At 42.6% G+C, this 144,179-nt stretch overlaps 3 protein-coding genes across 9 annotated transcripts; 1 reads left to right on the top strand and 2 right to left on the bottom strand.

The window, feature by feature from the left end:
* Positions 1–2,072: 2,072 nt before the first annotated feature.
* LOC135522860 (translocon-associated protein subunit alpha-like) lies at positions 2,073–10,258 on the bottom strand. 2 transcript variants are annotated; one of them, XM_064949496.1, is made up of 9 exons: positions 9,906–10,258; positions 6,999–7,132; positions 6,811–6,907; positions 6,210–6,472; positions 5,839–5,915; positions 5,620–5,698; positions 4,492–4,585; positions 3,765–3,779; positions 2,073–3,333 (listed from the first exon to the last, which is right to left on the bottom strand). In XM_064949496.1, the coding sequence occupies exons 1-9, from the start codon at positions 9,973–9,975 to the stop codon at positions 3,266–3,268; spliced, it is 897 nt and encodes a 298-aa protein (XP_064805568.1). In that variant the 5' UTR covers positions 9,976–10,258; the 3' UTR covers positions 2,073–3,265. The 2 variants fall into 2 exon arrangements, with proteins under 2 accessions (XP_064805568.1, XP_064805569.1); XM_064949497.1 differs by lacking the exon at positions 3,765–3,779 and having other exon boundaries at positions 9,906–10,254.
* A 5,119-nt stretch (positions 10,259–15,377) lies between these two features.
* Positions 15,378–90,059, bottom strand: LOC135522862 (LIM zinc-binding domain-containing Nebulette-like). Of its 5 annotated transcripts, none has more exons than XR_010452731.1 (12): positions 47,200–47,714; positions 45,354–45,456; positions 43,776–43,886; positions 43,238–43,348; positions 42,919–43,025; positions 40,983–41,093; positions 32,554–32,652; positions 29,177–29,281; positions 27,964–28,059; positions 25,761–25,867; positions 21,746–22,590; positions 20,227–21,488 (listed from the first exon to the last, which is right to left on the bottom strand). XR_010452731.1 is itself a non-coding variant. In XM_064949498.1 (11 exons), exons 4-11 carry the CDS (start codon positions 43,296–43,298, stop codon positions 17,356–17,358), a joined length of 960 nt encoding a protein of 319 aa, XP_064805570.1. In that variant the 5' UTR covers positions 43,299–43,348; positions 43,776–43,886; positions 45,354–45,456; positions 47,200–47,714; the 3' UTR covers positions 15,378–17,355. The 5 variants fall into 5 exon arrangements, 3 of the variants coding, with proteins under 3 accessions (XP_064805570.1, XP_064805571.1, XP_064805572.1); XR_010452732.1 differs by having other exon boundaries at positions 20,227–20,754; positions 21,396–22,590; XM_064949498.1 differs by lacking the exons at positions 20,227–21,488; positions 21,746–22,590; positions 25,761–25,867; positions 27,964–28,059 and adding exons at positions 15,378–17,532; positions 17,774–17,895; positions 19,808–19,985.
* A 14,905-nt stretch (positions 90,060–104,964) lies between these two features.
* LOC135523206 (receptor activity-modifying protein 3-like) lies at positions 104,965–135,950 on the top strand. Of its 2 annotated transcripts, XM_064949925.1 has the most exons (5): positions 104,965–105,307; positions 125,491–125,534; positions 125,682–125,711; positions 126,071–126,233; positions 134,562–135,950. In XM_064949925.1, exons 3-5 carry the CDS (start codon positions 125,693–125,695, stop codon positions 134,815–134,817), a joined length of 438 nt encoding a protein of 145 aa, XP_064805997.1. In that variant the 5' UTR covers positions 104,965–105,307; positions 125,491–125,534; positions 125,682–125,692; the 3' UTR covers positions 134,818–135,950. The 2 variants fall into 2 exon arrangements, with proteins under 2 accessions (XP_064805997.1, XP_064805996.1); XM_064949924.1 differs by lacking the exon at positions 125,491–125,534 and having other exon boundaries at positions 104,967–105,307.
* The last annotated feature ends 8,229 nt before the right edge of the window (positions 135,951–144,179 follow it).

A 144,179-nucleotide genomic window follows, 5' to 3' on the forward strand; every position in this document is an offset into this window, starting at 1 on the left:
AGTATGTGGACACCTTATCAAACATCTCATTCCAAAAACATGGGTATTAATATGGAGTTGGTCAGCCTCCACTCTTCTGGGAAGGCTTTCCACTAGATGTTGGAACATTGCTGTGGGGACTTGCTTCCATTCAGCCACAAGAGGCCTGGTTAGACCTGGTTTGCCAATATATACCAAAGGTGTTCGATGAAGTTGAGTTCAGGGCTATGTGCAGGCCAGTCAAGTTCTTCCACACTGATCTCAACAAACCATTTCTGTATGGACCTCACTTTGTGCACGGGGGCATAGACATGCTGAAACAGGAAAGGGCCTTCCACAAACTGTTGCCACAAAGGCACAGAATTGTCTAAAATGTAATTTCATGTTGTAGTGTTGAGATTTCCCTTAACTGGAACTAAGGGGCCTAGTCTGAACCATGAAACACAGCCCCAGACCATTATTCCTCCTCCACCAAACTTCACAGTTGGCACTATGCATTGGGGCAGGTAGCGTTTTATTGGCATCCGCCAAACCCAGAATCAGACTGCCAGATGTTGAAGCTTGATTCATCACTCCAGAGAACATGTTTCCACTGCTCCAGAGTCCAATGGCGGCGAGCTTTATACCACTCCCGCCGACGCTTGACTTTGCGCATGGTGATCTTAGGCTTGTGTGCGGCTGCTCGGCCGACAAACAGTTCTTGTGCTGACTTCCAGAGGCAGTGAGTGTTGCAACCGAGGACAGATTATTTTTTACATGCTACGCGCTTCAGAACTCTGCAGTCCCATTCTGTGAGCTTGTGTGGCTGAGCCGTTGTTGCTTCTAGACATTTCCATGTCACAATAACAGCATTTACAGCTGACCGGGGCAGTTCTAGCAGGACGGAAAGTTGACGAACTGACTTGTTCACCGTTGAAAGTCACTGAGCTCTTCAGTAAGGCCTTTCTACTGCCAATGTTTGTCTATGGAGATTGCATGTCTGTGTGCTCAATTTTACACACCCGTCAGCAACGGGTGTGCCTGAAATAGCAGTATCCACTAATTTGAAGGGATATCCACAGGGCTACTGGAGGCGTTACTGGCTAGCTACAGTGGCTAGTTTATGCTGAGCTCAAAACTACTGGGAACTCGGAAATCAACGACTCCGACTTCAGTGCGTTCAAAACAACTGGGAACGCAAAAAAAATAAAAAAAATATACGGGAACATTTTTGTTCCAACTCGGAATACTAAGTTGGAAACGTTGTCTTCTTTCGAGAGCTCCCGACTTTCCGACCTGAAGATTATTGACGTCTTGATTTGAATTAGTTTTCCCAGTTGTATTGAACGCACCGTTAGCTGACAAACTAGATATTTCAGTCATGACCAGAATGAAACCCCATTTGTGTTAGAAAATTTGTGTAGAAAGAGGTGGCACCGTTTTTCATACCCAAAGTTGACTTTCAATAGTAATGGTGTGGAAGAACTTAAATGGCCCTGACTTCAACCCCATCGAACAACTTTGGGATGAATTGGCACACCAACATCAGTGCCCGACCTCACTAAGGCTCGTGGCTGAAGGGACATAAGTCCCCTCAACACTGTTCCAACATCTAGTGGAAAGCCTTCCCAGAAGAGTGGAGGCTGTTACAGCAGTAATGTTCCAACATCTAGTGGAAAGCCTTCCCAGAAGAGTGGAGGCTGTTATAGCAGTAAAGAGGCGACCAACTCCATATTAATGCCCATGATTTTGAAATGAGATGTTCGACGAGCAGGTGTCCACATGCTTTTGGTCATGTAGTGTATCTCTAAGGATAATAATGAATAAGTTTATTTGGTCAGATCCTAGATCAGTACTCCTACTCTGAGATGGTTTGTAGATACTGGCCCAGGATTCAAACAAACTACAATGCACAAATATTGCATTTAGCTTTTAAAAAGGTTATGTTTGACTAAATGCAATTTCTGCACAGTGCTGTTTGTTTTAATCCCGGGCTGTGCGGTTATTGCTCTACCCATTATACACAAATCAATTACTTAATGAATTCATTGAGTGTTCAGCAAGAGTGAAGACAAAATATGTATTAGTTCACACTGCAGTAAATAAAGACATAGCACATACATCTCCACTTTAATTTTCTGTTTTCTACATCAAGCTGCACCAGTGTCCAAAATGAACACATTCACACTGCGCCGTAAAAATGTTTTTTTTTTTGTTTGTTGCTACAATATGCTTTCATTACAAGTTCATATACAGAGGGGGAAAAAATAATTTGGGATCCATCTATTCTTAAATGGTAATTAAAAAGAGACATGAATAACACAACAGAAAGATGGTTTGGGGGGGGGGGGGGCCAAACCGTTAGTCCAAAGCCCCTCTCAGAAGTTTATGAAATGGGGCGGCCTTGTGGTACAGTAGTAAATGTACTGTGCCTGTAAAACTCACAAGTAATTATCCCAGACAAGTCAAGAAACTAAATTAGCATTGCAGGGCACTCATCAGTATACACACACACACACACACACACACACACCAGTGCTGTACTCAGATCCTCAGATTTAAAAATTAAATACTTAATTCATAGGTGTAGATGAAATAAATCAAGCCTTGGAATATAAAGAATGCAATTTTACAGTAAATGACACAAAACATGTTTGTTTTTAAAAATTTTTTTTTACAGGCACATCGAGGACAAAATAAGACTGTTTACCATGTCCTCATGTCTTACCGAATCATCCAAGCCGTGAAAGATGGCCGAACATTGCAGTGCGCTTCAAATGACAAGATTCAAAGCCGGCCATCCACAAAGCAGCAGAGAACAATGTGACAGAAACACAAATGTGTAGATATTAACCAGTGCAAAACATTATATATATATTTTTTACAGACAAGGTGTGTGTAATCATGGCTCTCTGGGATACCAAAAACAAACTATTCTGCCTCAAAAAGATATCCACAGGTTAAAAAAATGAAAGACAGTCACAACCGAAAAATTACCTAAAAGAAAAACACGAAGTGTATCATCCCCCACTATCATTTACCTAGCTCTAATATCCCCTCCATCTTTCAGGACTTTAATCTTCACAAAAACCTACTCAAAACCATTTCTTCATCACAATACCTGTGATAACGCCTCAACAAAATAAAAATAGGTCCGTTTGGTATTTATTGTCTAGTTTAGCGGTAGAAACCGGCCTCTTGTGAAGAGATTTTGTGGTGAGAGAAGGCTGTTGCCTCTCCCCGGCTGACAAGTTTGGCGCTATGGCTGCGTCAGGCGCGACTGGCAGAACTGGGCGGTGAGGGCCCATCACTCGTCCGAACCAGCAGAGCGCTTCTGTGTCCGCTTGCGGGGAGATCGTCTGGGGGAAGCCTTGTCTGGGGAAACGACAGGAGAGGTTTAGGGAAGGTTTGCAGGTGGTGTCCTTTTTAGATGTCACTCTTTGCATCAGATTCTTTTTGCATAGGCACATTCTACAATCAACACCTAGCAGCTTGTAGATCTGTAAGAATTGGATGAGTTATGGTAGAAACTCCACATAGGCAAATATGGCGATGAGGTCTATATCAAATTGACCCTTTCAGACCTATGAGGAGTGTCTCTAGGGACTGACGTCAGTGACCATAGCCAATTGACTGACCATAGATGCTACAACAGAGAATAACATGAATCAATGATTGAGATATCAGTGCTTCTGAATATGCTAATTTAATTCACTGTTGAGTCGAAAAGATGCGTTCTTTAGGACTACAACTTAACATTTAGCTAAACTACTACCGCTCACTCCTGATAGAAAGGGAAGCCTCACCTCGCCGACTCTGCACTGAAGACGCAAGGAAAGAGGGAGAGAGAGAAAAGAGAATGAACCCATGCCCAGAGAGAGAACAGGTAGTTTTGAAACACCAGCCAAACAGAGAGAATTCTAGAAAAGTTAAATATCCCCAAAGTTGACAACAGGCATCTATGGAAACATTGCAACGTTACAAAGCTGACAGCAGTTGGTGAACTAGAGGGGATTTCACAATAGAGGAGCATGTAGGCTATAGAAAGAGGACCACAGCAAGGACAGGGCATAGCAGCTAGGATGTGCTTACACTTCAGTCACCTTAAAAGCATTTCATTTGACACTGTAGCTTCAAAACATGTTTTTCCATGCAGCCCAATCTAAGATATACCCATATATTTCACTTTACACTGTAACCGAGGCTCAGCTGTTGAAGGTGCTGGCACCCCGGTGGCTAATGGCTAGCATAAACAGCTTGCTCCCCTATGGTTACTAGCTAGCATAATGACCTGTGGCTAATGGCTAGCATAAACAGCTTGCTCCCCTATGGTTACTAGCTAGCATAATGACCTGTGGCTAATGGCTAGCATAAACAGCTTGCTCCCCTATGGTTACTAGCTAGCATAATGTCCTGTGGCTAATGGCTAACAAACTGCTTGCTCCCCTATGGCTAATGGCTAGCATAAAACAGTTAGCTCCCCTGTGGCTACTAGCTAGCATAATGTTGAATGAGTGAGTGGTGAGGACTTACTGATCTGGTTAAGGGTCTCCTGGGGAATCCAGCTCATGTCCACATCGTTGTGGCTAGAAGTGCCCATCTCCACCTTGGCAGCTGGCCGCCTCCTCTGCACGGGGTGGGGGAGAACACAAGAGTGACCGAACCGCCGAGGAAGCCACAAAACTTATACTTTCACTAGACTTCTACATAATCAAAACCCTAACATTGTCTTATTAACTCTTTATCCCCCTCAGTCTTCTGAAATGTTCTAGTGTGGGTTACACTAACTTTCTCAATACAACATTGAAACACATCTTCCACACCCTTTTCAATATTGTTCCCCTAGTCCTTATACTTTCATTCATTTCCTAGTAGTAGTGATGGTGGAGCATACATACATTTTGCCCTCATTCTTGCTTTTCAACTAAATAGCTAACACCGAACCAGCCTCTTTCCCTATCTACCTCCATGTTCCTCAGAAAAGTAGTGGTACTAGCTCGAATCCTTTTCTGACGCTCACTGTGTTCAACCTGAAAAAAGGACATTGACTCATCAACTGACAATCATCTGAACTGGGAGAATCCCATTGTTGAATGTGAAGAGGCATCTCCTAATTCCTCTCTCTCTGGACTGCTCATCTACCAATATTCTATGTAAATCAGGTCATGGTGCATTGCTTCAGCAAAGCTATCGAAAGTACATATCTTTCGGTCTTCGTTTCACTCTCGGAAAAACGAGGAAAGCAAACTCAAAGGAAAAATATGCTTAAAAGTTGCACTACGCAGAAATCGCTCCGCAACTTCATGGTAGCTAAAATTCTAATAGTTCAAGGAATTCCAGTTCGTGACAAAAAAAGCAAGTATAGAGTTGAGAATCATTGTACCATCTAAACCATACATTGTCCATAACCAAAAATATTGTGTATTTTCAGCTGGTGTTCAAAAGAGAAAGAAGAAGACGCAAAAACAAAACTTAAGAATGGGAAGCATAGAAAAAGCGCACATACAACAGATCTACCGCTTCTTAGACCTGCTTTCAATGAGAATGACAGAACTACAACTAACTTCTATCTGAATTTGGTCAGGTCACCCAAAAAGTTACATAGCACAGCTTTTATTAATTATTCTTCTGCATTCAGTGGCGTCGGCTTTGTAGCTTTACCTTCCTGGACTCTAGCAGCTGATGAAGGCCTACCACCACCAGCAGACCCAAACCAGACAGGAACACATACATGAAGATCCTAGAGATACAGAAGACAGAGAGGAGTTAAGACACGTGGTGTGGCGGCTGTTTGTTTGGCAGCCATCCCCAATAGAGTGGTTTCATTTAGCCCTTCTGAAAGTCTTCCAACACAGGGCTAGCCCATCTAGTCTCACTTACGTCTCTCCATCCAGTCCGTCCTCTCTCTCGGTGATGGTCACTGTCTGGTTGAACACAGCATCCTGGAACAAGTTACCCTGAGAGAGGCACAAGGGAGAGGCTCAGATATCACCTCCAGCTAGTGAACTATCGTTCATCTTTCCCCATTTCATATGAAAGTGCAACCTAACAAGCAAAGGAAAGACTTCAGCCACACACCACTATATAAAATGAATGAAAGAAGCTTCACAGCTATGTTATATCTCAACACTTGCCAAGAAAAAGGAAACTGAAAAACAACACCCATGACCATTCTTGATAAGTCTTTTTCACAAATGATTGCCTATCAAGAACGCCTGACTAATCACAGACAAGAGCCAAGGCCCACTTACATTGCTGTCCTTGTAGTTGAGGTTGATAACCAGGCCGAAGGGGCGCCCGCCCATGGGCTCGGCAGGGATGAAAGAGTACTCAAATGTGGCCTGGCGCCCGGCAGGCACCACTATGCCCAGCTGCAGGGCTGTGAAGTTCTGGATGTAAAACTGGAAGTCCTGTGGGTAGCGGAAGGATGCGTCCAGCGACTCCACCATAAAGTTGTCGCTGCCTTTGTTGGTGAAGCCCATCAGGAACTTCACAATGTCGTTAGCTGGGAAGTCTGAAGGCAAAAGACAGGAGAAAGAGCAACAGAAGAGTAGGAGTAGTGGCTTTAAGGTGAATTTGAAGCACACAGGCTTGTCAGAATCAGATGAATTCCTTTTCATTCAAGTAATTGAGCAGACATTTGTTCAGTGTAATGTGCAATGAATGCACCAACAAATGAGGTTGAAACATATATCCTAAGCATCTTTGCTAAGTCAATCCCATCTACAAATACAAGTCAGTCTTAAAATTGAAGTGGAAACAAGCCGTTCAAAACAATCATGAGGAAATTATGTGCAAAATTCAACATGCAGATATGTTGAGACAAGCCCTAGTCTGTGCCCATACTCCTACCATCTCCCTTGACGAAGAGGATGGTGGTGTCAGCATTGGGGGAGGCTTTCACATCTCCTCCTACGGCTTCCTCCTCCTCTTCCTCTTTTTCTTCTGTCTAAAATATACAAAAAAAAGAGACATTGCGTTTATTTATTTTTACACAAAAAAAGCCTAGGGAGGCAAACAAAAGTAGCCTAATCTCTTACCAATTCCGTATTTTCATCATCTTCAACTTCGGCCTCGTCATCCTCATCCTCTGCGTTCACGTCAACATCATCCACAGCATCTTCATCAGCTGCCTCCTCGTCCTCAGTAGCATCCTGGGCTGCCACTAATGGCCCTGCATTGATTGTAAGGAAATACATCCAACATAAAATCTCGCAAAATCAAATTTTGTGAAAACTAACTTGAGTTAGAGAAGTCACTGAGTCAAAATGAATCCTATTATTATGTTCACATCACCAGACCTACCATGGCTGCAACAAGGGCTTTAGCTACATAGTGAATATCTTATCAAGGGACTAAAACTGAGGTTTAACAAATCTTGTGTTTATTACAGTCACAGGTTTTAGGCCTAGCAAAAGTCATTGAATTATCAAATGACTCATATCGCAAGCTTCTAACGTTGAACCACTCAAGCAAAACACTGCTGGCTACAATGTCAGAACAACAGATACGATTTTCAGGCTTTGACAAAAATAGAGGGCTGCTTGTCCCATGTTGAAATCATGGTTTTTGATGTGAATTGAGTGACAGGAGATGAAGACTATGCATAGAATGGTGAAGAGGAGGAGTCTACAGTGTCTAGAAGCGACTTCACTATACATTTTTTTTGGATTCAGGTTCACTCAAACATCGTTTTAAGAGTAGTTTTACTATTGGCAAATACAGCTGATTTTGGGTTTATATATGGATTCGCTCTCAAATATTTGTCATCTGATGTATTAGTTTCTGTCTGAATCATTTAATCAATACTTTGCTGCCAGATCCTGATATCAGGGCATAAAAACTATAATCGTGTCCTGAATTAGTCTAGTGTTCATGTGCGTCCAGCTATATTCTGTCAGATTTTGTTTACCCCGAATAAACTAGCTGAACTATGCTAGTTTTTCATCCTCATTGCCAAACTTCATAAATACTGCACCCTCAACTTCAAAACTCCTTTGCTAGTTATACAATCATGTAAATAAGACAAAGAAACTTAAATTTTTACAAAGAAACTTAAATGATTTGTTTGTGGAATAGTCATGACTGGTTCAAGCCATCTGTCGTATCGTCAGACAATGTTGGCGAAGGATATCATTGCTACTTAAGTTCAGTTTGGAGATGCACCAGCGTCATTGGCGCCGGGTTAGCTGGACGTTTTTGGCTGGTCTTGGAACTGTGAAAACGGGCAGCCTTTCCCCTCTTGGCTCGATGGGAAATATAGTGATTTTGTCAACATAGCCAGATATGTAATGTCTTGTACCTTTAACCTTTTTAATCTGACTACCCAATTTGTTGATTAAATCAGACTATTAATATTAATTTTTTTTTAAATACTGAACACAAATGCAGAAAAAGCTCATTTCTCTCAAATTTGGTGCACAAATGGACTTACATCCCTGTTAATGAGCATTTCTCCTTTGCCAAGATAATCCATCCATTTGTCAGGTGTGGCATATCAAGAAGCTCATTAAACAGCAGAATCATTACACGGGTGCACCTTGCGCTAGGGACAATAAAAGCAACTAAAATGTGCAGTTGGGTCACCCAACGACACAGCTGTCTCAAGTTAAGGGAGTGTGCAATTGGCATGCTGACTGCAGGAATGTACACCAGACCTGTCGCCAGAGAACGTAATGTTAATTGCTCTACCATATGCTGTAGCCGTCGTTTAAGAGAATTTGGTAGTACGTCCAACTGGCCTCACAACCGCAGATCACATGTATGGTGTTGCGTGGGCAAAGCAGTTTGCTGATGTGAACGTTGGTGGCAATATGGTTATTGGATGGGCAGGCATAAGCTATGGACAACGAACACAATTGCATTTTATCGATGGCAATTTGAATTCAAAGAGATACCGTGACGAGATCCTGAGGCCCATTGTCATGCCATTCATCTGCCGCCATCACCTCATGTTTCAGCATGATAACGCTGGACCCCATGTCGCAAGGATCTGTACACAATTCCTGGAAGCTGAAAATGTTGCAGTTCTTCCATGGCCTGCATACTCAGACATGTCACCCATTGAGCATGTTTGGGATGCTCTGTATCAACATTTAAGACCGCGTGTTCCAGTTCCCAAACAATATCCAGTAACTTAGCACAGCCAATGAAGTGGGACAACATTCCACAGGCCACAAACAGCCTGATCAAATCTAAGTGAAGGAGGTGTGTCGCGCTGCATGAGGCAAATGGTGGTCACACCAGATACTGACTGGTTTTCTGAGCCATGCCCTCCCTACTTTTTTTTTTAAAGGTATATGTGACCAGCGGATGCATATCGGTATTCCCATGTGAAATCCATAGATTATGGCCTAATTTAATGTATTTTAATTGACTTATTGCCTTATATGAACTAACTCATTGAAACCTTTGAAAATGTTGCGTTTCTAATTTTGTTCATTATCGACAACGTTAACTGCTAGCTAGTACTACTAGCTAGACACATTCCACCAAAGTGCACACGTACAGATAGTTAGCTAGATTAAACAGACAATCAGCACAGCAGAAATAAACTTAACTAGGTGATGGTGTAGATACAAATTAGCAACTTATTTAGTAAACCTAGATAGCTGGCTACATGAATGACAGCTAGCAGCAAGCTGGCTGGTAAGGACACGTCAGTCTACCTACTGTAGTTACCGTAGCTTCCACTTTTGACTGAGCAAGAATCTATTAAATTACATTTAAAATGAATAGGTACTAAAACACGTAGCCAGTATCGAAACCGATAAAACTTATTTGAGAAGGACAGTTACAATGCCGTACTAGCAGAAAATAATATTTGCATATGTCAAAATGCGCATGGGACACTGTCAGACAGTGGCCTTCCATAAAGCTAACGTTAGCTGTAATAGCCAAAGCTATTTCAATTCAGCTAGTCAACCTAATTCCAGTTCGATACTCACCTTTCATGATAATCGTTGCCGGGAAAGCTAGTAATACTAGCAAAAGCAGTTTAGGTAGAAATGTCATCATTTCGATGTGAAATCAGTAAGCCTCCTTCACTATGAAACGTAGTGATTCCCTGAAGCCGAGCTGCTACTTCTTCTTCGATTAGGTTTAACGGCGGTTGGCATCCAATAAACGTTGCATTACTGCCACCTACTAGACTCGAGTACAACTCCCTTACAATTTTATTGAAAAAAATAAATAAACAAACAAATACCCTACCATCTAACACTACACTCACCCCCCAAAAATATTCCACTATTTAAATATATTTAGTCCTACCCCAGGCCATCAACCTGAAAGGATGGGGCACCACTACCACCCGAGTGGCGCAGTGGTCTAAGGCAATGCATCTCAGTGCTGGAGGTGTCACAACAGACCCTGGTTTGATTCCAGGCTGTATCACAATCAGTCAGGATTGGGAGTCCCATAGGTCGGTGCACAATTGGCCCAGCGTCGTCCGGGTTAGGGTTTGGCCGGGGTAGGCCATCATTGTAAATAAGAATTTGTTCTTAACGGACTTGCCTGGTTAAAAAAATAAAACTCTGTCAAGTTTCGCACACCCAAATACCTCTCTGCAGCTGCCACCACAACTTCAATTTTCTGCGACTTACGTTCCATCCCTGCAGTACAGTTGATAGATCTTCATTGTAAAGGGTTTGAACACTGTTTCCCATGCTTCCCATGCTTTCCCATGCATAAACAATTAATGAACATGCATCTGTGGAACGGTCGTTAAGACACTAACAGCTTACGGAGGGTAGGCAATTAAGGTCACAGTTATGACAACTTAGGACACTAAAGAGGCCTTTCTACTGACTCTGAAATACACCAAAAGAAAGATGCCTAGGGTCCCTGCTCATCTACGTGAACGTGATTTAGGCATGCTGCAAGGAGGCATTCGGACTGCAGATGTGGCCAGGGCAATAAATTGCAATGTCTGTACTTTGAGATGCTAAGACAGCGCTACAGGGAGACAGGACGGACAGCTGATCGTCCTCACTGTGGCAGACCACGTGTAACAACACCTGCACAGGATCGGTACATCCGAACATCACACCTGCGGAACAGGTACAGGATGGCAACAACAACTGCCCGAGTTACACCAGGAACGCACAATCCCTCCATCGGTGCTCAGACTGTGTGCAATCGGCTGAGAGAGGCTGGACTGAGGGCTTGTAGGCCTGTTGTAAGGCAGGTCCTTACCAGACATCACCGGCAACAATGTCGCCTATGGGCACAAACGCACTGTCGCTGGACCAGACAGGACTGGCAGAAAGTGCTCTTCACTGACAAGTCGTGATTTTGTCTCACCAGGGGTGATGGTCGGATTCGCGTTTATCGTCGAAGGAATGACCGTTACACCGAGGCCTGTACTCTGAAGTGGGATCGATTTGGAGGTGGAGGGTCCGTCATGGTCTGGGGCGGTGTGTCACAGCAATATCGGACTGAGCTTGTTGTCAACGCTGTGTGTTACAGGGAAGACATCCTACTCCCTCATGTGGTACCCTTCCTGCATGCTCATCCTGACATGACCCTCCAGCATGACAATGCCACCAGCCATACTGCATGGCTACCAAGTTTCTGAGTGATACACTATCCCGGCTGGTTTGTGCTTAGTGGGACTATCATTTGTTTTTCAACAGGACAATGACCCAACACACCTTCAGGCTGTGTAAGGGTTATTTGACGAAGAAGGAGAGTGCTGGAGTGCTGCATCAGATGACCTGGCCTCCACAATCACCCGACCTCAACCCAATTGAGATGGTTTTGGAGGAGTTGGACTGAGGACTGCAGAGTGAAGGAAAAGTGCTCAGCATATGTGGGAACTCCTTCAAGACTGTTGGAAAATCATTCCAGGGGAAGCGGTTTGAGAGAATGCCAAGAGTGTGCAAAGTTGTCATCAAGGCAAAGGGTGGCTACTTTGAAGAATCTCAGATATTTGTTTGACACTTTTTTAGTTATTACATGATTCCATGTGTTATTTCATAGTTTTGACGTCTTCACCATTATTCTACAATATGGATATTAGTAAAAATAAAGAAAAACCCTTGAATGAGTAGGTTTTTCCAAACTTTTGACTGGTACTGTAGACACATCATCATCACATCTGAAGGGATTTACCTGAATTTACTTTTTGTGAGAGGAAGTGGATAGATATCTTCATTTTGTAAGCCTATATTTCTTTAAAACAAATGAATACATTACATTTCCTATCAAATAGTACACAGAGGCATTTAGATGTGTGACTTGACATTTATAGTACACTCCCAGGTTGTAAAGTGGAAGTGAAGTAAGATGGTGTTCAAAGGAGAATGAGTCAAGAAAGACATATTTCTCTGCATGTCTTCAAAAACAGTTATTTCTGCAGTCACAATGTTTCACAGCTGTCGTCCACTTAAACAGCCTATGGAGAAAGAAGATGTAGTGAGAGATGGATCATTTGCTCAAATGTATGATGGGAAGGATAATGGATGAATGAATATGCCTACAGACCTCAACAAAGTCTTCTTCAATGAATTCAGACTCCTCAAGTTCTTCTGCTTCTTCCTCCATACTGTCTTTAGTGCATGGAGAGCCTTTCTGATCATCCTTAATCACATATTCCACTTCATCGTCTATCTCTCCTCCTTTCAATGTTTTATGCAATTTCTCCAGGCTGGCAACAAAGTTCCAGATGGTTTGGTTCATGCTTGCATCAGTCTTACCCGGACTGTAGACTTCGGTCTCTAGTTGTCTTAGAAGAAGGCACACTTGAGCCACACCTGGCCCCTCTGAACTCAATGGAAGCTGCATCTCAAAGCACGGATCCCCGCCGCTCCCTTTGAGATGTAGGTAAAGACTGTAGTCTGCTATAGAGTTGCTGTAGAGCTTCACCTTCTCACCCACCCCCTTCTCATGCAGACAGCCTTTCTCCTCCACCGATTTTGGAGGTTGCATAGCACATTCCTTACTTTCCTCACCTCCCTTATTTCCATGGCCCAGCAATGACCTCCTCTCCCCTTCCTCCACAAACGGTAGCATTCTCCCAGGCGTCCTACTCCGCTTGTTCTGGCAATCCACCAGACACCTATCCTTCTCCCGGCAGGCCTTTCTCAGCCTGTCGGTGGTGAGAGCCAGGACCCAGTTGGCCTCTCTCAGGTCGTGGATCTCCTGGTCCTTGTGGCGGCGGCTCTCCCTGGCCAGCCTGAGGCCTCTCTCGCTGACCTCGGCCCTCTCTAGCAAGTCCGACTCCATGTTCCTCAGCTGGGCGTTCTCCAACTCCAGCCGACTCAGCACTCGTTCGTACTCGGCCAGACAGTGGCTCACCTGGCGCAGGTGGGCGATTTCGTCCGACACGAACAGAAGCTCACTCCACAGAAAATGTTTGGATTGGTCATTGCCAGGGGCAGGGTTGGGGTCATGAGCAGGGGCATGGCAAACCAAATCTGTCACAGTCGTTTGCATCTGTGGACAGTTTATGGGGTTGAAAGATATAAAGACCTACTTATCTAGGCTATTGAGGAATGATCACTTTCTAGCTCATGAAGTAAATCAGGTGATTAGACGGAAGAGAAAACAAAATGACTGAGTACATACAGAAAACGTAAAGGAATTTTTGCTATTGAACAAGTCAAGGTAGTTCCTCCCTGTTTCCCTCTTCTGTTTGACGCCTAAACACAACCAGGGTGTATTATACCACTAACCCTAGCTTCCGGTCCACATCCCGGTTCAACCCTAACCCTAACTTCATGCCCACATCCCGGTTCAACTCTAACCCTAGCTCCATCCACAACCTTGACACTAGCTCCATCCACAACTCTAACCCTAGCTCCCGGTCCACATCTCTGTTCAACCCTAACCCTAACTTCATGCCCACATCCCGGTTCAACTCTAACCCTAGCTCCCGGTCCACATTTCGGTTCAACCCTAACCTCATGCCCACATCCCGGTTCAACTCTAACCCTAGCTCCATCCACAACTCTAACCCTAACTCCATCCACAACTCTAACCCTAGCTACATCCACAACCCTAGCTTCATGTCCACATACTGGTTCAACTCTAACCCTAGCTCCATCCACAACCCTAGCTTCATGTCCACATACTGGTTCAACTCTAAACCTAACTCCAACCACAACCCTGACCCTAGCTTCAGGTCCACATCTTGGTTCAACTCTAACCTTAGCTCCAACCACAACCCTGACCCTAGCTTCAGGTCCACATCCCGGTTCAACCCTAACCCTCAACCACAACCTAGCTTCATAGCTTCTACCCCCAGACCATCAGGCTGCTGAATAGTCACTAGGCTCTTCCTGTCCTGAATAGTCACTATGCTCTTCCTGTCCTCCTCCTGCCCTGACTTCCTACCCCTCCCACACACAATTACATGTGCATCCCTGTACACGTGACTAATAAACAATCTATCTATCTATGACCACATCCCGGTTTAACCCTAAACCTAGCCTCATCCACAACCAAATCAAAATCCAACCACATCAAATCACCACAACCCTCACCCTAGCCCCATGTCCACATCCTGGTACAATCAATATGGTTCCTATATAACCTATAAACTTACGGGTGAGGATGAAGCCATCTCAGGTTGTGTTTGAGTAGTAGCAGCGTGATTCCCATTTATTGGAATGTTCCGCCCCCGGTGGACACATTGTGAGTCTGTGATTAGTTCATTTGGAGGTGCTGATGATCGGTGCTCTGATGATAGGTGCTGGCCTAGGTAGTCCACAGGATCTGTTTGGTCTAGGTCCATTCTGTTATACTGTTCAATTACAAGTGTATCAGGGTATTTTACGTGTTAGTCCAATTACACACTGAGTCCCTCACTCACTGTCCTTTTAGACCTGATGAGAGTCCACCGAGAATTACCTGATACATAAGACATGATTCGTTCTGGATATTTTCATGTAAGATTTGTATGGATTTTTTAAACCAGAATTGATTGAAACATTAGATGAATATTAATGATCAAATGGGGCAGGTGAGTTGTGCTATATTTATAAAAAATAAACATGCACTATTTAATCATCTAAACAAGTAATGAATTCAGGTTGTGAATTGTTTGGATAATAAATCCTTTCAACTTGGCCTATCCTTGACATGATATCATAACTGTCATCTCTATTTTTCTACAGTAGTAATGCATTTCCTACCTGTTGCTCCCATGTACATAAACGTTTGGCCTAGAAATTATGATGCAATGTTGCTGGATGTCATTGTGATGCGTCAATTATGATGCATCGTCAGTGCCTGCTGTGATCTTTCCACTTAGCTGTCAATATACTAGACATAGTAAGATATATAATAAGTCATGCTACAACCAACATTTATGCACAATAACCTTAAACGGTGGATTTGTTAAATGTAATACACTGACCATGTATAATCCTCGGTAGCTTGTCAAAAGGTGTTTAAATGAACCAATTACAAAATCATTGTCGACAAAGATTTTTATTTTTCTCTCGTGACACTGCAATTAATGACCCCCCAAAAATGTAACAAATGGTTAACTGAGGAAAAAGTGACACCTCAATAAAACTCAGTGTTGGCGTACAAACTGAGTAAACATTTTTTAGAGAGACATAAAAAAAAAAATGGAACTACTAGAAGCAAAAACATTTGGACAAAAAAGGCTTTATGAATTGAATAAGCAACACACCAAGCTTGAGGTTTCTTGCTGTTCCGTTATTGTCTCTTAAAGGCCAATAAATATTAGCATTTCACAACATTTTCATTTGTTACCACTTTCAGTAATAAAATGTAATGTACAAAACCACAGTAAAGAGAGAATCCCCAGCTACCATGTACCCAGAAATGAAGTCCTTGAATGGTCACAATAGTGTGCATGGATTTTGCCTTAAGATATTATAAACCATTTATAACATGCATACTCTTAGAAGAAAAGGTGCTATCTAGAACCAATAAGGGTTCTTTGGCTGTCCCCATAGGAGAACCCTTTTTGGTTCCAGGTAGAACCCTTTCCACAGAGGGTTCTACACAGATCCCAAAAGAGTTCTACTTGAAACCAAAAGGGTTTTACCTGGAACCAAAAAGGGTTCTACCTGGAACCAAAAAAGGGTTCTCCTATTGGGAAAGCCCTTTTTCCAAGAGTGTACTGTCATTAGTGTTTTTCTCATAGGAGCTTATGAATCAAGTGTTCACAATAGTTTAGAAATCTTAAGATTTACAATCCAACTTCATATACCATTCTTACCTGACACTGTTTAGATGGCAACATATGACAACCATGTTGCTAGTTAGCGCGAAGAGGACATAATCTAATTAAAGCCTGTGTGAGGCTAAACTGGTATTTGAGATGTAAACACTCCATTGAACTCAAAGCAAGAGGTGAGATGGTGTGACTCAATTAGAGTTTGTATCAACTATATTTACTTGTGGAGCTGGTTTAAACCTTTATGTCATCAGACGGAAACAGAATGAAGCTGTGTGTTAATGATATAACATAAGTTAAACAGCTGACTGTCTGGCAATCACTCAGGATTGTCCTGAAAATCTCATTTCTCCTTCACTCCCTCTCCCCTAATTTGTACATGAAACAAAGTTAGTATTGATGTAAAAATGCAAAATATAATAATTGAAATACAAAGGAGTACAAGAAGAAAGCGGGTCCCTCCCTATTCCCGGGGCTGGAGGACAGGTTGGGCACTTTTCAAGCAAACCCACTAACCACTTTTCCAGGATAAGTCGAAAACATTATTGGTCTTGTGCTGCAAGAATGCACGTTTGGAATCATGAAGTCAACACAACGTTTGTGTGAAAAAATTAGAAACTGCTTAACGAATTCAAATGTGGTTTCAAGTGTGGGAATCATGATGTTTTCGACTTCTCCCAGAAAGTGGTAAATGTATTCCATTGAATAGGTCATTTTCTGTCGGCTAAATGTTGTCTATTTGAGGGTTACAATTCTCTGATTGAATTATATATGTTTTTTCAGTAACTGTTCACGTGGGACAAGCCACCAATGCTTTAAATTAAATCAAAAGCAAAACATATTATTACATGATACACTTTTCCATGACCATTTTCAGCAGGTAATGTACAGTAGCTATGATAGTTTGGGTCTGTAGTCTAGACAGAGTAAACTGAACAACACCACCCAGTTCCTTTATCTCTGCTCATGTACAGTAGCCCTCCAGGACCAGACTTCAAACAGACACTTGGGGAGAGGACTCCACCAATAATCTAGAATGGCCTCCTTTCCTCATCTCCTCTCCTTCAACTGTACTGAAATGAAATTAAAAGAACTGGTGAAAGTCAATTTCTCAGTAGGCATCTATCCCGCTTTATCCCATCCGCCTATCCAATCTTTTTGTTTTCACATCAGTGCCAATGGAGGAGAGGAGACAAGGAGAGAGGAAAGGAAATCGCTTAAAGACTATTGAGATGCGGCCCTTAGTTGAAGCACTCCACGTAGTTGGCAGGGAGCATGCCTGATTTGCCGGTCCTCTGAACGGTGCCGTACATCCAGCCCTCATCGATGGGCTGAGCGTTTACGATGACGTCACCGTCGCGGAAGGACACCTCGTCGTGGTCCTGCGCTACGTAGTCGTAGAGCGCCCGGTACACTCTCTGAATGGGAGGTATGGCAACAATGTTAATCGTGTGTTTGTGTATACAAAGTTAGTTGTACAACATAAATATCAGGGCACATAAATCATTGATTGTGTGAATTCCCAAAAACAATTCTAAACGAATGAGTGACATATTTTGGATAGTTTCCTAATTAAATTGGCCATGGCATACAAATACGATCCTGTATGAATTAACAAAACCTACTGTAGAAGAATAGACTGTTTGCGTTGGAACTCACCATGGTGACAGATGGGGGGGACTGCTGAGACCTCACAGAGGACATGCTGGTCTGGTGCATGTAGCCGTACCCCGACTGTTGCGGCTGGGCACTCTGATGGTACGCCCCAGGTAGCACAGGAGCTGGTAGTCAAAGACAGACAGGAAGATACAAAGACATTCATGACAAATGTTTAACACCTTTCATTTAGTGCTCAAACTGTTTTTGAGCAGAAATACCATATCCTTAGAGTTTCACTGTGCATATTAGGTGATAGATAGAACATCACATCACAAAGGAATCAGAATGGAACCATGCCATCCCCAGTTGACCTGGACATGAATCAAAAGGTCACTGACTTAGGTATTTATGTGGGTAGAGAAGAGAACAGGGAGAGTTAGGGTTTAAACAGTTAAACACCACAACCATCTCCAAAACCCTTGGAGTCTTTCAAATATTGGGTTAGGGACTTCTGTATACGACATATTAGTGGGCTGTTGGTCAGGGGATAGAGAGACGGGGAGAGGTCAGGTGTTAGAGAGACGGGGGAGAGGTCAGGTGGTAGACGGGGGAGAGGTCAGGTGGTAGAGAGACGGGGGAGAGGTCAGGTGGGAGAGGTCAGGTGGTAGAGGTCAGGTGGTAGAGGTCAGGTGGTAGAGAGACGGGGGAGAGGTCAGGTGGTAGAGGTCAGGTGGTAGAGAGACGGGGGAGAGGTCAGGTGGTAGAGGTCAGGTGGTAAAGGTCAGGTGGTAGAGAGACGGGGGAGAGGTCAGGTGGTAGAGGTCAGGTGGTAAAGGTCAGGTGGTAAAGGTCAGGTGGTAAAGAGACAGGGGAGAGGTCAGGTGGTAGAGAGATGGGGGAGAGGTCAGGTGGTAAAGGTCAGGTGGTAGAGAGACGGGGGATAGAGTAAGGTACTGATAGTAATGGATGAATTAATGAATATATGAATAAATTATGTCTTCTCCTTCCACCGTGTGTTTTTATTTTTCTGACAGAGCTTACTACCGTCTTGGGACTGCAGTGAGGAGCTGCTGCTGCAAACAGACAGGCTTTTGTCCCACAGGTCAGAGAGCTAACTGACTAGGCCTGCGAGAGCACCGACTGCTGAGATTGCTGCCAGGCACTGCCACAAGAGGGCGAAAGAGACAGTAGGAAAAATAAAAGTCAGGAAAATAACAGAGGCAATGGAAAGAACAAAGAGAACATGAGGAAGATGAAATTCAACTGAACGTAGAAGAGATGAGTGGCGTACTCAGGTAGAGAAATAAAGGTCTAGTTGGAGGGTGACATACAGTTGTCTAGATAAGGTGTGAGGGGAGATGAAAACATCCCGTAAAGTTTGTAGCACCAGACTGTCTGAAAACTTTTAGACTCAACGTTACCCTGCACAAGGTCAAAGATGGAGCCTGGGTCCGTCCACTGATCCTTAAGGTCATTGACAGGGGAAAGGTCATTTAGAGAGAAAAGACAGCAGGGAAAACAGGAATACAAAGGAAAGGAAAACAGAAGTCATGTAGATTACATACGTCCAACTTGGAACTTCTGCCCGCAGAGTGATAAACCTGTCACAATGGATATTTTCTGTTTCCACGAATGTAACTACATTTCCCTTTTATATCAAATATAATCTTTGGTAAATAGTTATTGTAAAGTGTCCATTTGCATTATCTGGGCATCAGCATTAAAAAATTAAAACAAATCAACTAGTTCTGGGCTTGTATCAGTGGAGGCTGCTGAGGGGAGGACGGCTCATAATAATGGCTGGAACGGAACATGGAAATCATGTGTTTGATACAATTCCATTCTTCTTGCTCCAGCCATTACCACGAGCTCGTCCTCCAATTAAGGTACCACCAACCTCATGTGGCTTGTATCCTGACTGACACTGAACAACCCATAATTGATAGACACTAGACAGCAATTTCATTGTAACTTTGTTTGAGGGACATCACAAATTCTTAAAAGATGAGTTGAATGAATTATCAAATTTCCCGTACTTTAAGGTCAAATCCTTTTTGAGGACGGGTGGTACCCGCCATTTTGTGTGTCACTCACCTACGATGATGCCTCCAGGTCTCCTGTCCATCTCTACCACCTGATGGTGTACTCCCTTGTAGGCTGCCTCGCTCATCATCAGATTGTTCCGGTGGTGCATTCTCTCCATGTTTTGGTCCTCCATCACTGGGGTGCATCCTCGGCCCTTCGTCCGCTCAAAGTCCTCGTGGTACTTTGCCTGCCCAAGCAAAAATGGGTGGTACACTTTCAGCATCGCGATAACAACTCAAGAGTTGTGTGTGGCAGCTTAATGAGAGGAACATTATTGATGTACATTTACACATTTGTGAAATCGTGTTACACCATGCAAATCGGCTGTCAAACACACACACACACACACACACACACCCTTTGTGCATGTTGGTCAGAGAGCAACGGGTGTATTTTGGTCAGTATGCAAAACAATTCATCACAAGAAACCATGTAAAAATCACTTTATTAGTAACGCACACAGACACAGACACAGTACAGTACATTCATTATGGCTCCCTCATAACAAGGAAACAGCCATGCTGTTAACTCTTTAGCTGTGTGGGTTAAAAGTGCAGCAGTCCCACATGTGGTGCGCGTCAGTTGTGTTAGATGTCGTTCTGTGACTCCCTGACACTACTCAGTCCGGGCGTGTCCAACTCGCCGCAGGACCGCCCCTTCATCCCGAGCTGGTACTTCACCTGCAACGCACAAAAGTAGGTCGGGTTGCATCTCAATAATCTAAAATAGCTCAAAAGTAATTGGTGGTTATACTGACTAGCACACTCCCACCTAGGCCATTTCCACTACATAGTAGTGGTAGTACTTTTGGTCAGAGCTAACATATACTGTAGGTTGCCATTTCAGATGCATCCTATGTGACTTGCTGAGCTGATCTTCTCCTGGTTCTGACGGACTCTCTCCAACTTTGGGGTGACTCCCACACTGGGGGCCTGGAGCTGCTTTTTATGCTTCACCTATGGACACAACATTCACACAACATTAAAACATTCACAACTCAGAGTTTATCCATCTCTGCAACCAGAAAACCAGTTTGCAACCAGAAAATGACATCATTATGACGTCCCATGAGAAATTTAGCTTGCTGGGTATCATTAGTGATTGGCATCTGGGTGAAAACAGTGTCCCGGTTCAGTCACCATGGCGCCAGAGATCCTGCTTGGGCTGCCAGGCTGGGCCCCCGTGTCCCTTCAGTCTGCTCCACTCCCTCAATGGGGGATTGTTCAGCAGGGTCCACTAATGGCTGTAATGACTTAGACTGGACCAGGGCCAGTGTGAAAGGCTGTCTGTGTCAGGCAGGACAGGACAGAGTTTCAGACCAAATTAGTGTACAAAAATCATTGTGGGCTTGTATCTTTCAGGAGTTTACATGGACTGGAGTGAATTAAAATGTTGAATTGTAAAATAACAACCCAGGATTTGACTGAATGGTTGTTCAATGTGTCTGCGGTTTGTGATTTTTAGTTAGCACCATGGAAGCTGTAGAAAATCCAAACAAACCCAGATGAAAAGGGACAGGCAGACACAACAAAGAGGCCTGTTTTCAAAACAAGCTCTTCCTGTGAGGTCAAAGGTCAGACAAGGTTTAACCTCTCACCAAGCTAATGTTCTCCTGGTTTCTGCGGACCCTCTCAATGTCAACAGTTTCCATGACTACCGTCCCATTCCCCACCCCGTCTCTGTATTTCACCTGGACGTGGAACAGAGCCGTCACACAACATTACAGTGGCCCTGTTTACGTGCTCATTGTACAAATGACACCATCACTCATCCTCTTGATGATAGTTGAAGACCTTGTTACGATAAGAAAAAGAAGTAAATATATTTAGGTACAGCGTTTTCTGCTAGAGGCTGAACAATACCCTCACAGCAACATACTGGAGTTCATCCAGACCAACGACTACATGTAGGGTACATAGTTGTGTAGAACAATGGATCACATCTTACGTCACTGATTTTCTTTGTTCTCCCTGGCGAAGATGGTTTCCGGAGTGTCGGTGACAGAAGACATCAGGCTTTTCAGCAGCTTTGAGTCCCAAGTGTACTGACACTGGAGGAGTAGAGCAAAAGGGTAACTGTTGACAGATAATACTGCATAAAAGTGTGTGTATACTGTGTCCCTCACTGAGCTGATGTTTCTCTGGTTGATCTTCACTCTCAATCTCAGGGGTGTCGAACACATGAGCCCTTCAGTTTCTCTGCCTCATCCTTGTACTTCTTCTGCATAAAGTTGAGGGAGTTTGACACACCATCCAAGCACATATCCCATTCTGTGGTGTAAAATAAAGTGCAATGCGTGGTGGGATGCTGTACTGAGAGTTATCCCTAACTGACTGTAGACAGCTTTCAGGTAGGCGGCGTGCAGTAGTTCTGATGTGTCTCGGACACTGTTCAATACGAGTTCTCCCTCAGCAGGGCTGTCTGCTTGCAGGAGGCCTGGAAGAGTCAAACACAGACTAACACGTACACTGACAGACTCAGGTCAGCTTGGCAACAACAAGACATCAAAAGCATCATGACAGAAATACTTGTTTTTGTTACCTGTTGCAAAACATTTTGCTACTGTGCGCCAAAACTGAAGAACATACTCACATCCTGGTACTTTCCGCAGGTGCTGGAGTTGTAGGCAAACTCATGGAAAACAGAAAGGAAAACACTGCACACTGTTGCTCATTCTCCCAGGTGATATTTATTTTACAACAACATTTCAACGTCTAGGTCGTCATCAGGCATCCATATCCCAGGTGGTGGAAGGTCCTATATATAGGGGCAATACTCAGTGACATCACTTCCTGAAACAGGAGGTTAAAAATATATAACATAGGTTCACAATATTAACATTCAATGTATCAAAATATATGATCATACACAAGGAATGTGATCAATATTTACAGTAATATACAGTTGAAGTCGGAAGTTTACATACACCTTAGCCAAATACATTTAAACTCAGTTTTTCACAATTCCAGACATTTAATCCTAGTAAAAATTCCCTGTCTTGGGTCAGTTAGGATCACCATTTTATTTTAAGAATGTGAAATGTCAGAATAATAGTAGAGTGAATGATTTATTTCAGGTTTGATTTCTGTCATCACATTCCTAGTGGGTCAGAAATTTACATACACTCAATTAGTATTTGGTAGCATTGCCTTTAAATTGTTTAACTTGGGTCAAACGTTTCAGGTAGCCTTCCACAAGCTTCCCACAATAAGTTGGGTGAATTTTGGCCCATTCCTCCTGACAGAGCTGGTGTACCTTAGTCAGGTTTGTAGGCGTCCTTGCTCGCACACACTTTTTCAGTTCCTCCCACAAATGTTCTATAGGATTGAGGTCAGGGCTTTGTGATGGCGACACCAATACCTTGACTTTGCTGTCCTTAAGCCATTTTGCCACAACTTTGGAAGTATGCTTGGTCTCATTGTCCATTTGGAAGACCCATTTGCGACCAAGCTTTAACTTCCTTACCCATGTCTTGTGATGTTGCTTCAATATATCCACATAATTTTCCACCCTCATGATGCCATCTATTTTGTGAAGTGCACCAGTCCCTCCTGCAGCAAAGCACCCACACAACATGATGCTGCCACACCCGTGCATCATGGTTGGGATGATGTTCTTCGGCTTGCAAGCCTCCCTCTTTTTCCTCCAAACATAACAATGGTCATTATGACCAAACAGTTCTATTTTTGTTTCATCAGAACAGAGGACATTTCTCCAAAAAGTATGATCTTTGTCCCCATGTGCAGTTGCAAACCATAGTCTGGCTTTTTTTATGACGGTTTTGGAGCAGTGGCTTCTTCCTTGCTGAGCGGCCTTTCAGGTTATGTCGATATAGGACTCGTTTTTACTGTGGAAATAGATACTTTTGTACCGGTTTCCTCCAGCATCTTCACAAGGTCCTTTGCTGTTGTTCTGGGATTGATTTGCACTTTTTGCGCAAAAGTATGTTCATCTCTAGGAGACAGAACGCGTCTCCTTCTTGAGCGGTATGACGGCTGTGTAGTCCCATTGTGTTTATACTTGTGTACTATTGTTTGTACAGATGAACGTGGTACCTTCAGGCGTTTGGAAATTGCTCCCAAGGATGAACCAGACCTGTGGAGGTCTACAATTATTTTTCTGAGGAATTGGCTGATTTCTTTTGATTTCCCCATGATGTCAAGCGAAGAGGCACGGAGTTTGAAGGTAGGCCTTGAAATACACTCACAGGTACACCTCCAATTGACACAAATAATGTCAATTAACCTATGGGAAGCATCTAAAGCCATTACATCACTATCTGTAATTTTCAAAGCTGTTTATTAGCACAGTCATCTTAGTGTATGTACACTTCTGACTTGTGATACAGTGAATAATAAGAGAAACAATCTGTCTATAAACAATTGTTGGAAAAATTACTTGTGTCATGTACAAAGTAGATGTCCTAACAGACTTGCCAAAACTATAGTTTGTTAACAAGAAATTTGTGGAGTGGTTGAAAAACGAGTTTAAATGACTTCAACCTAAGTGTATGTAAACGTCCGACTCCAACTGTATGTACATACACATGCAATATTTAATTAAGATAAAAAACACAATCATTTGGACATTTTGAAACTATAAAACGGTTTCAAGTCAAACTCCTTGTTAAGGACAAGAGGAGGCAGTGTGTTCAGCCTGTGGACCCAAAAATATTCCCTTTGAAGAAGTTTCATCTCGTTGTCTCCTCTCCTGCGTGACACCTTGACCATTTCTATTCCAATGTATCTCAGAGAACTAATAGAATGTCCAGCTAGTACAAAATGAACAAAAACTGCATGCTACTGTGTGCCCTAATGAACTTGACCAAGGTCTCAAATGAAGGCCTCGACAGAACATAGACAGGCACGTTATAGTCTCTAAAATTAATGTTTAATGAGGCGGTTTCATAAAAGAGAGATGCAGACAAGCGAAGCTTGGGCCCATCTATAAGTGATGAGGGAGGGCCATACGTAGTCTGTGAGCGTTGCTGTTGTGTAATGGAGCCCTGAGGCTGAACGGGTCCTGACAGTCAATCTGCTGCCTGTTATTTTGCCTGATTATAATGACTCTGGGCTGATTACTATTAGTGTAAAACAGAGTGGGTGTTCTCAGATGATTTTGTTATTCTCACAAAACAGATGTGATTCTTTAGCTGTGTGTCACATTTAAAGTACTGAGAACTTAAAATATGACAAAGGTGTCTGGTTCCATTTCAGCCTCTACCCCTTTGGTGTCTCCGGTCTACATTTACTAAAGGTTTTGAATAGTAAGCACTATGATGACGGCTCTACCTAGACTCTAGTAAGACTAAGTGGCACTTCCACTATAAAGTTTTTTTTACCTGTGCAGTCCTCTGTGCAGAACCAAGTTATTGGGGAGAGAAAGCGAGCTGGGCCTAACAAGCAGTATCGGTTGAAACCTGCCTGGCTGGTTAACTAGCGGTAAGGGTTGGGCCCTACCTGGCTGGTTAACTAGTGGTTTGGGTTGGGCCCTACCTGGCTGATTAACTAGCGGTATCGATTGGGCCCTACCTGGCTGGTTAACTAGCGGTATGGATGGGGCCTAGCAGGTTAGTTAACTAGCGGTAAGGGTTGGGCCCTACCTGGCTGGTTAACTAGCAGTATGGGTTGGGCCCTACCTGGCTGGTTAACTAGCGGTATGGATTGTGGCCTACCTGGTTGGTTAACTAGTGGTAAGGGTTGGGCCTTACCTGGCTGGTTAACTAGTGGTATGGGTTGGGCCCTACCTGGCTGGTTAACTAGCGCTAAAGGTTGGGCCCTACCTGGCTGATTAACTAGCGGTATCGATTGGGCCCTAACTGGCTGGTTAACTAGAGCTAAAGGTTGGGCCCTACCTGGCTGATTAACTAGCGGTATCGATTGGGCCCAACCTGGCTGGTTAACTAGCGCTAAAGGTTGGGCCCTACCTGGCTGGTTAACTAGTGGTTTGGTTTGGGCCCTACCTGGCTGGTTAACTCTGTGGCCTTCTTGGCCCTCTGCCTCTCCAGCACGTCACCACTGATCTCCATGCCTTTACCCATGATGTCATTCTCCAGGTCCTTGCGGTACTCTATTGAGAGGGACAGATTCAACAATGCTTAATTCTCACATAATCCAATGATGGAGTGATATTGTGCATCACAAATGTGTGTGTGTGTTTTTAAATTCCAAGGGATCAAAAAGCTGCTGTTGTTGAGAAAGACAATGTTAACTTCATTGGGGGCAGTATTTTCACAACCGGATGAAAAGCGTGCCCAAAGTAAACTGCCTGTTTCTCAGGCCCAGAAGCTAGGATATGCATATAATTGGTAGATTCAGATAGAACACACTCTAAAGTTTCTAAAACTGTTATAATTATGTATGTGAGTATAACATAACCTATTTGGAAGGCGAAATCCTGAGGGCAAACCATCCAGGATTTTTTTTGTTGAGGTCACTGTGTTTTCAATTGGTTTTCTATGGGAAACTATATTTATGAGGAACCTGGTTACAGTTCCTACGGCTTCCACTAGATGTCAACAGTCTTTAGAAATTGGTTGATGTTTTTCTTTTGAGAAATGAAGAAGCAGGGCTGTTCAGTATGAGTGTCAAGCCAAGTGGACTCTTCTGTGTTGCGCGTGTGAACTGGAGCGCTATTTTTATCCGCTAATTGAACACAGTATATTCTGTCTTAAATTTTATCGATTATTTATGTTTTAGGATATTTAAGGTTGGATTAGGAAAGTTGTTTGAAATGTTTGGACCAAGTTTACAGGTAACTTAATAGATACTTTGTAGTCATTTGGGCGAGTTGGAACCGGTGTATTTTTGAATCAAACGTGCCAAATAAATGGATATAAAGAAGGAATTTATCGAACAAAAGGACCATTTGTGATGATTCTTCTGTGCCAACAGAAGAAGATCTTCAAAGGTAAGGCATGAATTATATCGTTATTTCTGACTTTCGTGTCGCAAATCCCTGGTTGAAAATGATTTGTTATGCATTTGTGCGCTGTCCTCAGATAATCACATGTTTTGCTTTCGCCATAAAGCCTTTTTGAAATCTAACACGGTGGCTGGATTAACAACAAGTTAAGCTTTATTTTGATGTATTGCACTTGTGATTTTATGAAAGTGAAAGTCCTGTCTCAGAGCCTGCCTGCCTGACCACTCTGCCTGCCCCTGACCCTGCCTGCCGTCCTGTACCTTTGCCCCACCTCCGGATTACCGACCTCTGCCTGACCCGACCCTGAGCCTGCCTGCCCATTCATCGCCATTTACCCGTTGTTGTTGTTGTCTTAGCTGTTTACCTGTTGATGTCTTACCCATTGTTGTCTTAGCTCTCCCAATCAACACCTGTGATTGCTTTATGCCTCTCTCTAATGTCAATATGTCTTGTATACTGTTGTTTAGGGTAGTTCTCATTGTTTTATTTTACTGCGGAGCCCCTAGTCCCGCTCAACATACCTCAGATAGCTCCTTTGTCCAACCCCCCACACATGCGGAGACCTCACTTAGCTTAACTGGCGCCTCCAGAGATGCAACCTCTCTCATCGTCACTCAATGTCTAGGTTTACCTCCACTGTACTCGCACCCTACCATACCCTTGTCTGTACATTATGCCCTGAATCTATCCTACCACGCCCAGAAATCTGTTCCTTTAATTCTCTGTTCCCAATGCACTAGATGGACAGTTCTTACAGCCTTTAGCTGTACTCTCATTCTACTCCTCCTCTGTTCCCCTGGTGATGTAGAGGTTAACCCAGGCCCTGTGTGTCCCCAGGCGCTCTCATTTGTTGACTTCTGTAACCGTAAAAGCCTTGGGATCATGCATGTTAACATCAGAAATAAGTCTCTCACTGTTGCCGCTTGTTATAGACCCCCCACAGCTCCCAGCTGTGCCCTGGACACCATATGTGAATTGTTTGCCCCCCATCTATCGTTAGCTCGTACTGTTAGGTGACCTAAACTGGGATATGCTTAACACCCCAGCCGTCCTACAATCTAAACTAGATGCCCTCAATCTCACACAAATTATCAAGGAACCTACCAGCTACAACCCCAAATCCGTAAACATGGGCACCCTCATAGATATCATCCTGACCAACTTTCCCTCTAAATACACCTCTGCTGTTTTCAACCAGCTCCGTCCTATCTCAGTTCACTGGTCACCATAGCAACACCCACCTGTAGCACGCGCTCCAGCAGGTATATTTCACTGGTCACCCCCAAAGCAAATTCCTCCTTTGGCCGCCTTTCCTTCCAGTTCCCTGCTGCCATTGACTGGAACAAATTGCAAAAATCACTGAAGTTGGAGACTTCTATCTCCCTCATAAACTTTAAGCATCAGCTGTCAGAGCAGCTTACTGATCGCTGCAGCTGTACACAGCCCATCTGTAAATAGCCCATCCAACTACCTACCTCATCCCCATATGTTTTTGTTTTCCTGCTCTTTTGCGCATCAGTATCTCTACTTGCACATCCTCATCTGCACTCATTTATCACTCCAGTGTTAATAGCTAAATTGTAATTAATTCACCACTATGGCCTATTTATTGCCTTACCTCCTTACTTAATTTGCACACACTGTACACAGATTTTTCTATTGGGTTATTGACTGTACGTTTGTTTATCCCATGTGTAACTCTGTGTTGTTGTTTTTGTCGCACTGCTTTGCTTTAGCTTGGCCGGGTTGCAGTTGTAAATGAGAACTTGTTCTCAACTGGCCTACCTGGTTAAATAAAGGTGAAATAAATTAAAATTAAAAAAAGTGGTGAGGGTGGTGCGGTAGAGAGGGTGGTGCGGTCTGCCCAACGCATCACCGGGTGCAAACTACCTGCCTTCAAGGACACCTACAGCATCCAATGTCACAGGAAGGCCAAAAAGATCATCAAGGACAACAACCACCTGAGCCACTACCTGTTCACCCCGCTACCATCCAGAAGGCCAGGTCAGTAAAGGTGCATCAATGCTGGGACTGAGAGACTGAAAAACAGCTTCTATCTCAAGGCCATCAGACTGTTAAATAGCCATCAGTAGCACCTAAGAAGCTGCTGCCCTATATACATACTTTAAATCACTGGCCACTTAAATAACGGAACACTGGTCACTTTAATAATGTTTACTTATTTTGCATTACTCATCTCATATGTATATACTGCATCCTATACTATTCTACTGTATCTTATGCCGCTCCGACATTGCTCGTCCTAATATTTCTAGATTCTTAATTCCATTCCTTTACTTTGGATTTGTGTATATTGTTGTGAAATGAGATATTACTGCACTGTTGGAGCTAGAAACACAAGCATTTCGCAACAACCACAATAACATCTGCTAAATACGTGTATGTGACCAATACAATTTGATTGATTTGAAACAGAGAAGAGGTAAACATTACGTTGCTCTGCAGCTTGGTAGCGTGTAGCGCGTACTCCAGGTGTAGAAGGTTGGGCAGGTCCATGGATGCCTCAATCACCTGGTTCTGATTGGTCTTAGACTTCACCTACAGATAACGAACAAACCCAGAAAGAAACCTCTGATAAATGAGTGTTGTCCTTCACATGTGGTGGGTGCAAGAAAAGGAGGAGGAAGCAAGGAGAGGATTCTATGAGACAAAAAATATGGCATTTACCTCACTCATCTCACAGTGGTACAACACGTTTGGTGTCGACTCCTGTTTCAATTCATGTCAATTAAAAATGGTCATTTGTTGTTTCTGTGGATATCTTCAACTCAATAAGTTCAATGTCAATCCACCTCCTGAATTGACTGAACACAAATGTGGAATTGACCCCAACCCTGGTGAATACACTGGCGATTTGTTCTCAAGTCCTAAGACGTCTGACGTGCTTCTCATCCAAAAGGACCCCGCTTCAACTCTAGTTTACACCAAACCCTCAATTTGCCTTTAAAAGGTTCCCATGGTAACTGCTAACGCAGCAGCCTGAATTTTTAGCTAAGTGCACGTTGAGAGAAATAAAACAGAGGAAGCTCAATGGAACAAACCCCAGAGACAGGAGAGGAGCTGAGGGGGTGTAGCATTTACAGGTTGTTTTGTAGGGACATTGTAGGAGGGTGCACTGTAATACCCCACTACTGAGCCAAGCAGAGCTGAGCTGTGGCTATGGCCACTTTCAGCGGCCAAAACGTTGTTGAACGCTGCAGATAGAAAGGCCACAAATAGAATGATGTGATTCCTTATTCTACATGATTGTTCTACATAGAAGTATGCTATCTCAACACATCCTGCTGAACCCATCCACCATAATGGGGAACTGTGTTAGAAAGGACAATGTGGGGAACAAACCGGAGCCAGCACATTACAGTTTGGGTCCGTGCAATAGTGTGAAAAGGGTATAAGTGCACGTGACTGGGGTGGGGATGGACAGGACATATTAGAGACCCACCTGGCTGGAGAGGGGGTCAGCCTGTGTGTGTTAGAAGGACACATTCGCTAGTGGTTGTACTGGGGATTCTGACCCTTAAACTCCCTCTCAAATGTATCATTGTACCTCAGCTGATATGTGTTATGAGTGTGTGTGTGCATGTGTGTGTGTGAGAGAGAAATAGCAAGAGTCTGTAAGAGAGACAGAGAGATGTGTGAGTATGCACAGGGTCAGTAGAAATGATTAGATAGACACCCACATAAGGTAATCAAAGTCAAGGCCTTTCCTTCTTCCCCTGCCTCACCTTTCCCTTCAGCAAAATGCAAATTAATTAATTAAAAATCATACAATGTGATTTTCTGGATTTTTGTTTTAGATTCCGTCTCTCACAGTTGAAGTGTACCTATGTTAAAAATCACAGACCTCTACATTCTTTGTAAGTAGGAAAACCTGCAAAATTGTCAGTGTATCAAATACTTGTTCTCCCCACTGTATATCTATCCTACCCTGCCTTTCTAAGGTCTTTGAAAGCAAAGTAAACAAACATATTACCAACCATTTCGAATCCCACCGTACCTTCTCCGCTATGCAATCTGGTTTCAGAGCTGGTCATGGGTGTACCTCAACCACACTCAAGGTCCAAAATGATATCATAACCGCCATCGATAAGAGACATTACTGTGCAGTCATATTCATCGACCTGGCCAAGGCTTTCGACTCTTGTCAATCACTGTATTCTTATTGGCAGACTCAACAGCCTTAGTTTCTTTAATGACTGCCTCGCCTGGTTCACCAACTACTTCTCTGATAGGGTTCAGTGTGTCAAATCGGAGGGCCTGTTGTCCGGACCTCTGGCAGTCTCTATGGGGGTGCCACAGGGTTCAATTCTAGGGCCGACTCTCTTCTCTGTATACATCAATGATGTCGCTCTTGCTGCTGATGATTCTCTGAATCTACCTCTACGCAGATGACACCATTCTGTACACTTCTGGCCCTTCGTTGGACACTGTGTTAACTAACCTCCAGATGAGCTTCAATGCCATACAACTCTCCTTCCGTGGCCTCCAACTGCTCTTAAATGCTAGTAAAACTAAATGCATGATCTTCAAACGATCACTGCCTGCACCTGCCCGCCCTTCCAGCATCACTACTCTGGACGGTTCTGACTTAGAATATGTGGATAACTACAAATACCTAGGTGTCTGGTTAGACTGTAAACTCTCCTTCCAACCTCACATTAAGCATCTCCAATCTAAAATTAAATCTAGAATCGGCATCCTATTTCGCAGCAAAGCATCCTTCACTCATGCCGCCAAACGTACTCTCGTAAAACTGACCATCCTACTGATCCTCGACTTCGGCGATGTCAATTATAAAATAGCCTCCAACACTCTACTCAACAAATTGGATGCAGTCTATTACAGTGCCATCCGTTTTGTCACCAAAGCCCGATATACTACCCACCACTGCGACCTGTACACTCTCGTTGGCTGGCCCTCGCTTCACTCTCGTCACCAAACCCACTGGCTCCAGGTCATCTACAAGACTCTGCTAAGTAAAGCCCCGCCTTATCTCAGCTCACTGGTCACCATAGCAGCGCCCATTCGTAGCACGTGCTCCAGCAGGTATATCTCACTGGTCACCCCCAAAGCCAATGTATCCTTTGGCCGCCTTTCCTTACAGTTCTCTACTGCCAATGACTGGAAGCTGAAGACTCACATCTCCCTCACTAGCTTTAAGCACCAGCTGTCAGAGCAGCACACAGATCACTGCACCTGTACATAGCCAATCTGTAAACAGCCTATCCAACTACCTCATCCACATCCACATACTGTATTTATTTATTTATTTTGCTCCTTTGCACCCCAGTATCTCTACTTGCACATTCATCTTCTGCACATCTATCATTCCAGTGTTTAAGTGCTATATTGTAATTACTTTGCCACCATGGCCTATTTATTGCCTTAACTCACCTATCTTACCTCAGTTGCACTCACTGTATAAAGACTTTTTGTTTTCTTTTTTTCCTACTGTATTATTAACTGTATGTTTTGTTTATTCCATGTGTAACTCTGTGTTGTTGTATGTGTTGAACCGCTATGCTTTATCTTGGCCAGGTCACAGTTGCAAATGAGAACTTGTTCTCAACTAGCCTACATAGTTAAATAATTTATATATATATATTTTAAATATCCTTTTCATTAACAGTGACTAAAGGGGAAGGCCAGAACAGTATCGAGATGCATGGTCTTGTCCCAATACTCGTAAATCATCTCCTACCATTGTCTCCTTTCCTCATTTAATTTCCTTCATGGTTGGAGACAAGCTAATTCTCCAGTCAATGGTACAATACCTGGTTTTAAAAAGACAACAGTAGTTGACATCTTACCTGGCTAGTGAGTTTGGAGGTCACATTGGCATGCTCGATATCAAACCTTCCCAGGACATCATTGTAGATGTAATGCTTAATTTTACTCCTATAGGCCACCTGTGAAACAGAGAAACAAGGTAAGCAAAGGTATACAGGCACACACATGCATGCACGCAGGCACTCAGACGCATACAGAGATCAACAACAGACCACACAATCAAAACATGTCCCCAATATATGAAAAGGCTAACTTCGCTCTATTCTCTGCTACATACTGTTGTGTACATGGGCCTCCCTCTAAATGATGCAGATTGTGTGTGTGTGAGAGAGAGAGAGAGAGAGAGAGAGAGAGAGAGAGAGAGAGCACAGCTGGGGACTGGGACTGTTGTTGTAGTGGTGGTGTTGAATGTTTTATAAATGTTACTACCCACACACACCCTCTCCTTCACACCACCAGCAAAGTTGTCTGTCCCACTGTAAACTAACTACCACTTTGAAGGCTTAATGAAGCCTTTATAAACCCTTTATAATGCCTATATACAGTGAGGGAAAAAAGTATTTGATCCCCTGCTGATTTTGTACGTTTGCCCACTGACAAAGAAATGATCAGTCTATAATTAATGGTAGGATTATTTGAACAGTGAGAGACAGAATAACAACAAAAAAATCCAGAAAAACGCATGTCAACAATGTTATAAATTGATTTGCATTTTAATGAGGGAAATAAGTATTTGACCCCTCTCAATCAGAAAGATTTCTCCCAGGTGTCTTTTATACAGGTAACGAGCTGAGATTAGGAGCACACTCTTAAAGGGCGTGCTCCTAATCTCAGTTTGTTACCTGTATAAAAGACACCTGTCCACAAAAGCAATCAATCAATCAGATTCCAAACTCTCCACCATGGCCAAGACCAAAGAGCTCTCCAAGGATGTCATGGACAAGATTGTAGACCTACACAAGGCTGGAATGGACTACAAGACCATCGCCAAGCAGCTTGTTGAGAAGGTGACAACAGTTGGTGCGATTATTCGCAAATGGAAGAAACACAAAGAACTGTCAATCTCCCTCGGCCTGGGGCTCTATGCAAGATCTCACCTCGTGGAGTTGCAATGATCATGAGAACGGTGAGGAATCATCCCAGAACTACACGGGAGGATCTTGTCAATGATCTCAAGGCAGCTGGGACCATAGTCACCAAGAAAAAATGCTAACACACTGCGCCGTGAAGGACTGAAATCCTGCAGCGCCCGCAAGGTCCCCCTGCTCAAGAAAGCACATATACATGCACGCCTGAAGTTTGCCAATGAACATTTGAATGATTCAGAGGACAACTGGTTGAAAGTGTTGTGGTCAGATGAGACCAAAATGGAGCTCTTTGGCATCAACTCAACTCAACTCGCCATGTTTGGAGGAGGAGGAATGCTGCCTATGACCCCAAGAACACCATCCCCACCGTCAAACATGGAGGTGGAAACATTATGCTTTGGGGGTGTTTTTCTGCTAAGGGGACAGGACAACTTCACCACATCAAAGGGACGATGGACGGGGCCATGTACTGTCAAATCTTGGGTGAGAACCTCCTTCCCTCAGCCAGGGCATCGAAAATGGGTCGTGGATGGGTATTCCAGCATGACAATGACCCAAAACACATGGCCACGGCAACAAAGGAGTGGCTCAAGAAGAAGCACATTAAGGGCCTGGAGTGGCCTAGCCAGACTCCAGACCTTAATCCCATAGAAAATCTGTGGAGGGAGCTGAAGGTTCGAGTTGCCAAACGTCAGCCTCGAAATCTGAATGACTTGGAGAAGAGCTGCAAAGAAGAGTGAGACAAAATCCCTCCTGAGATGTGTGCAAACCTGGTGGCCAACTACAAGAAACTTCTGACCTTTGTGATTGCCAACAAGGGTTTTGCCACCAAGTACTAAGTCATTTTTGCAGAGGGGTCAAATACTTATTTCCCTCATTAAAATGCAAATCAATTTATAACATTTTTGACATGCTTTTTTCTGGATTTTTTTGTTGTTATTCTGTCTCTCACTCTTCAAATAAACCTACCATTAAAATTATAGACGGATAATTTCTTTGTCAGTGGGCAAACGTACAAAATCAGCGGGGATCAAATACTTTTTTCCCTCACTGTAGATGCTACAGAAATTATTAACAAGCAAATACCTGTCGTGTCTTTGGGTATGCCGGATTAAGTGATATGACATGCTATTCTTTAAAATAATTTATCCGTAATTAATATTGCCTGATTGAGCTAATCATGTAAATGTAATTAACTAGAGAGTCGGGGCACCACGAAATAATATTTATAGAGCTGTTATCTTCCGAATAAACTCTTAAAGACCTAGTAATATTTTACATCAATAGCAGTCAATATTAATCGTCACCTTAATTCAGTCTCATCTGAAAGTTGTAAATTCTTGGTTATCTTCACGAACCTCTCCTTCCAGTTCTCTGCTGCCAATGACTGGAACGAACTACAAAAATCTCTGAAACTGGAAACACTTATCTCCCTCACTAGCTTTAAGCACCAACTGTCAGAGCAGCTCACAGATTACTGCACCTGTACATAGCCCACCTATAATTTAGCCCAAACAACTACCTCTTTCCCTACTGTATTTAATTTATTTATTCATTTTGCTCCGTTGCACCCCATTATTTTTATTTCTACTTTGCACATTCTTCCATTGCAAATCTACCATTCCAGTGTTTTACTTGCTATATTGTATTTACTTTGCCACCATGGCCTTTACCTCCCTTATCTCACCTCATTTGCTCACATCGTATATATAGACTTGTTTATACTGTATTATTGACTGTATGTTTGTTTTACTCCATGTGTAACTCTGTGTCGTTGTATGTGTCGAACTGCTTTGCTTTATCTTGGCCAGGTCGCAATTGTAAATGAGAACTTGTTCTCAACTTGCCTACCTGGTTAAATAAAGGTGAAATAAAAAATAAATTAAAAAAAGATGGACAGTTCCTGCGTGTCACTTTTGTAATTTTGCTAAAGTTTTGCAAAACCCCCCACAAAATTAAGTGTTTTTTCAATATGAAAATCAAGATGAGTGAATTCAAAGAGACAAATTATTCCTATAGTAACAAAACTAAATGAATAACTACACACCAGTGGAGGCTGCTGAGGGGAGGACGGCTCATAATAATGGCTGGAACGGAGCAAATGGAATGGAATCAAACACATGGAAACCATGTTTAATGTATTTGATACCCTTCCACCATTCTGCTCCAGTCATTACCTCAAGCCCTTCCTCCCTAATTAAGGTGCCACCAATGTCCTTGAAAATAAAAGAGAGCCGCACACTCTAGGAGCTCAGATGCAAAAATGTAATTACCAACATTTCGACAGTCAAGCTGTCTTCACCAAGGTATAATCACAAACACTGCGGGATGACTCGTTTATGTAGTGTCAAAAGACACAGGTGTCTGTAATCATGGTCAAGAGTGGCCTAATATCATTGGTTAATTATCAAATATTAAAATGGCATACAAAGAATAGCATACAAACAACAAATGGATAGCATATGATCATAAATTCCTTTTAGACTACACAAGCTTACAAACAATTACAATGGCAAAGTCACAATAATCACAAGAATGGCTTCAGATCAAAGTCCACGTTGAAACCGAAGGGACCAAGGGTCTTTAAGTTAAAGATCCAGGCAGCCTCTCGTTTTAACAATACATTATCAAGGTCACCCCCTCTCCTAGGGAGGTTGACATGTTCGATGCCATATTTCTGTTGAAATCTGATTATTTTTTTTATTCGTTTTTTTATTCGACAGAATTGGCAGTAGGGCAAACTATTTTTCAAGGGAAGTGGGTGACAACTATCAGCCCTCAACAAACTGTTACGATCAGTGTATAGAACATTATCTTCACACAAGATCAGAAGATCAAGAAAACTGATTTGACGTTTATCAGATTGCATAGTAAATCTCAAATGATCAGAACAGGAGTTAAGAAAAGCATGGAATGCCTGGAGCTGTTGTGCATCACCCCTCCATAGAACAAAAATATCATCAATATACCGTTTCCAAATAATGATGTTAGGCAAGAAAGCATTTTTGAGAGGATTGAAAATAGACTGTTTCTCCATGTAATCCACATACAAATGAGCATAGTTAGGAGCCATGGGGGATCCCATAGCAGTACCCTTCGACTGAATAAAGAAATCATTTAGAAACATGAAATAGTTATGTGTGAGTACTATTTCAGCCAATGTTACAATGCATGCACTGGAAGGTAGTTCATTAGGGTCACGTTGCAGAAGAAAATGTTCCATAGCTTCAATACCGCCCTCGTGTGTCCTGACACACATGCACATGCTCACTCATGTCAACATAATGAGATATTGTTTGAGCTATACAGTAGATGGAGTACTTTATGACACAGACAAAGCGTGGAAGAGGTATAGTGTAGACCGGTCAAAGTCAAACTAAATTAATCTGAGCAGAACACCTCACTTCAGAATTCTGATTGCTGCTTGGCAAATTGTGTGTTCACTGTTTCTGGCAGCAAGGAATAAAGGTTACTGCAAAGCTTTTCTTTTACCGTCCTCTGTGTATTTCACCTGAAAAGGACATCTCTTTGATTTCTGTGGATCCAGGAAATGTGTCTTTTAAATGGTCATTTTTTGCAAAAGGTTAGGTGGCATACATTTGTCATGATGCCTTACCTCACTGCAAATATCCCAGTGCTCTTTGTCTATCTGGATCTCTGTCGTTTCTTGAAGCAGGGAGTACAGAGAACTGGACGTATCCTTTTAGTCACCTTGCTTGTATTTCAGAAAAGGAACAACATCATCTATGGTGAATACATTCATCAAACATAGGTGTTGTCACAACACCTTAGTGGGAAAAGGAATCAACTTATTCTAAAAGATACTAAAGGTTACCTCATGAGCTGAATAGATCTATAATGAGGCATAACGTATTAATGTATGGAATACTGTATCAGTGTAATAAACTATACTTAAACCATTTTTGTACACTCCATATCACAGTATACTGTATATAAATCACAGTTGAAGTCGTAAGTTTACATACACCTTAGCCAAATACATTTAAACTCAGTTTATCACAATTCCTGACATTTAATCCTAGTAAAAATTCCCTGTCTTAGGTCAGTTAGGATCACCACTTTATTTTAAGAATGTGAAATGTCAGAATAATAATATAGAGAATGTGCTTCACGGTTGGGATGGTGTTCTTCGGCTTGCAAGCATCCCCCTTTTTCCTCCAAACATAACGATGGTCATTATGGCCAAACAGTTCTATTTTTGTTTCATCAGACCAGAGAACATTTCTCCAAAAAGTACGATCTTAGTCACCATGTGCAGTTGCAAACCGTAGTCTGGCTTTTTTATGGAGGTTTTGGAGCAGTGGCTTCTTCCTTGCTGAGCGGCCTTTCAGGTTATGTTGATATAGGACTCGTTTTACTGGATATAGATACTTTTGTACCTGTTTCCTCCAGCATCTTCACAAGGTCCTTTGCTGTTGTTCTGGGATTGATTTGCACTTTTCGCACTAAAGTACGTTCATCTCTAGGAGACAGAACGCGTCTCCTTCCTGAGCGGTATGACGGCTGTGTGGTCCCATGGTGTTTATACTTGTGTACTATTGTTTGCACAGATGGATGTGGTACCTTCAGGCGTTTGAAAATTGCTCCAAGGATGAACCAGACTTGTGGAAGTCTACAATTGATTTTCCCGTGATGTGAAGCAAAGAGGCACTGAGTTTGAAGGTAGGCCTTGAAATATATCCACAGGTACACATCCAATTTACACAAATGATGTCAATTAGCCTATCAGAAGCTTCTAAGGCCATGCCATAATTTTCCAAGTTTTTTAAAAGCGCAGTCAACTTAGTGTATGTAAACCTCTGACCCACTGGAATTGTGATACAGTGTATAATAAGTCAAATAATCTGTCTGTAAACAATTGTTGGAAAAATGACTTGTCATGCACAAAGTAGATGTCTTAACAGACTTGCCAAAGCTATAGTTTGTTAACAAGAAATTTGTGGAGTGGTTGAAAAACTAGTTTTAATGACTCCAACCTAAGTGTATGTAAACGTCCGACTTAAACTGTATATGTTATGGTAAATGTGTAAAAGTAAACTCATTGAGAGAAGCCTCTTTGGCGTGCTGGGTAAGGTGACATAGAGAGCACAGGTTGGTGGCACCTTAATTGGGGAAGACGGGCTCGTGGTAATGGCTGGAATGATATCAAACACATGGGTTAATGCCATTCCATTAGCTCTGTTCCAGCCATTATTATGAGCCGTCCTCCCCTCAGCAGCCTCCACTTGTAGAGAGTCTCGCTTCTCTACTGCCTCCTTATACTTTTTCTAAAACACAAAGTTAACTTTGTTTTGTTTCCAAGGTCTGCTACACCGTGACATTTTCCCTGAAAATATCCCATTCAAATCTTGAAAACGTTGGTTACATTTTACGTAGACCATCCGTCTTGAGCTACATAGCATTGTCACAAGCACGACATAATAGATGTTATTAACAGTCATGACAGTTGATGTCTGGTAATGAAAACTGACATTAAACTGAACTTACACTGACCTACATTAGTTTGCTAATGATAGTTGAGAATAAACACTTGTGGAAAGAGTATTTTTCCCGTTTTCTTAATACTTGTTCTGATGGACGTTAAAAAAAAGACATTACACCTATACCTTTAGGTGATGTAATCACATGATGATATGGATTGCATTGGTGAAAATAAGCCTATTGTGTCAGGAAGTTGAGAATACAGCGAGGTTTAAATCTTATTTTTTGCATCCCTCTTTATACTTATTCTGAAAACAGAACAAAAGAAAACTAGTGTGTCCAAAAATGTTAAGCAGTACTGAATCTTGTAAAATCATATCATCAGCCAAAATAAGACATGATGCAAAAAAGCCCTGGTAGCATGTAAAGTACAGGGCCTTCAGAAAGTATTCAGACCCCTTGACTTCTTCCACATTTTGTTAGGTTACAGCCTTATTCTAAAATGAATTAAATGGTTTTTTCCCCACTTCAGCAATTTACACACACAACTCCATAATGACAAAGCAAAAACTGTTGTTTTTTTTAGAAATGTTTGCTAATTTATAAAAATATGAAAACTGGGGAGGGGGAAATCTCATTTACATTCAGACCCTTAACTCAGTACTTTGCTGAAGCACCTCTGGCAGCGATTACAGCCTTGAGTCTTCTTGGGTATGATACTACAAGCTTGGCACACCTGTTTTTGGGGAGTTTCTCACATTATCCTCTGGAGATCCTCTCAAGCTCTGTCAGGTTGGATGGGGAGCGTTGCTGCACAGCTATTTACAGGTCTCTCCAGAGATCGGGTTCAAGTCCGGGATCTGACTGGGCCACTCAAGGACATTCAGAGACTTGTCCCGAAGCCACTCCTGCGTTGTCTTGGTTGTATGCTTAGGGTTGCTGTCCTATTGGAAGGTGAACCTTCGCCCCAATCTGAGGTCCTGAGCGCTCTGGAGCAGGTTTTCATCAAGGATCTCTCTGTACTTTGCTCCGTTCATCTTTCCCTCGATCCTGACGAGTCTCCGAGTCCCTGATGTTGAAAAACATCCCCAAAGCATGACGCTGCCACCACCATGCTTCACCATAGGGATGATACCAGGTTTCCTCCAGACGTGACACTTGGCATTCAGGCAAAAGAGTCAAATCTTGGTTTCATCAGTCCAGAGAATCTTGTTTCTCATGGTCAGAGTCTTTAGGTGCCTTTTGGCAAACTCTAGGTGGTCTGTCGTGTACTGTTTACTGAGGCGTGGCTTATGTCTGCACACTCTACCATAAAGGCCAGATTGGTGGAGTGCTGCATAGATGGTTGTCCTTCTGAAAGGTTTTCCCATCACCACAGATGAATTCTAGAGCTCTGTCAGAGTGACCATCGGGTTCCCTGACTAAGGCCTTCTCCCCCGATTTCTCAGTTTGGCCGGGCGGCGAGCTCTAGGAAGAGTCTTTGTGGTTCCAAACCTGATGGAGGCCACTGTGTTCTTGGGGACCTTCAATGCTGCAGAAATATTTTGGTACCCTTCCCCAGATCTGTGCCCGACACAATCATGGCTTGGTTCTTGCTCTGACATGAACTATCAACTGAGGGACCTTATATAGACAGGTTTGTGTCTTTCCAAATCATGTCCAATCAATTGAATTTACCACAGGTGAATAGTTGGACTGTAGAAACATCTCAAGGATGATCAATGGAAACAGGATGCACCTATTATTTTTGCAATACATTTTATAATAAAGCTGTAACGTAACAAAATGTGGAAAAGGGGTCTGAATACCTTACGAATACACATCATATGAAAACAGACCCTGTTAATCCTGACTGTGTGTGTGTGTGTGTGTGTGTGTGTGTGTGTGTGTGTGTGTGTGTGTGTGTGTGTGTGACTCACCACGCTCTGTAGCTGGGAGGCCTCTTTGGCGTGCTGAGTCTCCAAAGTCTCTGGAAGCTTTGAGTAGAGAGGAGTGGAGAACTGCTGCTTCCCTGCCTCCTTGTACTTGGCCTGCCGCCCACGCCCACACACACACACACACACACACAAAAACAGTAGAGTTGAAAATGCGATGGAAGTTTTTAAATATTCACATGCAAATCTGTCACTAAATGGATGGAAACCTACAGTCATGGCCCAAAGTTTTGAGAATGACACAAATATACATTTTCAAAGTCTGTTGCCTCAGTTTTTATGATGGAAATTTGCATATACTCCAGAATGTTATGAAGAGTGATCAGATGAAGTCCCTCTTTGCCATGCAAACTGAATCCCCCAAAAACATTTCCACTGCATTTCAGCCCTGCCACAAAAGGACCAGCTGACATCATGTCAGTCATTCTCTCATTAACACAGGTGTGAGTGTTGACAAGGACAAGGCTGGAGATCACTCTGTCATGCTGATTGAGTTTGAATAACAGACTGGAAGCTTCAAAAGGAGGGTGGTGCTTGGAATCATTTGTTCTTCCCTGTCAATCATGGTTACCTGCAAGGAAACACATGCCGTCATCACTGCTTTGCACAAAAAGGGCTTCACAGGCAAGGATATTGCTGCCAGTAAGATTGCACCTAAATCAACCATTTATCAGATCATCAAGAACTTCAAGGAGAGCGGTTCAATTGTTGTGACGAAGGCTTCAGGGTGCCCAAGAAAGTACAGCAAGCGCTAGGACCGTCTCCTAAAGTTGATTCAGCTGAGGGATCGGGGCACCACCAGTACAGAGCTTGCTCAGGAATGGCAGCAGGCATGTGTGAGTGCATCTGCACGCACAGTGAGGCAAAGACTTTTGGATGATGGCCTGGTGTCAAGAAGGGCAGCAAAGAAGTCACTTCTCTCCAAGAAAAACATCAGGGAAAGACTGCAAAAGGTACAGGGATTGGACTGCTGAGGATTGGGGTAAAGTGATTTTCTCTGATGAATTCTCTTTCTGATTGTTTTGGGCATCCGGAAAAAAGCTTGTCCGGAGAAGACAAGGTGAGCGCTACCATCAGTCCTGTGTCATGCCAACAGTAAAGCATTCTGAGACCATTCATGTTTGGGGTTGCTTCTCAGCCAAGGAAGTGGGCTCACTCACAATTTTGCCTAAGAACACAGCCATGAATAAAGAATGGTACCAACACATCCTCCGAGAGCAACTTCTCCCAACCATCCAGGAACGGTTTGGTGACGAACAATGCCTTTTCCAGCATGATGGAGCACCTTGCGATAAGGCAAAAGTGGCTAAGTGGCTCGGGGAACAAAACATCGATATTTTTGGGTCCATGGCCTGGAAACTCCCCAGACCTCAATCGCATTGAGAACTTGTGGTCAATCCTCAAGAGGCGGGTAACAAACAAAATAAACAAAATAAACAAAACCCCACAAATTCTGACAAACTCCAAGCATTGATTATGCAAGAATGGGCTGCCATCAGTCAGGATGTGGCCCAGAAGTTAATTGACAGCATGCCAGAGCGGATTGCAGAGGTCTTGAAAAAGAAGGGTCAACACTGCAAATATTGACTCTTTGCATCAACTTCATGTAGTTGTCAATAAAAGCCTTTGACGCTTATGAAATGCTCGTAATTATACTTCAGTATTCCATAGTAACGTCTGACAAAAATATCTAAAGACACTGAAGCAGCAAACTTTGTGGAAATTAATATTTGTGTCATTCTCAAAACCTTTGGCCACAGCTGTATAGTAGCTGTTGACATCAATGCATGACTACAGAAAATGAGTAGAAGCTAGGGTTCACGCTCAAGCTCTTATTTCATTAGCGGTGCTACTGATGAAACAGAGATGTCCTTTAAGTGTGATGAGTGGTGGTCAGCGCTGTAGGGCTACTGTATTGTACCTGGCTCTGGAGCTGGGAGACCGCTTGGCATGTTGGGTCTCCAGAGTCTTTCGCATCACAGAGTAGAGAGACCTTGCCTTCTTCTTCACTGCCTTCTTGTACTTCGTCTGAAAGACAGTTATTGAAACCAATGTAGGGATTCAAACCAACACAGATAAATTACATAAACTACGATTGACTTCAGTCCGTATCAGAGGTGTAAACATCTTAATTATTAGCGTACAAATCTGTAAGCTGCTTGTCCTGCTAACATTGTCATTAAAGTAAGAAAATATATGTGAACTGTGGGTGAACTAGCCCCCAAAAGAGAATGGCATACCTGCTGCTCTTTTCACCTGACTTTGCTGTTCAGACACATTTCTGACAGATTGGGTATCCATGGTATCAGCTCGACCGGATGGGAGATATTTTTCTTCCCGCTCTCTTTGTACTTGGAGGGTAGAAGAAAAGACAATGAATACATCATGGATTTGGATACTTAATATTATAAACTGGGTGGTTCAAGCCCTGAATTCTGATGGTATATCAGACCATGTACCACGTGTATGACAAAACATTTATAATAGCAATAAGGCTGCTCGGGGGTTTGTGATATATGGCCAAAATACCACGGCTAAGGGCTGTGTCCAGGCACTCCGCATCGCGTCGTGCATAAGAACAGGCCTTAGCTGTGCTATATTTGCCATATACCACACCTCCTCGGTCCTTATTGCTTAATTATACAACCACAAATGTGTCTGGTGTGTTTGGGGATACTGTCATATAATATTCATAAAGATTTTATAACTAGTCATACAAAACTTGTAATGTTCCCAATAGCATTAATATTCATGTCCCTGAGGAAAATTTGCGCTCACCTTGCTCTGCGTCTCTGTGAGCGCTTGAGCTCTCTCTGTCTCTGTCTCCATCGTCTCAGGGAATTGAGAGTCAGCCGAACCAGAGGAGACTTTCTCACCTTTGTACTTGAACTGTAAAGCAAAGAAATGGATGTGAGTTGAGGTCGTCCTCCGTGCTTCAGCAAACAAAGGAGAATAGGAGGAGTGCTACACAACAACAGAAAGAGAAATCCAAAAATAAGTCATACCCAAATAAACTTCTAACAGTGGACTAATTCATGGTGAAAAAGCTTTGGATCAGTCAGATAACAAAGGCAGAGATTTGCTTCATTTTAGAAAGCTCAGACTTTATTCCAATAGATGGACAGGTACACTGACGTTTAATACTGATGTAATGAATGTATTTGTCAGTAATGAAGCGTTTCCTATGAATTACAGTGGGTATCATAACTATTTTCTTACAAAATTGGGATTCTGTCATTTGTCAACGATCTACAGAAAATAATCTGTAATGTCAAAATGTCAAAAATATTCTAACATTTCTTACAAATGAATTATACCTTGATATACCTTGATTAGATAAGTATTCACCCCCCTGAATCAATACATGTTAGAAATTACTTGGGTAAGTCTCTAAGAGCTTCGCACACCTGGATTATGCAATATTTGCCATTATTCTTTTCAGAATGCTTCAAGCGCTGTCAAGGTGTTGTGGATCTTGGTTAGATAATTTTCAAGTGTTTCCATGGATATTCAAGCAGATTTAAGTCAGAACTGTGACTTGGCCACTGAGGAACATTCATTGTCTTCTTGGTAAGCAACTCCAGTGTAGATTTGGCCTTGTGTTGTAGGTTTTTGTCCTGCTGAAAGGTCAATTCCCCACTCAGTGTCTGGTGTAAAGCAGACTGAAGCAGGTTTTCCTCTAGGATTTTTCCTGTACTTAGCTCCATCGCGTTTCTTTTTATCCTGGAAGCTCCACAGTCTTTGCCGATGACAAGCATACCCATTCCATGATGCAGTCACCACCATGCATGAAAATAAGGAGGCAGTTACTCAGTGATGTGTTGTGTTGGATTTGACCCAACCATAAGGCTTTGCATTTAGGCCAAAAGGTTTATTCCTTTGCCGTGTTTCCTTGTAGTATAACTTTAGTGCCTTGTTGCATACAGGATGCATGTTTTGGAATATTTTTATTCCACTGTCATTTAGGTTAGTATTGTGGAGTAACCACAATGTTGTTGATCCATCCTCAGTTTTTCTCCCATCACAGCCATTGAACTCTGTAGCTGTTTCAAAATCACCATCGGCCTCATGGTGACATCCCTGAGAATTTTCATTCCTGTACTGCAGCTCAGTTCAGAAGGACGACTGTACCTTTGTTATGCTGAGGAATGTATTGTGTCTGTTGCTTGCCAAGGTGTGTGTGTGTGTGTGTGTGTGTGTGTGTGTGTGTGTGTGTGTGTGTGTGTGTGTGTGTGTGTGTGTGTGTGTGTGTGTGTGTGTGTGTGTGTGTGTGGTGAGTGAGTGAGTGAGTGAGTGAGTGAGTGAGTGAGTGAGTGAGTGAGTGAGAGAGAGAGAGAGAGAAATATGCCAACTCACTTCAGAGATGAAAGCGCGGATGTTCTTGGAATGCTGCAACTCTACATCAGGGATGAAGAGGTTCTGGGTCTTTAGATTTCTCATAAACCTCCTTGTACTTCACCTACAGGAGAGAGTTGTTATTTTGTCTTTCTTAGGCTCACCACCGCCCACCTAATTCGATGGACAACTTTATTATTTTAATAACATGGTGCCATGACAAACAGTAAAATACTGGTCAATACAAACATATTGTTTTCAACATAAGAGATATCTACACAGACCTGAAGAAAGGCTGCTTTTCTCCTAACCCTTTACAGGTGGCTACGATCCATTACTGGACACTGCAGTGAAACCTGCCACAACCTCTCACAATAACAACAGGATGTATGTATCAGAGAACACAAGAGGATAAATCTTACTTACATCACTTACCAGAACACTGCACCTACTGGCAAAGACAGGTTTTGTGCAAGGCGGGCGTAAGCAGCTAATTATTAAAGAATACAGTAATTTAAGCTTATGGGTCTACTTGGCACATTGTCAGACTGTACTGGTTGTGTTACAGTGTATATTGTAGCTATAGCATAAAGGGGACAAAAGCTCAGCTAGCCAATTGTTCCTTGGGCTGATACTGCTTATCAGTGCTTTTCCATATGGACACTGACGCCAACCACTGGCATTGCATTACAATGGGGGCATATACAGTATTTGACCCTTGGCATTTTGTCAGCATCATTCGTTGGCACAGTAAAAGTCTCCAGAACAGGGGGAATAGAGATGGCCTTTCCATTTATTCAACTAGGGAACTCAGAAGCTGAAGAGAGGAAAAGAGACCCCTCTTGAACATGCAACAGAAGAAAGCTACACTGAAGTAACATAGTGTTAATCATTTATGTCCTGCAACAATGTCTTTCATCCTGACAAAAGTATTCAAAAAGCCAGAGTGCCTCTCCACTCTGGTGTTACACTTTATGGCCAGCAGTTGCTAAAAGTTTTATCTCCACTTAGTTGTGGGTGTCTTAATTAGGGAGCACATTGAGACATGTCAGAACTGTTCTGCATCGCAGATGGACACTTTGTAATTAAGCAGATTCATGTTGCAAACTAATTGGTCGATTATGTTGAGAGACAACGAGGAAATATTCAAATGGCCATTTGAAAACCTTTCTAACCATCCTGCCCCCCCCACCACCACACACTTTTTTCTCAATAAGTTAAGAGGGAAAATGAGGGGTGGGGACATCTGAATGATAAGCAACTGAAATCCAAAATAGCTGCCTACGTTATACTTCTCTAGATCTCGTTCTTCTTATTTAATGGGAGGGAAGCAGTGTACATTTTAGGACCCCTTCAGCCTCCAGACACACCTCTCTTTGAGTTTACCTTCCAATATAAACTCTCTCTTCTAGTGGTGTTGAGCACAAAATAGGGCTCACACTCTCATTGCAGTCCAGATGAATTATCCCCAGATTAGGCCACACGCCTCTTCATCTGTGGTGCTGAGGTGTAGGCATGACTAAATCCCTCAAGGGCTTTCCTCCAAACCCTTTACAGATGGCTACATCTCATTACTGGACACTGCAGTGAATCCTGCCACAGCCTCCCACAACAACAACAGGATACATCAGAGAACACAGAGGAGGAATCCTACATATGTCGCTTGTCAGAACACGGCACCTCCTGGAGACGTACACACTGGATCTGCGCAAGACGTGCTTAGCAGCCGAGGTCTGACAGGAAAACAAAGCACTTAGCTACAGTAGGTATAATTCCCCCCGCAGCTTCATCAGAAAGACACACAGGCCGGGGCAATGCCAGCCGGCGTTCTCACCTCAGCTTCACCACCTGCGCCACATTCACTCACCGCTGCATCTCCCGACAATGTTTCCTCAGACGTTCCTTCCATCCAGGTGACCGTTTCCTCAGACGTTCCTTCCATCCAGGTGACCGTTTCCTCAGACGTTCCTTCCATCCAGGTGACCGTTTCCTCAGACGTTCCTTCCATCCAGGTGACCGTTTCCTCAGACGTTCCTTCCATCCAGGTGTCCGTTTCCTCAGACGTTCCTTCCATCCAGGTGACCGTTTCCTCAGACATTCCTTCCATCCAGGTGACCATTTCCTCCGATGTTCCTTTCATCAAGGTGACCGTTTCCTCTGACATTCCTTCCATCAAGGTGACCGTTTCCTCTGACATTCCTTCCATCAAGGTGACCATTTCCTCCGATGTACCTTCCATCAAGGTGACCATTTCCTCCGATGTTCCTTTCATCAAGGTGACCGTTTCCTCTGACATTCCTTCCATCAAGGTGACCGTTTCCTCTGACATTCCTTCCATCAAGGTGACCGTTTCCTCCGATGTACCTTCCATCAAGGTGACCATTTCCTCCGATGTTCATGACCATTTCCTCCGATGTTCCTTTCATCATCAAGGTGACCGTTTCCTCTGACATTCCTTCCATCAAGGTGACCGTTTCCTCTGACATTCCTTCCATCAAGGTGACCGTTTCCTCCGATGTACCTTCCATCCAGGTGACTGAAAACAAAGTAAAATGATGATGATGGACATGACCAGCCTATGAGCCTCCTTCAAAGCCTCCTTCACTCATGCTGCTAAACATACCCTCGTAAAACTGACTATCCTAACGATCCTTGACTTCGGCGATGTCATTTACAAAATAGACTCCAACATTCTACTCAGCAATTTGGATGTAGCTATCACAGTGCCATCCATTTTGTCACCAAAGCCCCATATACCACCCACCACTGCGACCTGTATGCTCTCATTGGCTGGCCCTCGCTACATATTCGCCGCCAAACCCACTGGCTCCAGATCATCTATAAGTCTTTGCTAGGTAAAGCCCTGCCTTATCTCAGCTCACTGGTCACCATAGCAACACCCACCCTAGCACGCGCTCCAGCAGGTATATTTCACTGGTCATCCCCAAAGCCAACACCTACTTTGGCTGCCTTTCCTTCCAGTTCTCTGCTGCCAATGACTGGAACGAATTGCAAAAAAGCTGGAGACTTATATCTCCCTCACTAACTTTAAGCATCAGCTGTCAGAGCAGCTTACCGATCACTGCACCTGTACACAGCCCATCTGTAAATAGCCCACCCAACTACCTCATCCCCATATTGTTATTATTATAATATTTGTTTTGCTCTTTTGCACCCCAGTATCTCTACTTGCACATCATCATCTGCACATCCATCACTCCAGTATTAATGCTAAATTGTGATTATTTCGCCACTATGGCCTATTTATTGCCTTCTTACTACATTTACATTTACATACATTTACTTCTTGTCTAATCTTACTACATTTATACACACAGTACATATATTTTTTTCTATTTCTATTGACTGTACGTTTGTTAATCCCATGTGTAACTCTGTTGTTGTTTTTGTCGCACTGCTTTGCTTTATCTTGGCCAGGTCGCAGTTGTAAATGAGAACTTGTTCTCAACTGGCCTACCTGGTTAAATAAAGGTGAAATAAATGTTTAAAAAAATAATAACAAAAAAAAGTCAGAACGCTTTTATTTTCCGGCTCAACTCTCCCTCTCGACTCGAACTCCTTATCACCCCTGCTCAATTCTCCCTCTCGACTCGATGTTTACTTTATCCTGCTCAACTCTCCCTCTCGACTCGATGTTGGGTACTCCTTATCACCCCTGCTCAACTCTCCCTGTCGACTCGATGTGGGTACTCCTTATCACCCCTGCTCAACTCTCCCTCTCGACTCGATGTTGGGTCTTATCACCCCTGCTCAATTCTCCCTCTCGACTCGATGTTGGGTACTCCTTATCACCCCTGCTCAATTCTATCACTCCTTATCCCTGCTCAACTCTCCCTCTCGACTCGATGTTGGGTACTCCTTATCACCCCTGCTCAACTCTCCCTCTCGACTCGATGTTGGGTACTCCTTATCACCCCTGCTCAACTCTCCCTCTCGACTCGATGTTGGGTACTCCTTATCACCCCTGCTCAACTCTCCCTCTCGACTCGATGTTGGGTACTCCTTATCACCCCTGCTACTCTCCCTCTCGACTCGATGTTCACTTATCCCTGCTCAACTCTCCCTCTCGACTCGATGTTGGGTACTCCTTATCACCCCTGCTCAACTCTCCCTCTCGACTCGATGTTGGGTACTCTTTTATCATCTCTGCTTTTCCAATTTAGACCCCACTTGGGGCATTATTGTTGGTGATACTGTACATGTGTATCAGAGGGCCAGTCTTAAAGGTAGGAAGTCCAGAAAAGGTGTCAAACACTGGAAGGAATATCTCAACCCCTCTACAATGTCAATCGTCACACTAGTTTTTGGTCTCAAAAACATTTTTTAACATATTTTTATTATTTGAGATAACAAGTGCAAGTCCAAAAAGGCAACACCCTCATTAACCTTCAGCAGCCTTAGCTGGGTAACAATGACAGCATGAAGAGACCAGGGGAGGGTAGTGAACTGTTGAAGTCAATAAAGCAGATTTTGAGGAGTTGGCATGAAAAGAACATGAGCAGACTCCCATCCTCCCACTCAAGTGTCCAAATAAGCTGTTTGGATGCAGCAGGACACGAATAATGGATATTAACATTCAATATCCCTCATTTAGACTTGACTACTATAGGGTTGCATTGGATTTGTATGGCACAAAGAAAGCTAGATTTAACTGGATGACAGACTTATTTGGAGCCCTGACATCACAGTGAGTCTATTGAGGAAATACAATTCGGCCCAGTGACTCATGTTGCAACAAGCAACACTTGTCGTTATTATGTATCCTGCCAAGATGTAATATGAGGAAATCCACTTGTAGGTGTAAAGTCGTCAGCAATGACAATTCTCAAAAAGACAAACAAATCACAAACAAATCAAGTTGTTCTGCATTGTTCTCAGTGCCCTTCCTTTCATCTATTTAAAATACCCCGAAAAGTCAAAGAGATGGCAAACGAATACAACACATGGACATTCTAATCGGAAAAAATGCCATTGTTTCAAAACTAGATGCCGTGGGCATAACATTTAGCCAGTCAATAGCTCTAGCACAATGTCTGCACTCCCTACTGGCAAAATGAAAGTCAATGGGCAGTCAGAGGAGGCTCTATTCTTGCTGCGTGCGGCCATGTGCCTCGGCTCTTATCTCAAAGGCACTGAGCAGAGCTATGGTAGCTGATTTAGAAGACACAAAAAGGCTCAAAACAATGCAACACTGTTTGTCGAGCATGCAATGGCTATTAGTGGGGTCAGTTCAAATCAAATTGTATTTGTCGCATGCGCCGAATACAACAGGTGTCATTACAGTGAAATGCTTACTTACGAGCCCTTAACCAACAATGCAGTTTTAAGAAAAATAACACATCTAACATATCTAATACAACCACATGCTTTCACTGTCAATTTTATAGGATACTGTTAAGGGTTAAGTTTTTCTGACTGAAATCCGTCATCACCATCAGTACCTCATGTCCACCCACCTAACCACAACTGCTACTCTGCAATCAGCACTAGACTGTACTAAACAGCAGGAAAAGCTTTGGGCAACTCAACACAGACAAAGTCGTTACTGTGGAAAACCGTCATCACTGACAGCCAAGTGTCATTGCCGGCCAATCACAGACTTTTACAATTCTGCCACAACTTCCAACAAAGGTAAACTGGGATGATATTGCAAGTTCATCAATATTCATTTACAGTTGAGTGGACTAAACCTCCCTCTGTCATTGACCGTTATTCATTTGGCCCAGAGAAGCCAATTGAGTGGCAATACAACCATCAATCCTGTAGTTAATTGGCTGTAGTCCTATGGAGCAAAGAACATCTTAGCAGAGGAGGAACCTTATAGATCTGAGTTTCGGTTCTCCTGTGCTGTTTGGGTTCTCCTGCGACACACAACACTCCAGAGATAGATGAGCCCCACAGTGACAATCATTTATTAGGCTTCTCTCCTACATAGCACTACAAGTCGCTTCGGCAGATTATATGTTGGAGGTAATGATGTTTCGGTAATGTGGCTCACAGTATGCACTGCTCTTTACAGGGTGATTTATGAAGACAATGAGATTGCACGAGAATTGGGTTCAATCAGTATTTGTTTTCTTACCAATACTTTAGCTGCACCTGATTGAGCTTGCCCGGCACAATGGAACCAGTGGAATAGTCCCAAATGTGCACTACAAACCCCACCCACCTGGCACTCCAGACAGGCTCAAAGTATTTGGAAGAAAACAAAATACTATTTGAACCCGCAGGTCTGGATTGTACATTGTGGAGGGAGGTTTGGGCCTTAGGAATTGTGCCTGTCAATACAGGAGCATGAACAGGGTGGCATGAGCCAAAAGGATTTGTATTAGCTTTTTAGGAGGGCGTCAGATGTTGGCTAAATAGGTCAACCATCTGGCCGCAACGTTCACTCAACCATTTTATAGGGGCAACAAACAGCCAAAATCGAGAGATCAAATGTAAAAGTTTTGACCCATTATTATGTCTCATTTGAAGCTCTGTCAACATCATTTGGAGAAAGACAAAACAAAATCCCTTAGGGATGATCATGTGGTCAGTGCTGCACATTGCATTTAGTCCCATTTAACATCAGAACCATAAACGTCTGTGCTTTCGATCACGTCAGTACTACTTACTAAGTACTGATGGTAAATGCACTGCCTTGGTCCGTTAGCAGTACATTGGGGATGGCGTATGAGAAGAGCCGGATTAAGAAATCATAGGCCCGGGGCATGGATTTTTTTAGAGCCTAGTCTTATCGTAAAAACATGTCAATTAAATGTAAAAATGTATTACCTTTTAATGTGGCATGAACAAGACCATTATGTTTTTTTAATGTTTAATGACTGTGACAGGCTCATGTTTCACAGGTAGGCCTATGGGGTACCCCCACTATTTATTTTGCTGGGACTCCGTATCACCCCTGGTACACTTACATCTGTGCCCTAATTGGTTAACAGCTGTGATGTTTTTTCTCTCTTTTTTCTCCCTAACAAATCATGCACCCAACCAAGGCAGCAGGTTCGTGGAACCCACTTGGGCCCCCTGCCTCCTCCCCTCTCCCTGTCTGATGATCAGCAGAGCGGCAGTAGGCTATCTACTGTCATTAAAGGACCTTTATGTTTTTCAAGTTCTCAGCCTCTGTAAGCCTCTGGGTTAATATGGCCCTGCGTATGAGAAGCAAGGATTTACAGCAACCAAAGTTAACCTTGTGTTTGTTTCTTGATAGGACTTGGACAACAGCTCAAATGTATTTTTATTCATAATTTATTCATCCTGTATTCACACAGGTGATCCTATTGAGATTGAAATTATATTTTAGAAGGGAGAACTGTCCTAAATGCCACACTGCAAACTAGTTGCTGGGGGTAAGAGGAGTGTTATGGCAAAGGAATGCATTTAGAGTAGCCATAGAGATCACTGAGGGGGGTAACAGGGATGGGACAACTAGTAAGACTAGCACCCATCCTATGGACAGCAGCACAATAAACAACCAATCCCAAAGCTGTTTTTGTATCCTGGTTACATTGAAGGAAAAGGAGTCCCATAAACTCAATGCAACATGAGAAGGATTTAGTTGCTAACTTGCTATCCAGTTATGTTCAAATTAGGGATAACTCATAACAGCTACTGTATGTATGATGAAGTTGTTGTTGCATGTGTGGGTGTGGGGGGGTTTATAAATAGCCACATTCATGTTTTCCCATGATGTTTGGGATTTGATAACAGGGTAAGACTGGTAGGCGTGGTGCTTCTAAACACAGACTGTAACAACCAAGACGTGGTTCAAATCACACCAGAGGATTCTGGACCGATTCTGGGGAGTGGATGTGTATTTTGGGTGGCCACCACTCTGTATTCTTAGCTTCATGTTAGCCATAATGAAGAAACAGAAGCCATTCAATCCTGTCTCAGTACCACCACAGCATTTATATACAAGTCAACCATGTAGTTGTTGTACTTGTGTGAAGGGTAGGTAAATAAACTAGCATTAGCAACTAAACCTGAAGCTAATGTAGCATTATCCACTAACTAGCATTAGCAGAAACAAATATTTACTTATTCAGGCCCTGAAAACCTGACAAGTGCTAGATGACACACAAAGGTATTCAATGGATGGTGAATGAGAAAGATTTATTAGGCTTGTATTTGGATTAGATTATGAAATTGCCTGCTTTTAAGTTCAGCAGCATTAACATACTCATATTTGAAACCACTTTTCAGGATACCTCATCAGTGAACAACTGACAGAATTTTCTAAAGCCTCCAGAGGTAATATGAAATTTTAAAATGTTAATTAAAATCAAACCAAACTGCCTTGAAACGTAAAATAAAATGCCACTTTGACAATAAAAAAACCTCTGCAGACTAACATTTCATTCAATGTGACGCTCCTGCTACACAGAAACCAACCAAAATAAACTGTATTTCTCATTATTTCAATTCACAAGATAAAATTAACGCGAGCGTCAGCCATCGAGAACTGAACCTCTGCGATTCTTGAGCTTGGCGCTGTCGACGCAATGAGAGCAAAACAGCAGCTTTCATTGATTTCAATGCTGGACGCCCGATGCCTGTAGTGCTGCAGGGCCTTGAGAATCACTCTTCACTGATTTCTCTTCTAAGCAGCCGAAGGCAACACAGACGCCATACCAGAGTCTATGATATGGTCCTTATATGAACCAGCACTTCACTGACCTAAAGGGGCCTGATAAAAACCTCTCCCCACTCCCTCCCTCCTTTCTATCTTCCTCCCTCCTCTCCATCCAAGTTTCCTTTAGTTCCTTACCTCCCTGTCAGGTGAGCCTTGTGAGAAGGCTGGCTAATAACAGAACCACACAAAGGTTTCAGATTGCCCTCCTCGCTCTCTGATGTGTTAGCTAATGATGGAGGTAGATGTAGCTATGCTAATACCCTCCGGGTGGTTTCCCAGTGGAATAACGCGATCATGCAGTCAGGAGTTCAAATCAAATCAAACTTTATTTCTTACATGCGCCGAATACAAAATGTCACCTTTCACCTTACCGTGAAATGCTTATTTACAAGCCATTAACAAACAGTGCAGTTCAAGAAGAGTTAAAGTAACACAATAAAATAACAATACTGTGGAAATATACAGGGGGTACCGGTACCGAGTCAATGTGCGGGGGTACAGGTTAGTCAAGGAAATATGTACATGTAGGTAGGGGTGAAGTGACTATGCATATATAATAAACAGTGAGTAGCAGCAGTGTAATTTGAGGGGGGGTGCAATGTAAATAATACGGTGGCCCTGGGCAGTGAGTGGGGCTCGCTTACCTGGTTCAGCAGTGGGTCAATGTGCCTCTGGGACGACGGCGTCCGTAACACTCTCTTCCCCTAGAAGGACCTGTGTGCACTTAAATCAGATCACACAGGATAAGTGAGAGCACATACAGTATGGGGAAGGTTAAGAGTGTGTTGTATTTAAAGGGATACTACATCATTCTGGCAATTCATTTTGTGTCTCTGCGTTTTTATATCTGCTTGCAGTATGAAGGAAGTTGGAGGCAGTTTCGCGAGCCAATGCTAACTAGCGTTAGTGCAATGACTGGATGTCTACAGGTACGCTAGCGACCCAAGACCAGCGGTGCATATCAGCAGTTTAAAGCAGTGTCCTCTCCTTTCCTTTGCACTGATGTGAAAACACATAACAGCAGAAAGTAACTCCCTGGTAGGAATCCACCATGTGCATTCACCCACTCTATCTTATGTAGCTGATGGAGACGAGACGAAGAGGAAGACACATTATACTATTGAGATGCACCTGAGGTAACTGATGCACTTGAGATTTCTCACCTGATAGAAGTGTTGAATTCGTTTAGCAACACATTTGGTCTCAGCACACTCTTGATTGGAGGGATTGGACAAGATGTTCACTCGCACCGCTTACATGTTTTGTGTCATCTACATAAACTGATACAGGCCGTATGAAGCCCCCTCGTACACTTACCAGTACTGTAGTGTGTGCGTGTACTGTGTGTGTGTGTGTATACTGTAGTGTGTGTCATTATGAAAAAGGTAAACAGACATTCTGTTATTGTATTATTTCAATGCAATACAGAAGAGAGATTAGGAGTTGTTAAGAGAATGTAGGAGTCGATAGGAGTCGTAAAGAGAATATAGGAGTTGATAGGAGTCATTAAGAGAATATAAGAGTCGATATGAGTCATAAAGAGAATATAAGAGTCGATATGAGTCATAAAGAGAATATAGGAGTCGATAGGAGACAATAGGAGCCGATAAGAGAAGATAGGAGAAAGAGGAGCAAACACTGAGTGTTCAAAACATTAAGCAAACCTGCTCTTTCCAAGACAGACTGGTCAGGTGACTCCAGGTGAAAGCTATGATCCTTATTGATGTCACCTTTTAAATCCACTTCAATCAGTATAAATGAAGGGAAGAAGACATGTTAAAAATGATTTTTAAGCCTTGAGACAATTGAGACATGGATTTAAGTGACTTTGAACGGGGTATGGTAGTAGGTGCCAGGCACACTGGCTTGAGTGTGTCAAGAACTGTAACCATGCTGGGTTTTTCAAGCTCAACAGTTTCAAATTTGTATAAAGAATGGTCCCCCACCCAAAGAACATCCAGTCAACTTGACACAACTGTGGGAAGCATTGGAGTCAACAACATCGCTTTCAACAGCTGGTCAAGTCCACGCCCCGACGAATTGAAGCTGTTCTTTTTTTATTTATTCATTTATTTTTTGAACTTTTACCCCCTGATGTGGTGATATCCAATTGGTAGTTACAGTCTTGTCTCATCGCTCATCGGGAGAGCCGAAGGTTGAGAGCCATGCGTCCTCCGAAACAAGACCCTGCCAAGCATCACTGCTTCTTGACACACCCGGAAGCCAGCCGCACCAATGCGTCGGAGGAAACACCATCCAGTAGACAACTGAAGTCAGCTTGCTGGTGCTCAGCCCACCACAAGGAGTCTCTAAAGCGCAGAAGGAAATCCCGGCCGGCCAAACCCTCCCCTAACCTGGAAGACGCTGGGCCAATTGTGTATCGCCTGATGGTTCTCCTGGTCACGACTGGCTGTGACACCGCCTGGGATCGAACCTGGTTCTGTAGTGACACCTCAAACACTGTGATGCAGTGCCTTAGACCAGTTTGCCACTCAGGAGGCCCAAATTGAGGTTGTTCTGAGGGCAAAAGGGAGTGCAACTCAATATGTGGACGGTGTTCCTAATGTTTTGTACACTCAGTGTATATTGAGTGCTTATGTGGTGCAAACCTGTGATTTCGCTCAGTGACCAAAATACACCCTCTGATTCACACACTGGTCCAGCTTTCAGGCTCCACTTCCCAGCAGGCTTTCGTCACACACACACACACACACACACACACACACACACACACACACACACACACACACACACACACACACACACACACACACACACACACACACACACACACACACACACACACACACACACACACACACACACACACACACACACACACACACACACACACACACACACACACACTTTCCTCTCCTCCATTCCTCCACATTATGTAACATTGTAACAGACTCCCCACAGCAATACAAACAGGACACCCACACCCAGATAAGGTCAGGGGTTTGATGAGGTAACACAAGGATAGCAAGAGGAAGGAGGGGTAACCATGGTGACCAAGGGGTATAGAGAACGTGACCTCACGAAGCATACATTACTGATCTGCTCCTGTGTCTTTCTCAGTCTCTGCAGCTCTGGCGTGTCCGATACAATGCTGAAGCCTCTGCCTTTGCTATCCTCAAAGTCCTTTTTGTATTTCACCTGAAACAAGAGACAGGGATGAGGTTTGAAAACAGTACTTATTTGTAAACTTTGCCATCTGAAAATGCTGCCTTTCGACAGTGATTCTTAACTTCAGCACAATAGTCTGGCAAGTGTTGTGATGGGAAAGTGGAGAGCCTACTGTTCTGAAGTGAAGATACCGGGGTAAAAAGAGCTTAGTCTAAAAAAAAATACATGTTTTGTTTGGAAATAAACTGGTCAATTTAAGTTTGTTCTTGGTTCCATTTATTCTCTGAAAAAAAAACAGAAGATAAAGGGGGTGAATTGAAAGTGGCAGTTGTTTTGCAGCTCCTTTTATCACTGAAGAGCAAGACAACAATTCCAACAAAGTTATTATTGATTCAAAGCCTTTCATGTTGTAGAAACCCACATGCTATAGAATAGTTTTCTGTAGGGAACATATTAAACACAAATTAGACCAATCTTCATCCTTGACTAGCCTATTGGAGTTTCAAGAGCTTTAATTCTCCAACACTTTGAAGTCTCACATAAGCTCTGACATAAAGTTTTAATGTTCACACCTGATCGTTATCTTAATGTGCAGAATAATTATACTTTGTCAAGGGCACACTAGGAATCATTTATACATCACTAGACTGCTATATAGGATTGTAAAGAAACTTAACATTATTATATAGCCTCAATTCAATTCACTATAACTTTTTTGTCCCCAAAGGGCAATTTGGGTGTGGTGCAGGACACATGAAAACATTTGACATACACTCCCCTACGTATATATTTTGACAGTGAAGCTAAAACTTTTATTTTGCTCTAACGGCAGCATTTTGGATGTGAGATCAAATGATTTCTATGAAGTGACAGTACATAATGTCACCTTTTATTTGAGGGTATTTTCATACATATCTGTTTAACCATTTAGAAATTAAAGCATTTTATCTATCTAGTCCTCCCATTTGAAGGTGTCACGAATATTTGGACACACTCACTTATAGTGTATTACATTTAGTCAAAAGTTTAGTATTTGGTCCCATATTCCTAGCACACAATGACTACTCTACAAACTTGTTGGCTGCATTTGTAGTTTGTTTTGGTTGTGTTTCGGGTTAGGTTGTGCACAATATAAATTAATGGTAAATAATGTATTATGTCATTTTGGAGGAATTGTTATTGTAAATAACAATAGAATATGTTTCTGAACACTTCTACATTAATGTGGATGCTACCCTGGTTACGTATAATCATGAATAAAATCATGAATAATCATGAGTGAGAAAGTTATAGAGCAATAAATATCATACCCCCCAAAAATGCTAACCTCCTCTGTTATTGGTAAGGGTGAAAGGTTAGCATGTTTTGGGGGCACGATATTTGTGCATCTGTAACTTTCTCACGGATTTCACCCCAAAGTAGCCTATCATTGGCGATATTCTGTCCTTCAGTATTAATAGTCTTTTATCCTGGGGCTTTGCTACCGTTATGTAAGGCTCAACCAGGGAGTTATTACTCATATCATTAGCCTATCAAATTAGAGCTTGAAAAACACGGGCTGATAAATATGCCCGGCGTTCATGTCATGTCATTCTGACAGCACAAGGAAACAGCTGGGACGAAGGGGCAGTTCGTTCCTCTGAGATTTCACACATAGCAGGGCTGGAACAAAAGTCTGCATACCGACTACCAGGAGCTAGAAGCTCACATAAATACGGTCTATGTTACACATCATATGAATGAAATACGTTGTCAGGTCCTCTCATAAGATTAAATTACCTTTATTGGTCAATTGCACCCAAGGTCCAAACGAAATTTGACTTCTGTTTTTAACCCAACCTCTCACATACACATACAGGTTTTGGAGAGGTGCGGGAGCTGCCACGCACTGGGAGCTGTTGCTGTGGGAGGTTAAGTGCCTTGCTCAAGGGCAAAATGTCATCTAGGAATTGATACCAGCAACCTTCTGGATGCCAGCTCACTTCCCGCCAGATTTGAACTGGCATCCCTCCAGTTGATGCCTCTAATCACTAGGCTACCTGCCACCCCCAGTCTTCTCAGCGCTTGCTTCTGCTGGGTGACTCACTGATACACACATTAAAATGTCACATGTACAGAACTCGTACATTGCGTAATACATCCATTATGCAGACATTTCAAAGTGTACCAGTGTGCTTTGATGGAAACAGATATATAGATATAGACACTAACAGGGCATCTCAGTTGGTGTGAAGAAGCTTGTGTCTATTGGGTAGTGATGAGAAATGCTCTGCTTTGCTCCCCTGTTACAGTCAGTAAGCACAGAGAGACAGAGAGAGCGAGAGAGGAATGTAGCAGACAGACAGACATACAGACAGACAGATAGACAGACAGACAGACAGACACACAGTGTAAGGCGTCTAGGTGTAGCAGGTAAGGCGCAGGACACAGAGATGAATAATTCACGTAACTTTACTCAAAACAACAAAATTCCAAGAAGGAAAATAATCATGTTCACAAATACAGACTAACTTACAAATGAACAAACACGCACAAAACCATGGGGGAGCCAGAGGGTTGAATAAGGAACATATAATTATGGGAATGGAAACCAGGTGTGTACAATGAAAAGTGGATCGGTGGCGGCTAGAAAACCTGTGACGTCGACCACCAAACACTGCCCGAACAAGGAGAGGGACCAACTTCGATGGAAGTCGTGACAGACAGACAGACAGAGGGAGAGAAAAGTTGTGGAGTAAAGTCAAATCAAATCAAATCAAATTTATTTATATAGCCCTTGGTAATCAGCTGATATCTCAAAGTGCTGTACAGAAACCCAGCCTAAAACCCCAAACAGCAAGCAATGCAGGTGTAGAAGCACCTTTTACCTTTTGAAGGTAATCAAAAATATAAATTAGTAGAGTACAGATACCCCAAAAAACGACTTAAATTGTTTAAATTCAGTACTTAACAGGACTGCAAACATTCCATAACAAAGCCATCACTTACAGAGAGATGAAGCTATTTGGCCCTAAACAGACCACTGTGAATGACCCAAAATTAAGGAAAGCTATGCACAGATTCTGTGAGGATAGCCTTGCTATTGAGAGAGGCCACCGTAGGCAGACCTGGATCTCAAGAGAAGACAGGCTATGTGCACACTGCCCACAAAATGAGGTGGAAACTGAGCTGCACTTCCTAACCTCCTGCCAAATGTATGACCATATCAGAGACACAAACTCAGTCAAGTACAGGAGGGTAACAACAACTGAGTTACACCAGGAACACACAATCCCTCCATCAGTGCTCAGATTGTCCGCAATAGACTGAGAGGCTGGACTGAGGGCTTGTAGGCCTGTTGTAAGGCAGGTCCTCACCAGACATTACTGGCAACAACGTCGCCTATGGGCACAATCCCACCGTCGCTGGACTAGACAGGACTGGCAAAAAGTGCTCTTCACTGACGTGTCATGGTTTTGTCTCACCAGAGGTGATGGTCGGATTCGTGTTTATCATCGAAGGAATTACACCGCGTTACACTGAGGCCTGTACTCTGGAGCAGGATCAATTTGGAGGTGGAGGGTCCGTCATGGTCTGGGGTGGTGTGTCACAGCATCATCGGACTGAGCTTGTTGTCATTGCAGGCAATCTCAACGCTGTGCGTTACAAGGAAGACATCCTCCTCCCTCATGTGGTACCCTTTCTGCAGGCTCATCCTGACATGACCCCCCAGCATGACAATGCTACCAGCCATACTGCTTGTTCTGTGCGTGATTTCCTGCAAGACAGGAATATCAGTGTTCTGCCATGGCCAGCGAAGAACCCGGATCTCAATCCAATTGAGCACATCTGGGTGGGACCTGTTGGATTGGAGGGTGAGGGTTAGGGCCATTCCCCCCAGAAATGTCCAGGAACTTGCAGGTGCCTTGGTGGAAGAGTGGGGTAACATCGCACAGCAAGCACTAGCAAATCTGGTGCAGTCCATGAGGAGGAGATGCACTGCAGTACTTAATGCAGCTGGTGGCCACACCAGATACTGACTGTTACTTTTGATTTTGATCCCACTTTGTTCAGTGACACATTATTCCATTTATGTTAGTCACATGTCTGTGGAATGTGTTCCGTTTATGTCTCAATTGTTGAATCTTGATATGTTCATACAAATATTTACACGTTAAGTTTGATGAAAATAAACACAGTTGACAGTGAGAGGAAATTATTTTTTTTTGCTAGTTTATTTCCTTTAGATTACACAAACCCATAAATAATTAATTATTGGGTGAAATACCACAGTGTGCCATCACAATAGCAAGATTTGTGACCTGTTGCCACAATAAAAGGGCAAACAGTGAAGAACAACCCCATTGTAAATACAACCCATATTTATGTTTATTTATTTTCCCTTTTGTACTTCAACTATTTGCACATTGTTACAACACTGCATATAGATATAATATGACATTTGAAATGGAACTGTTGTGAGTATAATGTTTACTGTTAATTTTATATTGTTTATTTCACTTTTGTTTATTATCAATTTCACTTGCTTTGGCAATGTAAAAATATGCTACCCATGTCAATAAAGCCCTGAATTGAATTGAATTGAGAGAGAGGGAGGGAGGAAGAGAGAAAGAGAGAGGGAGGGAGGAAGAGAGAATGAGAGAAAGAGAGAGAGGAAGAGAGAAAGAGAGAGAGGGAGGGAGGAAAAGAGAAAGAGAGGGAGGGAGGAAGAGAGAGAGGGAGGGAGAATGAGAGAGAGGGAGGGAGAAAGAGAGAGAGAGGGAGGGAGGAAGAGAGAATGAGAGAAAGAGAGAGAGGAAGAGAGAGAGAGAGAGGGAGGGAGGAAGAAAGAGAGGGAGGGAGGAAGAGAGAGAGGGAGGGAGAATGAGAGAGAGGGAGGGAGAATGAGAGAGAGGGAGGGAGAAAGAGAGAAAGAGAGAGAGGGAGGGAGGAAGAGAGAAAGAGGCCGTTATTACCCGACACTGGCCGGTAAATGCCAATGTTGGGTAATATTGGTCCCTTTTATTACTGCAACTGTGGACAGCACCGATAGAGACAGCAATAACAAACAAAGACATGGCTGCTGCTCTCCACAGAGGATGCTGCTTTCCACAGAGGATGCTGCTCTCCACAGAGGATGCTGTTTTACACTGTGGATGCTGCTCTCCACAGAGGATGCTGTTTTACACTGTGGATGCTGCTCTCCACTGAGGATGCTTCTCTCCACAGAAGATGCTGTTTTACACTGAGGATGCTGCTCTCCACTGAGGATTCTGCTTTTCCACTGAGGACTGTGGATGCAGAGGATGCTGCTCTCCACTGAGGATGCTTCTCTCCACAGAGGATGCTGTTTTACACTGAGGATGCTGCTCTCCACTGAGGATGCTTCTCTCCACTGAGGATGCTTCTCTCCACTGAGGATGCTGCTCTCCACTGAGGATGCTGCTCTCCACTGAGGATGCTTCTCTCCACTCCACAGAGGATGCTTCTCTCCACAGAGGATGCTTCTCTCCACAGAGGATGCTTCTCTCCACAGAGGATGCTTCTCTCCACAGAGGATGCTGCTCTCCACTGAGGATGCTTCTCTCCACTGAGGATGCTTCTCTCCACTGAGGATGCTGTTTTACACACGGTTGGTTTTATGGACTGATGTATGCAAAGAATTGTGGGATGTTTTTAGAGGGGTGAATGGCTACCTCACATGGTTTCTCTGACTCCTAGCATTTCAGATCGTCTGGTCACACAGAGTGGTCTACACAGCCATTGTGGGGGGTGCTTGGCCGCCAGACAATATGAGCAGGGGCAAATATGAGAACAGTGACTGTGTCAGGGTCACTCATCCAGCTAGGGGACAGAGAGGGAGTATTGTCCTCGGCCAGTTAACGGACAAAAGCTGAAAGTGCATCAGGCACGATGCCAGGACAGTGTCCCCTCTCTCACATGGAGAGAGAAAAGAACGTATTTAACAGACACACTCATAGGACAAAGCACACATGAAGATGAATTAATGACAGATGAAAATTCAACGTGCAAGAGCTAGTTCTGAAAGTGAGAGACTGGAGTGACTGATAGACATCTGTATTTCACGTACTAGTGTGTGTGTGTGTGTGTGTGTGTATGTGTGAGTGTGTGATGCCCCTCTCCCTGGTCTGTGACATAGCTTGACTCCTTTAGGAAACGACTTAGTGGATCTCTCTCTCTCTCTCTGTGTGTGTGTGTGAGTCCTTCTGTCCCTCCCCTCCAGTAAGCCAATAAATAAATCAAATCGTATTTGTCACACACAACAAAAAAAACAGGCCAAACCGTGATTTAAAAAAATAAATAATAATTTTAACTTTATTTAACTAGGCAAGTCAGTTAAGAACAAATTCTTATTTTCAATGACGGCCTAGGAACAGTGGGTTAACCGCCTTGTTCAGGGGCAGAATGACAGATTTGTACCTTGTCAGCTTGGGGATTTGAACTTGCAACCTTTTGGTTACTAGCTCAACGCTCTAACCACTAGGCTACCCTGCCGCGCCATGATTATTGTAATTAACCAATAATGCATTTTTAAGAAAAATAAGGGTTAAGAAAATATTCACCAAATAAAGTTGAAAAAGTTAAACAATAAAATAACAATAACGAGGCTATATATACATCAGTACCGGTATTGAGTAAATGTGCAGAGGTACAGGTTAATTGAGGTAATTTAGGTCATTTGTACACTACCGTTCAAAAGTTTGGGGTGACTTTGAAATGTCCTTGTTTTTGAAAGAAAATCTACATTTTTGTCCATTAAAATAATATTGAATTGATCAGAAATACACTGTAGACATTGTTAATGTTGTAAATGACTATTGTAGCTGGAAACGGCTTTTTATGGAATATCTACATAGGGGTACAGAGGCCCATTATCAGCAACCATCACTCCTGTGTTCCAATGGCACGTTGTGTTAGCTAATCCAAGTTTATCATTTTATAAGGCTAATTGATCATTAGAAACCCTTTTGAAATTATGTTAGCACAGCTGAAAATTGTTTTTCTGCTTAAAGAAGCAATAAAACTCTCCTTCTGTCGACAAGTTGAGTATCTCGAGCATCCGCATTTGTGGGTAGGATTACAGGCTCAAAATGGCCAGAAACAAATGACTTTCTTCTGAAACTCGTCGGTCTATTTTTGTTCTGAGAAATGAAGGTTATTCCATGCGCAAAGGTTTCTTGGCAAATCTTCAGGTTTCTTGGCAATTTCTCTCATGGAATAGCCTTCATTTCTCAGAACAAAAATAGACCGACGAGTTTTAGAATCCGTTTTTTTTTGTTGCTTCTGGCCATTTTGAGCCTGTAATCGAACCCACAAATGCTGATGCTCCAGATACTCAACTAGTCTAAAGAAGGCCAGTTTTGGAACACAGGAGTGATGGTTGCTGATAATGGGCCTCTGTACACCTATGTAGATATTCCTTCTTTTTTTCTAATCTGCCGTTTCCAGCTACAATAGTCATTTACAACATTAACAAGGTCTACACTGTATTTCTGATTAATTTGATGTTATTTTAATTGACCAAAAATGTGTTTTTCTTTCAAAAACAAGGACATTTCTAAATGACCCCAAACTTTTGAATGGTAGTGTACATGTACAGTAAGAAGTGTTAAAGTGACTATGCATAGATAATAACAGCAAGTAGCAGCAGCGTCAAATAAATGCAAATAGTCCGGGCAGCCATTTGATGAACTGGGGGGGTAGAAGCTGTTAAGGAGCCTTTTGGACCTAGACTTGGTGCTCCAGCACCGCTTTCCATGCGATAGCAGAGAGAACAGTCTATGACTAGGGTGGCTGAAGTCTGTGGCAATTTTTAGGGCCTTCTTCTGACACCGCCTGGTATAGAGGTCATGGATGGCAGGAAGCTTGGCCTCAGTGATGCACCACAGGACAGGCTGTTTTGGTGAATTTTTTCAGCTATCAGTCACACCCAGAGAGCCTATCTTATTTCAGGCTAAAAGCTAACAGTTAGCTAACGGTCACACCCAGCGACCCCGGCTTATTTCAGGCTAAACGCTAACAGTCAGCTAACGGTCACACCCAAAGAGCCCAGCTTATTTCAGGCTTAACGCTAACAGTTCAGCTAACGGTCACACCCAAAGAGCCCAGCTTATTTCAGGCTTAAAGCTAACAGTCAGCTAACGGTCACACCCAGAAAGCCCAGTTTATTTCAGGCTAAAAGCTAACAGTCAGCTAACGGTCACACCCAAAGAGCCCATCTTATTTCAGGCTTAAAGCTAACAGTCAGATAACGATCACACCCAGAGAGCCCAGTTTATTTCAGGCTAAAAGCTAACAGTCAGCTAACGGTCACACCCAAAGAGCCCAGCTTATTTCAGGCTTAAAGCTAACAGTCAGCTAACGGTCACACCCAGAGAACCTATCTTATTTCAGGCTAAAAGCTAACAGTCAGCTAACGGAGACACCTAGAGAGTCCAGCTTAGAGGGAGTGAGTGCTGTATGACTGTCCCCCTGACATAGAAGACAATGTCCTCTATACTACATAATCTCCCAACCCTCCCTTAATGGGCTGTCTGATGTTCTAATGTAGGCCCAAGATACAGCAAATATTATACCACATTTTGTTACCAAATGAAGGTTGAGAAAACCTATTGGTAGAAGATGATTGATTGTAGACGGTCTCTCACAATATTGTAGTGGGGATCCTGGTTCGAACCCCGGTGAGCCCTACGCACTTCGTGCTCCCTCTACTCTGTCTCCATACTCCTACTCCTATCCTGTCGTAATTCCGTTATCCTTTAAACAGAGAAAGAAACAGGTGTATCCAGCGACAAAGGTTGGCGTAGTTAGAAACGACATTAAAAGATTAGAATGTGATGTATAAGACTAGATGTGTATCAAGTATGCCCATCTATAGCTAGAAGCAGAAGGGTAAAAAGAGATACTCCTTTCTTCAACAACTTTTGATTTTCAACATGATCATCTCTCTTTACACTTTGGGGCCATGTAAATAGAGCCATACGTTACCCAGGGAAATCTGCAGCGGAGCCAGAGACCCTATTGGCCCCTCAGATGAGTTACCTCAAGCTTCAATGACCTCATTACTGACGTGCCGCTGCCATTGAGAATGTGCTCCGAAAAACAGGTCAAAGAATGAATTGCTTGTGTGCGAAGCAGAGACAAGGTGTTATTTTCCCATCCACACAGTGTGTGTATGTGTGTGTGTGCACAGCACATTGTAAACCCTGATCCACTGATAAAGTTGGATGAATGTTGACATACAGTGAAGGGGCTGTGTATGGCTCAGATGCATGGTAATTGCAACGTCAGGATTGTGGGTTAGATTCCCTCTGGGCCACCTATACGAAAATGTATGCAGGCACTATAAGACGCTTAGGATAAAAGCCTCTGCTAAATGACACATATTAGTAAAACAGTAAAATGTATGCTCCCAGGTTATTTAATTGACACAATGTTTCGACCCGTTGGTCTTCATCGGCATCCATTTAAGTGATAACTGTGTTGTGCCAATATATCCAATATATTCTCCAAGCACCGGCTTTGAGGGCATTATCACTTTTATACAACAGGTTACGTTGTTTGATGAATTTATTCAAACTATTTCGTCCTTCCACAGAATATAGTCCCGACACAAATCTAGGGTTGCTACCCAAGCCAGTCGTTTGTTCTAAATGTTCCCTTGCCATACTGGCTGGCATCGCTCTTATCCCTTGCTTGCTAGCTAGCCTACTACAGCTAACTTACAGTCATGTCAAAGTGCAGCCAGAATAACAACAGCAGTGCCACGTTCTGACCTTAGTTCTTTTGTTATGTCTTTGTTTTAAGTATGGTCAGGGCGTGAGTTGGGTGGGTTGTCTATGTTCTTTTTTCTATGATTTGGGATTTCTGTGTTTGGCCTGGTATGGTTCTCAATCAGAGGCAGCTGTCAAACGTTGCCCCTGATTGAGAACCATACTGAAGTAGCCTGGTTTCACTTTTGAGTTGTGGATGCTTATTTCCTGTTTTAGTGTTTTTGTCTTTCACCTTTCGGGACTGTTCGTTTGTTATTTATTGTTTTGTTCAGTGTTCTAGTACGTCATTAAAAGCTATGAACACTTACCACGCTGCGCATTGGTCCGATCTCTCCTACTCCTCCTCAGAGGAAGAAGACGAGCGTTACAAGTAGCTCCATTTGCTGTTTTCTAGTGACATTTATTTGGACACATCCATAACAATGATCTAATGATGCGTGATTTCACCTGGCATTGAAAATGTGCTCTCTCATCAGGACACTGTTGGTCGAGAGCTAGCCAACAACACAGCTAACACAATCACTTCAAACTGAAGCTGGAAAGACTGCAAACTGGCTACGCGTTTTGTTCTATATTTTTTCAATTGACATTTCTTTGTATATATCCATAACAATTATGCTGATTCATGATTTCGACTGGCTGAGAAACGCTGATTGCCTGTCTGTCTCGTCCCGATATGTTTATTACTATGGGACAGCTGGAGATCGAATTTGAATATTGAAACAATGTTGCAAATGTCGAAGAGACAGACAGCAAGGTTTATACAAATCTCTGCTGTTGAAAACTAAATGTTACTCTAAAAGAAATGTGAGATAACGTCTAGATGCTTTTTATAGTGGAGATCAAGTTTATAACTTGCCTGGCTGGGCTGATGAAACCGTGGATTCCTCAGTCAGATGGAACAGAGTAAATAGGCATTTTAACATCATAGATTTAGTTGGTGGTAACATGTGGAATAGACACCGGCTGGAATGTGGTTTTAACCAATCAGAATTCAGGATGAGAGCCACCCATTATATAAATCAATTATGAAAACCTAAGGGCCAAAACGTTGTATCAATAAAATCATATGGGAACATGAATAGCAGTGTGCAGCGTTTTCATTTGTATTTATATGTAATATATATGTAACTCCAGTACCTGCAAAATATTAGCTGGATGTGTGTGTTTTCTTCAGCTTTTGTACATATTAGTAACTAACAATCATCTGCAGCTATAGATTACATAATTTGATCAGCAGTTATGAATACATGAGCCCATAAGAGAGTGGGGAAATGAAAGCCGCTGATGATTAATAAAAGTGATACAATCCCTTAGTCTGTGTGAAGAGGATGATGAGAGTGCCTTGATGATTCTGACAGTCAGAAGACTAATCATTACAGAGGAATCGCTCAGAGCCTTGTTTGTGATCAGTGATGAAACTTAAAGGTGAATGAATAAATGTAAAGCTATCTATCTGTGGATCCAGGCACAGTGTATATGACTGTAGAATGAAAGATATACAGCTCTCTGTACACCAGAGATTCAGGGTAAAGCAAACCAAACAGATTCTGTGAGTGAGCTCTCCTCCTCTATGCAGCACTCCTACTCCTCACTCTCTTTGACGTTCCTGTCTCCTGCACTAGGCTGTGTGCTGCCCAGAGGCCCAGCATGTGGACACCCTGTGTGTGTGTGTGTGTGTGTGTGTGTGTGTGTGTGTGTGTGTGTGTGTGTGTGTGTGTGTGTGTGTGTGTGTGTGTGTGTGTGTGTGTGTGTGTGTGTGTGTGTGTGTGTGTGTCTCTGACAGATGGGCACTGGCTGCATGTCCCTGTACAGGTAATGTGGGCTCTGACTGCCAAATACAAGGAGGAAGGGAGGGATAACAAAGGAACAAAACATAGGTGTGGCTTTTCACTGGTGTGGCTACAGATGTAGGATCTATTTTGACCTATGTTGTCATAGCACAACAGGATTTGAATGTTTAGTGCATAATGTTTCTTAATCGGTGGTTAAATGTAGGCTACATGAAAAGTGAAATACTGTTAGTATAACTGTGTGTTAGTGTGGGTTTTCAGTGAATTTATGTAAATACCAAGCTACTCTGCAAGAACATTCTCAGGAACAAAAGAGTGATCAAATTAAGATCCTACACCTGTACATATTACACTTCTGTGTTGACAAAGTCTGGATCCTCATTCCTTCATTATTACACAATGTACCCAGCCCCTCAAAAGTGTTGTGCATTTGACGACATGTACCAAAATGCAGGGAGTCTCACCTGGCTCTGTAACTCACTCTGATGTCTCAGCCTCAGGTTCTCTGGGGTGTCAGTCACAATGGTGAAGGACTGCTTCGGGTAATGCCTGGAGTGAGAGAGAGAGTCATTGTATCATCATCATCATCATCATTAGTTTTTTACAGAAGTGGATCATACAGCCCTGAAAAATAAGAGCAACACCAAAAGCTGCTAAATGAAAAAAAAATGAATGCTCAGATAAGACTTTTCCTCACCTCTGCATAGATTATTCACTCTTATAATCTAATGGCAAAAAAATGGAGACAATTTAATGTTTACCGTCCTGATATTCAAGTAGGAAGTCACCGAATTGATTTCCAAGAGTTAAGGTACCATGTCTATTGAGTGCAAGGGTGTCTCTTACATTTTGGTTATTCACAATAATCTATAGCTTGTCAGACCAAGAAATGACAACAACTGAGTCCTATTGGCATATTGGCAACTTTTAGAAACAATTATCAAAAACCAAGCGCTGTTTTGAGAACAGGATGGGAATGGAACGTAATAGGTGCCGATGAAACTTCCTAAAACAATGCCCTATTGAAAAGGACTAAACAAAACCTCAGGAAAGTTCAGCTATGACCCAATGACGTTTATCTCATAAAACAGACAGCATTGACAAAGGAGCCATTGAATGAATTGAACAACAGTGACAAACATATCCCTGTTTCCTGGGAAACACTATAGGTTCTTCCCACAACCTTTTGGTATGAATTATGGAAAGACAACTCAAGTAAGCAAACTACACACACACACGCACAAAATATCAGTCTTCTTGCACTTCAAGATTGCAAGTTTGGTTCATTAAAATGTTTTAGTTGGTCTATGTAAAGTGCAAATTGTTTGAATAAAGATTATTTTAAAACAAATGTATAATGCAAATGTAATGAGGAATCAAATCAAATCAAATTTATTTATATAGACCTTCGTACATCAGCTGATATCTCAAAGTGCTGTACAGAAACCCAGCCTAAAACCCCAAACAGCAAGCAATGCAGGTGTAGAAGCACGGTGGTTAGGAAAAACTCCCTAGAAAGGCCAAAACCTAGGAAGAAACCTAGAGAGAACCAGGCTATGTGGGGTGGCCAGTCCTCTTCTGGCTGTGCCGGGTAGAGATTATAACAGAACATGGCCAAGATGTTCAAATGTTCATAAATGACCAGCATGGTCGAATAATAATAAGGCAGAACAGTTGAAACTGGAGCAGCAGCACGGCCAGGTGGCTTTGTCAAGGAGTCATCATGTCAGGTAGTCCTGGGGCATGGTCCTAGGGCTCAGGTCCTCCGAGAGTGAGAAGGAGAGAATTAGAGAACGCACACTTAGATTCACACAGGACACCGAATTGGACAGGAGAAGTACTCCAGATAACAAACTGACCCAGCCCCCCGACACATAAACTACTGCAGCATAAATACTGGAGGCTGAGACAGGAGGGGTCAGGAGACACTGTGGCCCCATCCGAGGACACCCCCGGACAGGGCCAAACAGGAAGGATATAACCCCACCCACTTTGCCAAAGCACAGCCCCCACACCACTAGTGGGATATCTTCAACCACCAACTTACCATCCTGAGACAAAGCTGAGTATAGCACGCAAAGATCTCCGCCATGGCACAACCCAAGGGGGGGCGCCAACCCAGACAGGATGACCACATCAGTGAATCAACCCACTCAGGTGACGCACCCCTTCCAGGGACGGCATGAGAGAGCCCCAGTAAGCCAGTGACTCAGCCCCTGTAATAGGGTTAGAGGCAGAGAATCCCAGTGGAAAGAGGGGAACCGGCCAGGCAGAGACAGCAAGGGTGGTATAGCACTTTGAGATATCAGCTGATGTACGAAGGGCTATATAAATAAATTTGATTTGATTTGAAACACACAAGGGATAATGGGGAAGATGGGCGACACCCGGAGGGGGGTGAAGACAAGCACAAAGGCAGGCGAAACAGATCATGTGTAACGGTTTTCTTTACTTGAAGGAGAGGCGGACCAAAACGCAGCGTGGTTATATTGATTAATGTCTAATAAAAGAAAGATAAACACGAACACTACAAAACAATAAACGTGGAAAACCAAAAACAGCCCCATCTGGTGCAAACACAGAGACAGGAACAATCACCCACAAACACACAGTGAAACCCAGGCTAGCTAAGTATGATTCTCAATCAGAGACAACTAATGACACCTGCCTCTGATTGAGAACCATATAACATAGAAATACCCAAATCATAGAAAAACAAACAGACTACCCACCCCAACTCACGCCCTGACCATACTAAATAATGACAAAACAAAGGAAATAAAGGTCAGAACATGATATCAGGGCATGACAGTGGCATTGTGTTGTGTGACAAATTGCACATTTTAGAGTGACCCTTTATTATCCCCAGCACAAGGTGAACTTGTGTAATGATCATGTTGTTTAATCAGCTTCTTGATATGCCACACCTGTCAGGTGGATGGATTATCTTGGCAAATGAGAATTAACCACTAACAGGGATGTAAATACATTTGTGCACAACATTTTTGAGAAATAAGCTTTTTGTGCATATGGAACATTCCTGGGATCTCAGCTCATGAAACATGGGACCAACACTTTACATGTTTGAGTTTATAGATTTTTTCAGTATATAACAGAAATCACTGATATAAGATCACTGGCTTGATTGTGTGCCGACTTAAACAGAAGCAGAGACAGCAGCCGACAGATATCTAGAATGACGTTGGTCATAAAGCTCAGCATTCTACTGGCTATTCTAGTCAGGACCTTACATACCGATACGTTTCATTTTGAAGCACCAGGGAAACAATATACCTTTGACATTATTCATCATAAAAAAGACTACCGTTTGTTATTCAGTTCGACAGCTGAAGAGAGCTTGCTGCTGTGGAGCACTTCTAACAGTTCACCTGAGAATTCCCCCCTGGCTGCAGGACTACTGGGCCGACTAAAACTGACTACTTTATCTCCCTGGATCCAGAATCTCACTCATTCAGACTCTGGACGCTACAGTGTGCAGTGTTGGACAGATGGCAAGGTTTTTTAGCAAGATTGGAGGATATTCAGCTGCTCATTTTGACCACTCTTTTCAACCGGAGCTCTAGATGTTTGAGGGGTGCTCCTTCCCACTCTCTTTCAGTCTCATTCCCTGCCATCTCTCTCAAAGGGTGATGCTGCCGATATACAGTACATTGTAGAATAATAGTGACGACATCAAAACTATGAAATAATACATATGGAATATTTTTGAGATTCTTCAAAGTAGCCACATAAGTCATTTTTTGTGTTTTTCCATCTTACACAATATAGAATTTGATGGATGTGCCTTCCTCAACATGGATGTGTTGTCTGGCTACCTGTCTAAAATTCTAGACCCCTCTGATCACATGATCAAATGACCTAAGTATGACCTTAACGACCGCACAGAACACTCACTCAGCAAGAGCCAACTTGTGTTGTAATGAAACACCCCAGGCTTTGTCACTTTTTTTGGGGTGATGCCAAAAGTATGTCGGTATGTAGCCTCACTATCCCCACAGCAATTACTTCCTGTAAACAATGCTAAACAATATAGGGGGAGGAGCAGGAACAAGAGGACCAGGAAGTGTATCTCTGAGAATTCAGTATTGTTCCATCCCTGGCTATTCAACTCCAGGCCTGGAGGGTCAACATTCTACTGGCTCTCTTTTCTACCACCAGTTGGTGTCCCAGGTCTAAATAAGTCCCTGACAAGAAAGGTTTGGCCCCTCAGACCTGGAGTTGAATAGCCTTGCCACGGGGCATCTAGAAGATGGCAAGAAAGACAGGTAAACCACAGTAAACAACTTGGCCCAAGTGGAACTATTCCCGGAAAACCGAACTTGTAGCTAGAGTACCTTCAAAACAAGCATTCTCTCTCTGTCACAGGAGCAGAGGCTCAGAGAAAGGTTTCATGTGGGGCTTTGGTTACCGTCTCTTGGGCGAGTTTAGCTAAAAGCCCTGGGGAGAGGAGAGAGGGGCAGTGTGTGTGTGTGTGTGTGAGAGTGGGCTCTGTCCCTACCTCCCCCTCTCCAGGCCTAGAGTTACACTTCAGTGGCCCCGGTCTCCATTGGCAACTCTGGACACTTTGTTCGGGCGGTGCAACTCAATCCCCTGAAACAAAAGCCCACTCTGTGGGATGTCATACACTCATTCAGCAGCCAAGGTACCTCTTCCTCAGCCAGAATAAAAATGAGAGGTAGACCTACAATGAGCTGTTTATCCCTGGACTACACCATTAAAAAACACTAAAAAGCCTCCTGAAATGTCAAGTCCCTCGTTTTCATCTACTTTGAGGTTCTGACAATGTCTGTTTTCTCCCCATCTGGTGGTAATATTGCTTTATTGGAGCAGAATGGAGACAAAGAAATACGTGTTGGCACAACAAAATAGTCTGGGTTTCAGCTGATCACAAATCACCTCTGTTGAAGGAACAAACTGGATATACGGACAGCAACATACAAGCACAAAGCATATCCACTCACAATGGTAACACTGTTTTTACTTCAGCACCCACTGGGCACAGACGTCAATTCAACGTCTATTCCACGTCATTTCATTGAAATGACGTGGAAACAACATTGATTCAGCCAGTGTGTGCCCAGTTCCAACCACACGTTCCAACCAGACTAGTAGTTAAACCTCCCAGCATAGCCGCTGTCTCGGGAGCAAGGTGTGGATTTCAACATCAACTGCATGCTCACTATACAAAATATCATAGTAGGAATTGAACATTTGCTCCTTGTTTTGGGATGCTTCAACTAGGGCTGTGGCGGTCACAACATGTCGTCAGCTGGTGATTGTCAAGCAAATAACTGTCAGTCTCATCGTAATTGACCGTTAATTAACATAACCACATTTAGCAACTCCTGGCTTCCAGACATAGCTTACAAGCCATTTTAAAAAGTCTAATAAATCCATGTAATATAACCTACACCTTCACAATAAATCCATTATTTACTTTAGACAGTTCTAAACAAGCATGATATGAAGAAAATGTAGTCTATTTCAGAAGAAAAGAATAGCATACTCTGATACTCTGAGTTGTCCCTATGTTAGGTCCTGATGTGGCTATGCCAAATGGCTGTGGGCTACACTAGTTCAATAGCAGAAAATATTTGCTTATAATTCCATGGCATTATTTTATATTCTTTTATAGTATGAAGAATACAATTGAACAAAGCTGAATAAAATAGAAAGGATATTTTCCCCAAATGATTTGAGGGAGTGTACACATGCAAATCTTCTGTGTAGTGTGGTTAACAAGGAAACAGGTTCTCCTATATGCTTAATTTAGAGTTATTAATGTAACGTTAGTTGTTCTACAAATGTTGGGCTATATGTTTTGATGTGTAATACATTGTTAGGTTGCATGATACGACTCTAATGATGATTTGAAAAAAGTCATTTGAAAGGCATGAGCTCTGCTTTGTTTTTGTTTTTTGCGCAGGCTGTTCACACTTCATCATTTGCTCATTCACAATTTGACAAGCACTTGATAATGCCTCGAATCTCAGGGAGCCATTCCCTTTGTGGCCATAATGCACCCTAAAAAACAAATTAAACTTTATTTGTCACATGCCGGCGAATACAACAAGTGTAGACCTTACTGTGAAACGCTTACTTACGAGCCCTTAACCAACAGTGCAGTTCAAGAAGAGTTAAGAAAATATTGAAGTAAACTCAAGTAAAATATAAGAAGTAACACAATAGAATAACAATAACTGCAGGTAGCCTAATGGTTTGAGCGTTGGGCCAGTAACCGAAAGGTTGCTAGATCGAATCCCCGAGCTGACAAGGTAAAAATTGGTTGTTCTGCCCCTGAACAAGGCAGTTAACCCGCTGTCATTGAAAACAAGATTTTGTTCTTAACTGAGTTGCCTAGTTAAATAAAGGTTAAATAAAAAAATATACAGGGGTACCAGTACCGAGTCAGTGTGCGGTGGTACAGGTTAGTTGAGGTCATTTGTACATGTAGGTAGGGGTGAAGTGACTGTATAGATAATAAACAGCGAGTAGCAGCAGTGTACAAATGGAAGGGGGGGGGGGGTCAATGTAAATAGTCCGGTGGCCATTTGATTAATTGTTCAGCAGTCTTATGGTTTGGGGGTAGCTGTTACAGAGCCTATTTGGTCCTAGACTTGGCGCTCCGGTATTGTTTACTGTGCGGTAGCAGAGAAAACAGTCAGGCTCTACACCCCTTGTAAAGCGGATGAATGTGCTTAAAGTTATTTGGCCACTTTAGTTGTGATACAAACCTTATTAAAACATATAGGCCTATGGGCTAGGTTACATGAGGTGTGTGACTATGATTAGAACAAGTCGCAAAAAAAGGCATCGTTTCTAATGCTGGGCATCATTCACAAGTGATAATATATAATTCACAAGTGATCGGCTAATATTTTCACTCATCAGACTATTATTGATTTAATCTGGTCTTTACATATACTAAATAATACATTTATGTGATATTTGTTTTGATTTTGAATGGACCATTATCATGCACCTGTATCAAAACAGGGCCAGCGGGAAAAAAATATATACCATCTATGCACTTAAATAGCGAATGGAGGATGCTTTCCCCGTTGTTCATTTTCATGCCAGCCAGGTAGGCTATTGTAAATATAAGCAATGTGCTTAATATTAGGAAAGTTGAGAAATAAATATACTAGGCCTAGCCTATAGAAAGCTGATGGGATCCTCCTCTTTTTATTAGAGGCCATCAGTCAGTTTTGTCCCACATTTGCATAGCCTATAGAAATGTTGAGCAACATGAGCTCATGGGTTCTCATGAAGTGTTTGATTCAATTTTTGATTACATTTGCATTGATGTCAGAGTGAGTAGAGGGAAAATAGACTGCTGAGTACTAGGCAGTTAGAAGGCTTTGTAGGCTACTAATGACCATCAGCATAATCAGAGCTTGGAGAAGCCTAATTATGGTGACTAAACGGTCACATGGAATTTGACTGCCTTCATGCATCGTGACCGCCGGTGTGGCGGTAATGGCGTCACCGCAAAAGTCCTAGCTCTAACTCAGTGAATCTCTAAATTGCACTCTGTACATTGGGGGGAGTGTTATGTCGAGGGACAGGTTTACCAAGCTGGTCCAATAGAGGAAAGAACACCAAACCAAAGCTCCTCCGTAATTTCCCGTATTTGATATATTTCAGTCCTAGGACACCGGATTCAAATCATTCAGGGCTTGATGACCTAGTCCTAGATCAAACAAGTGTAACAACAGGGTTTACTGGGGAAGTTTGGGAAACGCTACAGTATCTAATACAGGTCTTTCAATAACAAAATCATAATTCTAACGCAAGCTTCCAATTGTCTCCTTCCACCCCTCTCCTCTCCACTGTGACTGTTGCCCAGGTTGTACTTTAAAAAGAGAAAATAACTGTTCTCAAATCAACTGACCTTGTCAAATAATGTCTAATGCATACTGTCTTGGCTCAGGACAGATTCAGAGAAATGGGATGGTTGCAGAGTATGGAAAGATACGATGACTTGGCTTGCTGCCCTTTACTGTGGGAGAGTTTCTTAACCACCCCAGGAAACAGCTAGTCAGTTCAATTGAAGCACAAGGGCACACACACATTTCATGCTGGCTTAAGCACAGACATATTGCTTACTATATAACCATACAAATATGCACTTACTAGCATGTCCTCTATCAGAAATTGACACACACACAGTATTATTCTGAGTGCTGCAGCCTGCGTTAAATTGCTTATCCACAAGGGCAGATGTGGAAGCGAACAAGGCATTAAAATGTCATTATTCCCAGGGTCTTATTTATGGTGTTAGAAGCCAGGTTGTATCATGCTTAGTGTTCAATATTGGACTGCAATACATCTGCAAACCAGAGCTGGACATTCAAAATGGATCATCAGACCTTCAGGAGAACAGTCACAAATAACAATTGATTGATAATCCTGACAATAGAAGTAAAAAGGTCCTCAAAGAGAGCTTATTATCAGGGTCACTTACCAACCCAATCAATGGTCCAGATGTGAATTTGTATCAAGAGGCATACAGTACAATTGATTGTTGATTGCCGTTGTAGATAGTTCAGAACTAAAGTATACTTCTCAAATGAACACTAAGTGAAGAATGATTGGGATGAAAGTGGTCTCCGTAGCAACGGCACACACACACACACACACACACACACACACACACACACACACACACACACACACACACACACACACACACACACACACACACACCTCATTCAACCCTGAGAATTAGAGTGTATCCTGAAAGGGTCTATTTTAGAAGCAAGTTTATTGGGCAGGTTAGGGGTGGAGTGGATTAGGTGGGGGGTTCTAAGTCTCTCTTGTACCTCTCCACACACAATACAATAATACAAAAACATGCCTGCCAGCCAGGAGAGTATCAGAAAGCCATTCCCTTCACATTCAAAATAGTCAATTTTATTTTACTGACCAAATGAGCCTCCTATTCTTAAGTGTGTGTGTGTGTGTGTGTGGGGGGGGGGGTCTAATTAGAGGAGTTTGGATCAATGTGGGCTGCTGTTGACTGGGTGCTGCTCACTCCAGAGTCACTCTCTCCTAGTGTCTGTCTTTTCCTCTGTCTCGAGGTCATCCATCTATCAGGGCTGACTCATTACTCAACTCTGTGTGTGTGAGGGCAGTAGTGCCAAGCTGCAGTCATGAATAAGCCTGCTACTCGATATAAACCAAATCAGGCAACCTGTCTACCTCTGCCCAGAACCCAACACCTTGGGTTTGCGTCTCCCCCCTTCCCCTTAGAACAGCCTCAATTCATCAGGGCATGGACTCTACAAGGTGTCCAAATGTTTCCACAGGGATGCTGGCCCACATTGACTCCAATGCTTCCCACAGTTGTGTCAAGTTGGCTGGATGTCCTTTGGGTGGTGGATCATTCTTGATACATACGGGTGTTCTTAATGCTTTCTATACTCAGTGTATTTCTCATCTCCAACATGTAAAACTGTGCGTCATAATCTACAAGTTCATTACTCTCGTTGATAATTGGCACTGGAGGGGTGTTTCAGCTAATTGCACAAAACGCACCGCTTCAATCGGATAATGTTATACATTTAGACTTCAATGCTTGCACTCATAATCCCTGGTAAATAAATAAATCAAATCAACACTGAGTAAATGAGAAAAGGCTAAATGGGTCTTTGCATCCCCCCTGGTAAGACAGAAACCGCTTGGTTTACATGACTGAAACATTTGGTTCTCACATGCGCGTCAGGCCTAAATATAACCCCCATGTATTTCCAAACAATGTTTCCAATAACACACTCGGAGACATCCTGTTCACATTGAAAGTTTCTTTGTCCTTCCGGTGAAACGGCAGAGATTTACAATGCTCTGAGGCTGCCGGATTGTGATGACCGATGTGGAGGACATTGTTTAAATGTTACTGTGGCATTATCATGCTGTCTGTGGGTGACCCTCCCAGTCTGCAGTAACACTAGGTTGGTCCTATTCTTGGATGTTTTGTTTTGTTTTCCTGTGTGAAAGAGAAACAATGGTTGCTTTAATGTCTAGGGGTGGGGGTTCCAACTTCCTGTTCCCTTGGCCTGCTGGGAGATAACAGAGGAATCGACAGACAGCCATCCCTCTTAATGTTCATTTTTGAACACACACACACAAATAAATGCATGTACACCAAAACCATCATTCATACCTTGTTAAGCAATGCTGAATTAATTGAATCACTGACAGGCTAAATCTGTGCTCTCCCTCTCTTGGCTGTTCTGTGACTGTGCACGCTGAAACAGCTTATTACGATCTTAATGCTGTTATCGCATGTATGGAATATGACGGTCACATCCATCCTGACCAGTCACCCTCTGTATGCTTCCAGTGGCTGAAATAAAACCTCCCAAGGACGTGTGGTTTACTCCGCCCGTTCAAGATGCTCTCTTTCTACTCCTCTTACAAGTGAACCCCTCTCGTCAGTTGTGTGATGCTCAGCCAAGCGGAATAAACATGGGGTCAGCTCCAAGTGTCGTTATGCTGGTTGCTGCAAAAAGCATAGAAAGACCAGAGCATCGTCTTTCCTCTCATCAGCTATCGACAAGGACTTGTAGCCCTTTCCTGCCGTCACATGACCTAGTTGCCTCATGGGTGGAATATGAATCATATTTTTCATGTTTGTCACAAATAATATTATTTATTAATAATAATAATTTACTATTTATAATTCTAATATGATTGATTTTTTTAACCCGCCGAAAATCCGGTGTTTCTATGTCAAACAGTTTTTCTCCTGTGATGTACTGTATATGAAGAGTAACATTGAGGTGCAAACTCAAATCTCAACTCTATATCTGACATGGTACAGGTCTTCTTTTGTTTGAAAGTAGATTTGTTTATGACTACCATGACCCTGATTTAGCCCACTGCTGTAAAAGGTTTTAAACTGGCACCCGTGTAACTAACCTCAACACAAAAACGTGGACACTACAGACAGTAATCCTCCTGAATGTTATACTGCCTGAGGGGTATTTCACCAAGCAGGAATGCAGGCTAATGCTCAAAAAACACTATTGTGATAAAACCCTACATTGTCTGGTACTGTATAGAGTACAAAGTAGATAGAATGGACTAAGGCAGGACTATGCCTCAGCCACTCTGTAGACTGGACATTACATATAACATGTATTATATCCCATCAGGCTTATAGCCAGCGAATGTGTGTCCCCCCCCCAAAGGGTGAATCCATGGCCCCTGTGTCCTTTCCCCCACAACGGAGCTGTTGAAGCTGGGCTTCATTCCCCCTGACAGGACAGGTCTACTCTGGAGCTATAGCTACTCTGTGCTGGTCCATATGTTCCTAAACAGCATCTCATCCCGGAGATGACCCCCAAAACAGACACATCTCAGGACCTCCACTTATACAAATGAATAAGAAAGTTGCATACACTAATTTCTTCTTGATGTGAGTTTCTATTTGACCAAGTTGTTTGCTAAAGAGCCTTCATCAGGGTATGAACTTCCCCTTAAATATCCCTACTCCATCTATAGAGTAGATTTATGGCCATTTCAAAAACCATGTATTCCCACAGATAAAATGAGAACCTGTGGTGCATAGACAGGCTCTCTTCTCGAGGCTAACCAGGTACAGTAACGTACCCAAAAGGATAAAAACTGTTGAATGTAATTACTTTACAGAAAAGCTTTGGGGAGGCAGAGAGACGTATTATTATCTACACGGCGGTCGAGGTGATTAAAAGCTGTTTTGGGATGATTTACTCTGAGATAAGAGGTTAAAATGAAGACTTCACTGAATAATCCATCTTGCCCTTGGTGCCTGCTGAGTACATCCTTTCCCTTACAGCACATCACAACCTCAGCAGTTGCAGAGAGAGAGGGGGGGTGGGGGGGGTCTAAATAGGGCTCTTATCACTTACACTGATGGAAATTACTTAAGAAATCTATTTTAAAAAGGGTCAAATTAAATTGGTCTTTTATTGAGTTGGTCTTTATCTGTGATTGAAATTCACTGTATACAAAATCGTGTACTGCACACGAAAAAATATATTTTCGTGTGCCTGTCACAAATTTCTAATAAGCAATTTTTGTATATTTCACAAAAAGCTGTGATACTGGGTTGGCTATTCATTGTTAAGACTGCATCATCATCATCATTAAAGACACCTTAGCTAATACTGTTAACTGAGACTGTTGATTTGAATAAATTAATATTAAACAAAATAATATGATATATACTTTCTATATGATGGGATTTAACATTCCAGATTCTGTACATGTTTGCCAGTGTTCCCCTTTGAAAGCCACAGAGAAGGACTTAAACAAAAGAATATGATATATACTTTATATATGATGGGATTTAACATTCCAGATTCTGTACATGTTTGCCAGTGTTCCCCTTTGAAAGCCACAGAGAAGGACGTTCCCTATTCATATAGGCTTAGCCGAGAGGCTTATTCTAAATGACACTACTAGGCCGACTGGAGCAGCCAGTAAGGGTGGTGACATGACATTATCTTGGACATTCTGGGCCAAATCTTCAAATCAAATCAAATTTTATTGGTCACATACACATGGTTAGCAGATGTTAATGCAAGTGTAGCGAAATGCTTGTGCTTCTAGTTCCGACAGTGCAGTAATATCTAACAAGTAATCGAACACATTCAGAATGACTACCTGTAACGTAATTCTGATCACCTGTTCACACACCTGTATGTCATTACCACACACTACTTAGTTCAGTTCTTTGCACCCCATCATTGTGAGGAATTGTTTGTTTTGTGACACACTTCTATTCGGAGCTCTGGTTTCCCCGCAATTTATTCCTCCTGTGTATGATAGTTTTTGCCTGCCTCACTAACGACGCCTTTTGCCTATTTCCTGCCTGTACTTTATCAGATTTCCTGTTATCAACCTATTGCCTCCCGGATGACGTTACTAGCCTTTTCCCTGCCTCTACTGTTGCCTTTTTGGACCCCCTGTGTATGACCTTCTGCCTGCCCCTGGACCCAGCTACCTGCCTCCTCCTGTCATCCTTTACAATAAACATCTGCTGCGTCCTGTCTTGAAACCAGCTCTCTGTCTCCCATCGTGTTCATTATATATATATATATATCCCATTTAGCAGACGCTTTTGTCCAAAGCGACTTACAAGTCGGCTGGGGCCACTACTTTTACATATGGGCGGCCACAGCGGGAATCGAACCCACGACGCTTGGCGTTGCAAGCGCCATGCTCTACCGACTGAGCCACACAGGACCCACTACCTTACACACACAAATGTAAAGGGATGAATAAGAATATGTACATATAAATACACGGATGAGCGATGGCCAGTGTGGCATAGGCAAGATGCAGTAGATGGTATAGAATAAAATATATACTGTTGACATAAGTAATGTAGGATATGTAGACATTATTGTGGCGTTATTTAAAATGACTAGTGATAAATGTAATAAATTGATTTAAAAAAGGTATTTAAGTGGTCAGAGATTTGAGTCTGCATGTTAGCAGCAGCCACTCAATGTTGGTGATGGCTGTTTAACAGTCTGATGGCCTTGAGATAGAAGTTGTTTTTCAGTCTCTCGATCTGAGCTTTGATGCACCTGTACTGACCTTGCCTTCTGGATGATAGCGGGGTGAATAGGCAGTGGCTCGAGTGCTTGTTGTCCTTGATGATCTTTTTGGACCTTCCTGTGACATCGGGTGCTGTGGGTGTCCTGGAGGGCAGGTAGTTTGCCCCCCGGTGATGCGTTGTGCAGAACGCACAACCCTCTGGAGAGCATTGAGCTTGAGGGCGGAGCAGTTGCCGTACCAGGCGGTCATACAGCCCGACAGGATGCTCTCGATTGCGCATCTTTAAAGGTTTGTGAGTGTTGTAGGTGACAAGCCAAATTTCTTCAGCCTCCTGAGGTTGTCCTTCTTCACCACGCTGTCTGTATGGGTGGACCATTACAGTTTGTCTGTGATATGTATGCCGAGGAACTTAAAACTTTCCACCTTCTTCACTACTGTCTCGTCGATGTGGATGGGGGGATGCTCCCTCTGCTGTTTCCTGAAGTCCACGATCATCTCCTTTGCTTTGTTGATTTTGAGTGAGAAGTTATTTTCCTGACACCACCCTCCCCTCACCTCCTCCCTGTAGGCCGTCTCGTCGTTGTTGGAAATCAAGCCTACCACTGTAGTGTCGTCTGCAAACTCGATGATTGAGTTGGAGGCGTGCATGGCCAAAGTCATGGGTGAACAGGGAGTACAGAAGAGGGCTGAAAACGCACCCTTGTGGGGTCCCAGTGTTGAGGAGCAGTGGGGTGGAGATGTTGTTTCCTACCCTCACCACCTGGGGGCGGCCCGTCAGAAAGTCCAGGACCCAGTTGCATAGGGCGGGATCAAGACCCAGGGTCTCAAGGTTAATTACGAGTTTGGAGGGTACTATGGTATTAAATGCTGAGCTGTAGTCAATGAACAGCATTCTTACATAGTTATTCCTTTTGTCCAGATGGGATAGTGCAGTGTGCAGTGTGATGGCGATTGTGTCGTCTGTGGACCTATTGGGGCGATAATAAAATTGGAGTGGGTCTAGGGTGTCAGGTAGGGTGGAGGTGACATGGTCCTTGACTAGTCTCTCAAAGCACTTCATGATGACAGAAGTGACTTCTACGGGCGATAGTTATTTAGTTCAGTTACCTAAGCTATCTTGGGAATAGGAACAATGGTGGCCATCTTGAAACATGTGGGCACAGCAGACTGGGATAAGGATTGATTGAATATGTCCGTGAACACACCAGCCAGCTGGTCTGGGCATGCTCTGAGAGCGCGGCTAGGGATGCCGTCTGGACCAGCAGCCTTACGAGGGTGAGATCTGCACTTACTTTATTCATTGACACACAACTCTTACTGCTGGGGCCTCCCGAGTGGTGCAGTGGTGCAACTGTGCCACTAGAGATTTTGGGCTCTGAGTCCAGGCTCTGTTGCAGCCGGCCGCGACCGGGAGACCCATGGGGCGGCACACAATTAGCCCAGCGTTGTCCGGGTTTGGCTGGCAGGAATGTCCTTGTCCTATTGTGGCGGTCCGGGCGCAGTGCACGCTGGCACGGTGGCCAGGTGTACAGAGTTTCCTCCATCACATTGGTGCGGCTGGCTTCAGGGTTAAGAGGGCATTGTGTCAAGAAGCAGTGCGGCTTGGTTGGGTTGTGTTTCGGAGTACGCACAGCTCTCGACCTTCACCTCTCCCGAGTCCGTACGGGAGTTGCAGCAATGAGACAAGACTATACCAATTGGATACCACGAAGTTGGGGAGAAAAAGGGTAAAAAAAGAAGAAATATCATAAATACAAACAACTCTCACTGCCATTAATGCAAGATTTACCTGCAAGTTTGACATTCGGTTCCTTCTCCCTTTTTAAGACATTAGCTTAGACATTTAGACTTGCGGTCAGCAGAATAAATTAACATAACATTAAATGAACTAATCTTCCCCATCAGAAACAAGCTGCAATGTTAAATCCCATCATACAGTTGAAGTATCTTAATTTGATCACCCTGTTGTTGAAGGAAATTTCCAGAACAGCAAGAAATGCAACCTTGTACTGTATTCAAGGTTCAAAACAGCTTCTAAATGTTTAAATTTTATTTTACTAGGTAAGTCAGTTAAGAACAAATTCTTATTTTCAATGACGGCCTAGGAACAGTGGGTTAACTGCCTTGTTCAGGGGTAGAACGACAGATTTTTTTACCTTGTCAGCTCAGGGATTCAATCTTACAACCTTCCGGTCACTAGTCCAACGCTCTAACCACTTGGCTACCTGCCGTTCGTAATTTCCACTTTTAAATGTCAGACTTGATTTGCCCAAACCAAAAATATAAATCAACCAATACAAAAATGTCCATTATTATTCACAAAATAATTCACATTTCCTGACACTGCAGGATTATTTTCATGCTGTAAGAAACTGGTCAAATTAAGATTCTACATATGTAGATTAAAAAACTCATTTTCAAACCCTTCCTTTTCAATGGCTCGCTAGTCACCTGTTTTCTCGAATTTCACACAGATAGGAGAGCGCTGAGCCTGCGTCTCTGATGTTTTCTGGGCTGTTGGATGGTTTTGCATTAGGTGTTGCTTTAATGAGCTGAGGCCTCAGTAATCCAAATGAACACGATACAGCACTCTATTATATAGACTCTCTGAACATTGAGCTCAGCCATCAAGAGAGCCACTTCACTGGTACTTATTTTAGTCCCCAGGTGTTTCTCAATTGTCTTAAGTGGCTTTCTCTCCTTGTCTCCTTTCCTTCATCTTTGCTGATCTGAAAAGATAGTTGTATAGCAATATGGAGGATGCTAGAATGGAATGACCGGAAATCGCTTTCACCGGTCTCATTCTTTGATGTTATATTATATAATAATAATAATATATATTCCATTTAGCAGCATGTTAGTTTAATAAGTAGAGGAAAAGAGATGAGGTGAGGATGACTCTTTTGACTATTGAGATGCACCCCTTGTGCAGCAGGAAAGCTTTGTGACAGAGATTGGGGGGATAATATCAAATAAATAAAGAGCAACTTGGCTGTATTTGATCAAATACCTAATTGGGTCAAAATCACATACTTTGATGCAACATATAACTAATGGCTTTGCTTTCATTTGTTCAACTATTCATGCATAACATTCTGGAGCGTATCTTCTCTAAAAGATACTCAGATCTCTGCCTTTTCACAGCTTTTCAGTTCTGGGTTCTCTCATAAAAGATTAGTCAGAGAGTTACATAAGTTCCCCTCATATCTCTTGTCTGCATGACAAATGGCATTGTCAACTCCTGTATGTGTGGTGAACAATGAAATTTGAAATGCTACTTTTGGGGCATTTGTCATATCCCTCAATGGCAGTAGTTGAATATCACTAATGTCATCATCACCATTCTCATACAATTGATATTCAATTATCACTGGCTCATATGGTAGAGTTATGGTGTACTGCAGGCATTAAATAAAAATATATTATGGAAATACAATATTTGGTTTGGTTTAAAACTATAAGGCACAGTACACCAGACAGACTCGGAAATGGGATTCATCTTTGCATCACCACTTTCTATTGAGAAGTCAGATTACATAACATGATCTAATTATTCTAACTTAAAAAGAGATGTTAATTAAATATAAATATTTTATAGAGAAATTTGCATTTAAAAGATGGAATTGGCATGACTGAACATAAGCCTTCCTCTCCACTGCAATAATGCTATGCAGGAGTGGATGCTTAAATATGAATGATGAACTGGGAACTCAGTGTCACACAGCTTCATTTAAAAGAGCCAGGAATGGCAGATGATATATTTTCTCATCCCCTGACATGTAATTAACCTCGCAGTATTCCTTGACCTACGCTTAAGCAGAGGTGAACGCTGGAGTGAGTGACTCCTGGGTCTCATACCAACCCAGGACTGACTGTTAGTCACTCGGTATGAGACTAAAATATGCCGAAAATGTAAATGCAATGCACAACCTGTAAGATTTGAGAGTTTATTACAACCCATCATGACCTAAAACGCGACAAACATATGCATGCATATAGGGAGATACTAGAGAAACCAAGGGCTTATAATACCTAGACACAGAGGAAGCCAGTGGGAAAAGCATCCATTCTTGCAATTTAGTAGATTCTGTCCCGAGACTCTGGAAGAGAAGCTTTACCCTGGACGTCAAAGGCTAAGTAGCATTACTTTTTCCCAAAAGTTTGAGAGAGTGAAATAGTGAGTAAAAGAGGAGAGAGAAAGAGAGAGAGAGAGAGAAAGAGAGAAAGAGAGAGTCCCAAGAACTTTGGCTATTATAAGAACCTTTAAGGTACTGACCCAAGGTTTAGAAACCGTGGGGGTGATGCTTAAAATAATGAACCACTCCAACATATTGAGTAACAGCTTCATTTCACTGACACTAATCACCATGACAAAGTGTGTCATGCACAGACATACACAACATTTGTTTGTTTTCAGGCACAGTTCAACATCCGTTGCTATGATCTTTCTATTGGCCACGTCACGTAGGGAATATAGTCAGAACACTAAAGGCTTCTAGAGGCTATGGAGAGGTATAGTATCATAATTAAATAGGTGGGCTTGGGTGAAACAAAGTATTAGTCTCCCCCACTGGGAGAAGAAACAGCTTTATGGCCCTAAAAGTCAGAGTCATTTTCACCCAAAGCAGCCATAAAGTAAATGCTATTGGGTGTGTGAGGAGGGTAGGACAAAGTGTGTTCTGTTTGCAGACTTAGAGGCTGTGTTTCGGTACACTCACCTGTATGGCTCTATAACACAGTATTTTCTTGGGGACTTCTCTAAACAAATATGTTGAAATTACATAAAACAAGACTTTGATGAAAAACAGTTTGGGCATTTCTAATGCAGCAAATATATATTGTATATGCCGTATATATTGTTCAAATGAAGGCTACAATGAATCTGCTCATTGGCAAGAGTGGTATGGACCACCTTTACACACAACCCTATCAATAACAATACAAGGATAGCGGATTACTTGTTCAGCTAAGTGGGCGTGCATACTCCCCTTCCCTGCAGTTTGAAACAAGAGCTTGGTAGAGGTAACCCTGCAGTTCTGAACAAGAGCTTGGTAGAGGTAACCTTACAGTTCTGAACAAGAGCTTGGTAGAGGTAACCTTACAGTTCTGAACAAGAGCTTGGTAGAGGTAACCTTACAGTTCTGAACAAGAGCTTGGTAGAGGTAACCTTACAGTTCTGAACAAGAGCTTGGTAGAGGTAACCCTGCAGTTCTGAACAAGAGCATGTTAGAGGTAACCCTGCAGTTTTGAACAAGAGCTTGGTAGAGGTAACCAAGCACATGGGCTGTGCTTTATATAGAAAGAAGAAACAGTAATTGCACTCATGTAATTGTGTGTATATCCATCCATCCATCCCTCTATCCATCCCTCTTTCCCTCCCTACCATCCATCTATCCTTCCTTCCTTCCTTCCTTCCTTCCTTCCTTCCTTCCTCCCTCCATCCATCACTCCCTTTCTTGCCTCCATCCCTCCCTCCCTCCATCCATCCATCCGTCCCTCTTTCCCTCCCTGTGTATGAATCGTGTGCTACAAGAGCCTGTTATAAGCCAAGGGCTGTTTTCTGAATGGTAAAGAGAAACACAAAGCAGAAAACTAGGCAGAAGCATTGGCTCTCCAGCTCCTTTCATGCTGGGGGACTGAAATAGACTTGTTGTGCTCTCTGATAGAACAACATGGAAACTAGGTCCTTCTATGCAACAGGCCAGTCTCCAGCCTACTCTTTTATTTCTCATCTGAGAGCTTTGCCCTAAAGAAGAGCCAGGGAAAACCAGACACATCATGTGTGTGTTTCAGATGTAACAAGCTTGAGATTACTGGTAGATCACCCAGGCTTTGGAGACGAGGACAAGGCCTTTTCTCTCACATGCATGAACTCTCTCCTGTACTGTAACATTGACTTTTTTAGGAAATTCTCATCTGGACTCACCTCCATTTTCTATGTTCATGTGTAACCGGTGGGAATTGAACCTGGGTTTCAAGCTCACCAACCCAACGCCTTCCGAGAGCATGATTCCAAATCACCTACACTATACATGCATTGCCCATTAATTCCCATGTGTCCATACGCTACATCTACCACTTAATCAACAAAACTATTTAGGACCCCTGACAAGCCCTAAAACCAAATAAAATAATTAGCTATAGCAATGACACTCACGCATTGCAGTAGGGCTTCTTATCGTAGCCTTTGTAGTTCTTCATGTTCAGAGTCATCTTACACACCTCGCAGTGGAAGCATCCTTTATGCCAATTCTGGAAAAGAAAACACAAATTATATTTCAAGTCAGTTTGACCTTGCACTGGTGCTCAAATCTGATCATTGTGAATGAATAATGGCTTTTATTTTTAATTTAACTAGGCAAGTCAGTTAAGAACAAATTATTATTTACAAAGATCGCCTAGGAACAGTGGGTTAACCGCCTTGTTCAAGGACAGAACGACAGATTTGTACCTTGTCAGCTCGAGATTTGATCTAGAAACATTTTGGTTATCGGCCCAATGCTCTAACCACTAGGCTACCTGCCACCCCTCAATTAGTTGAGAGGCGCAGAGATGACCGATATTCCAGATTTCTATTATCACTTCCTCAGAAAGTGGGCCACATCGGTTCCATAGGGCCATATGGCCAGGACAAGGGTTTGGGGTTTAGGTAATGGGCAGGCCTGCGGAAAAAGTAGAGCCAAGGGTTGATGGTTTACAAAAGGGGTCAAGATAAAGGGGTTGGGTTTGACAACTACGACATAAGACGCTCACTCCTAAAGGACCTTTTTATTATTAAACTGTAATAGTAGTAGTAGTAGTAGTAGAAGTGGTAGTATAGACCTAGGTCTGACAGACAAAAAATAATGCAAAGTGCAAGTGTAAATAATGCAAAGTGGCTATTAAATCGATCATTAACTAGTTGTAGGCCACATTCAACAATAAACCAGAATTCATATTTTGTTCAAGTGCACAAAAAGGAAGAGCAGGTAAAAAGAAATTAAAGGATCAGATGCAAGAAAATGCCAGTCATTCCCTATTGAGCAAATCTGAGAATATGTCCTTCATGGGATAAAGGGTCAACTTGTAGGCTATCCCATCCCCTTGTCATGTCAATATGATGATCAATATCCTCCAACACTCTTAGGAGAAAAAAAGGTGCTATCTAGAACCTAAAATGGTTCTTCAGCTTTCCCCATATGAGATGGAACCTTTTCTGAGAGTGTATACTACAATAGATATGCTATTATAATACACATATCATGAGAGTAACACAAGCTAAGCAAAACCACACTAAAAAAACTTTTGGTATAGTCAAATGTAGGCTATTCATTCTGGTTGCGTGCTTAGCAGTGCACTCGTTGTTCTGTATAATTAGATGTGGCCAAAGAGAAGTTTGAATCAAAGTTTTTAAAAATCCACCAACGGGCTGCTGAAATAAACTGTAGTCAATTCTGATATAGACATTATCACAATTTCAATGCACTCATATGATTATCTCACCTTATCAAGGCAGTTGACTTTCTCCGTCGGATAGACAATTTTCCCACAGCGCGCACACGGAGGGTTCATTTTCAAATATGCGTCTTATTCCCCGCGACAATAAATCAAATGTATTAATGTGAAAATAGTTATTTGAAAGCTGGTAACAGCTTTACTTCACATCCCGAGGTCAAGTCGGTAGAAATAAACAAAGTAGCGCGTCTCTCAGAGTTCGCACAGTCACTATCCTGTCCTGAGTGGATGCCGCATTACAATTGAACAGACGTAAACTGTGGCTGCTTGTGTGACACAGCACCTACCACGATCCAAGCTGCTTGATTCAGCGCCAGCGCCAAGCCAGGACCACATGATGTTCCTGCGTTCCTTATGAGAGAGAGAGAGAGAGAGAGAGAGAGAGAGAGAGAGAGAGAGAGAGAGAGAGAGAGAGAGAGAGAGAGAGAGAGAGAGATCAAACTAAGCAGCAAATGAAATTCAACATAAGCCTATTCAATTTAATGTTCTGTTGAAAGCTGATGGGTAGGCTAAAATTGTTGTCATAGGCAACCAAAGATAAGCAATTTTGACTTGTTTATGTTGTGTCAATGACCAAGCATCACATGAACGGTTATCTTTACAATCTTTCATTCTAGATCTCTTACTTTGCAATCTTTTCATTTAAAAAAGACTCATAATTCTCTGTAGAACCATCCTTTTTTTGTTTACATCATCCATGACAATCCTAAATCTGTGGACCAGCAGCACAACTGAAAGATGAGCACAGGCAGAAAATGTCCCATGGTAATTTGTGTGAAGACAAAGAGACTGGCAGCATTACATAACAAATTCAGTGGGAAGAAGATCAAAGGATCCCATACTGAGGCTTTTGTTTGTAAGAGTGCAAGTTAGTCACGAAATATACGCACGACCACATACACAACAGATCTAGAAATCCCTTTCACAACAAACCACTTGAAAATGTGGGTGTGCATCCCCATGTGCATTTGTAATTTGCAATAATTTCCCATTTTAAAAACATTTTCAGTACAATACCCATACCAAATTACTCACTCTCTCATTATGGTCGACTACAAACCATTTCCACCCCACAGGTCTGTCCTGAAGTGACATAACAGCAGCAGTCAATCAATGAAGTGTTATGGGAAATAGAGGTTCTTGAGGAATAGAGAGGCCCATTGATTGTAACAGGCTGACCTGTGTTTCAATAATTTGGGGAGTGCATGCCAGGCACACTGGACCCACTCCAATTTCCCTACCACTTCAACAGATCCACGGAAGATGCCATTTCCATCACTATTCACACGGTAGTAACACATCTGGGCAAGAGGAACACCCACAGTGGTTTTGGAAAGTATTCAGAACCCTTGACTTTCCCCCCAATTTGTTACAGCCTTATTCTGACATTGATTAAATTGGGGTTTTTTTGCTCATCAATCTACACACAATACCCCATAGCAAAAAAGCAAAAGGAGGTTTTTAAAAATAAATCAAATAAAAATACAGAAATATTACATTTACATAAGTATTCAGACCCTTTACTCAGTACTTTGTTGAAGCACCTTTGGCAGCGATTACAGCATCAAGTCCTCTTGGGTATGACGCTACAAGCTTGGTACATGTGTATTTGGGGAGTTTCTCCCATTATTCTCTGCAAATCCTCTCAAGCTCTGTCAGGTTGGATGGGGAGTGTTGCTGCACATCGAACCTTGGTTTCATCAGGCCAGAGAATCTTGTTCCTCATGGCCTGAGAGTCTTTAGGTGCCTTTTGGCAAATTCCAAGCGGGCTGTCATGTGCCTTTTACTGAGGACTGGCTTCCGTCTGATCACTACCATAAAGGCCTGATTTGTGGCGTGCTGCAGAGATGGTTGTCCTTCTGGAGGTTTCTCCCATCTCCACAGAGGAACTCTAGGGCTCTGTCAGAGTAACCATCGGGTTCTTGGTCACCTCCCTGACCAAAGCCCTTCTCCCCCGATTGCTCAGTTCAGCCAGGTGGCCAATTCTAGGAAGTCTTGGTGGTTCCAAACTTTTTCCATTTAAGAGGCCCCTGTGTTCTTGAGGACCTTCAAAGCTGCAGAAATGTTTTGGTACCCTTCCCCAGATCTATGACTCGATACAATCATGTCCAATCAATTGAATTTACCCCAGGTGGACTCCAATCAAGTTGGAGTCCACCTGTGCACCTGAGCTCAATTTCGAGTCTCATAGCAAAGCGTCTGAATACTATCAGTACCAGTCAAAAGTTTGGACACACCTACTCATTCCAGGGTTTTTCTTTATTTTACTATTTTCTACATTGTAGAATAATAGTGAAGACATCAAAACTATGAAATAACAGAATCATGAAGTAACCAAAAAAGGTGTTAAACAAATCAAAATATATTTTATATTTGAGATTCTTCTAAGCAGCCACCTTTTGCCTTGATGACAGCTTTGCACACTATTGGCATTCTCTCAACCAGCTCCTTGAGGTAGTCGCCAGGAATGGATTTCAATGCACAGGTGTGCCTTGTTAAAAATTAATTTGTGGAATTTCTTTCCTTCTTAATGCATTTGAGCCAATGAGTTGTGTTGTGACAAGGTAGGGGTGATATATACACACACACACACACAAACTGCAGCAAAAAAATAAACGTCCTCTCACTGTCAACTGCGTTTATTTTCAGGAAACTTAACATGTGTGAATATTTGTATGAACGTAACAAGATTCAACAACTGAGACAAAAACTGAACAAGTTCCACAGACATGTGGTGACTAACAGAAATGGAATAATGTGTCACTGAACAAAGGGGGGTGGTCAAAATCAAAAGTAGCAGTCAGTATCTGGTGTGGCCACCAGCTGCAATAAGTACCGCAGTGCATCTCCTCCTCATGGACTGCACCAGATTTGCCCATTCTTGCTGTGAGATGTTACCCCACTCTTCCACCAAGGCACCTGCAAGTTCCTGGACATTTCTGAGGGGAATGGCCCTCACCCTCTGATCCAACAGGTCCCAGATGTGCTCAATGGGATTGAGATCTGGGTTCTTTGCTGGCCATGGCAGAACACTGACATTCCTGTCTTGCAGGAAATCACACACAGAACGAGCAGTATGGCAGGTAGTATTATGCTGGAGGGTCATGTCAGGATGAGCCTGCAGGAAGGGTACCACATGAGGAAGGAGGATGTCTTCCCTATAATGCACAGCGTTGAGATTGCCTGTAATTACAACAAGCTCAGTCAGATTATGCTGTTACACACCGCCCCAGACCATGACGGACCCTCCACCTCCAAATCGATCGCACTCCAGAGTACAGGCCTCAGTGTAATGCTCATTCCTTCGATGATAAACGCGAATCCGACCATCACCCCTGGTGAGACAAATCCGCGACTCGTCAGTAAAGAGCACTTTTTGCCAGTCCTGTCTGGTCCAGCAAAGGTGGGTTTGTGCCCATAGGCGACGTTGTTTGCCAGTGATGTCTGGTGAGGACCTGCCTTACAACAGGCCCACAAGCCCTCAGTCCAGCCTCTCTCAGCCTATTGTGGACAGTCTGAGCACTGATGGAGGGATTGTGCGTTCCTGATGTAACTCGGGCAGTTGTTGTTACCATCCTGTACCTGTCCCGCAGGTGTGACGTTCAGATGTACCGATCCTGTGCAGGTGTTGATCAGCTGTTCGTCCTGTCTCCCTGTAGCGCTGTCTTAGGCGTCTCACAGTAAGGACATCGCAATTTAGACCGGTGGAAATCTGTCCTTTGGTCTGATGAGTCCAAATTTGAGATAGCCGTGTCTTTCTGAGACGTAGAGTAGGTGAACGGATGATCTCCGCATGTGTGGTTCCCACCGTGAAGCATGGAGGAGGTGGTGTGATGGTGTAAGGGGTGCTTTGCTGGTGACACTGTCAGTGATTTATTTAGAATTCAAGGCACACTTAACAAGCTTGGCTACCACAATATGCTGCAGCAATATGCCATCCGATCTGATTTTTGATTAGTGGGACTATCACTTGTTTTCAACAGGACAATGACCCAAAACATACCTCCGGGCTGTGTAAGGACTATTTGACCAAGGAGAGTGATTGTGTGCTGCATGAGATGACTTGGCCTCCACAATCACCCAACCTCAACCCAATTGAGATGGTTTGAGATGACTTGGACCGCAGAGTGAAGGAAAAGCAGCCAACAAGTGCTCAGCATATGTGGGAACTCCTTCAAGACTGTTGGAAAAGCATTCCAGGTGACTACCTCATGAAGCTGGTTGAGAGAATACCAAGAGTGTGCAAAGCTGTCATCAAGGCAAAGGGTGGCTACTTTGAAAAATCTCAAATCTCAAATATATTATGATTAGCTTTTTCCCCCCATAGTTTTGATGTCTTCACTATTATTATACAATGTAGAAAATAGTAAAAATAAAGAAAAACCATTGAATAAGTAGGTGCGTCCACACATTTGACTGGTACTGTATATGTATATAAATAAAATAAAAATCTATACATGTATAAAAATTATTCTAATAGCAAAAGTATAGTTTGGCAGTTGAAAACATCATTGGCATTGTTGAATTTTATCTTTATAATGGGTTTGTTAGCTGAACTAGCAAGTCTATTTCTTGGGACCCTGTGCGTTATTTGGAAAATAATGCAACTCCATGGAAGGTCAGTTCCACTCCGCTAGCAAGTTGTGGGGCACACCTTCCACGTTGTTCATTATTTTCCATAGAACGAATAGCCCCTTGTTGATTATCCCTTATCATAATGCACTAGACAGATAGGTAGGTGTTATTTAAGCTTGTCTAAAGTGTCCTTATCCTTCAATCTCCCTCCTCTATTGCCATATACATTGACTTGTTTAACCAATTTTTCACTAGAAATCACACAAGATATCTACAAGGAGAATATATTTTTTATAGCCTATATCTGGAGAAAAGTTATTGTCAAATGAAAACAACGTACTGTGTGTACAAAAGCTACATCTTGAGTAGAATTATTAAACTATGTATCCTACAGCAAAACAGCAATAGAGTAGCAACGTACATAGAATTTTATAACCATATTAAATAAAAGAGTAAACTATAATGAATATACAAACTTTGTTCCTGGTCTAAATTCCACATTCACATGTTATCGGAAGCCCGTAGTTCACAGGGATGTCCCAACTCCAACCCTAAACCTAACCTTAATCATAACCCGTACTTAACCATTTTCAATTTCTACTTCAATGGGGTAGGGATGTCCCAAGAATCCCAGATAGCAAGGACTGTTCCCAGCGGATAATTTCACTTGAACGACCCTCCAAGTGAGAACCTCTGAGAAAATGTTGTTACCCTACTTTCACCACTGACCTTTACCCTTTAAACCAAGAGATGACAAAAAATCATTTTTTTGACAATTGCAACCTTATCAATGTGGAGAATGTTGCTAGTTTAAGCAAGCAAGCTAACTTTAGTATTAGCTATCTAGCTACAATCTTATTTTTCGGACTTCAATGGAAGTTGAACACATTCATGTTGGACTTCCCACTTCCCCATTTCCCACGAGCAGATGAAGTCACCTTTATCTTTAAGCATGAAATTCATTAGCTTCCACTGAGAAAATAAATCACAGTGATTAGTTAGGACTTGCATGAAAGTGGTGTCGATTTATAAAATTTGAACACCTTTTCATATAATCTTAATAAGCCTACACCACAACTTCTCAGATGAAGGAAATGTGTCGTCGAGGTTTACCCATCCCTCCTTCCCATCCCGCTTTCTCCCCAACCCTTAGCTAGGACACATGATTCTACTGCTCATTAGAACCTTGATTAACATTAACGAGGTGTGTAATGATGGGGTTGAAGCAAAAGCTTACCTACCCAGTAGCTCTCCAGCGGGATCCAGAAGAAAAACAAACTCCATCGCTGGGATGAAGCATTGCAGGGACACGTCTTCGTGCAGCAGAATCAAATTAATGATCCTTTTGTGGACAGTGTCTGGTGGGGATAATAAACTGCTCATCAGTGATCTCCAATCATGGAATTTACATTGGATCTTTCTTATGACACTAGTCCAACCATACAATGTCACACAACTCCAATGTATGTCCACGTCACAGCTCATAGTATAGTGATGCATCCAATAAAGCATCACAGAAGATGAGGTCACCGTAACTCACGGGTACAGTAAAAGCTCTCTGTTTGTCATCAGATTGTATAATCCAGTCTTCCCCAACCCTGGTCCTACAGAAATACGTGACATGCAGACCTTTTTGCGGAAAATCAGTTATTTTAGGGCTGGGAAAAAAGCCTTCAACACCTTGTGGGTCTCTGGGACCAGAGCTGATTGATTGGTCAACATGGTTAATAGTAGTGGAGAAACCAGACAGTTCGACACAGAGAGCTGTACAAGATTAATCCTGTGAGGTCCTAAAGTGATATAAGAGCAGAAGTCAATCCTTTAAGTGTTATGGTAAATAGAGGTTATTGAGGAATAGATAGGCCTAATGATTGTAACAGGCAGCAGGATCCAAGCCATGGAAGAGGATGCAGCATGGCAAGGGCCTACTAAGATGTTATATTATAACCTATTGAAAATCAAGGCAAAGCAAAGTATATCCCTATATTATTTTAAGCCACCTGTTCCTAAAATGTTAATTTGTAATTTGACTCGTCACTCACGACACAGCACTGTAGCCCATGATAGTGATAATGCCAGAGACGCTAGAAACCAGTGTTCTCAGAAATAACACGGTCGTGGTGCGCTCCCGAGTGGCTGATAATGGTCAAATAGTTGAGTCTGATACGTCGTATACGTCAGTCGGTTGCATTATCTGTTTCGTTCAACAACACCTTCTTATTTATATATCTCGGAAAAACTGCATTAAAAAAGTTGGGAATTCATTGTGATAGTTCACGAAGTCTGTTCTGCTATTATATTCAACGTGTGCCTCTCGGCTGTCTATGGTAGGGGCTTATTTCTAATGCACTGCCAAGTTCTCCAAATAATAGATCACAGATATTTCAAAACAATATTGTATCAATTTCAGCTAGCAATAATTGTACTAAATGCAATGGTGGAACAAATATGTAGTTTCCATACTGGTTTTTACAATTTCACCAACCATGACGAAAAACGAACTATATGCGTCCCATGTCCATTTATAAATATGCATGGCCAAGCATTGGACTCTCAACTGGTCAGATTGCAGTGGGTTCATACGATTGATAATTGTCAGTCAGGAGTGCTTGATAGTGACCCCAATCCGCTCTCTACAGAATTTGATTTGGTCTTTTGGAAAATAGAAGTAACCGGTTTCACGTAACTTGCATAGACGGATATGTATATTATCACACACCTTGTAATACTTAATAGTTGTAACTTCAGAAAACAATATATACTCAAATATTTACCTGCATTAAATCTCCCAAAAACGAACTAAACCCAGAACCATATGTATAGGTCAAGCCGTCAATTTATCCCCACTAACAACGAAACCGAATTTGTATTTCGCTAATTTACTTTACTAGCCAATGCAAACGCTTGTATTTTTTCAGCTCATTAATATTCAACTTCATTCCCAGTATGCAACGCGGCTGTATGGTTGTGTTTGCAAACGCATTCCTAACATGCAGTTAACCATAAATTACGTAAGAGCGTAAAAATAAAATGTGAAAATATCCAATTCTACACATAATGTGCCAAATGTACAGTCCCTAACCATTATCCAAAACGTGAACGCTGTAGAACAGTATAAATAGCATAAGATGACACCTGGATCCTGGCTGGTCCGAACGCAGTGGGTATTACACTTGATTGGTTCAGTCAGTTATAGAAATCCTTGTTTCTTCTCTGCCCCCTCCCACTGTAGGCCTTGACTAGCCTTTTGCTTGGGCAATAATTATTGTTACATTACCACTATAAAAACACATTAAATAGCGTATGAAAAGCATATTTACTCATACTAGGAGCATTATCCAATATTTTGCCTTCTTTGTCTCTTCTTCTATATCTAAGGTCCTTTGGTCTGTCCAGCACCAACTGTGCGTACTAATTAAAAAGGATGTCTGCTATTACAAGATAACATGCATTTGACGGACAGGTAGCTCATCTTTTACAAGGGGCAAAGTGTCCTTATTCCCCAATCTCCCTCTATTACCATATATAATGAGTTGAACCAATGTTTCACTACATTTAACACAACAAGTGATCAACAATACATACATAACAAGACAAAAGTTATTGTCAAATGAAAAACAATGTAGTGTGTACAAAGGCGAAGCGTGTACAGTGCCTTGCAAATGTATTCATAACACTTGGTTTGTTACATTGTATTGTTACAAAGTGGGATTAAACTTTATTTAATTGTCAACAATCTTCATAAAATACTCTTTAATGTTAAAGTGGAAGACTTGTTTTTTTTTAGATGAATAGAATTAAATAACTAACATATAGTCGTTGAATAAGTAATCAGGTCCCTGAGTCAATACATGTCAGAAACATCTTTGGCAGCAATTACAGCTGTGAGCCTTCTTAGGTAAATCTCTAAGGGTGGGTTGCACCAACATGGATTAACTCTTAAACTGGGTTAAATCAAGGTTAATCTATTAATCATGTTGCACCAAATGTTAAACTTAGTTTTAAATGAATCGTAGTTAAATTAAATCCTTCCTCTAATATAAGTTGTTTTCACTTTAAACCTCGATAGATTTTACACCTAATGCTCAATAAAAAAAATGAATATACATTTAGATTGGAGATGAATTCTAAACTGCCACTTGATATGGTTTAACTGCTAAAATGGCAGCATATCAACTGCGGAGAGACCAAAACGATAGAGTTCCTCAGAGAATATTTAGAAACAGGTTAAATCCTGTTGAATTTTATGATAATGATGAGTTTTCAAGGAGATACTGCTTCTCCAAGGACTCTGTAATGCAACTGGAAAGAAAGGTTGGATGGGAGTGATAGGAACGCAGCTGTACCCCCACTACTTCAGCTCTTGGTGGCCCTACGGTTCTATGCAACTGGATGTTTCCAGATGGTGGATGGGGACCTTTTTGGATTCCACAAGTCAACTGTCTGGAGGATTGTAATCAGAGTGTCCAGTGCTATTGCCAATCTGAAGAATCAGTATATACGTTTCAATCCTACAGAGGAAACAGCAGCTGGATTTTACAAGACAGCTAGATTCCCAGGTGTACTAGGGGCAATAGACTGTACACACATTCCTATTCCCAACCCTGGTGGCGAGATTGGAGAACTTTTCTGTGACAATGGATATGCCTGTCATGTGGTACCCTTTTTAAACTGCCAGACATCTGAAGAGAGAGAATACAACACATCTCATATCCTGGCAAGATGTCTCAGTTTTGGTGTGGATTTTTTTTATTTTATTACAGTGTCTACAGGAGGGGCTCTGCATGAAGATGGACACTACACTGACAATCATTATTGCAGTAGCAGTTCTGTATAACTTTGGCAGGAGACTGAGGAGGACATACCTGAGGAATTTAAATTCATAAAAATTAAGTGGTACAACAAATCTCTGCTTAATTTATAAACCTAGATTTACAAACCCTACATTAGCTCTAATCATAGATGAATTTAAACCATGTGGGTGCAACCCACCCTAAAAGCTTTATACAACTGTGTTGTGCAACATTAGTTCATTACAGAAATATAAACAAAGCATGTAAAGTGTTGGTCCCATGTTTCATGAGCTAAATTAAAAGATCCCAGAAATGTTCCATATACACAAATATCTTATTTCTCAAAAATGTTGTGCACAAATGTGTTTACATCCCTGTTAGTGAGCATTTTACCTTTGCCAAGATAATCCATCCACCTGACAGGTGTGGCATATCAAGAAACTGATTAAACAGCATGATCATTACAGAGGTTCACCTTGTGCTGGGGACAATAAAATACCACTCTAAAATGTGCAGTTTTATCACACAACACACAATGCCACAGATATCTCAATGTCTAAGGGAGTGTGAAATTGGCATGCTGTTGCCAGAGAATTTAATGTTAATTTATCTACCATAAACCGCCTCCAACATCATTTTAGGCACAGTGTAACCACGCCAGCCTAGGACCTCCACATCCAGCTTCTTCCCCTGCTGGATTGTCTGAGACCAGCCACCCAGACAGCTGATGAAACTGTGGGTTTGCACAACCAAATACTTTCTGCAGAAACTGTCAGAAACTGTCATAGAGAGACCGTTACAAGACCCTGAGGCCCATTGTCATGCCATTCATCCATCACCAACACCTCACTTTTCAGCATGATATGGCAAGGCCCCATGTCACAAGGATCTGTCCACAATTCCTTGAAGCTAAAAATGTCCCAGTTCTTCCATGGCCTGCATACTCATCAGACATGTCACCCATTGAGCATGTTTGGGATGCTTTGGTTCGACGTGTACGGCAGCGTGTTCCAGTTCCCACCAATATCCAGCAACTCTGCACAGCCATTGAAGAGGGGTGAGACAACATTCCACAGGCCACAATCAACAGCCTGATCAACTCTATGCGAAGGAGATATCACACTGCAAAAGTCAAAATGTGGTCAAGTTTCAAGTTTTTATGTCACATGCACAAGTACAGTGAAATGCCTTCCTTGCAAACTCAAAACCCAACAATTCAATAATCAATAACGTTATACGAGAAGAAGAAAAAACCCACAAGAAATAAGAACACAATATGTTAGTAAGCATACTATATACAGGGTCAGTTCCAATACAATATTTACAATGTGCAGGGATACTGGAATGATGGAGGTAGATATGTATAGGGGTAAGGTGACTAGGCAACAGGATTTAAGATAAACAGAGTGGCAGCAGCTTGAGTGTGTGTGTGTGTGTGTGTGTGTGTGTGTGTGTGTGTGTGTGTGTGTGTGTGTGTGTGTGTGTGTGTGTGTGTGTGTGTGTGTGTGTGTGTGTGTGTGTGTACAGTCAGTATAAATGTATGTGCCTATTATGTGTGAGTGATCAAATGATTGTGTGTGTGCATAGAGACAGTGCAAAAAATAAAAAGGTCAAGAAAGTTACAAGGTTAACACAGTCCATATAGCTATTTTGTTAGCTATTCATCGGTCTCATTGCTTGGGGATAGAAGCTGCTCAAGAGCCTGTTGATGCCAGACTTGATGCACTGGTATCGCTTGCCGTGTGGAAGCAGAGAAAAAAATGTCTATGGCTTGGCTGGTTGGAGTCTTTAGCGATTTTCCTACCACACCACCTCATATAGATGTCCTGGATGGCAGGGAGCTCAGCCCCAGTGATGTACTGAGCTGTCCGCACCACCCTCCGTAGCACCATGTGATCGAGGGCCATACCAGGCACTGATGTAGCCAATCAAAATGCTCTCAATGGTACAGTTGTAGAACTTTGAGGATTTTTTATTTCACCAGGTAGGCCAGATGAGAACAAGTTCTGGGACATGGGATAAACAAAAGGTATTTGAGGGCCCATGCCACACTTTTTGCCAACTTTTTCAGATTTTTTTTTAAAGGTATCTTTGCATATCTGCATTCCCAGTCATGTGAAATACATAGATTTGGGCCTAATGGGTTTATTTCAATTGACTGATTTCCTTATATGAACTGTAACTCAGTAAATTCTTTGACATTTTTGCATGTTGTGTTTATATTTTTGTTCAATATATTTTCATAATTCTTCAAGCTCTGTCAAGGTGTTGTGGATCTTGGTTAGATAATTTTCAAGTGTTTCCATGGATATTCAAGCAGATTTAAGTCAAAACTGTGACTTGGCCACTGAGGAACATTCACTGTCTTCTTGGTAAGCAACTCCAGTGTAGATTTGGCCTTGTGTTGTAGGTTTTTGTCCTGCTGAAAGGTCAATTAATCTCCCAGTGTCTGGTGTAAAGCACACTGAAGAAAGGAATTCCTGTAGGATTTTGCCTGTGCTTATCTCCATCCCGTAAAAACTTCCCAGTATTTGCCGATGTCAAGCATACCCATACCATGATGAAACCATGATAAAGCCCCGCCTCATCTCAGCTCACTGGTCACCATAGCAGCACCCACCCGTAGCACGCGCTCCAGCAGGTATATTTCACTGGTCACCCCCAAAGCCAATTCCTCATTTGGCTGCCTTTCCTTCCAGTTCTCTGCTGCCAATGACTGGAATGAATTGCAAAAATCACTGAAGCTGGAGACTCATATCTCATTCACTAACTTTAAGCACCAGCTGTCAGAGCAGCTCACAAATCACTACACCTCTACATAGTCCATCCACCTACCTCATCCCTATACAGTTATTTATTTGTGCTCCTTTGCACCCTAGTATCTCTACCTGCACATTAATCATCCATCAATTGAACTCTGTAACTGTTTTAAAAATCACCAATGGCCTCATGGTAACATCTCTGAGCAGTTTCATTCCTGTCCTGCAGCTCAGTTCAGAAGGACGTCTGTATCTTTGATGAGACTGGGTAGGGTTGTTGCGGTCATGAAATTTTGTTAGCAGGTTATTGACATGCAAAAGTCTGCCGGCTCACAATAAGTGAACATTAATTAACATAAACACGTTTAGCATCTCCAGGCTCCAGGTATACAAGCCACATAGAAACCTCTGATGCGCTCTTTTGGAACATCTACATTTACAAAAGTCTAATAAATCAATTGAATATACAACATCACAATAAATCCATTATTTATTTTAGGCAGGTCTAAAGAAACATGATATGAAGAACATGTATTTCAGAAGAACAGAATATGAGTTGGCCTACTGTATGTTATCTGGCTATGCGCCATGCCATAAGTTTGTTCATTTAGCGGACAATATACTGTATCCTTATGAGTGTCACATCTGTTCCTGCAACGCCCTCTACTGCTCATCCTGTGTCTCCTTGACCTGCCGCCACTCCCCCAGTACGCTCTCCCTCTCTCTGTGTGTGTGTGTGTGTGTGTGTGTGTGATTGTGTGGGTGGAGACAGGTGTACTGGAGTCAGAGCAGATCCCCACCAGCTGCAACCTGTTCCATAATCAAGACCTCTACAAATACTCAGCCCTGCCACTTCCACACTGCCAGATTGTAATCACTGCTCAGTCAGTCTACGTGTCTAGCCATTTGTTACGATAAGATCCTGTTATCCTTGCCTGATGCTGTTTTCCTCTCCGCTACAGTTCCGGCAGCTCTAGTAGGGCTAAAATTTTATGAACTGACTTGTTGGAAAGGTGGCATCCTATGACAGTGCCATGTTGAAAGTCACCGAGCTCTTCAGTAAGGCCATTATACTGCCAATGTTCGTTTATGGAGATTGCCTGGCTGTGTGCTTGATTTTATATACCTGTCAGCAACGGGTGTGGCTGAAATAGCCGAATCCACTCATTTGAAGGGGTGTCCAAATACGTTTGTATATATAGTGTATATGGCCTGCATGATGTGACTATAGGCTATTGATGATTTGATAAAGTCACAAAAAAGCTTGTGCCCTTAGTTTTAAATTTTGATATTCGGTAGAATCAATAGAAAAACAAAGGTGTATTCTGAATCAGCTGAGGATGGAGAACAATCCACACTTTTATTTAAAAACAAATTGAAGAAAGAAAAAAAATAGAAATTCACACACAAAAAGTGTGAATATGTTCCATCCTCTGATTCAGAATATACACACTTGTTGTACAACCGACTAGGTATTTCCCTTTCCCTGTTTTGCTATGGAAGAGAGAAATCTGAATATCCAATATAAAACTAACTTTACCCCGGTGCCGAACCGAACCATATTTTGGGGGTGGATTATGCGTTTAACTATCTAGTTAGCTACACAAAAACAACTACATACAAGAGCAACATTACAAATTACTTACGTGTGAAATGATTACGGCAACCAACATCATTCATTTTTGCTCGGAACCTCATCTTCAATGTTATTCTAACTGTCATAAATATTTAGTTGCGACGTTCAATTTGGCCCGCCAAACCGATGGTTCGTCTTCGTTATACGTCCCCTGAGAAACAAGTGTTTTGCCTTTTTAGTTCTGCTTTCATTTGGCAGCACTGACATTCTCAGTAAATCCTCAAGATAGCGCCCGGTTGTTTTTCTTCCAGAAAGGAATCCATGAGTCAAATAAAGCATCTGCATGAAAAGGAATACATCAAATGTATACAATTTGATACCGTTCAGAGTACTTTTTTGGATATTCCAAATATGGATTTTATTTTGCACGCATTTCTTTGAATTGCAGCATTTGACAGGTTAAAATGTTTGGATAATAATGTAGAGAATGGCCTAGATTGAATACAATTTTGCTAGGCCGAAAATCACAAACAGCATCATCAATTTATATTTGTATCAATCCTACTTGTGGCTTGCCCACGTTTCCTCTGTCGTGTTTTAGGTAGGTGGTAACACTTTATAATAACTTTCATGAAAAATCTAGGCATATTTATAGCCTAGAGTAGGCTTACATAATAGGCCTATTAATAAACAAGTATTTCATTCTTTGTTACAATTTATGGATATGTATAGGAATATTAAACCATTCAAAAATATTGCATAAGAATGAATAGTCCAACATAAAATGTAATAATCTATAACACATTTATAACATTTTACAATGGCTTATTCTTGAAAGCTATTTTAAAAATGTAACAAATAATTCTAGGTTATTTAGATTGTTTAATGCAAAATCTGTAAAGTATACAGCTAAACAAATAGTCTAGTAGACATGTTAAGGACCAGTGCAAAAAAACGTGATTTTCCTTTATTATATATATATTTCCACACTATGAGGTTAAAATAATACTGAGACATTTTGAAAATTATGATAATGTCCTTTTAGTGCAAGAGCTGTTTGAAAAGACTGCCTGAAATGTCAGCCTGTTTGGGTGGGATGGAGTATTGGCCTGCTTGGTGACATCACCTGGTAGTAAATTAGTTAAGAGAACAATAAGAAAGAGAGTTCCAAACCTCTCTGCCAATAACAGCAAGTTTTCAGTCTTCCCCTCCCTACTCCCTGACTAGCACAATTCTTGCTTGAGAAATTGCTCTTTGCTAAGATGCTACTTTTGGTTATTTTTGACAATTTGAATAGAAAACAATCACAGTAAGGTACTTAATTGTTACCCAGATATTATTTGATATTTTGATAAAAACGACTGCATTGGACCTTTAATATGCACGTGTCATTCAATAAAATCGTTATCATTCATATTAAATTGTCCATTTCATAATGGTTTCCTGCATATGGAAGGAGATAGGAACGGAGAAGAAGGGGACGATCTATCTCCCCTCCTTTCTCCCCCCTCTGATAGGATGCTAGAGCGCAGAAGTCATTTTAGCAACGAGATGTGCAGGCAAGCTTGCACAAGGACAGTGAGGCAAGAACACCGAGGACGCGCATCCAATGTGGAGGTTGAGTGCCTGATTTGAGGACGTATTGCGGAGTTCTAAATTTGACTCATGAACTATGAAAGAAGTTGCGCGCGCGCGTGCTTTCATTGAGTTTGGATAATAATGGTTTGCTACAGACATTTATCATCCAGTTGAGATTTCATTGAAAGAATCCGAATCGTGTGGGGGATTGTTATTCTCAACGTGATGGATACAAATGCGTTGGCTGTGTTTAAACTTTTAGTGGTTGGAATTTTGGGTGAGTATTTTAGTGTTTTATTGTATAGGCTATTAGTAGTCGATTGGATAGTGTTCTAGATTATTCAAATATATTATTTCTTAATGATTTTTTTGTGTTGCCACTGTCTGAAATTGAATCTTATAATCGAAAAAATGGATAACAACATATTAATAACACTCTCAATAATTCTCAGATCCTTTTGCTTCAAAACTGCTTTCAGTGTTCATTCCATAGCCAAGAAGATATTTAAGTTGCATGGCCTATCATCATTAAAAAGGCTAATAAAAAATATGAAATCAAATCCATCTTGATCAATGACTTCCACAATTCGATATGATTTCATAATATATTTGATAACATATAGTCAATCGCCAAATTAACACCACTGTCTCTTGACCCTGGTGGCTATGTAAAAGACTGTATGCTAAAATACCATAAGAATTCATAAAACAATGTAAGAATCTCCATACCAGTATGCTTTTCAGGTAAATTCATGAAAACATGGGTCTTTAAGGGAAGATGATGTTGGATGTCCATTGAAATTAAATGTATTTACATTTTAATGTTTTTTTTTAACCTTTAACTAGGCAAGTCAGTTAAAAACAAATTCTTATTTACAATGACGGCCTACCTGTCATTGTAAGGGGGTATTCAGCGTTATGATTGTCTATAATGATATGCAATCATTAACATTTTTTATGATCTTTTCGAAATGATATCTTCACTTATCCCAAGTTCATGTTCATTTTTGGTAACATATCGTCTACATGGACTTGGACCCTATAGAAAGTGCAATGAAAAATCGGACTTTATTGTCCCGGACCCAAGATGATTTCTCTTTAGGGAGGATTTTTTCTGGTTCTCTCATCAGGAAGAGACAGGAACCCATCTCAGAATACCCAAGAGATTAAGAGAGAGCTGAGGCCCAAAGATTATGGATCAGGGATATACTAAAGTCCCCAAAACTGTCCAGAACTCTCCTGGATAACTGCCATGTAGGCTATGTGCACAGCGAAATAGCCAGTAGCCAGTGGAAAATGCAAAGGTTCTGAGATTTACAACCCAAATGGAACATCTTACAAGCACACATAATATCCTCAACAACTGTCTGGAGCACAGGGGGCTATGATTTATTTGTTGTAAATTGTATTTTAGGAAGATTATGTAATTAGATCAGAGCTGATGCACAAGCAGCACTGCTCCACTGAGTAAGGTCGGGCCTACTTGAATTAGCAGATAATAATGGTGATAAAGGGGCATCGGAATTCCATAACCAAGGAAAATGCCTTGGGCTCATCAGCCACAGCTGCTTCCAGTATAGTGCTCAATAACATCTCTGTAATACAATTCTACTGCTATACGTCTACATTTGGTTGGTACTAGCAGCCAGACCAGTTGCAATAAAGACTTGCTAGTAGTTATACGTTGCAGAAGTCTTGTAAGTTTCCTTGTGTGGATTCACTAAAAGGCCTCTTATTTTAGCTGCCCTCTCAACAGCTGTGAAAACCCTGTACAAAGCTGTATTAATCTTTCAATGACCTCGTAACATTTTCATACACTCCGTGGGCTCATGAACGTGGCCCCTGGAAAGTTATGAAGTCCCCAGCTGGAGCTGTATATAGACTCATGCCTGTACTGAGGCAAAGTACCACATTGTCAACGTACTCTACCTAACTCTCAGTTCTGCAGGTTGTCCAGGTTTTCAAAATGGCTCCTGTATTTGCATGAGCAGTGTCTTCCATCTTGAGTAGGCACTCAATCAATATCATGCTCTGTTAGTGGGTCACTGCCTCCGATAATGTAATAGTGCTGAGATCGTGCACTGTTAATGGGTCACCGCCTCCGATAATGTAATAGTGCTGATGAGTGAAACCCCCAGTTGGAACTCAGGCCTCTGGCTTGGCTTCCCACTGTTACAGCAAGAGGGCAGAGTAGGAATCCAGGCCTCTGGCTTGGCTTCCCACTGTCACTGCAAGAGGGCAGAGTTTGAACAGTGTTGTAGATCAGCCAATGATAGTGTAGAAAGCAGAGTGCTGTGTGTGTGTGTGTTTTTGCCTACCTGCCTGTCTACGTGTGTGCGTGTGTGTTTTTGCCTACCTGCCTGTCTGTGTGTGTGTGCGCAACAGCTCCGCCGTGGCTTTCCTCTCGCACTTCTGAAAATAAGCAAGGAACACATACTGTTCTCATATCTCTCAATAAGCAGACACATTTAGCATTATTGTTGTCTGCTTACTGATACAGTAGTTTGAATATGTAGGCCAGGAATAAATCCAGGTTTTGCTTAAATGGAGTGTGTCTGTGTAATGTGGTAGTGGGGTATGCTTTCTTGGATTGTGTGGGTGTCTGGAAGAGTACTGTCAGTGTGATTTGAAACTGAGGTGAACCCTCAATGCCATCTGTCACACCTCCATATGGGTTTTAAGTACTTAAATGGGGTGCTGTGCTGAGTACGTTTTCATGCAAGCTAAACGTTGAGTTCATATGGAAAGGCATGTAGTGTTTTCTCTGCCTGATTTCAAACTCTTCTCTCACGTTATCTCTCTGTCTCTCACTCTCTCTCTCACACACACACACGCACACACTTCTATCTGTTTCTCTGCCTACACACAGCAGGTTACAGAGCCACTTTGGCAGTGGTCTTCCCTTCTGTATGGCAAAGGTAATCTTTGGCAGTGGGCTGCTCTCCTGCATGGCAAAGGTCATCTTTGGCAGTGGGCTGCTCTCTTGCATGGCAAAGGTCATCTTTGGCAGTGGGCTGTTCTCCTGCATGGCAAAGGTCATCTTTGGCAGTGGGCTGCTCTCCTGCATGGCAAAGGTCATCTTTGGCAGTGGGCTGCTCTCCTGCATGGCAAAGGTCATCTTTGGCAGTGGGCTGCTCTCCTGTATGGCAAAGGTCATCTTTGGCAGTGGGCTGCTCTCCTGCATGGCAAAGGTCATCTTTGGCAGTGGGTCGCCATCCTGCTGCCCGGGAGGGAGGCGGCTCAAACTACTGCAGGTACATCAGAACTCCCGTACTGTGGCAGACTACACAGTAGATTTCCGAAAGTTCCTGGAATCCGGGGTCTCTGTTCGACACCTTCCTCCATGGACTGTCGGAGGGGATAATGGACGAGCTCGCTGCTCGGGAAATACTACTGGATCTCGATTCCCTTATCGCCCTTTCGATTAGGATTGATGGCCGCTTACATGAACGCCAGTGTGAGAGGAGGTCGGGCCTTGGGAATACTCGTTCGTCTGATGATGGCACTCGTCCTAAGGAATCCAGAAATTCCCAAAATGTGTATTTCTGAGAAGAGCCGAAATACCCGAGGTTCCCCGAGAATCATCAACGACGGGTGAGTTGAATACTCCTGAGCCAATGCAACTGGGAAGAGCTAGTTTATCGGTTGGGGAACTTTCACGTAGGCGGAGTTCAAAACTGTTGTCTGTACTGTGGAGGGGCAGGACATTATATAGCTACCTGCCCTGTTAGGAAAGCTTTGTCTCTGGTGGGTACACGTACTCTGGTGAGCCAGACTGGGAGTTCCCTAATTCCAATCACCCGCTTTTTTTGTGCTTTTGCTGTGGGGAGACCAATCTAAGTCTCTTCGAGTGCTCATTGACTCTGGGGCTGAAGACAGTTTTATGGATGCTACTATTGTTTCTGAACTTGGCATTCCCACTCAACCCCTCTCTGTCCTCATGGATGCCAGGGCAGTGGACGGCCGTTCAATTGGAAGAGTCACCTATAGTACAGTGCCCGTTCATATATGGATTTCAGGAAACCACAGTGAGACCATACAGTTCCTCCTCATTGCATCTCCCCATGTTCCTGATGTCTTGGGATTTTCCTGGCTCAAAAACACAACCCTATTATTGACTGGACCATGAGCTCCATCCTGAGTTTGAGCCCATTTTGTCATTCCCACTGTCTTAAAGCAGCACAGCCGTCCCAGAGACGTCCTCCTCAGGGCGGTAGCAAGGCTTTGGACGTCTCTGCAATTCCCACTGAATACCATGACCTCCTGAAAGTTTTCAGTAAGGCACATGCTACTTCTCTTCCCCCGCACCGTCCTTATGATTGGGCCATTGATCTCCTCCCAGGCACCACACCACCTCATGGTCGGCTGTATTCTCTATCTGGGCCGGAGACCAAGGCCATGGAGGAGTACATTGAGGATTCTCTGGCTACTGGAGGCGTCTGTCCGTCTGCATCTCCTGCCGGCGCAGGGTTTTTCTTTGTGGAGAAGAAGGACAAGACCCTGCACCCATGCATTGACTACCGAGGTCTGAATGACATTACGATTAAGAATCGTTACCCCCTACCTCTCCTCAGCATTTGAACCTCTCCAGGGGCCACCATTTTTTACAAGCTGGATCTTCGGAATGCCTATCATCTGGTTCGGATACACGAAGGAGATGAGTGGAAGACAGCATTCAACACAGCCAGCGGACATTATAAGTACCAGGGCATGCCGTTTGGGCTCACCAACACCCCTGCTGTCTTCCAGGCTCTGATAAACAATGTGCTCCGAGGCATGCTAAACCATTTTGGGTTTGTCTACCTTGAGGACATCCTGTTTTTTTCCCGGTCTGCCCAAGAACATGCTCTTCATGTCAGACAGGTCCTTCAGAACCTCCTGGAGAACCAATTGTTCATGAAAGCCGAGAAGTGTGAGTTCCACAGCTCGACAATCTCCTTTCTGGGATCGCTGAGGGAAATGTCCAAATGATCCTGGAAAAGTGAAAGCAGTGGTAGATTGGCCTCAACCTATGTCCAGGGTGCAGTTACAATGTTTCCTGGGTTTCACTAACTTCTATTGACGTTTCATTTGGGGCCCTGGTGACCCCTCTCTCTGCACTCACCTCTCCCAAAGTACCATTCACGTGGTCTCCAGCTGTCAACAGAGCCTTTGTGGACCTGAAGCATCGGTTCACCACAGCACCCACCCTCATCCATCCGGACCTGTTCCGTCAATTTGTGATATAGGTTGACTCTTCTGACATTGGAGTGGGGGCCATCTATCGTCTAAATCCTGCAGAGAGGAACTACGACGTAGACAACCGAGAACTCCTGGCGGTCAAGATGGTGTTGGAAGAGTGGAGGCACTGGCTGGAAGGAGTAAAACAGCCATTCTTGGTCTGGATCAACCATAAAAATGTGGAATATGTCCGTACAGCTAAGTGCCTTAACTCCAGGCAGGCCCGGTGGGCTCTCTTGTTTACAAGAGTCAACTTCACCATTTCCTACCGCCCAAGGTCCAAAAAATGTGAATCAAGTCACCCTCTCCCGCCTATACAGTTCCTCTGCCACACCCTCGGTCTCCGAAAGCATTCTCCCTACCTCATGCCTTGCAGCCTCAGTGGGTTGGGGGATTAAGACCCTGGTTTGCAAGGCACAATGTTCCCAGCATGGACCTGAAGGGGGCCCAACTAACCGACTATTTGTCCCTAACTCAGTCCGTCCCCGGGTCCTGGAATGGGCTCATTCCTCCAGGCTGACCTGTCATCCAGGTTCCCGCTGGACCCTAGCATTCCTCTGACAACATTTCTGGTGGCCCACAATGGTTCCTGACGTCTCTGCCTTCATCACCGCGCGCACGGCCTGTGCTCAGAACAAGACTCCAAGGCAAGCTCTTTCTGGCCTTCTTCAGCCACTATGGTACCTCATCGTCCCTGCTCCCATATCTCTCTGGACTTTGTCACTCGGCTTCCACCGTCTGATGGCATCGATGGATCGGTTCACAAAGGTCACTCATTTCATCCCTCTCCCCAAACTTCCCTCTGCCAAGGAAATGGCCCAGCTTATGGTGTAGCACGTCTTCTGGATCCATGGACTCCCAGTGGATATGGTTTCTGACCGGGGTTCTCAGTTCTCGTCTCAGTTCTGGAAGATGTTCTGCACCCTTATTAGGGCGTCAGCCAGCCTATCCTCTGGATTCCAACCTCAATCCAATGCCTGACCTCAACCAAACCTACTACCTGGAGCCGACAACTGGTCTGGGTGGAGTATGCCCGGAACACCAGCCACGGGACTCTCCCCTTTTGAGTCTTCAATGGGGTACCAGCCTCCACTTTTCCCAGAACAAGAACCGGAAGTCAACATACCCTCGGCCCAGATGTTCATCCGTCTTCATCCGGCCCAGATGTTCACTTCTCAAGACCAACTCTAGGTATTGTCAACAATCGGACCGCCGCCAGACTCCAGCTCCCCGCTACCTCATTGGCTGTCCACACGGAACCTGCCCCTTTGGGTAGAGTCACGCAAACTGTCCCCTGTTTCATTGGTCCTTTTCCCAACTCTAGAGTCCTTAGTTCTACTGCTGTCCATCTCACTTTACCCCGTACCCTCCGTATCCACCCTACTTTCCATGTGTCTAAGATTAAGCCCGTGTCTCACAGTCCTTTGTCTACTGTCCCACCTCCCCTCCCCGTGTCATTGATGGCCATCCGGCATACACGGTAAAATGCCTCCTGGGTGTTCGACCATGGGGCAGGGGGAGGGTTATGGCCTGGAGGAGAGGTGCTGGGTTCCCGCTTGAGACATCCTGGATCTAGCCCTCATCGCCGACTTGGGGGGGGGGGGTACTGTCACACCCTGATCTGGTTCACCTTCACCTGTGATTGTCTCCACCCCCTCCAGGTGCCTCCAGGTGCCACCCCCTCCTGCCTCTCTGTGCCAGTTCGTCTTGTTTGCCAAGTCAACCAGCGTTTTTCTTTGTGCCTATCTTTCCCAGTCTCCTTTTGTTTCTAGTCCTCCTGGTTTTGACCCTGGCCTGTCCTGATCCCGAACCCACCTGCCTGACCACTCTGCCTGTTCTGACTACCAACCTGCCTATCCCCTTGTACCGTTTTGGACTTGGATCTGGTTTCTGACCCCTGCCTGGCCTGATCTCGAGACTGCCTATCATCTGGTATTGTTTGGACTCTGACCTGGTTTATGAATTATGAACTCTTGCCTGTCCCCGACCTGCCTTTGCCTACTCCCTTTGTTATAATAAATATTGGTGTTCTATCTGCCTCCTGTGTCTGCATTTGGGTCTCGCCTTGTGCCCTTATAAAGTCACCCTGTTATGTGTGATGATTTCATATAGGTGAGTCTACCCTTAGAACAAGGTTTGTGCAGAAGTTACTCCCTCATAGTTATCAACAATTTAATGTAAGTCATGTAAGATGTTGCATTATTTTGATTTGTGCTCACAAAGTAGTGATTACTTCGCTTATGTATGGGGTGTTTGGTATTGTTTTTAAAGCCACCGTTGTATATGACCTCATAAAATGGTTATTAGGTACACCCATCTAGTACCGGGTCGAATCCCCTTGGCCTCCAGAACAGCCTGAATTCTCTGGAGAATGGAAAAGTTGCTCAGTTGGTATCAAGGGACCTAACGTGTGCCAGGAAAACATTCCCCACACCATTACAGCACCGCCACCAACCTGTACCGTTGACTCCAGGCAGGGTGGGGCCATGGACTCGCTTCTTGTTTCTTGCTGATAGGAGTGGAACCTGATGTGGTCGTCTGCTGCAATAGCCCATCCGTGACCAAAACCACCGAGTTGTGCGTTCCGAGATGTTGATCTGCACACCACTGTTGTACTGCGCTGTTTGTGGTCCGCCTATTAGCTTGCACCATTCTTGCCATTCTCCTTTGACCTCTCATCAACGAGCTGTTTTTTCCCACAGAACTGCCGCTGATGTGATGTTTTTTGGCTGTCGCTCCATTCTTGGTAAACCCTAGACAATGTCCTGTATGAAAATCCCAGAGGCCGGCCGTTTCTGAGATAATGGAACCGGGGCGCCTGGCACCGACAATCATACCGCGCTCAAAGTCGCTTAGGTCCATCGTTTTCCCATTCTAACGTTCAATCGAACAGTAACTGAATCTTTCGATGCCTGTCCGCCTGCTTTATATTGCAAGCCACGGCCACGTGACTCACTGTCTGTAGGAGCTAACCATTTTTGTGAACGGGGTGGCGTACCTAATAAACTGCCCAATGAGTGTATATTGATGCTGGTTCTCAGGGAAACCATAGCCTTGCCAAGCTAAACTGTTTTAATTATTATTAGTTTCTTTCGGCCCCTTGTTGCTGGATTTAATGCAACTGCTAGAATGCCAATGGTATTAAATGTATTAATCAACTTACTGAAGATCATGTGCCAATAGACTGCCATGCAATGCCAGTGTTTGTAAAAATATCTGTCCTAAATTTGATGTGTTTTGAGAGAACTGAAGGAAGAAAGGAGGATATTCTTTCATTTTTTTCATGAATTAAATAGTTGGCTTGAAGTTGTGAACAGCAGGGACAATCAACTAAAATGCCTCAGTGACTTTCCCCCACTGCTTTCTTTTCTTTCCCCGTATTGGAATTTCATGGCTCAGACGCTTCAGCTCCAGCCAATTCACCATGTCGTCATCTTAAGATTCGTTATCTGTAACTAACAGTCTGCATTGGTAATATTGACTGATCCTAGTGATGACACATGCCAATTGTATCTTCAGCAGTGATTGTCCAGTATCATGTTCCAGAAATATCCTCATCACGTTCAAGCAACTTTGACAAATGGAACATTCTCAGAACACTTCCAACCTAGACAAGTACTAGATGTTAGAGGGAAATGATTCTTATGTGAATCAAAACATGCTTTTAAGCTAAAATAGAGAAAAAACACATCAAATATTTGGTCAGATTTAGATTGAGACATCTGTTTACACGTGTCCCGTTGTCCACACTCCCCACAGTAACTTTCCTCTCCGAACCGTTGGAATGGGTTAATGCTATAGCCTCTTTGGAAAGTCCCTCCATGGAGTGACCGTCCCTCACATGATTTAATTCAGGTTCTCTCTTTCCTCAGGCTATGCAGCATTTATTTCTGTCTCTCTTCATCTTGGCCACCCATGACAACCCCTTCCTGCTTTTGTTTGCCAAGTGCAGAGTGCCTTGTCCGCTTTTCCTCAGTCGCCTTTTCCCCTCCTTTTTTTGTCCAATCCCCCAGGGCCAGTGTCACAATCCCACATGGAACCTTCCCCTCAGACCTCGGATTGAGAGTGTTGTGCCAAGTCACCACAACATCAATGTAATCTTGAGCTTTTGTCCATTGGTCCACTTAGTGTTTCATCCCCCCCAGTCTAAGCTGAAGTCAGGCACAAGGTGGGCAAATATTTCAGAGCTTCTGGGATAAATGGGATGTATGTATTAGCAGTTAGCAATTAAGAATTATATTTAAAAATGTAATTCTGTTCATTATTTAGGTGACTGAGTTTTAGGTAAATGACTGGTGGCCTTCAAGGGAATTTGGTGTTAAGTCATTACATGTGGTCACATCTGCCCAGTTTCATTTCAGTAAATTTGATTGAGTTGACTTCAAAGATCATGCCCACCATGCTCAGAGGTACATTTTCTATTTGGGCTGGTGCCTGTCTTCCCCCATATGAATTATGTTGTCGAAGGGATTTGTTGTGTCTGAGAAAAATAATCAAAGTGCTTTGATCCAAACCTGATTTAGGTGTAAGATCATCTAAGAAGATGATGATCACATTGCCTGTTGGAGATTTTGTTTTTACTGTTTGTCTTTAATTATTATTATTAATTATTATTATATAATATAAGTTATATAATCTTTTGCAGCAATGGGTTTTGTATCTAATCAGTGGGCAAAACTGGTTGCAATGATGTCTTTATGATGTCTTTTAAGGTCAGGTTATATACTGCTTGTATAAGGATAAAACAACATGTGTATTTACCATGATGTCTTGATCTCACCATGGGAAAAGCATCTTTACCTGGTTGTAACAGAGACCTGTTTGTTCTGATCTAGTTATGTGGCATATAACCCGCAATTTAAAAAAACATCTTAGCATTTCAACGTTCTCTTGACGGGATCTAGCCCTCATTCTCCCAAGTGCAATAACTAAGAGAGGCCTGGTAACATTGCTACACCACTCTGGTAGCGTATTCTTTTTTTTAATACTCTCCCATTAGGGCTCTATACACAATACCGTGGCAATGAAAATGTATTGCTTTTTAAAGTACGTGACTTTAGACATAGAAAAGTACATAAAGGGCAACTCCATCACTTTTCAATCTCATTTTCATTATCTCCAGCACAATACCAGTGTCACAATACTATTGTCACAATACAGGTGTCTACATACAGATGTAGGATCTTAATTTGATCACCTTGCTGCAGGATATCTGTAGTGTATTTGAGTTTTAAAAAAGGCTTCTGAAGTTGTAATTTCCACTTTGAAATTTTTCGACTTCAAAAATGTATCAACCTCATGATAATGATGATAATAATATTGTATGACACTTTAGCAGACACTTTTATCCAAAGTATTCAGCTTAGTAAGGCAACAGAAAGCTAAGTACATAACATAAATAAAATGTATTGCAATATTGGGCAAAATATCAGAATTGGGCTGCCTGTGTAAACGTAGCCACTGTCCACACGCAAGCTTTACATATGACCCTTATCAGATTTGCTTGACTACACTGATATAGCCTCTAAAATATCCACACACACACAAAAAAACACTTCAGGATGGAGAACCACATGAGAAAAAAATTGGAACTTGCTTACATATTCTGGAAAAATCAGATATGCCAAACGCAAGCTAGTGCCATTTGTTGTTTTTTTCTCATCAGATCCCCCCTCATTCTCAGTAATGATTGATATATAGATTGCAAGAGATTCCAATCCTGATCCACAAAGGGTGCATTTACACAAGCAGCCCAATTCAGACTTTTTGCCACTAACTGGTATTTTGACCGATTAGATCAGATCTTTTGACAATAATTCGTCAAAAGATCAGAATTGGGCTGCCTGTGTAAAGCAATATAGAGTTTCTCTATCTATCCCAACATGGCCAGCACTAGATGACTGCCTTTTTAACCTTTAGAGTACAGCCTTAGCAGGAGGCGGTTTGTACTTTAAGAAGTGACAGACAACCTTCAAATAGATAGTAGAAGAACCTTGGGGAACCTTGGCCAGTTGTTAGTATCACACTTACATCCTCCAATTGTCGCTGTGACAAGTGGAACATCCTTATTTCTGCCCTTGTGGTGAGAGTCAATTTATAAAATCACAGTTAATGACAGATATTTGGACAATAGCAATGTTGAGATCAGACTACTTCAGTTTTTCCTGCAGTAATGGCTTCTATGCTTTGGATGAAGGCTTTGAGGGCCGCAATGTCAATATTATCAACCAAAATAAATCGCTAGACGTACCCTTTAATTATTATATACCCGGACCATCTGTATTCTAATATGATATCTGTTTAAATAAACAAAAACAAAAAAGTTGAACAAGGCTGCATGATACATACATGACTGCTTCCATGCACATCGGCATCTTGTATATTCTGCAAGGGAAAGGGAGAGGACAGGCTTGTCTGTATAATTGTATAAAGGCTCCCGTTTGAAATGGACTTCAATGAGCTCATTCTACTGACCTCGTGTATTCATTGTAGAACCAGAAGACTGGTTTGAATGTGAAGGATTGTTAAAGAGAGAAGATTATAACCATGATAGTAGATGTGGGTGCATAGTATCATGGTCTATCTTAAGAAAATAGGTCTACAGTATATCTCTCTCTCTCTCTCTCTCTCTCTCGCTATGACATCTCCCCATGTATCCCAGTAGACAATTTGTATTCATTGATCTTTAGATTTGTTGTTCAGCCGCAGAGCTTGAGCAAAAACAAATGCACAATTCTCCAGCTCAACTTCAGAGTAATAGAAAAGCGATAGGTCAACATTAGCAGTGATGTCGTTAAGCACCAACAGAAGCATACAGTGAGTTGAGATGGAGCCAAAGAGCCTTCCTCTCTGCAGACAAACAGCCATACAGCCAAGGGAAGGGGCAGCAGTGGTGTTGTCCTTTTTGTTTTTTAAACAGCCGGAGCTGTACTTGGCAGGGTGAGTAAGTGTCCTCGACTCAGTAGATGGCAGAGTACAGACTGGTACTTTTCTGATTACATTCGGGGTCTGGCCCTGTGTTAACCTCAAGCAGCCTCAAGGAAATGGCTGGGAGATTAGAACTATCACATTTGAGAAATTAGCACTTTTAATTAAGCCTAGTCATGGTCTCTGAGAAACGTCTCCAATTTAACGTTTCTCGGCTTTTAACAAGGAAGCTAATCAAGAAGGATGGAGACAAACATACCATGATGACGTCATGTCATGTCACAACCCCTCCTCCATCTGTAATGTGCCCATTACTGTTTTTCTAGATGTATAGTGTATTAGTAGTAACAGGGCAGGCAAATATTATGAGGTATTTCTAATGGGAACCCTTCTGGTTTGTCAGTCAACGGGAATGTGCTAGAATCTACAGTATCTGTTCTTTCCTTGCCTCCCATTTTCCGAACACAGACCCATTCAATCATATTACTTCACATAAAGATGATTGGAAGCTCAAACAGTTAGCCTGCCTAAGCCCCACTACAGTACATACTCAATTTTTGCAGTAGCAACATTTTTCACCCCACTTCATCACACTCGTACACTCAGCTTTAAGTGGATATCTGTGTAAAGTATATGAATATGTATATGCCAGACAAGTTTGCAATTCAGGGACATGGCAATGCGACATTCTCTACCTTCAAGGTCTTAAGGTCTTAAGTGTTTCAACCACAGGACTATATTAGGCACATGGACAGGTGAGGTGCGGGGAGGTGTTGACAAGACTTCGGAGTCTCAACAATGTCCCCATGAAGATGAAACCTAATGGGAAGTGTTATGCTTGATGGCCCTGCACTTGGCATAATGCTGTATTCTATTTGTATTATCTGAACCTGGCATGTTTTAGGTCTTGGAGGTGTGGCTTCTATGGCTTCTCTTAGACTGCTGGTACTGTAAATGGATTATGTGATTGCTAGGAAGAAACTAATTACGATACTGTTTCTACAATTTGAAAACAGCCTCTTCTTTTATAGCCATATATTTTTTTTGTTTTTCCTGCCCTTGAATAATGTTTATTTTCTTTCGAGACAGGATGCAAATGAATTTCTCAGCTTTCTGATATCCTTGTAGTGTGGAAGAGAGACAGACAAGGCTTGCTAGCTGGAGGCTTATAAAAGCTGCATTTCTCCATTAATTCATGGATTCATTTGGCACTGTGACTGCTGTGGAAATGTAAACCATGAATATCAAGAGACGCCTATTATTTAGTGTGAGACTTCAGCTTTCTAGTTGCTGCTTCTCATAAACCATGTCATCCTATTGCTAAGTGAGAGGATACAAGGTTACAGTAAAGATGAAGGCAGCCAAAGTAGCAAAATGGTTATGCCACATTTGGAAAACACTAGACGTAAGGACCTTATATATCACCCTTTATGTAGTATGACTTGTCCTAATGTGAAACATCTATTTAATGGTCATGAAGTGCTTATGAATGCTCTATAAATACTTTATAACTTGTTGGTTTAAAGTGGCACCATAAGACTGTTTTTCTACTTTCCACAAGAACAGCCGTCAACGATTCAGTGTGGCAGTGTAGGTTTATCAGAGAGACTTCCTTTTCATGGTGTGTACTCAGAGCTACCTCGTACTGGATCGACTGTTGGATTGTATTTTGGTCCTGGCGTATCTTTGCAAAACCATCACTGAAGTGTGACACAGGAGAGAAAGAGTGAAATAGCACATCAATTCGAAAGGGTCTCGCTTTCCCAAACTTTAGGGATACAGTGGTTTCCATGACATTGAGTGTCATTCGTGTTTCCCTTCCAGACATTTCAGGTGAGGTGCAAAGGCCCCCAAAGAAATTTCCAGACCAATTGGAAACCAAATCTGTCAATTGAAACTCTTTCAGGTAGGGGGAAAGAGAGCCGTGAGCCACCTATACAATGGTGGGGGGGAGCACTGTGTAAGGGATGCACTGTGTAAGGGATGCGCTGTGTAAGGGATGCGCTGTGTAAGGGATGCACTGTGTAAGGGATGCACTGTGTAAGGGATGCGCTGTGTAAGGGATGCACTGTGTAAGGGATGCACTGTGTAAGGGATGCACTGTGTAAGGGATGCGCTGTGTAAGGGATGCGCTGTGTAAGGGATGCGCTGTGTAAGGGATGCGCTGTGTAAGGGATGCGCTGTGTAAGGGATGCGCTGTGTAAGGGATGCGCTGTGTAAGGGATGCGCTGTGTAAGGGATGCGCTGTGTAAGGGATGCGCTGTGTAAGGGATGCTATGTGTAAGGGATGCGCTGTGTAAGGGATGCGCTGTGTAAGGGATGCGCTGTGTAAGGGATGCGCTGTGTAAGGGATGTAAGGGATGCGCTGTGTAGGGATGCGCTGTGTAAGGGATGCTGTGTAAGGGACTGTGTAAGGGATGCGCTGTGTAAGGGATGCACTGTGTAAGGGATGCGCTGTGTAAGGGATGCACTGTGTAAGGGATGCGTGTGTAAGGGATGCCGAGTGCCCTTTTGTCTTTAGATGCCAACCTGGTTTCATGGGCAATTTGTATTATTCTGTACGTAAATCTATACACTCCATTAGTATGTTACGTTACGTTAGGCTGCATTATGAATGGAATAGTGGTCGTACAATATCATACGAATTAGAGGACATATAGTATCAAATAAAATTTCAAATCAAATGTTATTTGTGACAAACTTCATAAACTGACAGTTAAATGCTTACTTACAGGTCCTTTCCAACAATGCAGAAAGAAAGAAAATAGAGAAATAATAGAAAAGTAATAACATGTAATGATAATAAAGTAGTAATAAATAACTAATAAATGCACAATGAGTAATGATAACTTGTCTATATACACGGTGTACCGGTACCGAGTTGATGTGCAAAGGGTACAAGGTAATTGAGTTACTGTAGATTTGTACATACTGTATGCAGTGCCTTCAGAAAGTATTCACACCCCTTGACTTCTTCCACATTTTGTTGTGTTACAGCTTGAATTTAAAATGGATCCAATTTAGATTTTTTTTTATCACGGGCCTGCACACAATATCCCATAATGTCAAAGTGGAATTATGATTTTGAAATGTTTGCAAATGAATTAAACATTTATAGCTGAAATGTCTTGTGAATAAGTATTCAACCCCTTTGTTATGGCAAGCCTAAATAAGTTCAGGAGTAAAGATTTGCTTAACAAGTCACATTAATAATAGTGTTTAGTATGATTTTTGAATGACTCCCTCATCTCTGTAACCCACACATACAATTATCTGTAAGGTCCCTCAATCAAGCCCTGAATTTCTAACAGATTCAACCACAAAGACCATGGAGGTTTTCCAATGCCTTGCACCTATTGGTAGATGGGTAAAAATATAAAAAAGCATACATTGAATATCCCTTTGAGCATGGTGAAGGTATTACCTACACTTTGAATGGTGTATCAATACACCCAGCCACTACAAAGATACAGGCGTCCTTTCTAACTCAGTTGTCAGAGAAGAAGGAAACCACTCAGTGATTTCACCACAAGGTCAATGGTGACTTTAAAACAGTTACAGAGTTTAATGGCTGTGATAGGAGAAAACTGAGGATGGATCCACAACATTGCAGATACTCCAATACTAACCTAATTGACAGAGTGAAAAGAAGGAAACCTGTACAGAATAAAATATTTAAAAAACATGCATCTGGTTTGCAGTAAGGCATTAAAGCAATACTGCAACAAAATGTGGCAAAGCAATTCCCTTTTTGTTCTGAATACAAAGTGTTATGTTTGGGGCAAATACAAAGTGTTATGTTTGGGGCAAATTCAATACAACACATTGCTGACTATCACTCTCCATATTTTCAAGCACACTGGTAGCTGCATCATGTTATGGGTCTGCTTATAATTGTTAAGGACTGGGGAGTTTTTCAGCATAAAAATGAAACTAACTGGAGCTAAGCACAGGCAAAATCCTAGAGGAAAAAGGGTTCAGCTTTCCACCAGACACTGGGAGATTAATTCACCTTTCAGAAGGATAATAACCTAAAACACAAGGCTAAATCTACACTGGTGTTGCTTACCAAGAAGACAGTGAATATTCCTGAGTGGCCAAGTTACAGTTTTAACTTAAATCTACTTGAAAATATATGGCAAGACCTGAAAATGTTTTTCTAGCAATGCTCAACAACCAATTTGACAGATCTTGAAGAATTTTGAAAAGTATAATGGGCAAATGTTGCACAATCCAGGTGTGGAAAGCTCCTAGACTTACCGAGAAAGACCCAATACTGTAATCACTGCCAAAGGTGCTTCTACAAATTACTGACTCAGGGTTGTGAATACTTATATTTCTGAACTTCATTTTCAATAAATGTGCAACATTTTCTTTAAACATGTTTTCACCTTATCATTATGAGGTATTGTGCATAGATGGGTGAGAAAAAAACTCTATTTAATCCATTTTGAATTCAGGCTGTAACAACAAAATGTGGAATAAGTCAAGGGGTATGAATACTTTATAAAGGCACTCTAACTAGGTATAATAAACAGTAGCAGCAGCGTATGTAATGAGTGCAAAAATGGTCAATGCAGATTGCTAAATAGTTAGTCGGGGTAGCTATTTAACTGTCTTATGGCTTGGGGGTAGAAGCTGTTCAGGGTCCTGTTGGTTCCAGACTTGGTCCATTGTTACAACTTGCCGTGCGGTAGCAGAGAGAAAAGTATATGATACGCCTTACTTGGTTGTACAATAGCATACGAATTGAATTGGATGAACTAATTTTTCATACGTTTTGGAGGCCTTCTTGGCGGACGTATATTAGTAGTGCACGTATTTATCTCAGACCAGGTTGACTCTTGCAGGTGAATTAAGGGGATAATTTACGGTGGCGGTTAGGGAAACTAACGACAAATGTTAGAAGATCTAAACTACAAATGGTTAGATGACTTTATGTAGCAGGTTAGGTGAATTGGGTAATGTTTAGAATAATGGTTCGGGAAGGTCAGCTAAAATGCTACAGTTGTCCCCGACGCGACACGAAAATGCAGCCTTTGGATTTCTAGATTGTTGCGGATTAGACCATGATACGTCTTGGAGGTGCTCAGAAATACCGAAAGTATATTTAGCATGGCGTTGATGCCAGGCTGGGAATGCAAATTGTATTAAAGGTTTTTGGCAGGGGGAAGGGGAAGGGAGGGGGGGTAACATTGAAGGTTTGGCATTAAAAACAAATGTGACGCAACCCTGTATTCGCGTCATGCCCTGCTACTGTTTGAAGTTATCAGGCTTAGCAATCACAGACCTCTATGCTTTGAACACATATCCTGCAGGAAGAAATTGCTAAATTTAACTTGGCTGCTCAACAACAGTTATCCCCTGGTTGAGACTGAACTGAACAGGATGGGTTTTGTAATCACATATGAAGGAAAAATCAAACTGTGTGTTCACTCAAAATACTTCGACTGTTTCTTATTAAGGACAGTTGTGGTTAAGATTCAATATAGAACAATGACAAAGTCTACGAAGATATCTGCTTTAATGTGCTTAGCAGCTCTGGTACAACATAGATATTCTAAGTGAACCTGCAGTGAGGTTTACCATTATCTGTGATTGTTTGAATTGGGGCTTAAGACTGGAAAAAAACAAGGACAAACACTTTACTGCCTGGTATCATGAAGGTACTGTAATTATAATAGGGAGATAATGGTGGGAGAGTGAGACATGGAAAGACGGAGGTGAAAATTAAACAAATGAGTCGAGAGTGTGAGTGTGTTTACGTGTGTATTCTCTAGTAGGTCCTTCAGTGGTGCTTCAGTTTTGGACAGCTGTCCCACTTAACAGGATTGCTACACAGGCTTATTGAAGCAAACAAGCAGCTGGGTCAGGGCGGAGGATGGAAGATTGATTATGTGTGTCCCACACTTGGCAGTGCCAGCACCAGCGCCAAACAACAGACACTGCATGGAGTCGGACTGGAGGTTTCACGCTGCGCCATATCGACTTGCCTCCCTCTCTGTCTCTCTGTGCTGTGCTAGAAAGCAGCATTTCTCAAACCTCTCCTCAGGGATTCCCGCCACATGTATTTGATCTATTCCCAGAGCTAGTGTAGAGGATGGCTAAGGGAAACGCTATGGTCTTCCTGAGTCCTACAAGTACCATCTCCCCACAACCAGAAGGTGCTTCTGGAGTATGTTGTCTGATGGTGCAGAGGGTTGTGGATTTCCACTTTGTCACCTAATTAAACTTGTCAGATAATCATCAAGCCCTTGTCTAGTTAAATCATGTGTGCTAGTTCAGAGTTACAACAGAATTGTGAAACATCTGGGGCTCCCCAAGGAGAGGTTTGAGAAACACTGCACTAAAAGCTCAGAGAAAAGTTCCACCTCCTATCCTATCCTGTCCTATCCTGTCCAATGGTGCCCTGCTGCGTTTGTTTGTTCCTTGTTCTATGTTTAAACTCGTCCGTTTTTGTTGCTTTGCTTTTAGTAGTTTAATAATTTTTTATGTTGCATCGGATTACCAATTAGGCTACGGTGGAGCGACATGAAGTGCGTACAGAGGATTATTCTCCTACTTGGATTCCCTTTGCTGGTACCTGAAACAGGATGCAAATCTATGAGAATATCGGCGGCACCACACATCCGCAACAGCAGAAACTCTTACAATGTAATAACTCACATTGGGGAGAACAGATCAAAGGGACATACCTGCAGAGATCGTGAGACAAAACAACCTGGGTGAACGACTACTAAGTAGGAAAAGGAAGAGGGGCAGGAAAGGCCAAGTGCAGCAGAGGTTGAGAAGGAACAAAACAAAGATTCCGTTTCCAACTATCCTGCTCTCCAATGTCCAATCGCTTAAGGGAGAAATTGACGAATTGTGGGCAAACTCACAGTATCTACACTGCTCAAAAAAATAAAGGGAACACTTAAACAACACAATGTAACAGGCCAGTACATCAGGAGACGTGGAGGAGTCCGTAGGAGGGCAACAACCCAGCAGCAGGACCGCTACCTCCGCCTTTGTGCAAGGAGGAGCAGGAGGAGCACTGCTAAAGCCCTGCAAAATGACATCCAGCAGGCCACAAATGTGCATGTGTCTGCTCAAACGGTCAGAAACAGACTCCATGAGGGTGGTATGAGGGCCCGACGTCCACAGGTGGGCCCAGGTTGTGCTTACAGCCCAACCCCGTGCAGGACGTTTGGCATTTTCCAGGGAACACCAAGATTGGCAAATTCGCCACTGGCGCCCTGTGCTCTTCACAGATGAAAGCAGGTTCACACTGAGCACATGTGACAGACGTGACAGAGTCTGGAGACGCCGTGGAGAACGTTCTGCTGCCTGCAACATCCTCCAGCATGACCGGTTTGGCAGTGGGTCAGTCATGGTGTGGGGTGGCATTTCTTTGGGGGGCCGCACAGCCCTCCATGTGCTCATCAGAGGTAGCCTGACTGCCATTAGGTAACGAGATGAGATCCTCAGACCCCTTGTGAGACCATATGCTGGTGTGGTTGACCCTGGGTTCCTCCTAATAATGCAAGTCAATGCTAGACCTCATGTGGCTGGAGTGTGTCAGCAGTTCCTGCAAGAGGAAGGCATTGATGTTATGGACTTGCCCGCCCGTTCCCCAGACCTGAATTCAATTGAGCACATCTGGGACATCATGTCTCGCTCCATCCACCAATGCCACATTGCACCACAGACTGTCCAGGAGTTGGCGGATGCTTTAGTCCAGGTCTGGGAGGAGATCCCTCAGGAGACCATCCGCCACCTCATCAGGAGCATGCCCAGGCGTTGTAGGGAGATCATACAGGCACGCGGAGGCCACACACACTACTGAGCCTCATTTTGACTTGTTTTAAGGACATTACATCAAAGTTGGATCAGCCTGTAGTGTGGTTTTCCACTTTAATTTTGAGTGTGACTCCAAATCCCGGCCTCCATGGGTTGATAAATTTGATTTCCATTGATCATTTTTGTGTGATTTTGTTGTCAGCACATTCAACTATGTAAAGAAAAAGTATTTAATAAGAATATTTCATTCATTCAGATCTAGGATGTGTTATTTTTGTGTTCCCTTTAAGTTCTAAATATCTTTGCCAGCACGGTTTGGTTCAGGTCAACACGATAATGTGAAAAGAGTACTAGCTATTGACCTCTCCTCAGCTTCAACATTATAATAACCCAGCAGCAACAACATCTGACAGCTTGGCATTTGTACCAGAAACCTCCTTTAATGACTGTTATTCTAAGCATCATTTAGTCAGCCATGCTCAAACCACTGTTACATGAACTGAGGATTCATTTATTTTTTGTTGTTGCCAGGATGTGTTTGGAATTGTACATTTAATGGCCACCTGGTCAAAATGGTAAGTTTTATGTTAAAAGTTCCACAGGTTTCAGTTGTCTTTTGTCAACAGCATTTAATGATGGTTCTAAATGTAATCAAGCTTCACTGAGACTTGTCATGACTAGTAACTCTGTTTCATGTTTCTGTGTGATTTTGTCTTTGACAGTGAACTCTTGGATGACAAGAGGATCATCAGGTAAGGAAGTTTAGCTTACATCTCCTTCTGAAGACATGAAACACTGTACAGCATGGCTTACAAATGCTCTACTTTTTACAATTACATTTTTAAACTTGTGCCAATAATAATAGGCAAAATTGGTCAATGTAAATTCCTTACTTCTGACTTACCCTGTGCCAGAAGTTATAGCCACTATTTGTAATAACAATAGATTCAGTTACAGTATGTTCATTAGGCTCCCATTAAGAAACACCCCATTTTCAGTTGTAGTACTTTTTCCTGTTGCTTTCCCTAATGAAGAGAGCCCTATTGCTACTGTGGAACATTAAAGGTGGTGTTTTTGTTCTTCTAATTTTGACCTTTTTTATGTCTTGCAGCCACAGAGAATATCAATGTTGAGTCTATACCACGAAGGCCTAGTGTGGCTCTGTGCAACGAGACCCAGCTACTGTGGGAGATGGAAGTGTGTGGGGAGGAATTCAAGCGAAAGATGGACCACGTGGATCCCCAGAACTGGTGCAACTTAACACATTTCATCAGGTAAAAGCCCAATGCACTGCCCCAGTTCTTAAGGGCACTCAGTATAACTGTTATATTAATCCATGTCAGAATGCAAAGGTAGGATTACTTCCGGCAAGCAAAACCTGTGTAATCCCACTACACCAGTTGGTAAACTTTTAGCTTTTGTATGCAGTCTAAGATTTGGAACTTGAAGCCAAAATAAAACACATTTCCATTAAAATGATGAAATGCACTAATATTGTTGTACAACATTTTGGGGAAGTTCAGAACATAAATTGCTAAAAGTATTTTTTTAAATAGAACAATCTAGACACAGTAGGAGGAATCAAGGAATACTGTATTGCAGTGTAGGTAGTCTAGTAAAAAATTAAATAAAACGTGCCAATATTCTGAACACACTATCTGGCTGTTTGTGTGTGAACAGGCGATTGGAATCCAGATGCCTGTTGGCACAGTAGATCCAGGGGGCCATTTGCCTGGCTGGACCTGCTCAGTGTTAATTCCCCCCTGGCCAATGAGCGGCACCTGCACCTGCTGGCTGACCCAGCATGGTTCTCTAACACCCTTCAACCGTTCACACACGCAAACACACATACACAGGCAAATCAACACTAGAAAAATGTCCCTCTGTAAATGTCAGTGTTGTGTGAATAATTGTGCTGGGGATTCAGAAGCCTGACATGGATTTTTCCCCTATTTGATTCGATTAAGCCTCAATAGAATTCAGCATGAATAACAGAATGTAATAGGGATGAAACGGACATTTCTAAGAACCCTTCCCTCTTTCCCCTAGTGTCAGCAAAGCCTGCTCCATTCCTAGAATGAATGTGTTTATGGACATTGTTCTTTAGCCCATCAAAACATTGCGAGTAGCTTTGTGGGCATCTCACACATGGTTTCTGGGGAAATTCACTTTCTCTATTACTTCTCCATGAGGAGTCCCGATCGGGAGATCAACATTCCATGTTGTCGCCAGACAAGACATTTACAAATATTGGATCTAAGGAAAACATACATGTAAACCCCATCTTCCACAGACAGGGTTTCGACAGAAGTTGAACCATAAGGCCTTTTGTAATAAACAGCCATTGAAAGTTCCAATCTGTTTATTTCAACAGGGCACAAGCTTTATTTGATGCTAAGTTTACACTGTGCTATATCTGTGAAGAATACAACATGATACACTTGAAACTTTAGATAAGGAATTCTAGGAAGTATACACGAATATTGTACCTAGTACAATACCTCTTATAATATTGTCCAGTAGCTTTATATTGTCAAGACATTTCTCTCTCCGCGAGACAACCTGGTATGTATGGTAATGGCTGTCTCGCGGAGCATTTGAGAATGATGTTTACGGTATTTGTTAATGTGTTATTCATGAGATATGTATTCTCATGGACATCTCCAGGGAGCCTGTGGCACTCTGATGAAAGAGAGCGAGAGAGACACAGACATTGAAAAAGGGAGAAAGTGAATGACCTTTATGTAAACCAACACACTATCAAGTTAGGGGTTAAGGTTAGGTTTAGGGGTTAGCTAACATGCTAGCTAAGGAGGTAAAGGGTTAAGGTTAGGGTTAGCTAACATGCTAAGTAGCTAAAAAGTAGGAAGTAGTTGCAAAGTTGCTAATTAGCTAAAATGCTAAAGTCATCAGTGATAAGATTTGAACATGCAATCTTTGTGTTGCTAGATGTTATATGCCCATCCATCCTCGTCCACCAACCTCCCTCATATCATTTCTGTCTTAAGTAACCTACTGTCTTTATCTGTGATTAAAATGAACTGAAAACAAAAAATATTTTTTTTGTGTGTGCCTTTCATGAATTTCCAATAAGATATGTGTCTATTTCACAATAATCTGTGATTCTGGATTGATGTAAACAGTGGTCCCCGTTTATGTTCCGTGCAGTAGTGGTGCGTGGGTAAAACATAAAAGAGACATATTGCAAATATCACAATACATAGGTTGTATCATTTGCTCTATAACCTGTTAATTAATATGCCAACCTTGATATGTAGGCCTAAGGCTGAGACAATAAGAAGACACAGTGGTAGAATAACTTAAACCTCACCTTTGTTTCATTACAAAACCGGAGAGCAAACTGTCGGTGAAGTCCACAAAGCATATTGCATATAACAGTTGCATGACCTACAGCCTTGTCAAGCAAGTTAATGTTTCCGACATTGTCGGACTACTAGACAACTATTGATTTAGCACCACGGAGAGTTACCTCAAGTCTCAAAGAAAACAGGAGCTGCCTCCACTATTCCAGCACCATCTCAACATCACCTATGCTCAGTCTAATACGGTGAAAACTAATATATATATATATATATTAAAAAATAAAATATTATCCAATCAACGTAAGCTAAATATGATGTGGCTGTCCATGGTTCTCATTTCTGTGAGTGTGTGAGCGTGCGTGTGCATTCATGCAAGTAGAAAAAACACATTGACTTACGCTACTTGTAGAGAAATCCAATGCCATCCTCTCATGTTGACGAAACAGTTTATGACTGTCATACAGTACACACTTTTATTTTTTGTTGTCCTAGGCTACCTGGCTAAAATGCTTGCTTGCTAGCCTAACTTGCTTTCATGGGCAAAAATAAGTGAGCTAGTTAGCGTTAGCCTTCTACATCTAGCTACATTTGAACTTCCAGTGGTGCAATGTATGAATTCATGGTTGGATCAGAATCACCGTTAATCATTGGCCAGTACTGAGAATTAAGTAAAACCACAAGTCCAAATCCCTATCTCCATCCTTGGGTAATTTAGGAAAGGGCCCATTTTAGCTAGCTAGTCACCGGAGGACAACAACACGAGAGGCAATAATTTCAGTTGTTTCTGTCAATGACTTTTGGCTCTCGATGTGATTGAAGCCAGTTGAGCTCAATGCTCATTGGCTATTATTTTATACTTTTTTTTAATCAAGTGAGGCCAAATTCTCACTGGTTTCCATTGCATTCAATGCTACAGGTGGCAACAATGTTATACTCTTTTTGACCAGACAGCATCAGATATATGGCCTACACATACAGAGACAGAGGGGCGCTGTTTCGCTCGCTCGGATGCTTTCTCCGGTGAGATACATTCAGCATCTTGCAAATTGAAGGGAAAGTTTGGCATCCCTTGGCATCCATGACTAAACGCCAGTGCTTCCGCGCTGAGAGAAACAAAGCATGTGGCCATGTCAGTGAGGTGTCGGTACATGTTAAAGTGAACGCTCTCTAAAATGTATGGCCAGCTATATTGATTCAAATGAGCAAATCTGAACCACGGGTACACATTCAAGCAAATGGGACAGCTGAGCATGTCACGGCTTTCGTTGTGGGAAGGAGGAGCGGACCAAAATGCAGCGTGGTTGTTATTAATTTTATTTTAATAAAGAACTATACACGATTAAACTAACAAAATAACAAACGTGCGCGAAAACAGCCCTATCTGGTGCAAAACACAGAGACAGGAACAGTCACCCACAAACACACAGTGAAACCCAGGCTACCTAAATATGGTTCCCAATCAGAGACAATGACTAACACCTGCCTCTGATTGAGAACCATATCAGGCCAGACATAGAAATAGACAAACAAGACATCCAACATAGAATGCCCACTCAGATCACACCATGACCAACCAAAACATAGAAACATACAAAATAAACTATGGTCAGGGTGTGACAGAGCAGGCCAGGACCAACTGCAGAACACCCACAGAGACTGAATGCCATTGCCAGGTACGGTGCCATCCCCTCCTAATGAATATTAACACAGGGACATTATCATCAGCAGGCCTGGTCTGTCTTCCAACTAACAGATGCTCCAAGGTAATCAGTGCACGTTAGAGTGGCCTTAAATGGCATTCTGGCTGCCATTTGCAAACACAATGAGAATTTACTGTCTGTGTGATTTAGTAAAACATTTAATGAAGTCAGTACAGAACCAGTCAGAGAGGACAGATGGGGAGAGGAGTTGGAAATAAATTAAATGTATCACTTGAAGAGAACCGTCCCCCCCCCCCCCAGGTTGATCTCCTGGGAGAAAACATTGGCCTAAACAACCATAATCCAAAACAATCTTGCAATAATCCATCTAAAATGTGAGTGATAAAGTCTCTCCTCCATCAAGTATCCCTCTCTAGACATGTAGTTTAATAAAAAAAAGAAGGGCAAATGCAGACATTTAATTAAGGGCAAATGCAGACTATGATAAATCTTTCAGCAGCACAGATTCTTCTGACAACCTGATTGTGTAGAGTCAATCAGACAATTATGTTTGGTTCTGTATTTGACAAGCTGGACTCAACACTTCAAAACAGGGTGTCATTTGAAACAAACACTTTATCAAGGCTTTCTACAGAAGAACATGCATAAAGACGTCATCGCTTTCTGAAGCATCTTTCTAGACCTTATAAAGAGGATATTATATGGCTTCAGCAAAGAATATCTTCACTTGCATGTGTTTGTACACATGCATATGCACACACTCTCATTCGAATAAACACATACAAGAACACACACATACATGTAATAGTGCCAGACATACACACAAACATATCAAGTAGACATTGCTGTTATGATTTCAGTTGTCCATGATGTCCTTTGTTTTAAATGTATTATTATACATATTTTTTAATTGTATTGTTTTTGCTGTTTTCTTCTGTCTTTTCCTTGTTTCTCTTTAGTTCATTCTCTTGGTTGTTGGTGCATTGGGGGGTTCTTGGGGGTGGGGAATGGAATTAATTGTATTTTTTATTTTATTTTCTTCGGGGGGAGACTGTGGGAGGGATCTCAAATGGTTGAGGGGCAGCTATTGGGGAACTGTGGGGGGATCTTGGAGTGTTCTGGTTTCACAAGATTGTGATCATGAAAAAGGAAACTATGATATATATTTTATATCACTATCATGCACACGCACCCTCAAACATAAGGATGGCTCTGTTGCGGAAACTGATACATGTTTGATAGTGTCTTGATGCTGTATTGTTTGTCCTTCATGTTCTAATACATTAATGTTACCCCTTCCTTGTGTTTTTTGTAATAAATTATTTTAAAAATTATTTTTAAAATAATATTTTCACTTTCCAATATTTTTTACTTACCCTGTATCAGGGATCAAGGTAAGACCCAGATGCAGACTGTCGAAGTAACAATGTTTATTATGGCAACGGGGCAGGCAACAACAGGTCAAGGCAGGCTACAACAGGTCAAGGCAGGCAACAACAGGTCAAGGCAGGCAACAACAGGTCAAGGCAGGCAACAACAGGTCAAGGCAGGCTACAACAGGTCAAGGCAGGCAACAACAGGTCAAGGCAGGCAACAACAGTCAAGGCAGGCAGGGGTCGACAATCCAGAGTAAATGGGCAAAGATACAGGATGGCAGGCAGGGTCAGGTCAGGCAGAGGTCGGTAATTCAACAGGACGGCAGGCGCGCTCAGATTCGGGCAGAGTAGTCAGGCAGGCGGCCTCAGAGACAGGACAGGCAAGGGTCAAAACCAGGGGGGCGAGAAATGCGAGATTGGGAAAAAGCGGGAGCTGAGAAAAACGCTGGTTGACTTGACAAACAAGATGAACTGGCAACGGACAAATAGAGAACACAGGTATAAATACACAGGGGATAAATGGGGAAGATGGGCGACACCTGGAGGGGGGTGGAGACAATCATAAGGACAGGTGAAACAGATCACGGTGTGACACCCTGAAAGTCTTCTATGTGGCCAGGGGAGACTGTGCTCCATGGTTCAGATGCATTTCAAAAGCCACTGCTAATTTAAAAACTGACCCAAAAGGCTTTAAGGTCATTTTTTCAAGAATATTTGTCCAGGCAATGTTTGGCAGTGAATTTGACATGTAATGTTGTCATTGAGTTCTGGCACTGCGAGTAGAAGCATGGAACTTGTTTGCTTTCCTTACAGGAGAAATACATCTGAATCTGAATAACAGTCTCCTCAGCTCTTCTCTTACACCAAATGTAAAGGGCTGCTGGAAATACTGTTATAGATCACTTTATATAATCAGAACCTTTTTAGTTTCTGAACAGAACATAGTTAACTAAACTACAGTATAGCCTATCTTCGAAATATAACTGCGCTGTGCTTCTCTGATCATGCACTTCCTAGCTTATAGTCTATAGGCTATGGATCATTTGATTGAGACCACACTAAATAGCCTATAGCCACACTTGATATTACGCACTCAGCTGAGAATTAGAGATGGGGGCGGCATCAGGAACACATTGATATATAGCTAAATAAGCAACAAATTCTGAGAAATATAGAAATGTAATAAATTACAAATCGCATGACCCTCCCTTGGAATAGACTGAAATTGCAAAAGCATGAGACTTCCTCATTTTCCTCCAGGTAAACCATCCTGTACATTTCGATCCATTCCTTAATGAGTTGCCTCTTGAATGCTCCTTGTGGATGGAAAAACTACATTCTTTCAAAATGCGACCCTTGTTAAGCTCCCGAGTGGCGCAGCAGTCTAAGGCACTGAATCTCAGTGCTAGAGGTTTCACTACAGACCCTGGTTCAATTCCAGGCTGTATCACTACCAGCCGTGATTGGGAGTACCATAGGGCAGCGGACAATTTGCCCAGCGTCATCCGGGTTAGAGTTTGGCCGGGGTAGGCTGTCATTGTAAATAAGAATTTCTTCTTAACCGACTTGTCTACTTAAATAAAGGTAAGATAAATACAAATAAAATTGTTACGAAAGAGTAAATATCAGCTTTTATAAGAATTCATTGGTCTTTCTAATGATAGGTAAGATTTTGCCGGTTTTAAATGATAAAAGACAACACAGCACACAGCCTCAAATTCTTGGTAAACATAAATCCTAATTTGACATATTCCATCACTTTTCAGTCAGTGGTCAATGTGTTTTACCATAGTTTTTTTTACAATAATATCCAAGCCAAAAAGCTATTCCAGAGTTACCATACAACCAATCCATTGACTTTACAGCAGCCTCCCTTATCTCGGCAATCAGGTAGCTTATGTCCATATGGAGACACAATTTATACGCTTGATCGAGGCTCATTCGATTTGCAGCACTTAGGTGGAGGTCGTCTGAAAGCAATGACGGGGATTGGCTGACGTCAAACCACATCGCTAGTGTGAAAGGCATTGGAGGGGAAACTGAAGATAAATATAGAACTAACCACTTGTCTTGACTAGTTTCATCGAACAGGGGCTGATATGATCTGTTTTGCTAGGTGAGCATCATGGCTGGGACCCCATGTCACCTAGATGTCTATTATCTCGGCTCGAATCACCCATTTAACTCCTAAACCTGTACTATACCAAGCCTTGAAAGTGCAGCTCATTTGTGTCATGTTTATGTTCGAATGGGTTGCTTTTAGTGCACTTTGTAAGACACACAGAAATTGACCCTAATGAGGCAGCCTGGGTACAACTAGTAGCTAATGAAGTAAACAATGAGGAGGACACACATCTGGCCACAGGGTCTGTGTCATTCGTTTCCTAGGCATATGGCTACTCCATAATTTTCCACAGTGAAATAAACACATTTGTCCCATTTAAAAACAAACAAAGTTACAAGGGCTTTATAACATATTCTTAAAGGCTTCATAAGCACTACAAAGATTCTTCACAAATCATCTATTGGCTTGTGTCATACTCGATAACGGAGGACATACTTATGGGTATATGAAGCAGTGGACTATGTCTCATGTATCTAAGTAGTGCTTATGAAGGCTTTATGAATGCTCTATATGTTGTTTATTTAAAGTGGGACCAGCCTATTTGTCTGTTGACCAGATTGGTCTCACGTGATCGTTACATCACGAACCAGTCTCCGATAGAGTATTATGAAACAAGATGCAGGACTTTAGCGTCTATCTATAGAGAGAACTTTTTTTGCAGAGTAAGAATTTGAGGGATAAACCCTCCCTATTTCTCAGTTGAAACACATCCTACCTAAGTAGCTGAGCATATCGTAACAGCTATACTGCTAAATAGACCCCTTAACTCTTCTTATCCCCTGAAATGGAGAATACATTTTGAGATACAGAGAACATGATTTGCAGTCTAATCCATGGCCCCAGATTCCCCCTCACCCTGCCTTCTGATTGGCTAATCACTTTGTGTTCCTCTGCCCTATGATCGACTAAACAGTTTGTGTTCCTTAGCCCTTTGGTCCAGGGATTGGCCAACCACCCTCCTGGAGAGCTACTGGGAGGGCAAGCTTTTGTTCCAGCCCTGCCTTAACACACCTGAATCTACTGATCAGCTGCTCATAGGCTGTTAGAGCAAGGCTGGAACAAAAGCCTGTATTCCCATTTTGTTTTAACACTTTGTGTTCCTCTGCTCTCTCTGTAGTGAGTACCACCTTTTCTCGTTGTGCACGGAGACCAACGCCGAGCGCATCAACTGCTACTGGCCCAACCCACTGGTGGAGAGCTACATCATCCGGATCCACAAGCACTTCTTCTCCAACTGCACCCTGGAGAGGGTGATCCTGGTGGACCCGCCAGACGACACACTCACCATCCTCATCCTCATCCCTGTCTTCCTCACCCTGGCCATGATCGCGCTGGTGGTGTGGTGCAGCAAGCGCAGCGACATCCTGGCTTAGGATCTTGGTTGGTTTGGTTCCCATGTGACTGTCCAGCATGTCCAGAGACCCATAAACGTCTTTATTGAACCCTAGATGAGGAATTGGGTTAGGGAACCTACAGAGGGAACTTTTGTTTGTTCATTGTGTCATTTCAGGATTATGGTGGATTGAAGGGATTAAAAAGAAGCCACCGCCTTTGAAGGAGATGCATCCAAATTCAATTTTCCGAGCTCGGGACTGTCCAAGGCCTTTTGATAGATATACTGTACCCAAGGACCCAAGACACATACGAGACATTTAGGATTGTTGATCCTTTGTATGAAATGTTACTGAGGCCCAGGGACTGCTTCAATATGATAATTTATAAGACATGGTTAAACTTTTAAATATATTCTCATGAAGATGTCTTCTCAATAGGACAATATGGACAAGCTGAGACCTAAATATGTACAGTACTTTCCTGTACCAGTGCCGTCTACTGTATAGAAACTACATTTTGGTCCCGTATTGCCGCCATGTTTTCTGTACAGTACTGTTTCTTCCTCACCTGTTGTGTTGTCACTATCGGGTCAAGCTGAACAGATGGATAAAAAAAATAAAAAAATAATAAAAGGGATTTTACCCTATCCCTGATTTAATTTTCCCCAAAACTTAACCACATCCCAAACCCAAAGCTTAAATTCAGACAACAAAAAAAGTATATTTTCATGTTCATACATGTTTGTGATATACGGAAATTGAGTGTGAACTTGGCCATTGAGTGTGAACAAGCCCTCTGTGTACCTTATAATAGAGCAGTTGTTCTCTTGCAGTGTTTGTGGGGCGCCGGCGAGCACACACTGAATCTACCTTCATTATTTCCCGTGTCTGGGTTGTCGTGGCAATACCGCAGAAGTTATCACTGATTGCACTGCTTATTTGGTGTAACATCAGCAGGAATTCTGCTCACGCTAACTTGTATTTAATTCTGCTGTTTAATCATTCCGGGGAGGTAGGAACGTAAATCACTGTCAAGATTAGGATCTCATTTTGAGAATTTCATTTTGCCAGAAGTAAACTTTTGGTATTGAGGAGCTATTGGATTATTTACTGTACTGCTATTTAATGTTTTAATTAAATGACTTAGAATAGGTCCCTGCTTTGGTTATTAATCAACATGTTCACGGTGAAATGTTCTGCCTCTTTCTTTCCAAACAATTCCTACTTCTACAAATTGCATTCATCTTTGAGATGTAGTACATGTCTTTACCGGGTCGAAGCAAAACTCCTATGCAACTCTGAAAATGTATTAGAAAGGTTTCTAGCGGTCATAAAAATAATATTGTTTTGACATTTCAAGTGTAAACACGATCAATTACGCTTAAAACTACACTATACAATGCCGTCAAAGTATTTAGACACCTTGACTTTTTCCACATTTTGTTTTTTCACCCTCAATCTACACACAATCCCCATAATGACAAAGCAAAAACCGGTTTAGATTATTTCCCCCCCCAAAAAACATTACATTTACATACGTATTCAGACCCTTAGTACTTTGCTGAAGCACCTTTGGCAGCAATTACAGCGTCGGGTGATGCAGTTCCTTAGACTGCTGTGCCACTTGGGAGCCCAAAGCTATTTTCAGGTCTCCCCAGAGACATTAGATTGGGTTCAAGTCCAGGCTCTGGCTTTGCCACTCAAGGACATTCAGAAACTTGTCGCTAAGCCACTCCTGCATTGTCTTGGCTGTGTGTTTAGGGTCGTTGTCCTGTTGGAAGGTGAACATTCACCCCAGTCTGAGGTCCTGAGAGCTCTGAGCTGGTTTTCATGAAGGATCTCTGTACTTTGCTCTGTTCATCTTTGCCTCAATCCTGAATAGTCTCCCAGGCCCTGCTGCTGAAAAACATCCCCACAGCATGATGCTGCCACCACCATGCTTCACCGTTGGGATGATGCCAGGTTTCCTCCACATGTGACATTTGCCATTCAGGCCAAAGAGTCCAATCTTGGTTTCATCAGGCCAGAGAACCCTGTTTCTCATGGTCGGTGAGTCCTTAGGTGCCATCTGGCAAATTCCAAGCGGGCTGTCATGTGCCTTTTACTGAGGAGTGGCTTTTGTCCAGCAACTACCATAAAGGCCAGATTTGTGGCGTGCTGCAGAGATTGTTGTCCTTCTGGAAGGTTCTCCCATCTCCACCGAGGAACTCTAGAGCTCTGTCAGAGTGACCATCAGGTTCTTGGTCACCTCCCTGACCAAGGCCCTTCTCCCCCTATTGCTCAGTTTAGGAAGAGTCTTGGTGATTCCAAATTTCTTCCATTTAAGAATGATGGAGGCCACTGTGTTCTTGGGGACCTTCAATCCTGCAGAAATGGTTTGATGCCCTTCTCCAGATCTGTACCTCAACACAATCCTGTCTCCTGAACTCTACAAACAATTCCTTTGACCTCATTACTTGGTTTTTTCTCTGGTATCAACTGTGGGATCTTACAGGTGTGTGCCTTTCAAAATCATGTCCAATCAATTGAATTTACCACAGGTGGACTCCAATCAAGTTTTAGAAACTCAATGATGATCAATGGAAACAGGATGCACCTGAGCTCCATTTCAAGTCTCATAGCAAAAGGTATACTTTTTTATTTTTACTTAATTCACAAAACGTAAAATAAAAAAACACTTTTGCTTTGTCATTATGAGTTAGTGTGTAGATGGCTGAGGAACTTTTATTATTTAATCCATCATAAGATGCCACCTTTCCAACAAGTCAGTTCATCAAATTCATGCCCTGTTAGAGCCAGTAAGTGCCGTAAGTGCTGTTGTGAAGTGAAAACGCCTAGGAGCAACAACGGCTCAGCTTTGAAGTGGCAGGCCACACAAGCTCACAGAACGAGAACGCAGAGTGCTGAAGCACGTAAAAATCATCTCTCCTCGGTTGCAACACTCAATACCCAGTTCCAAACCATCACTGGAAGCAACGTCAGTACAATAACTGTTTGTCGGGAGCTTCATGAAATGGGCTGCCATGGCCGAGTAGTCGCACATAAGCGTAAGATCACCATGTGCAATGCCAAGCATTGGCTTGAGTGGTGTAAAGCTCGCCGCCATTGGACTCTGGAGCAGTGGAAACATGTTCTCTGGAGTGATGAATCACGCTTCACCATCTGGCAGTCCGACAGACAAATCTGGGTTTGGCGGATGCCAGGAGAACGCTACCTGCCCCAATGCATAGTGCCAATCGTAAAGATTGGAGGAGGAATAATGCCCCTTAGGCCCCTTAGTTCCAGTGAAGGGAAATCTTAACGCTACAGCGTACAATGACATTCTAGACCACTGGTTCCTGTCACGAACCGGCTCGAAGCCCGTAACAAAAGGGAGACAATGTGGAGATAAAGAATAACAAAATATATTTATTAACTAAGGTAACCTATATACAAATCAACAATAGTGTGTCTGCATGGTGTCTCCCAATGAATGTGGAAGAGGTCTATTCATCCTGGGACATACCAAGGCCCAGGTGTTTCCCATGTCGCTGACAACCCTCCCGGCTCCGCCCACCAGCATCCTAATAAGGAAACAAGAGCAAAGAGAATACGGCAGACAGAGTGGGAGGGTCGTCACCCCTCCCCCCATAAAACCGGGGACCAACAAGGACCCCGGAACAACGTACCGGCCTCTGCGCCCCAAATTTACACAGCCTCTGCGCCCCAAATTGACGAGGGTTTAAGTGTTCACACTTCTACTTGCCCCAGCCGACCTCCTTCTCCCCAGACCTCAGCAACCTTTGCGCACAGGAACCAACATTTAAGAGGAAAGAAGAAAACGAGACCAGGAGGGAACAGACAGGAGAGATTGACCATTGTTTGGTATTGTCAGGTTCTGTCACGTAAACATTCAGGAACAGGGCACACAAGAGACCGCTCAAGAGTCAGCTACAAGCTCCAACAAGCTCCAATGAAAAGAATTCAGGGTCCTTCCTACTCATTACATTTTCTCATTAACTTTTGGCAACATCAACATAATTTACTAATTTCAATCATAATGTTCAACAGCTGTTCAGAACATAATTCTTAATTCCTCTGGAAAGTGTACAAGCTCATCTACATTAGATGCCATAGTCAGAAGTAAATACTAAAAAATAATCTTGCTCAACCCCTCTGCTGAGAACACCAGACCACAACCAGAGAAATGACAATCACACAGGGCACCACAGAAGAGATAAGGAGCTTCCCCAAAACCTACAGAAACTCAACCCTAGTCTTCATGCAGATTTGAGGTGGGTAATTACGCACTGTAGCTCGCTGGCAAGGAAATAAACCACCCAGCACACTGGCAGATTCCCCCAAGCCACGGATGTGCCCCCAAAGCAACTGCTCAATCCACAGACACCACACAAACAACAATGCCCAACATATTCCAAATTGAAACACGTTGCTAAGCCTAACAGGGGAAAAAGGCTATAGCTCTGGGTAGCAAGTTTCACTACCCTACCCAAATCTCCCACTGAGGTACACAGCCAATTGTACTCACCTCAGACCAATGTCCCAACAGTGAGTAGAGCAAGAGTTTCCAGGCTGGGCATGGGCCTGGAAACTAACCAATGTACTCTCTCCAACTATCCACCGCAGTGGCAAGTTTACCAAACAAACAAAGGCAACCAATACTGGGCCTACCAAACTCAAACTAACAAAAGATGCAAAGCACCTACAGAATTGAACATTAACTCCACGTTTTCTCCCAAACACAACACACATACTAGTAAGCCCAACAACAGTAGTATTACATTTATTAACTAAGGTACCCTATATACAAATAAACAATAGTTTGTCTGTATGGAGAGAGTCTCCCAATGAATGTGGAAGAGGTCTATTTATCCTGGGACACACCCGGGCCCAGGTGTTTCCCATGTCGCCGACAACCCTCCCGGCTCCGCCCGCCGACATCCTAATAGTGAAATAAGAGCAAAGAGAGAGAATACGGCAGACAGAGTGGGAGGGTCGTCACATTCCCAAACTTTTTATAGTCCCGTACCCCTTCAAACACCAGGGCGCCAGGGTCAACGCACTCTCACATGTTGTTTTTTGCCATCATTGTAGGCCTACCACACACACTACATTTATTCAACATAAGAATGAGTGTGAGTTTTTTGGGAAGTGACAAAGAGCTCTTATAGGACCAGGGCACAAATAATAATATAATGATAATAATCAACAATTTTGCTCTTTATTTAGCCATCTTACATATAAAACCTTATTTGTTCATCAAAAATGGTGAATAACTCACCACAGGGTAATGAGAAGGGTTTGTTTGAAAGGATGAACATAACTCTGCAATGTTGGGTTGTATTGGAGAGTCTCAGTCTTAATCATTTTCCACACAGTCTGTGCCTGTATGTAGTTGTTATGCTAGTGAAGGCTGAGAATCCACTCTCACATAGGTATGTGGTTTAAAAGGCCATCTTTACAGTGTGATTTGCCAAGGTGCAGCGCTATCCAGAAATCTGTCAGTGGCTTCTGATTTTTTTTTTTATTCACAGAACTGCTTGTTGCAATTTTGATGAGGCTCTCTTGTTCACATATCGGACTGGAGGCAGGGCATGAAAGGGATAATGAATCTTGTTGTTTGTGTCGTCCATTTCGGGAAAGTACCTGCTTAATTGCGCACCCAACTCACTCAGGTATTTCACCATATCACATTTGACATTGTCCGTAAGCTTGAGTTCATTTGCACACAAAAAAATCATACAGTGATGGATGTGTTGTCCTGGTTAATGCAGACAGAGAGGAGTTCCAACTTCTTAATCATAGCCTCAATTTTGTACTGCACATTGATTATAGTTGCAGAGTCTCTGTAATCCTAGATTCAGATCATTCAAGCGAGAAACAACATCACCCAGATAGGCCAGTCGTGTGAGAAGCTTGTCATCATGAAAGCGGTCAGACATGAAAATGATGGTCAGTAAAGAAAACGTTAAGCTCGTCGCTCAATTTTAAAAAACGTGTCAATACTTTGCCCCTTGATAACCAGCGTATTTCTGTATGTTGTAAAAACGTTACATGGTCGCTGCCCATATCATTGCATAATGCAGAAAATACACGAGATTTCAGGGGCCCTGCTTTCTAAGTGAACCATTTTCACTGTAGTGTCCAAAACGTCTTTCAAGCTGTCAGGCATTCCCTTGGCAGATAATGCAGTGTACATAAGTGGCGTCGGGAGCAACTGCTTGCATGTGCGTTACCACTCCACTATTGTCATTTTCCTTGTCATGGATTGGTATTAGATACCAATGCATCTTGACCACCAATGTCCATTTAATGTCACAAAGCTGTCCAGTACTTAAAAAAATATCCTCTCCTGTTGTCCTGGTTTCCAGTGATTTGCAGAGGAGGATGTCTTCCTTAATTGACTCCCCATAAACATAACAGACATATACCAGGAGCTGTGCCAGGCCCACCACGTCTGTTGACTCATCCAGCTGTAACACATAGAATTCACTGGCTTGTATGCGAAACTGTAATTGTTTAAAATAATCTCCTGCCATGTCACTGATGCGTCGTGAAACAGTGTTGTTTGATGAAGACATTGTCTGTATAGTTTTTTGTCCTTTTCCCCCAGCATTGTTCCAGCCAATTCCGCGCTAGCAGGAAGAAGTAAGTCCTCCACAATAGTATGGGGTTTGCCTGTCCTAGCCACTCGGTAGCTCACTATATAAGATGCTTCTAACCCTTTCTTATTAATGGAATCTGTTGCTTTTATACTCTTAATTCTCGCTCAAAACGCTCCAGTGGCTTATTTTCAAATTGGCATGTTTGCGCAAGAGTGAAGGTTTCATCGAGTTGTGATATAGTACTTTGGCACACATAACACACTACTTCCAATATAAGTGAACCCCAAATCAATGTAGTTCTCATCATATTTACACCTCTTCCATGGTCCAACATCCTTGTCTGTTGTTCGGTGTTTTCCCAGGTAAGGGGGCAGTAGCTCTTCAGCTGCATCAGATTCACAGCTGTCAGTGTCCATGCTAGCTGGGCTAACAACAAATGTAGAATTACTGATGTTAGCATTGGATGTGCTCCTTGAAGCAGGACAACTTGTGTCGTCAGCAGGTGCAGTACTGCTGGTAGTAGCAGCACTACCAGTACATGTTCTATTTTAAGAACTATTGCAAGACAGTTAAGAACAAATTCTTATTTACAATGACAGCCTACCCCAGCCAAACACAGCTAGACGACGCTGGGGACAATTATGCGCAGCCCTATGGGACTCTGAATCACGGCTGGATGTGAAGCAGCCTGGATTTGAACCAGGAACTGCGGTGACACCTTTTGCACTGAGATGCAGTGCCTTAGACCCCTGTGCCACTCAGGAGCCCAGTTAAGCTGATATGTGTGTCTCTATGGACGGGTGCCTTACTTTTTTTAACCATTTATCTATTTTCGAGCAAACGGAATGAGCAGCAGCTACGTTTGGCTACATATGGACTGTTAGTGGAATTCCAGCGAGAGAGTAACTGTTAATGTGATTGAATGTTAATTATTTGACCAGGCTACCTCTATTTGATATTGTGTTGTAATTTTGCTGAACACAAGATGGTTTCATTTTATTTTTGGCAGTGAAATGAGGCTACTCAGGTGAGAAAAAAAGTCACCAAAATGTATAGCCCCGTTGGAAAATCTAAATGGACTGGCATTGCGCGTACCCCTGACCTCAACCCCATAGAAAACCTTGGGGATGAATTGGAATGCCGACTGCGAGCCAGGCCAAATCGCCCAACATCAGTGTCTGACCTCAGTAATGCTCTAGTGGCTGAATGGAAGCAAGTCCCTGCAGCAATGTTCCAACATCTAGTGGAAAGCCTTCCCAGAAGAGTGGAGGCTGTTATAGCAGCAAAGGGGGGACTAAGACCCATGATTTTGGAATAAGATGTTCGACAAACAGGTGTCCACATACACTACATAACTAAAAGTATGTTGTTCTGAAAATGAGGTTAATTTCAAGGTAAAACTCAACATTGTTGATTGACACAGTCCCATATGGGCATTGATACTAACTGGGCCTTATGAATGAGTTCATATTCCTCTGTGTAAATCAGTAAAGACAAAACAGAGTCACTTTTGAAAATTGGGAGCATTTGCCATTATTATGAAATGAAAACAAACGTATGAAAAGACAAGAGAATTGATGTTGACAATGCGACTGCTCTGATCATCAGGATGGCAAACGGAGTGATATACAATGAGAAGTGATTATTGTTAGCATTGTTTTCGGGTATAAACAAAGAAGAGCAAGACAACGGGCGTTATTTACATTACAAGAAACAGCTCTGCATTGTATTAAATGTTTAAAACACAAACAAAAAGACAATAGTTCATTCTGAGAAGCCGTCTTGCATTATGCCCTCAAGGATGACTTCCCAGTGCCTCCGCAGCACAAAAGTTGGACTGCAGGAAGGATATAAAATTGTTTCCCAGAGTAGGCAAAGAATTAAAGGAAATGGGCTGGCTATGATTTTAACCAAATGAGGTACAGGAACTACAAAGAGTGCCATACTTCCCCATACATGCATTGTTATGACTGGGTCTGCCAACGGCACTGTTCAGCTCAGAGAGTTTAACGGTCTCCAGCAACCCCCCCCCCCCCACCCCCCACCCACACACACTCCACCCCCCAATCCTTGTTTATAATGTGTAGAATATGAATTACTAAAGGTTACAGTCATGATTCATGGAAATGTCAAGTGTGTTCCATGAGAGAGAAAAAAAGGGGAGAGAGGGAAATAGAGAGGTAAAGAGAGGGAGAATGAACCATGGGGAGGAAGAGAGCCCAAAAGCAGCCAACTGCAGGAAAATATGCATGTGTGTGCATGTGTGCTTAAGTTCCCTATTCTCACGGAGTCCGCATAATATTCAAAACTCCCTGAGTCCTCCAACAGACTCAGTCACAACAGTGAGGCCTTGCTTCTCGGTCTCTTTCTCTCCCTTCACCCGAACCACTGAGGCGCTCCCCTTTCCCACACTAACGTGCTCCAGTGCACATGACCTAAACAGGACATCCCCTCCCCTCACTCCTCTCTCAGCCGCTCACCCTCACCCATCCTTCTGCAGCACCCCATGAGGACTGTAGTATTTCATCTGTCACTGATAAGTTGGCTACAGATACTAACATGGCTTACAAAGCTCAAAATCATCCTCAGAGACATACTGGCCAGTCCACAGGAAGTCTCCAGAGCTCATTTCATAATGAAATTCATGAGCCGTTTTTTGGGGGGGTTGGTTTGTTACCACAGCTCGCTTTGCTAGGCAGCTGGGCTTTTTTGGGGATTTGGGGATTTTGCAATGACTTGCTTCATTTTGTGATTGCGTTCCTAATGGCATTGTGTAGTGATTGAAAAGTTCTGGAG

The sequence above is a fragment of the Oncorhynchus masou genome, chromosome 30, assembly GCF_036934945.1.
Source record: "Oncorhynchus masou masou isolate Uvic2021 chromosome 30, UVic_Omas_1.1, whole genome shotgun sequence".
NCBI classification, from domain to species: domain Eukaryota; kingdom Metazoa; phylum Chordata; class Actinopteri; order Salmoniformes; family Salmonidae; genus Oncorhynchus; species Oncorhynchus masou.

Bases quoted from the DNA above. Each gene is read 5' to 3' on its own strand.
- LOC135522860 (XM_064949496.1), bottom strand. From the start codon at position 9,975: ATGATGACATTTCTACCTAAACTGCTTTTGCTAGTATTACTAGCTTTC. The intron at 6,908-6,998 runs GTAAGAGATTAG...TGTATATTTTAG, and splicing joins ATGATGAAAATACGGAATTG to ACAGAAGAAAAAGAGGAAGA. The intron at 5,699-5,838 runs GTAAGTGAGACT...CTGTATCTCTAG, and splicing joins GACGGACTGGATGGAGAGAC to GATCTTCATGTATGTGTTCC.
- LOC135522862 (XM_064949498.1), bottom strand. From the start codon at position 43,298: ATGGATACCCAATCTGTCAGAAATGTGTCTGAACAGCAAAGTCAGGTG. The intron at 29,282-32,553 runs GTAAGATGTCAA...CGTTATCTGTAG, and splicing joins CCTCCAAACTCACTAGCCAG to GTGAAGTCTAAGACCAATCA. The intron at 17,896-19,807 runs GTGAGTGACACA...TTTGACTACCAG, and splicing joins ACCTGGAGGCATCATCGTAG to CTCCTGTGCTACCTGGGGCG.
- LOC135523206 (XM_064949924.1), top strand. From the start codon at position 105,256: ATGGATACAAATGCGTTGGCTGTGTTTAAACTTTTAGTGGTTGGAATT. The intron at 105,308-125,681 runs GTGAGTATTTTA...TGTCTTTGACAG, and splicing joins TTTAGTGGTTGGAATTTTGG to TGAACTCTTGGATGACAAGA. The intron at 125,712-126,070 runs GTAAGGAAGTTT...TATGTCTTGCAG, and splicing joins GATGACAAGAGGATCATCAG to CCACAGAGAATATCAATGTT.